The sequence below is a fragment of the Pseudorasbora parva genome, chromosome 8 (assembly GCF_024679245.1).
Source record: "Pseudorasbora parva isolate DD20220531a chromosome 8, ASM2467924v1, whole genome shotgun sequence".
Classification (NCBI taxonomy): domain Eukaryota; kingdom Metazoa; phylum Chordata; class Actinopteri; order Cypriniformes; family Gobionidae; genus Pseudorasbora; species Pseudorasbora parva.
The window spans coordinates 30,723,370-30,857,428 of NC_090179.1; the positions used below are offsets into that span (position 1 = coordinate 30,723,370).

General features: G+C 37.4%; 6 protein-coding genes across 8 annotated transcripts; 4 read left to right on the forward strand and 2 right to left on the reverse strand.

Moving 5' to 3' along the window:
* Positions 1-1,321: 1,321 nt before the first annotated feature.
* On the reverse strand, positions 1,322-5,397 carry nkapd1 (NKAP domain containing 1). Of its 2 annotated transcripts, XM_067451773.1 has the most exons (6): positions 5,306-5,385; positions 4,829-4,907; positions 4,662-4,738; positions 4,424-4,579; positions 4,260-4,313; positions 1,322-2,334 (listed from the first exon to the last, which is right to left on the reverse strand). In XM_067451773.1, exons 2-6 carry the CDS (start codon positions 4,895-4,897, stop codon positions 1,941-1,943), a joined length of 750 nt encoding a protein of 249 aa, XP_067307874.1. In that variant the 5' UTR covers positions 4,898-4,907; positions 5,306-5,385; the 3' UTR covers positions 1,322-1,940. The 2 variants fall into 2 exon arrangements, with proteins under 2 accessions (XP_067307874.1, XP_067307875.1); XM_067451774.1 differs by lacking the exon at positions 4,829-4,907 and having other exon boundaries at positions 4,662-4,796; positions 5,306-5,397.
* A 5,556-nt stretch (positions 5,398-10,953) lies between these two features.
* Positions 10,954-17,655, forward strand: il4i1 (interleukin 4 induced 1). Of its 2 annotated transcripts, none has more exons than XM_067451776.1 (8): positions 10,954-10,962; positions 11,610-11,709; positions 12,370-12,590; positions 13,140-13,252; positions 14,282-14,486; positions 14,615-14,683; positions 14,782-14,918; positions 16,713-17,655. In XM_067451776.1, the coding sequence occupies exons 2-8, from the start codon at positions 11,679-11,681 to the stop codon at positions 17,476-17,478; spliced, it is 1,542 nt and encodes a 513-aa protein (XP_067307877.1). In that variant the 5' UTR covers positions 10,954-10,962; positions 11,610-11,678; the 3' UTR covers positions 17,479-17,655. The 2 variants fall into 2 exon arrangements, with proteins under 2 accessions (XP_067307877.1, XP_067307876.1); XM_067451775.1 differs by lacking the exon at positions 10,954-10,962 and adding an exon at positions 11,341-11,416.
* Positions 17,656-19,035: 1,380 nt separating this feature from the next.
* On the forward strand, positions 19,036-23,398 carry sdhdb (succinate dehydrogenase complex, subunit D, integral membrane protein b). Its single transcript, XM_067450875.1, has 4 exons — positions 19,036-19,145; positions 19,729-19,839; positions 20,315-20,465; positions 22,364-23,398. Exons 1-4 carry the CDS (start codon positions 19,097-19,099, stop codon positions 22,527-22,529), a joined length of 477 nt encoding a protein of 158 aa, XP_067306976.1. The 5' UTR covers positions 19,036-19,096; the 3' UTR covers positions 22,530-23,398.
* Positions 23,399-31,619: 8,221 nt separating this feature from the next.
* Positions 31,620-34,671, forward strand: bco2b (beta-carotene oxygenase 2b). The gene is made up of 11 exons (XM_067451777.1): positions 31,620-31,809; positions 31,891-32,102; positions 32,186-32,301; positions 32,380-32,482; positions 32,587-32,715; positions 33,253-33,413; positions 33,529-33,696; positions 33,777-33,914; positions 34,048-34,230; positions 34,331-34,441; positions 34,541-34,671. Exons 2-11 carry the CDS (start codon positions 31,913-31,915, stop codon positions 34,655-34,657), a joined length of 1,416 nt encoding a protein of 471 aa, XP_067307878.1. The 5' UTR covers positions 31,620-31,809; positions 31,891-31,912; the 3' UTR covers positions 34,658-34,671.
* A 196-nt stretch (positions 34,672-34,867) lies between these two features.
* LOC137085209 (testis-expressed protein 12-like) lies at positions 34,868-36,411 on the reverse strand. The gene is made up of 5 exons (XM_067451778.1): positions 36,146-36,411; positions 35,766-35,869; positions 35,521-35,629; positions 35,248-35,299; positions 34,868-35,164 (listed from the first exon to the last, which is right to left on the reverse strand). Exons 2-5 carry the CDS (start codon positions 35,814-35,816, stop codon positions 35,020-35,022), a joined length of 357 nt encoding a protein of 118 aa, XP_067307879.1. The 5' UTR covers positions 35,817-35,869; positions 36,146-36,411; the 3' UTR covers positions 34,868-35,019.
* Positions 36,412-36,910: 499 nt separating this feature from the next.
* On the forward strand, positions 36,911-114,676 carry sorl1 (sortilin-related receptor, L(DLR class) A repeats containing). Its single transcript, XM_067450876.1, has 48 exons — positions 36,911-37,216; positions 47,813-47,929; positions 51,052-51,180; positions 54,157-54,318; positions 54,614-54,681; positions 59,778-59,958; positions 73,300-73,401; positions 73,511-73,680; positions 74,566-74,758; positions 79,825-79,942; positions 86,711-86,784; positions 88,303-88,391; positions 88,509-88,686; positions 91,164-91,351; positions 91,479-91,607; positions 93,153-93,238; positions 94,783-94,955; positions 95,824-95,955; positions 96,039-96,130; positions 96,234-96,480; positions 96,589-96,727; positions 98,000-98,173; positions 98,275-98,388; positions 98,469-98,591; positions 99,568-99,687; positions 99,786-99,911; positions 100,218-100,328; positions 100,419-100,550; positions 101,473-101,604; positions 101,864-101,998; positions 102,122-102,274; positions 102,874-103,029; positions 103,191-103,319; positions 103,413-103,539; positions 104,656-104,825; positions 104,937-105,049; positions 105,124-105,228; positions 105,330-105,396; positions 106,610-106,686; positions 106,913-107,000; positions 107,080-107,264; positions 108,475-108,594; positions 108,681-108,845; positions 108,932-109,106; positions 109,925-110,031; positions 110,627-110,825; positions 110,925-111,137; positions 112,680-114,676. The coding sequence occupies exons 1-48, from the start codon at positions 36,932-36,934 to the stop codon at positions 112,745-112,747; spliced, it is 6,636 nt and encodes a 2,211-aa protein (XP_067306977.1). The 5' UTR covers positions 36,911-36,931; the 3' UTR covers positions 112,748-114,676.
* The last annotated feature ends 19,383 nt before the right edge of the window (positions 114,677-134,059 follow it).

A 134,059-nucleotide genomic window follows, 5' to 3' on the forward strand; every position in this document is an offset into this window, starting at 1 on the left:
CTTTCCAGTTTTCGGCTCATCAAATATTTCAATTAATCATTAGAATTTTTTTTTTTTAAATTACAATATATATATATATATATATATATATATATATATATATATATATATATATATATATATCAAACTTCTGCTGTTTGAAACTACTTGATTGGCCTGTTTTTAACCCTCATTAATGTTTTTTTTTTGTTGTTTTTTTAAATTACCATACTAATAGTATTAATATTATATTTTAACTAATATGTTTTAACATCAAAGGGGCATTAAATTGGACAGAAACCACGTAGCATCTCAATGTAATAACTCTTTATAATGTAAAAATGCACATAATAAGTATTACATTATTGTTATAATACAGTGTTCATAATGTATTAATATTGTAAAAATACAAATCCAGATAAATAAGTAAAATCTGAATTTACGCACCTCTAAACTGCTACTAGTGGACTTTATAGGCTGATTAAGCCTGGATTTAGATTTTTAAATGCACTGTAAAGGAATACCCATGCTGTTTATTATTATTATTATTATTAATTATTACTATTATAGCATGAATATTTTAGTTAAAGACTGGATTAGAGTTTAAAGATGTAGCCTAGCCTACTGTAAAGGGAACATATTTTAACAATAATGAAAATTACATTTTTGGTTATTTTATGTATGTAAAATAATGTAAAAGTAATTATGAGCCCAAGATTTTGGGGAATGAATATTGCACTTTCTTAAAGTGTAGGCTACGTGGCTTTAGCACCGTTGTAAGTTACCCTAATTGTGAGCAGTGTTTGTACATTATGTGCAGTTATTACATTATGAGTCGCTACAAACCACATCGCAGCATGAAAATCGGACAGTCACAGCCAGGGCACACAACCCTTAACGGTTCAGCCTGAAATTCCCCACAGTCGCAAACGGGAATCTGAACAGCGTGTTCCCCTTAGCTGCTTGTTAATGACCGTTTTTACCGAAGACACGGAACAGCTTAATCACAGCCAACGAAAGCTAGCCACATTTAATTTGTTTTCATTATGAAGCTTGGCAGCTTTAAAGTGTTTGATAATTTTCAGTTGTTTTGAGTCGTCGTGCCAGGCTTTTAGGAAAGGCCGCCGTTCACTGCCACAGAAACGCAATGTTCTTTACGCCGACTGACCCGTGTTTACAGCGAAGATGGCAGCCGGTGATCAGAATAATGAGCGGTCACTCAACTCACTCGCACACACCGCTCGTGCAATGCACGTGGACTTGGTGATAACGGTGAACAATGACAACAAGAAAACTCTAGCTACTGACAAAACCGTTCCTTTCAAATGCAATTTTAATGATATAATTACATTTATATGATATGAATACTTGACCGTTGGTAGTTTAATGCAGTTGAAACAAGGAAAGCACACACATTAGCAAGGGGAAGTAGCCATTATCCGTAAATGTCGGAAGTAAACAGTAGCGAAATGCCATTTACTGTAGGTGTTTACACGCGAACGTACAAAACAAGTCGTTATAAGACAATCAGACAGCCTCTCTTTGAGATGGTCTTCTGATAGTGCAACAGTGCCGCCTTCTGGGAAACTTTGCACGTAACACACAAATGCTGTTTTGCCAAAAAAAGAGAGAAAAGGTTCAAGTATAAAGTATGATAGAATACAAGTATATTAAAAAATATATATCTTTTCACTTAATTCAATGTCACACATTGCAGAAAATACCTGAGTTTTTTTTTTCTATTGCAATAAAAATGGTTCAGTCTCAAGTAATAAAACATCCAAAGATATTTAAAAAGTTTAGAAAATATAACCTCATAAAATTCTGACGCATACATGGTGAAAAAGCCATCAAGTTTTTAACATCACGCCCATAATCAGTCTTCTAGATATGAATGAGATTCACGATTACAAAAATGTGTCTACAGTTGGCCTAATTGTTCAGCAAGGTAGATGGAAAAGTCAAGCATCAGAGCTTTCCTCTGACCTCTCCTCGTTCGCCACTTTCCAGTTTTTCCGCTTTTTCCGCTGAGGCTCAGTGAGTGTGTCTATTTCAGGGCAGTTTCTCTTCCTGTTCGTTTTCGCCCTTGTGTCCGAGCGGCCGTCCTCTGAGCTGCTGTCTTTGTTTTTGTGCTCCTTTTTCCTACGCTTGCTTTTACCTCCCTTCCTCCTCTGTTTCCTCCTCGCGGTGTCCTCCGCATCGCTAGTCTCAGAGCCCGAGGCCACAGTTCTTCTCTTCTTCTCTTTTTTCTTTTTCTTCTTCTTAGATGACTTCTTGGAAGATTTCTCTATGTCAGCCTGTAGTTTATTCTTGTGTTTTTTCCTTCTGTGTTTACCATCACTGCAGTCTTTTTCTCTGGAATAAACAAATATAATATAGTATTAAACAAGAGAATATTTCAATAATTTAATATATTTCATAAAAATTACTGAATTATTATATAACTCAATTGTAATGAATTAAATTATCTTACATTATTTAAAATTCTTTAGATTATAGAAGTAAAAGATTTAACATCAGAATGAAAAAAGGGTTCTTTAACCGTTGTATTTAAATGCTGTCATGATGGTTACATTGCAAAACAATCATTTAAAAAAGAATGTATATATTTGCATGTTGCATTACAATTTTACTACTAGAATATTTAAATCATGTAATTTATTTTAAGAACCAAATGAAAATGAACGAGTCTATAACAGGGAACTTTAAAGTGATAGTTCACACAAAATTTTTAATTCTATTATAAATTACTCTCCCTCATGTCGTTCCAAACATGCAAGACTTTTGTTCATCTTCAGAACACAAATGAAGATCTTTTTAATGAAATCTGAGATTTTTCTGTCCCTCCATTGACAACTACCAATTTCAAGCCCCAGAAAGGTAGTAAAGACATTAATTCATTTGTCTTCAGTGGTGTAACCACAATTTTATGAAGTGACATGAGTGCTTTGTTTGCGCAAAACAAACAAACCAAATTTACAATTGAGGTTAAACCACTGGGGACCCATGGATTATTTTTATGTCTTTAAAAGTAGAAAGTTTATGTTTTGTAGAATTTGAGAGAGAAAGTCTCTTCTGCAAATCACAAATCCAACCACTGAGTGAAGCTTTGTTGGCATCTAATGGGGAGAATTTGGTACTGCGCCCAAACAAACTTTCTGAAAGCTAATTTTTTTGAGATATCAACCTCAAATTTGGAACTTGGCTTTAATTTTCTAGCAGTCAACATGTTTCATAAAATATATATTTAATATACAATAATGTTCATAAATCATTTTCATAAACTTAAACCTCTATTACTTTTTTTTTTGTTTTGTTTCACTTTTTAAACTTTTGTTTGTGATGCGCTTGCCACGGGGTTCAGCGTAGCCCTTCAGATATAACGCGATATGCACTTTTCTGGCCAGAGCAAAATAGGCAGAGTTTTCAAAACTTTTAGTGATAGTTCTATATGTCTATTTCTATTCATTCGGTCAGCAGCAAATATGTACCGGTCCCATGCTAAGAAGCAAGTGATAGTATTGCACTAGACCTGCTAGTAAGAAAAAGAAGAAGAGATAGCAGCAAGGAAGAAGATTCTGTGGGTGTATGAAACCCTTAGGACCAGGGAACAGTTATGTGCATTTTGGCTCGCGAAAGAGCTCCGTTTCCACAGCGACAGTTTCCAGGTGTACTTTTGGCTCAGTTGGGAGCAGTTCGACAGTTTGCTGGGGATAGTACAAGCTGTTCATCCATTTTGCTTTCTGTACTTGTTTCGATGTACCGTTTCTATTGGGCGCGTGGGTAATCGTCACAGAGCGCAGCAGCAAAAGTTACAATATTTTGAACTTTGACCGCTCGTCAATGATGCGCTCCGCTGCGTGTGCACTTTGTTCGACGCAGCAACAAACCGTCCTTGCGCAGCACAAGCCATTGAAATGAATGGATTTCTTAGAGCAGCGGTGCCGTTGCCACGTTCTGTGTGAAAGGCCCATAAGTGTCTTCTTTAAAATGAGAACAAACTTAAGTCTGTGCTCCCAAGATTCAATTTATGACCATTTTTTGACATGGACCTGGACCTATGTGTAACTTTTTTTAAGTTTATGCACATGGGTTAATTTTTTTTTTTTTTTTGGTACAATCATTTCACAAATGGTATCTAAGATCAACAATGTATATGCCAATGTAATGATCTAACAATAATGGACCCCTGCAGTAACACCACAGACCACATTAAAGACCCCTGCTCTTTAAAAAAAACCCCACAACATTCAAGAGGTGGAAGGAAAGCGTCTCCTTACCCATCCGGATTAAATTCCTCTGGATAAAGCTCCTTAAAGCCACTGTGGCCCCACCTGAGGAGAGAAAACAGAGCTTTGTGATCACAGGACATACCTCAATGTTGAAATATTTCAAATATACAAAACAATTAAAACACCATGAGAACAAAACCAAGCACCAATACCTATCAGGATCATTTGATTCAAACTCGTACAGTTTCCGCGTCCAGTATCGTGCCTCCCTCTCATCTCTCTCGGACATCACATCTTTTCTGTCTCCAAGCCGATCACGCATAGACCCCTCAGAGTCGTCCAAATGACGGTCACACTGCATGCGGCCTCTAAGTGAGAATTACACACGTCACTAAAGAGAAAAAGACATTAGGAGCAATAAACAAAGGTAACGTAGCCTGTCATCATCACCTGTGCTTTGGGAAATTGGTGGACGTGGCTTGTCGTTCAAGATCCCTCAATTTCCACATCTCAGACTCCTCTTGAATCTGCAGTTAGAAGTTTAATCATTCCATGATTAATTTCATGATAGATTTCAGCTGAAATCTGAAATAAAGATGGTTCATAAAAGGTCACACCTTGTTATGTGCATCCGTGTGTCTGATGACATTTCGGAGCAGCACTTTACCCATAGAGACCTTCGCCATGATATCAAACCTTCAAACATACCACAGCAGAGATTAATGTTTCTAAAGCTCCATACAAGCTTCACAAGTAGCAACATGACTTTGTCTGTTAGGCCAAGCAAACAATATTTATAGAAAGCTTAATGGTTTTCACTTTTTTCTAAACCCAAAAGGCAAGCAAATGAGCTGGATCTCATTAGATGTCAAAATAAACATTAGACTTGTCATGTTTTGTCCTAAAAACATCAGTGTGACAGCAGCTCTATTGACATTAGTTTACTGATTGGCGATGTTTCCTACTAGCTAACACAACCGGCCAGTTAAATTAACTTACATGCTTATTTAGTTAAAGTACAATCATAGAACTGAAAGAGAACAGTCAAGATTAAGTAATATATTGTTTCAAAACAAAGTAAGGGATGAACTGACCTTTCTATTAATACATAAATTTGAATTGTAGTGAGCGACGTGAACGTGGCATCAAAACAAGTAGATAATTTCCTGCACTGCCTGAGCACGTGAGTTGTTTCAAAATACAAGTCGTGAATAAGCGTTTTTCATAATAAAAGTCGAAAACTACTATGAAAACTACTGTTAGGGCTATTCATCTGAAATTCACCTTAAATTAAATTGAATTGATATATATATTTTAATTTGCTTAGGGTATTTTTTAAATGATATATATATCATTTATAGTGAGGGGTCACTCTGCATTTGAAAGTTTGAAAGGGTTTTAAATCTTCTAAATCAAGTAAAATGATTCAAAATCAAGTAATTTAAGCATGCCAAAGTCAACTTTAAACATATAGAATGTAATTTCCAAACAGGAAAATTGTGGCCAGTGAAAATGCTGAGTGGCTAGTAACTTTGGAAAACCCCTATAGCCACAGTGGCCGGTGAGCAAACAAGTTAATGTCAAGCCCTGTATATGTATATGTATGTATGTATATATATATATATATATATATATATATATATATATATATATATATATATATATATATATATATATATATATATATATATATATATATATATATATATATATATATATATATATATAATAAAACGCATACTATTAGCTGGAGCAAAACATTATAGAAATTTCATTTAATTTGTAGTTTTCGGTTATATGTTTCGTGCCACCCACAATTGCATCAACAATACCTTCCCAGGATGGTGAAATGTATCACTCCACATCCTCATCCAATGGAAACTGCATTTTAGGAAGGCCATAAAATAGAAAGAATTAAAACTTAAACTGAAAGTAATGTTTAGCCTACGTAAAACATAAAGATTTTGATTACACTGGAATCCCCCAAACTGTAACAAACCGGTTGTTTTTTTGCAACACGTTTCCCTTTGACACTACTTGTGAGCATCCAGGATTTTATATGAGAATTTGTAATATCTATTAAGTTTAAAACAAATACAAAAAAAAAAAAAAAAAAAAAAATTGTAAAGGTCCTTTCAATGTGTAAACAAGGAAGTAAAACAATTTATGTTGTTGAAAATGGTGACTAACCCTGTCCTATAATACCAAACACTTTCTCTTTTTTTTAGAACATTAAAGCCACCTGCCTAATATTGTGTAGTTCCCCCAAAACAGGCATGGACCCCAAAAGACCTCTGGACATGTCTTGTGGTACATCCAAGACATCCTTTAAAGGGTAAGTTCACCCAAAAATTTAAATTAGTCCATGATTAACTAACCCTCAAGTCATCATATAAGACAAATATAAAAAGGCCTTCTGAAGTGAAAGTTGTGTAAGAAAAATATCTATATTTAAAACTGTATATAAAAAGTGTTGTGCCTCTCGCAATTAAAAATTTCAAACTGCGAGCCGCATGGAGCAGTTATATAATGGATAGATGCGCTTTAAGGACTTCAAAAATAATCCAACAATTCACTGCCATTATAAAAGCTTGGATAGACCTTCTTCCCATAGTGCATCCTGCTGCCATCTCTTCCTCAGGTAAATGACACACATGGACCCAGCCATCCACCTGATCTAAAACAAAATGTGTTCTGTCATACCAGGTTATGTTCTTCCATTGCTTCATGGTCCAGTTTGGATGCTCATGTCCCCATTGTAGGTGCAGCAAACTGATGCGCTGTGTTCTGACACCTTTCTATCATGGGCAACATTACCTCTTCTGTGTGGTTGGACCAGACCAGATGGGCTAGCTTTTGCACTAATTATGCATCAATAAGCCTTGGATTCCCATAACTTTGGCAACATTTTTCCTATAATATCCCACCCCCGATGCTATTTTAACAATATAATCATTGTTATTCACTTCAACCTCAGCTTCATGTATATTGGTTTTGACAGTCTCTGAAATTTTTTGGTAAAGAATAACATTATGCCTGTTTGTTCTTCTTACACTTGAGAAAACAGATTTATTGTTGAAAGTCAGCATATAATCTGTCTGAGTGAAACATGCCTCTAAATTTTCGACTACATTTTAATAATTAACAACTTCACATCAGTTTCTAATTAAACACCACTAGTTAATATGCAAAAAATATATATTTTAATGAACGTATTTTCAGAATAATCTACGAATATGTGGAAAAATAAGACAATATGAATAATAATGGAATACATTAAAGGAATTGAAAGATATGTGTAGAAAATCAGAAATGTGAGTGGTCACTCTGACATGCATATAACTTTTTTTTTAAACCAACAAATACCCGCATGATCAGTATATGGCATCATGATATATAGCTTATGAAGATACTGTGCATTTTTTTTAAGATATAGATAGATAGAAACAGGATGTTTATCTGCAGGATGGTGCAAACACAGGATATGTGGTTCTCACACTTTTGCTTTGTAAGTGTCTGTGAAATCCGTTCATGAGAAAAAGTCATAAAACCACAAAAGCACATTCATTGTCTGGGTGTTTATTGGAGCTCAATGAAATAGAATAAGATAAGTGATAGCCAGCAGACGACTGGTGCACACTACAATAGTGATACGAATCCACAATAAGCCTAGATTTTGATCTAGAAGAAGAAAAAAATGCTGTGGAGAATTTTTTTAAAACCTTTTTTATATCAAGATGACAAAATGTTTGACGTGAGGAGAGTGAATATAAAATGTTTTATCTACAAACAGATAAGCTAAACATAGTCTATACTGAACAATTATCTTTGCTGATGAGACAGAGTGCAAACACACACAATCGAACAAAAGTGAGTTTTATATGCCTATAGCGTGCATAAAGGTGGTAGATAGACGTTACGTGAAATTTGTCAAATGCAACGATTAATGTAGGCCTATGCATTCATTTTCCAGGATATAAAACATCACTGAAATGATAGCCAGAGCGCGCTACTTTAAGAGATGCAGTCTTAACATAGCTGGAAAAAGTTTTAATACGGTAGAATTTGAAATAAAATGCTGAAATATATCTCTAGTACTTAAGTTTCAGGTAGCCAAAGATAAACTAAAGCTTCTGGTTGGAAAAGCAGTTGGAGAATTTTTGACTGCATCAATAATTAATTGGGGGGTTGAAGTGTGAACCGTTTCAAAATGATCATCCACATGCGGTTAACAACTGCATGTATTTTATATTATTTAAGCACATAAAACATTATCACTTTGACAACTAGACTTAAAGAACTTTACTTACACTGTAAAAAAATTGTGGTGTTTTTTGTTGGTTTAACTTAAAAAAGTAAGTAACCTGCTTGCCTTAAAACTTTGAGTTTATTGAAATTAAAAATTTGAGTTGATACAATGAAGGAAATTAGTTTAATAAATAGAAACTCAAAATATTTTTGTATCTGAACCACATAAAAAATGTGATAAATCATGACAATAGCACAATTTGGCATGTTTCACTGCATCATCAGAAATAACACACACATAATTACCCAATATGCTTACAAAATCTTTTAATAATCTTTTAATAACGGTTGTCAAATCTCAAAAATTTTTCATTGTATTAACTCAAAATTACCAGGTAACTTTTTTTCTAAATAATTTTTTACAGTGTAGTGTTCTCATATTGAAAATGTACATTTTCTGTCATCTGCCAGGTTTTTCCTAATATCTTTCATTATTAGCAGATCACATTTCACAAATTAAAACACAGGGAAACCAATGGTTAGTTCAATAATTCAAGATCTTGATTCTAACTTGTACTTGGCCTTATGAAAAAGTAACATTCTTATAATTGTGTAACTGTTGCTATGATTACAGGCAATACAACTGATGGCTCCTCGTTGCCATGCTAAGGACAATGTTAAAGCTGCTGTCCGTAACTTTTTTGAGCCCGATCTCACAAAAAAGCCTATAAATAGTACGAGTGTGCAGTCTTGTAGAATGTATACGCCAAAATGAGTTTTGGCGTGCATATAGTACGCGTTTTTTCGCGTGCATATGAAACTCACTTTATGGCGTATTACGTACAAACTCCCCACCCCACCACCCTTGTACCCAAGAGCGTGTCATATGCACGCGAAAAACTCCGTAGCATTTGCACATTATCCATTCCACAAGATTTCACACTCGTATTATTGATACACATTACCATGAGATCGTGTTGCTTTTATTTGTGTTCAAGATTTACAAAATTATATAATGAGAATGTACAACATGAATCCATTTTCCAAATCGTGAAAAAAAGAGAGAAAAGAAACAAAACGTACCGGGTTTTGTCATACCCTGAAACACTTAAATGTTTACATTGGGACTATTTCAGACCGGTCTGGTAGGTACCGCCGCGGAGGAGCACAGTCCCTGAGTAATTTGTCATAGACATAAACAGAGAGAATAGCTCCGGCTGCAATGTTCTTCCACAAGACACATGCAGTTCTGTTTATTAATTGCTACAGCGCAAAAATGTACTGACTACAATTTTTTTTTTTTGTTGTTATGAAAAATGGCATCCTACACACAGAAACTACAACATGTCACAGTTGTCTTAAAAATATTTAGTGAAAAATGCATTAAGTATAGGCTATAAAATCTACAACAAGTTAGTTAACATTTACTATAAAATTACAAAAAAATACAAATACAAAATAATAACGTGACAAATTCTAGTAAAGGTGGTCATGAGTAGGCTATAGTTTAAAACCCTTATGTAGGCTCCCTGGTGTACGTGCGCGGAGTTTACTGCGATTCGCGCCAAACCATTCAGTCATGTTGCGCATGATGCTTACTTGATGCTATAAAGCTCCGAACGCACGATTCATGTTTCCATTAATCATTGCGTCAGTCAGCCTATAAATCTCGAGGGTTGTACTTGTTTGTTTTGCTTATTAATTGTAGCCTATATGTAATTGTACAATTGTCCATTAATTGTATAGCGGGACAAGTTAACCCCGTCTCAGGGTGAGAAATACAAGGTGTGGCGTGTGAACTGGTTGAAATGCGTGTGTCTCACGGTGATTGAGTGAGACTTGAAAACCCTGCCTATATAATGACCATTGAACATTGTGATGAAGGCTAATTTAGTATTCTGCAGAGTTAAGAAAGAAGAAACGGCCTTTAAGGTGACCTACATCCAACGTGCCGGTCAAAAGCATCACGATGCAGACTTGACATGTTCACACAGTCAGGCTCCAGCTTTGATGCTAAAGTCATGTGATATAATGGAAAAGGAGAATTTGTATAGATATCACAAAGACCATGATTAGCCTTTTGATCTTACAAAAGAAACAGAGTGATTAGGTTAAAAGGAACAACAGCACATTTGTTGTCAGGGTGTTTATTATGCTTTTAGTGAAATAGAATGATGACTGACAGCCAGCAGGTGTGGATCTAAGCGGATGCACACAACAATTAGGCACAACACAACAACAAGATACAATGGAAAAGGAGAATTTGCGGTTATAAAGAATAAATATGCTGTATAGGAGAAATACATATCCGCATGGCTACCATACTCAAAGTATGAAAGGCCTGAAGATTAAGATGTGGCTTTTTTTTTTCTTAGCATCAATCATATGAGTGTCAACCTCGGAAACTTTGTGGCTTAATGCATCACCATTATGCATTCTTTCGTTTTCTGCTGAGCTATAAAATCAGACTGCAGACCGGTCAGAGTGAGTGACTGGATCTTTGGTAAGTGATGCATTATCTATCTATATTTGCCTGTAGATACGATTTTGAAAGTTCTATTTGATAAATAGGCCTAGCTATTTGAGATTTTACAGAACAAGAGCAAATGCACTGACAGCCAGAAGGATAAACTCCTAAATGAGTGGTAAGAAATGATTGATTCTGGCGAAAATTAGGTATGTTAATGAATACTAAAGCTCACTAATCTAATTTGTTCAGTGTGGTTGAATCTTGAGTCTGTGTGGGAAAATATTTCTTGCAGAAAAGAGGAGCCCACACATGATTCGTTATCCTGAGAGACTTTAGACACATTTATAGCTGGAATAGACTGTCCAGACACTTTATCCGTCTTCTCAGTCTCTTCAATCCATTCAACTTCAGCAATTAGGCTATTACACTCTTAGATATAGCGGTAAAGCATTGGACCACTTTAAACCATTTTTTTTCCATTATGAAGGTGAGTCAATTATTCAAGCGCAATGTGTTGCTTGAATTAGATTAATTATTGTTTGCACTGATTTAATTATAGGCTATGTACTTTAGCCTTTATTGTTTATATAGCCTATTGATATATATCAGTTTTAACCAAGCCATTTATTATACCCCCAAAGTTATCCATCATTTACCCAACTGTTTCTGTTCTTCCCTAGGTTTCAGTTTCCACTTTACGAAAGGGAAGGTGCACGAGGCGCTCCGGCTTCTGGCGCGCTCAGTTCAAAATGTTTAAAAACTTTACCCTGTGTAAATACTGTAAGTAGGCTGACATATCCCTTTAATTTGTTAAAACTTTGTCTGAATCAAGTGAAAGGCATAGATGCTCGTTTAAATGAGTTTTTAATATCTAGCCAACAGTAAAAGTGTAGTAAACTTTTTCTTTTCGGATTGATTACAATTTGGGTAACTTCAGCTCTACTACAATAAATACCATTGTTAAACTATATTGTTTAGCACCACGGTTAATTGTCTTTATAATTTTAGCCTATATAGGCATAGCCTCTTAACAATGTTTTTTTTTTTTTTTTTTTTTTTTCGTGGTAAAATCATGGTTAATTGTTGTAAGGGGTATCATAGCCTATGTCTTTCTCATTCAAAAGAAAGTAAACCGAAACCACCGTCGTGTGTGGGGAAAATTCCCTGCATTGAGTAAATGGGAAAATAGGATCTTTTTGCTGGAAATTGAAACCAGAACTCTGACTACTGGATATTTTTAGCTTAGACAGCACATTTGAAGCATCTTCTGCTGCTGTTCCGTTTTCTGACTACTTATCCAAAACTAAGTTTTGACAAATTACTAGTAGCCTGTGTTTAATGTTGAAACTTTATAGCAGCAAATTTAGAAGAATAAACTATCCTTTATACATTTAATTTTTTCACAACTTTTGAGAACCCTCAAATCTCTGTTTCCTCCAGTATCTGCAGTGGTGGCACTCTTCTTGGTTTTCGCCTACCATGCTGTTGAAACTACGGATGATCCTCTTTTCAAATGCCTACAAGACCCTGATTATGATTATCTTCTGAAGATAACGGAGCACGGTCTTCCTCCGACGAAGACCCCTCAACATGTGATAGTTGTTGGAGCAGGTGCTGCAGGACTCACTGCGGCTAAGTTTCTGGAGGATGCAGGACATAAGGTATATAGGCTAGAAACACTATGGGCAACAAAAGGGAAAAAATCAATGTGGAGCAAATATTGATAATTAGAATTGGATATGTTAAAGAGAATAAATGTAATGTATGTTCCCCTTTCCTGCTAAATGGCAGGAATAAAACTATGTTTAGGCCTAAATATTGCAGGCCAAGTGTACACACACATCCCAAATTCTGGTCTCGATCCTTGTCCTGACCACTTCCACATTTAATGAGCTTTAACAAGCAAACATATGCGTTTCTGCTAGTTCAAAGATGACGATTCTAATCTCAAGGCCTGGCATTTCCAAGCTTACACAATGCTAAGGATGTCCGTCATTTTTGTGTCTGAAAAACAGAAAAAAACTAGCAGCTAATCAAGTTTACATATTGTTGATAAAGCAGAGACAATGTTGCTATGCATGCGATTTTATTCAAGGACATCTTTGTTGTAGAATAAGTTATTATAATATGTCAAATATTATAGGCCTTTTAACTGTAACTTTTCTATTTGTCTATTGCTTATGCATATTTTTTTCTCTCTGCTCTTATAGGTGACAATTGTTGAGGCAAGTCACCGTATAGGTGGAAGAATTCTAACATATAGGGACAAAAAAGAGGGCTGGTATGCAGAACTCGGTGCCATGAGGATCCCAAGTTTCCACAAGTAAGTTAACCCCTTAACTGTCGGTGGGACGCTTTGTGCTCTTTTGTTGTTGTCTTTTTCCTCATCACATATTGTAGTAATCATCATAAATCAGATATCATTTGAAAGCTTAAAAACATCAAGATTCATCCTGTGAAAACCATTTCGAAACCGGACATTGTGTTTCCATGGAAATGGTAGCCTACTTTAACCTTTTTTTAGTGGTCTCCTCCCCCTTAGTGTCAAGTATCATATTACAAAAATGTATTATGATATTTTGTAATCAAGACATTTTATAATATTGACAAAATTTATATCGTCTGAAAGGTCTGAGTCTCAAGATTATTATTATTTTGCAATAAAATAAATATAGCAAAATAAATGTATAAATTTGCAACGGGAACATCAGTAAAAAATGGGTCTCATCCTGGTTTATTATTGTATATAATAATTATTTATTATATAACACCTAAATAAAATCTCACAGGAACCTCATTTTTATATCAACTTCAAATTTGAAACATACTGACACATGGCTTTAATTTTATAGCAATTTCAGAGTAAAACGTATTATGTAAAATATGTATATTATATAAAATAAAAAATGTATACAGTAGCTACATTTTCTTAAACTTAAACTTCGAATTCAGCTTTTTTTATATAACTTTATCATACTTTAATTTTTATTTTTTTGAAACCAACCTTAGGTCTGTATTCATTAATTAAAGCAATTTTAATATCCCAAAAAACTTCGGATAGTTCATTTTCACGTGAATGTTCAAAAAGGGGAGGTGACAGTTATGTTCAATCTCTATTCATGTAAGTCAAATCATAATTTTTCTTACTCATCTCATGTGACGTTAGGGTGGACAGTACAATATTTAGTGTGAAACTGTATCACAGCCACATGATGAGAGTAAAGCTAAAAGTGCAGATATTGAAACTGAAGTATTCAAAATCTGATACTCAAGTGACAATGACCCCTTGTGGTCAGAAGGTGGAACTGCAGACTTTACGTTTTCTGTTTATTGATATCATTTTACTTTTAAGGATTCTCTTGAGTTTCGCAAAGAAGCTGGGCCTGAAGAAGCCTGGAAATTTTGTACAAGATGACGAAAACACTTACTATTTAATAAACGGATTTCGTTATAAAACCTACACTGTACGACAGAACCCAGACATTCTGAACTACCCCGTATACGACTGGGAAAAAGGGAAAAATGCCAGTCAACTGTTCAACATAGCATTGGGCAAGGTAAGTGAAGAAACAGTCTGCTTATTCAAAAACACATTTATTTGTCCAAAGTCAGAATAAAGTTATGCCAACCACTGACACTTTCCCTCCCTTTTGCTTTGATTGTTTATTTATTTTTTGCTTATTAGTTAAGAGATGATCTGCAAAAAATGGGCTGTGAGAAAATGTTGTACACATATGATTCATACTCAGTTAAGGTAAAGTGTAATTTGCATTCACAAATGCAGTTTCGCTTTGAAATTCTTTAAAGTCCAGATTTGAGTAATAATGACAAAATGTCTCTAAATCTTAACAGGAGTATTTAGTGAACGTGGGGAATTTGAGCAGAGGAGCTTTGCGGATGATTGGTGATGTCCTGAATGAGAACAGTTTTTTCTACACAGCCCTCACTGAAATGCTCTACATCCAGTCTGACGTAAATGACGATGAAACGTAAGATATTATGGTTACCCCAAACTAATGCTCACCAAGGTTACAGGCAACATTTATTTAGACATTCTCTTGTCTATAAGTAACGCTGCACCTACATCTACTAACTTTTGTTAGAGTATTAGTAGACTGTTACGAGTAGGGTTTGGGTTAGTAGAATAAGTTGACATGTATACTTGCAAAGTTAGGGGACCATCCCAATAAAGTGTCAGCATATATTAGAGGGATAGCTCACCCAAAAATGTAAAACTCTGTCATTCATTTCTTACCTTCATGACGTTATGTATGTATTACCGTATGTATTTTCAATGAAACTTACCAGAATACTTTATTACTTGAAAGAAGTAAATATACATTAATGAGCACATATATTTTTGAAAGAACTACGTGTTTTTAGCTATGAATAAACTAAAAAAGGTACACAGTGTAGCTTTAAAATAGTCCATGTGACTCCAGTGGTTCATTATGAAGAACGAGAATTACCCCCCCCCCCCCCCCCCCAAAAAAAAATAACAACTTTGCAATTTCCTCTCTGTGTCAGTCTTTGGTGCTTTTCACGTGTAAACACACAGTGTAGCGCTTCCGGGTTCTATGCCAGGACGCCGGCTCTGTATTGGCCAATGCTTTCAACGCATGCATGTGATGCAGGAGCTGGCCAATGTGAAAAGTGTATAGAGACTGAGATGAATAAAGTCATACGTTTTGTGGGATTTTGCACACAAAAAGTATTCTCATCACTTCATTTGAACCACTGTGACTATTTTAATGATGTATTTACTTTCTGGACCTTGAAAGTAGTAATAACCTTGCTGTATATGGAGGGGTCAGGAAGCTTTCAGATTTCATCAAAAATATTTTCCTTTGTGTTCGGAAGATGGAATCTTGTGAACTAATTTTCTTTTAATTTAACCCTTTAAAGGGATAGTTCACCCAAAAATCATCATTTACTCACCCTCAAATTGTTCCAAACCTGTATGAGTTTCTTTGTTCTGCTGAACACAAAAGAAGATAAGAAAAGAAAATGTTTGAAACAAACAGAAAGAGCAACCATTCACTAGTATTTTTCCCCTACTATGGTAGTGTATGGTAGTATGGTAGTTAATGGTTGCTCTATCTGCTTGGTTTCAAACATTCTTCCAAATATCTTCTTTTGGGTTCAGCAGAACAAAGAAACTCATACAGATTTGGAACAGCTTGAGGGTGAGTAAATGATGACAGAATTTTCATTTTTGGGTGAACTATCCCTTTAAGCAGACAGTCTACTAATACTAATTATTCTACCAACCCTAACCCTACTCATAACAGTCTACCAATACTCTGAGTGTAAGTTGACATGTAGGTGCAACGTTACTAACAGAATGTCTAAATGTACCATCAAAATAAATTGTTGATTACAAATAAAGTTAAACTGTAATTTTGTAAAATATTAACATTTAAAATAACTGTTTTCTATCTGAATTTATTTTAAAATGTAATTTATTCCTGTGATTGCAAAGCTGAATTTTCAGTCTTCAGTGTCACATGATCCTTTAGAAATCATTCTAATATGCAGATTTGTTGATCAAGAACATAATTCATATACAGTCTCAATGTTGAAAACAGTTCAAATGTTCAAATTGTGAAACCCATGATAATTTTTTTTCAGGATTCTTTGATCACCCATAAAAAAAGAACAGCATTCATGTAAAATAGAGATATTTTGTTATATTATAAATGTCTTTACTGTCACTTTTAATGCATTTTATGCATCCAGTTAAGATATTAAAAGATGTGAAACATATACATGCTCTTTTTCAGGTATGCCGAATTTAAAGGTGGCTTTGAAACTTTCTCAGATGCATTCTTCTCTGTGCTAAATGCCACAGTCCTTCTTCACTCAAAAGTCCAGGCCATCAGCCGAACGCAGGACAACGTGACGGTTACATTCGAAGACTCGCGTAACCGCGGCACCATGAACAACATCACTGCCGATTATGTCTTGGTGACGGCCACAGCCAAAGCAACACTCCTCATTGACTTCGACCCTCCCCTGTCTGCCGAAAAGATGGAAGCGCTGCGGTCAGTGCACTATTCCAGCTCAACAAAAGTAGTGCTAAGTTTCAGCAAACAGTTCTGGAAGAATGAGGGCATCAAAGGAGGGAAAAGCATTACAGATCTGCCATCACGGTTCATCCACTACCCCAGTCATGACTTCCCCGGGATATCAGGCGGGGCTGTGTTAGCTTCTTACACCTCCTCTGATGATGCTGCACTCCTACAGACTATAAATGACGAGGAGTTGAAGGCTCTAGTCTTAAATGACCTGGTGAAGATCCACGGAGAACACATCCGCCAGCTCTACACCGGGGGTGTTGTGAAAAAGTGGGGACTAGATCCTTACAGCCACGGTGCCTTTGCTATCTTCACTCCATTTCAGATGAGAGACTATAATGTGTCTCTAGTCCAGAATGAGGGGAGGATTCACTTTGCAGGAGAGCACACGGCCAGACCTCATGGCTGGATTGAGACAGCCATGAAATCTGCTCTGCGAGCTTCAGATAAAATAAATAGGAATGTAAAGTAGGAAAGAAAACATGATGAAAACCCTAAACTCGCCTAATTTCAATTGTAACCCTCTTGTTCTCTGTCTTTACCAGTTTCTGACACTCAAATTATGACTTGAAATTATAATATTATGTCCCTTTTCCACTGACATACATTTTTTTTTTCTAAAATGTTAATTATATATATATTAATTATATATGCCCCTTTGTGGAGTAAATGAATGAATTTTGTTGAGAGATGTGGCTGGAAGTTTGTAGGCATTTTTTTTAATGAAATTCAGTGTAAAATTGTGATCATTTCAGCACTTATGCAATAATCATGACATTCAATACAATATAACATTATCTTTACATTAACCATTAAACTGAATTATTTTGCTAACTGTTAAAATATGACGTAACATTGCACTTATGCAAAAGTGTAGACTTGACATTTATTCAGAATATATTTTTTACTGAAATGTTATTTTTTCTTGAATATTCTGGTACTTTATTTTTATGATTATTTTATTATTAACATTTACAAGTACTGTATTGGTCAAAAAGTATTTTGTCTTTTTATTCATATAATGCACATTTAGCCAGCTTCATTTTTTTTATTTTTACATCAGGCGTAGTGATGATGTGAGTAATAATACATCTCTGGTCTGTTTTACTTGGAGTTAATTAATTAACTTACCTTAATTATTATATTATATTATAATGTTAACATGTTGTAGTTTTGAAATCTGTCTTAAAAAAATATATAAAATTGACCTGTACTTGAAAAAGAGAAAATCTGCCAACAGTTATGTTTGTGTATTATTCTTTTTACATTTTTTTATACTACATATATAATCAACACATTTAAAACATTACACATTTGGACAAAACCTTTGAATTTATATATTTGTCCTCACCAAGATATGTTGAAACTAATTATTTAGGCAACACAATTACCTGAAAATGTATATGTTGACAATGTTTTTAAATTTGAAAATCAATTGCATATTAAATGGATGTTGTAACTGAAATGAAAACTGAAAACATGTTTTACTTCTACCTCACTTGAAACGAAAACGAAACTAATCTAATGGCCTAAAAACAAGATGACTATGTTTGTTTTTATTTTTTAGTGAGTAATTAGCTTGGTCAAATTTAAGGTAGGCTAAATAAATATATTTGTGTCTGTGACCAGTGTTTACGGAGCTTGTTGACTGATGAAAATAAGCTGTATTATTGATGACTATTAAAAAACAAAACAGCTGAGCATCAGTTCACAAATAAAATATATTGTTTACATTGTTACTGCCTTTATTATTATTATTTTAATAAATGTAAAAATGTGTTATAACAATTTTTTTTAAAAATAAATTATTTGTGAATATTTTGTTACATTACTACTTAATAAATAGTAATGTAACAAAATATAATTGTACAATTGGATGTTATGTAATGTTCTTAACCAGGAAAATGTGACAACAATACGTATATGATATAAAGCTAATAATTTGTAAATAAATTGCGTTGTTATGATTTTGTTTTAATGCATTCAGTCTATTTAGTTAATGCATGAAAAGGTTAATTTCATCACAACGGTCACTAGCAGCCTTAGTATATCCGGGTGATTCCAGTGACCTTGGATTGGTTGTGAGAATCATGGCGGCTCTTGTCAGGTTAAGTTCTGTTTGCCACAGAGGTGTCAGCCGTAAGTTTGTGTTTTCCAGGTTTTTGTTCTCGTCACCTCTGCTTGTATCACAGTAGTTTAGTTTCAAGGTCTAATATAAAATTATTTATTGCTTCACTCATTGACGTTTCATGTTTATTGCAGCACGCGTACTCGTTTATGGGTAGCATGCTAACTTAACCCTGTCTGAGATATTCGTCTTTGTCTAACGTATCTTTTCCTTTTTCTAAATTGAAGAGTAAACTTCATATTTATTTAAAGTAGTTCGTAATGACGAAAACAGCAAGATCGAGACTCGTAAGTTAGATGACATGGGTTTTATTAGCGTATAATAATGGGGAGTAACGTTGACTCATGTTACTCTATTAATCTATTTATTTGTTAACGTTGACTTACACATGCCGTAAAGGGTCATCATTTATGTGGAATGTTTTTTTAAAAATGAATTCTCATGTTAAAAGGCATAACACCAACAATGACTTCTTCGTTACAGATGAACATCAAAGTCGTGCATATATTGCTTAATGTTTCATTCTGAATACATTTTTCCTTTGAATCACCTATGGTTTATGGTATTCTCTTTTATTCTTGTCTCTTTCCACAGCTCTGTTATTTCGCTCTTCCTCCCTAATCAGACCTTTGGCCATACAGAAGAAGGATCATGATAGTTCATACTTGATATCAGCAAAGCTACATGCTACCCCTTCCAACCATGGTTAGTGATTTGTATCCTATATGTTTGGTTTTGTAGCATTGTAAATCAAGACCGATGTTATTTGTCTTTTCCTTCCATTTTATTAGCCTAATATATTGTTGATGGTAATGTCAGACTGGACTAGAGCCTTTTTTTGGATCTTAATGCATGTTTTAATGTTCTGAAGTATAAATCTAGTTTAATTAGTCAAGTAAATTGTTAATTTACTGACAAATATGGCTGATCAACTGCCAGAAGGGTTGAGAATGAAAACTTTCACAGCCATAGACTAAACATGATAAAGTTTAAACATTCTCAGTGTCGTCTTTAACGCCGTCTCCCCCCATCATGTATTTGTTGGGATACACGATGATTAAGCGCATGCAATAAAGTTTTGATGGGTTGTGAATTATAATGTAGAGGGAATTAATATGTGTTGTTGATGATGATACTTTCTTGAAGAAGCAGTTTGTTGACCCTTCACTTTTTTTTATAGCAGGCTCTGTGTCCAAAGCTGCTTCCTTGCACTGGACTGGAGAGCGGATCCTGAGCATAGCTCTTCTGGGAATGGCACCCGCTGCGTATTATTTCCCCGGCCCTGCTGTTGACTACTCTTTAGCAGCTGCCCTTACTCTACATGGTCACTGGTAACAGAATTTATGTTTTGTTATTATTGCTTAAAACACTTTCCCCCCCTGACAATAGTAAAAAGTCTTTACATTTTGGGGCGCTATCACTGCCATTATAAATAGTAGAAAATAATTGTCACAGATAATATTTTGTAGCGGCTGGTGTAAATCCATATGAAGTTTCACACTAATTTTGTCAGGTCAGACTTAACTGAGCATTGCACTATTCCATAAAATAGGTTCTGACGCAAAATGAAGGTGTCTACTTTGCTCTGCAAAGCCATGTCATGGGTGGCTGTAATACCCTTTATGCAAGGATTTAACCACCCTGAGGACGAGCACTCAAGGCCACACTTCTAATTTTAGCGAAGTTGTTAGTTACATTGGGGTCACGTGCATATATATATATATATATATATATATATATATATATATATATATATATATATATATATATATATATATATATATATATATGCGTGCATGTTTGAGTCTGGATCTAGAGAGTTTAGCAGAATTTTGTCAGTTTTTATGCATCAGGGTACTCCGATGTCACCCACCAGTACTTTTAATAAACATCACATTGTCATGTTTTTGCCCACGTCATATTTCAATAGTTTTCAGTTTAAAATAAAAAAATATAAATTAACTGTTAACACAGCAGAATAATATATCTACAAATACCACATTGTGTTTTGTGGGTTGTAAAATCGCTGACTTTTCTTTTGGCTTTGAATTTTAATGGATCATTTATCTAAAAATGTTGGATTCAAATATCCAAAAACCATTAGAACAATGTTATACATTTTGTTGACTTGTGTACTTGCATTATCCTAAATGTTTCCAAGAATTTTTAAATCCAGAGAATTAAACCCTTTTACTTCTGTGGAAACTATGGAAACCCCACAAATGCTGGCTGTATTATGTGTTTTATTAGACAGGTGTGCAACTGTTTGGATACCTTTAAAGCTTTCTTGACCACGCCTCAGAGACAAAACTATTTTTGTCAAGTGGCTAACATAGCATAACCAGAAAGAGCTTTATTTGTAATAACAGCAATAAAGCATTTTCTCCACCATATAATATATTTTAAAGTGAATTGCATGCCATTTAACAGCCATTGAGTGAAGGCACAGAGTAACGTTATAACAAATTTCGACATGCTCAAAAGCTATTTTTAGTATAATTGTTTTGGCCAAGTAAAACATGGCATCATCAAGCTGCACCTTTGTTATTGTTTTGATAAGCGACCTCTAGTGGTAAACTTAACATACTGTTCCTTTAATGCCTTCTTGCAGTGTTTATAGTGACATAATCATTATTTATATTACATTATTTCTGAATGTGTTTGTGCTCAAATATCTAAAAGCTCAATTCATTACATTTAAAGGGATAGTTTACCCAAAAATGAAAATTACCCCATGAAAATGTACTCGCCCTCAAGTCATCCTAGGTTTATATGACTTTCTTCTTTCAGATGAAATACAATTGGAGTTATATTAAAAAATGTCCTGCTCTTCCAAGCTATGGCAGTGAATGGCGTCCCAAAATTTGAAGCCCAAAAAAGTGCCTTCAACAACGCTGTTAATAAAGGCCTTTTTGTAAGAAAAATATCCATGTTTAACACATTATAAAGTAAAATATCTAGCTTCTGGCAGACCATATTATCCTTGCAATAAAAGCATAACGTACCCTGACGTGCACCTCTCCAAAAATGTAACGTGTTGATTCTACGTGGAAAGCAAGCGTTGTGATTGGTCTGCCAGAACCTTTCCCTCAGGAATACACATGCTCCCTCTGCATATGTAACTACACATCAATGTGGACAAGGACGCAGAAGTATTACTTAAACTCGAGAGGCTACGGCACAGATCCGATGCGGAAGTATAAATCAGCCTTTACTGTGTTTTCTCCAGGGGTCTTGGCCAAGTTTTGACAGACTACGTTCATGGAGACCTTAAAATCAAGATGGCTAACGCAGGCCTCTTTGTTCTGTCAACTGTCACCTTCGCTGGCCTGTGCTACTTCAACTACCATGACGTGGGGATTTGTAAAGCTGTGGCCCTCTTGTGGAGTAAATGACTGGACTGAGATGAGGCATACGGGTGGTGTGGGATCCGCTTTCGTCATCACAGTTCCGGTTTATTGTATACAGTTGTGACATATGTAAATTCTATGAATATATAATTTTTGACAACATCGTGTCGATTTGCAGGTGTTTTAATTTGTAATTGCTGTCTGTTTATTTAGAACAAGCTCAGCTTTTGCTTAAGATGGAAATCTGCATGTCATCGACTCGTCTCTAAATCGGTGTTCCTAATGCAGCAAAATGAACTAATTGTTGTGGCTAGAAGACGGTTGCTGTATTTGAACTTGAACAATCACTATGGTAATATTAAAGTTCAAACTCATTTTTACATATTTACATGTTTTGGCCATATTTATTCTGTAATGTCTTTTTTTAGCAAGTATCTGATGCTTCAAAACGTAACATCTTGACTTGCACTGTTTGGGTCAGCACAGGATATGCAGAATTAACCTCACCTTATCTTTAATGACTCCTTGTGTAAGCAGGAAGTGATTTTAACTTGGATCATAAGCACATTATATTGTACTGTGGTGCACAGATATTAAACTGATGTTATACACCCATCTTTCTGTTGTAGAGACCCTGACATTAAGCATGGTATTTGAATATTCATCATCATATTTGAGTCCTTCATTAATGACCACATCTTGAGAATTATCACATTAACAGTGTTTCAACTTTATACATTGCATGGCTGTATTTTTGCTCAAATGTGGAATATTTTATGAAAGGCTATTTGTAATCGAATGCACTGCATTAAAAACAAATTATGCTTTTAATTTAAAATTGCTTGGATGTCCTTAAAACAGGCTTGTGATACTGGTTACAGTAAACTGAACTTGTGTGGGTAATGAAAACTCAATCTAGATTATAAAAGTGAGTTTGTCATTTTTCTGACTGACTTTTTTTTCCCAATGGGCATATATTTTGGACAGATTTTGTAAACCCTGTTCTTAGTGTCTGAAGCCACTCATGCGTAATTGAGTCTGTCCGATTAAAGTTCCATGGAGATTTTTGTAATCTGTATGATTTGAATTTGAATTCTGCTCTTAATTATAAAGGCAGTTTTTGGATTTTTTGGTTTTGGAGCCAACAGGATTTTCCAATGTACTATGTCGCACATGGCAAAATTCAAAGAATAAATTATTCTCCAGTTTTACAGGTTTAGACTAAAAGTGTCATTTCAAGGGTCTTTATAAAACGGATCCAATAAGGTTCAAATCAGGATCACAGTTTTCTGATTAAACACTTGTTTTAAAATATTATTAACACTAGATGGAGTCAAAGATTGCTTAGACAATGATATATAAGAAAATGTAATGTGGTTTGCAGGTAAAGCGTGCAGTTAGGCTAAATCCATGAAAACATAACCTTGAAGATAAGCAACTTCATTCAAAAGCATTTGTAGCAATGTCATTAATAAAATAATAATAAACTTTGCAAGCTAAAATCTTGGTTACTGAGGAACAAACAATGTAAGTGAATGGGATCAAATGTTAAACGCCGTGGGCCAGCTATCAAACACTTAACAGGGGCTCGTTGTTCGTACGTCGCTAACTCAGTTAGCTGGATTTGATTGTTGACGATTTGGCTTGATCTCGGATTGTTTGGTTCTTCGAAGCTCATCCTGGACTTGCTGTCATAGCAACAGGTGGAGGAAAATAAGTATTTTGTCATAACAAAAGTTAATCTCAATACTTTGTTTTATACCCTGTTGCAATGACAGCGGTCAAACGTTTTCTTTAAGTTGCCACAAGGTTTTTACACACCATAGCTGGTAGTTTGGGCCATTCCTCCATGCAGATCTGTAGCGCAGTAATGTTTTGGGGCTGTTGCACGTTGCAGTAAAATATCCAAAAACCACTAGGCCCGTGTTATATATTTTGTTCAGTTGAGAACCTACAATATCCCAAATGTTTCCAACTATTTGTTAAATTGTGAGAAAATAACTATTTTAACTAAGGACCGGGACGTTTCAGCATAGCGTTTGAGGAAGTCGTCTGTCAATTGCGTCAAATCTGCGCTACCCTCTAATATGATAAACAGAGCTGCTTTACCTCATAATCATAACCGGAAGAGGCGCCCGGCGAATGTGTCCCGTCCCATTATGATAAAAGTCCCGGTGTTTGCGAGGTGGGTATTTGTGTAACAATCTCAAGCGGCCATACTCGGCTCCACAACACTCATTCCTGCTTTGGATCACACCACAGTAACTTAATAACCGCATGTAACGTGATTTCTGCCTGAGTCCTATTTCCCACCGGCTGTGAGGTGAAGACCACGTCCCTAGATGCTGGGCTCAAACTTTGCGTCATCAAACTACGCATTTGTTTTGAATAGGCGACCTCTAGTGGACGGAAAATTGCATAGTGCACCTTTAATATGACTCGAGAACGACGGGTTTTCTCAGTGAGCGATTCGTTAATTTTTTGTTTACCGCGAGTGCGCAACATCCAATATCTTCTGTACAGGAAACGGGATTGATTAGTTAATTTTTCAAGTCAGTCATTCAATCATCAAGTCCCAGCCCCATGGGCAAGGCTATGCAGTCAGTACTGGAAACAGAAAAGATTCGTTCTTTTGAGTCATGTTCTGAGTCTCGTTCTTTTGTCACGTGACGTTACAGCCACAACGTCACAACCTTCCTCACAAACAAGTGCGTACTTTAAATTTTTTTGTCCTCAGTTTTTTTTAACTATATCTGCCAACATCTTCTGATGATTTTATAATAATAAATATATAACAAAGAAGCTGTCAATAATATGACTGTAATGTTGTATATGTTGTGACTTGACTACCCTTTATTCAAATGCAAAGAAAAAAGTGACCCATGTGTTTTTGTTTTTTTATTCAATAATTTCTCCCCTAATAGAAATACAGATTGTTATTTTTCTTAGGATGAATGGTTTAAAAAGTTGGGCAGTATCCCATTTAAAGGAGTTTTCTTTTTTACAGACCTGCAAAGTGCAAACTTGTCGCTTTTCGGCGACAATCGTCGTTTTCTTGGTCAATTGGGTCATTTACGTGAATTGCGTAGGCTGACAAGCCAGACCCACATCAAGATGTTTGGTCTGGAAACTCACCATTGACAGGGCTCAATCTGAGGGGCGGGATAAACGGTTGTCTTTCAAACTCCCTCTGCAAGCGGTAGGATACAGTACACAACCAACCAGAGCAACGAAGGTGAAGCAGAGCTCGTTGATAGATTAAACATTCGCCGTATCCGGTCGGCAAAACTCCGAACACATCTTCCCTTTTTAAGAATGACTTCAGTGCCGTTCTTTGTTCTTTTCTCAGAGGAAAGCTAAACTCCAAGTCTTCCAGAGTCGCGGTCAAAGCTGATTCTAAAGACCGCCGTTCGCCAGTTTTTGTGTTTACTAGAAGCACGCAAATGCAACCCTAGCAGCAGCAAATCTAATCTGCCAGCGAGTGTCGTCTAGCAACTCTCAATACACTTCTGACCGTAGAGATCCACTTTTGCGACACGACTAAAGCGTGATGTTGTGACGCTTCCCGTCATTTGGCCGTTAAAATAGTTTCAAATGCAGCGCTGCCTTCCCGGAATGCTGTGCGGGCGGATTAAAGTTGCTTGACGTCACCCATAGGAATAAAGTGGAGCGTGGCGTGACAGAAGTGTTGCGCGGACAAGTGGATCTCCACTTTGAGCTGTATTCCCAGAAACCAATGTGAATACATCAAGATTTAAATTCAGAGACAAAAAATAATCTATGCATGACCTGTCATTTTATTCGTATCTAAATATGAGGAGGTGCTCTCACAGAAAGTCCAAAAGCGGATTCGTAGAAACTTTGTCACGCTGGAGCTGCAGCTGATGGAAAACGATCGTTATGAGCGACATATACGTGACGACGACAATCAGACGATTGCGACAATATGCTTTATGTGTGTTTTTCAATCCATCTCAATGTAGGCTATTTATTAACAATGAAGTAGGCCTATATCATATGAATAATGCAGTGCTAACTGACAGCTTTTTTACTCTGAGGAGTTTGTAGGTCTGTTTTTAGGTTAAACAGCAGTTGCCTAATGTTCTCACCATTAATGTTTTGTTGCTTTATCATCTACTGATATAATCTACAGGAATAATGTCCAATTTTTAGTAATCAATGCAGCATCTGCTTTGTAAGCTATATGGGGAGATTGCCTTTGTTGGGTTCACTTCAAATCACTGACACTTTGGGCTCACTTCAAATCACTGACACTTTGTAATTTTGCCCAAAAGAACTGTGTAACATGCATCTGACCTCCTTACCATCAGGTCCTCTGGCTATTGCAGAAAAACAGTAGGCTCTTGAAGCTAAAATTAATAAATGGACTAGTATAACAGTATGAAAAATGTATTGACCTTCACAACAAAAGCATGTATTTAATTCTGTTTCTGGGAATTTCCAAGGAAGTAAAGACTTGAGCTCTTAAAAGATCATAACAGTGCAGGGAACTGGCATAAAACAGATCTCTCCATAAGGACATGGCTGTTAAAGACTATGGTGTGTCAGTGTAGACCGTGTCTTTTACATGTACATACCATATTTAAATAGCATGTTAGGATCTGTCTTAGAACCAGTCGTCTCTTTAATGACCTTACAGATACAGAAAGAAACTAAACTACTGTAGGCTATTTCTATTACATTAACTTAAGGAAATGTGCTTAATTTTCAAGAAAACACATTTAAAAAAAATTATTTGGATTTTGGAGTGAAATTTGACCCAGATATTTCTTGACAGAATTTGGCCATTCCCTTCAAACTTTTCTAACCTTTTTTGTTTATCGAGTTATGTATTTTGACCCCATGCAAATTCATTTGAACGGACTGTATCTTTGGTTAATTCAAAATGGGACACAAACTATTTTTGAATACTTTTACAACACTGTCTATTCATTCTACCAATCTATTCATGAAGCATGTAAAGGAGTTGACCTGACCTAAACCATTGCAACTTACCTCAGGGACTTTGCTTTAACTTAAAAAAAAATACATTTCTTGTTTTTACCCCTAATGGTTTCTTATTTGCATTAATGCCGAACATTTCTCCAGTTCTTCAGCAATTGCACTGGTATCGAGTTAAATTCATTATCTTGCTACTAATGCCGCGCATCCAGGCAACCCGTAACCCGTGTTTTTCCAACCTTCTACCCGTGAAAGTGCACTGGAACGACATTCAAACCTGTGAATTCCCACCAGTGAATTCGTACTAGATCGATGTACTTACGAGAGCCCGCGAAACAACAATGGCAGCCCCTAAAGATGCGGTGTTCATGAAAGTCGTAAATTAAAAACCAAATAATTTATTAAAATAAGGTATTGCTTTAACGTTATTTATCCTCAAATGTGCATTATCAGCAGCTTTTCTAGTGTTAGTTTGTTTTCAGTCCATTGAGTGCAAGAATAAATTAAAATACATTTCCAAATATACAAATAACATAATAAAAGGTATAACAGCTTCTCTTGCCTTATGCGCCACTTTTCTCCTGTTTCCCTCAAATAAACAAGGAGTAAGCACCTTTGGTGATCGAAATGATTGTTAGTGAGCATAAGCCCCGTACAGTTCACCATGCTTTGTTTACATCTAGCTAACGCAATTCCTCACGTTCATGCAGTTTGGTGAGACTTTGCCTGGAACGTTAAAAAGTCGCGAGTCGTCCTTTGAAGTCGTAACTTACAGGCTCAAAAACCTGCCTGAAAATGCAGCATTACTTACAAGGCGCTCCATAATCTTGCACCCAACCGTCTTACTACAAATGAGACCAACATTCAATTTATATTGCAGCCAATCAGCATTCATGTTATTGGCGCGAGTCTCTTTTGGATTGTACCAGAGGCACATAAAACTGATTTTATTCTTTAGCGAAGTTCTCCAGTTCCGCGATCGTGAAAGTGAATCTTTCTCACCTGCCATCTCACATTATAACCAAATAAAAGTATGATATGCTTGCAGCACTACAAAAAGAGTCAAGAGTCAAAGAGTTAAACCACAAAATCAATTCGCTACTGACATAAAGACAGATGTCTGATTCAGTGCACGTGTTTGCTGCCTATCAGCGCTCATTTGAGTATACAAATGTGTTCTAGTTCTAGGCTTATTGCCCTTGAACGATCAAATACACACATTATTATGCCTATGTCCATTGGATCTGCGCCTTACGGGTCTTAAAGTAAAAACCTATAGCCTAACGTTAGCCTACAGTCCCTGACAAAAGTCTTGCCACTTGTGAACAAATTGACCTAAAGTGCCGCTGAAATATATTTCTAATCAAGATTTTTTTTTTTTTTACAAGAAATGGCTTATTTTAATCCCACCAGCTTTTGTGATAATGTTTCGGTGAAAAACTAAACTTTCAAAAAGTATTATAATATTCACAGCTTGGTAAAGCCCATTGAGTCAATTTTTGCAAAGACATAAGTGTTGTCACCTTGTCATATGAGCTTCACCTGTGACTAATAATGGATAAATTAGGTCTCAAGTGTGTATAAAAAGAACCCCAGTACACTAGACCTTCACATCAACTGCAACTAGACCTCTGCAAACATGCCTAAGATTCACCCTGAGACTAAAGTTTTGATTATCAAGAGGCTGAAGACCAGATCCACTGCTGATGTGGCAGACACCTTCAATGTGTCTCAGCGTCAAGTACAAAGGATAAAAAAAAGATTTGAAGAGACTGGAGATGTTTTTGACAAGCCCAGGTCAGGCAGACCCCGCAAGACAACTGCTCGAGAGGACCGTTTGTTGGCTCGAAAATCCAAGGCCAGCCCATTTTCCACTGCAGCAGAGCTCCACGAGACCTGGTCACCTGAAGTCCCTGTGTCAACCAGAACAGTTTGTCGGATTCTGTCTCGAAATGGCCTCCATGGTCGAATCAGTGCCCAGAAGCCAGCACTAAACAAAAGAAACTGAAAAAAAAGTGTGGCATTTGCCAAGGCCCACAGCCTGCTAAAAGGATGGACGCTGGAAAAGTGGCATAAGTATCTGACTTTTCAGATGAATATTCTGTTGAATTACACCACAGTCGCCGCAAATATTGCAGGAGACCTACTGCTGTCCAAATGGATCCGAGATTCACCCAGAAAACAGTGAAGTTTAGTTGCGGAAAAATCATGGTCTGGGGGTTACATCCAGTATGGGGGTGTGCGAGAGATCTGCAGGATGGAAGGCAACACCAATAGTCTAAAATACCAAGAAATCTTAGCTACCTCTTATTCCCAACCATAAAAGAGGCCAAATTCTGCAGCAGGACGGTGCTCCATCGCATACTTCCATCTCCACATCAAAGTTCCTCAAGGCGAAGAAGATCAAGATGCTCCAGGATTGGCCAGCCCAGTCACCAGACATGAACATCATTGAGCATATGTGGGGTAGGATGAAAGAGGACGCATGGAAGACGAAACCAAAGAATATTGATGAACTCTGGGAGGCATGCAAGACTGCTTTCTTAGCTATTCCTGATGACTTCATCAATAAATTGTATGAATCCTTGCCAAACCGCATGGATGCAGTCCTTCAAGCTCATGGAAGTCATACAAGATATAAAATTTGAATCTCACAGCACCACAACTTAATTTGCTGACATATTTTTGTATTTGCAGTAAATTTGTTCAATTTCTGTATAGGCGACAAAACTTTTGTCTTGCCAAAATTTGACCTTTCTGTCTTGATTAAATGATAAATATTTTTTCTGTGAAAATTATTTATTTCAGTGCATTAAACATCATTTGGGAGGGTTTTAGCTTTTCATATGAGCTATTTCTAACACCAATTAATTAATTAAAAGTCAGGTTAATATCAGGTATTTCTAGAAAATAGATAAGCGACAAGACTTTTGTCAGGGACTGTATACCAGTTTCTGTCTGTGTTATTAAATCATATTATCGATCATATTATTAAAGCTAGATAGCACACCACTGGACCATCCATTTTGTTATACCAAACAAGATGCATTTCTTTTGTTTATTTAATTGACATGTGGGACTTTTGTATTATTTAACATAAAAATATGGTAAATGTGACGTCCTAAATATGAAAAAAGTATGGAAATTACCAGCACAAAATCTGTCATTTTGATCATATATATTTATAGTGAAATCCTGGTGGGGTTGAGCTATAAGGAAGTGCAAGTTTACTAATACTTTGTTAAATTTTAATGAACAAAGAAGATATTTTGAAGAATGTTTCTAACAAAGCAGATAGAGCAATCATTGACTACCATAGATTTTTTTCCAACTATGGCTATTTTACAAAAAACACTCTTTAAAATATCTTATTTTGTGTTTGGCAGAACAAAGAAACTCATATAGGTTTGGAACAACTTGAAGGTGATTAAATGACAAAATTTTCATTTTTGGGTGAACTATTCCTATAAATGTAAATAATAATGGTCTTAAAAAATCTTAAATTTGACTTGGTGAAACCTGCAGACACCCTGCTTTAGTTTGAGGTTATAGTGAGGATAGAGTTACATCATTTGCTGCTGACTTGGGAATTTCCCAGACCGATTAAATTGATTTCATAGGATGTTTATTAGATTGATTTTGCTAATAAAATTAAATCTACAGATCTGTAACATTATTAACTGCTTTTGAAATCATTATTGAAATCTATTTTCAAAATATATACACTGTAACTTTATAGTGACTGGATGTTAAATTTGGGTATTCATTTTATGAATGTGTTGAATCTACAAACTCAAAGTAATTAATTATTTAATTCAGTTTGTTTAGCTAATGGTACCCTGAGCTGAATCCAAACATACTATTCATCTCATGGTAACATTAGGCTGATTAATGTTTAAGCAAAGCACAAGTTCAAATGGGAGGAGGTCTGTGATTGCATAAGTGCATCTCGTGACGCTAGATGATTTCTTTAAAAGACAGTCCAGACAGCAGAGGGAGACAAGATAGGACAGCTCTTGAAGCATCTTCAACTCAGCAAGACATCACGAGCTGATCAGCATGTCTTCTATGAACCGTCTGAACAGTACCACTGGTAGGTTAAGATACTATTCTAATCTGAAGTATGTAGAGCACAAAAGTTAAAATCTGAAATTCTCCTTTTCCCTACAGGATGGAAAAAGACCAGGTCAAAGAATCAACACTTCACCGATGTTCATGGTCTGCCCTGCATTGAGAATCTGGTGTGCTCTGTAGATGAAACCCCAGAGCCCATCACAACCAAAATTGCAGGTAACATCCCCTGCTGGATCAAAGGCAATTTCCTCAGGAATGGACCTGGAAAGTTTGAAATCGGAAGAAGCAGGTGAGAATCATTTGAGTTCCTTGAGAACTGAACAGATCTTACACATCACAGTAAAGTAAATAAGCTGTATTTTCTCCTCAGTTTCAACCACTGGTTTGATGGCATGGCGCTTATGCACCAATTCCACATCGAGGATGGAAAGGTGACATACATGAGCCGCTTCCTCAACAGCGATTGCTACAATGCAAACCTAGAGAATAACCGCATTATGATGTCTGAATTCGGAACGGTAGCCCTTCCAGACCCATGCAAGAACTTCTTCCAGCGCTTCCTCTCACGCTTCGAGCTGCCGAGTGAGTGTGATGTCCTTGGTTCTGATTAAAGTGTTCTGAATATATTCTGTGTATATTAACTTGTCATCTCTCTCTTCCCACAGAGCCAAGTGACAATGCAAATGTAAGCTTTGTTCAGTATAAAGGAGACTACTATGTCAGCACAGAGACCAACTTCATGCACAGAATAGATCCACAGACACTTGAAACAAAAGAAAAGGTACATACTAATTATGATTAAAAAAATGTTTGTATGGAGAACAAACTGAAGATGAAATGTCAAAATCATTGTGCTCAGGTGGACTGGAGTAAATTCATTGCGGTTAATGGGGCCACAGCTCATCCTCATGTGGATTCTGATGGGACTACATACAACATGGGCAATTCTTACACTTTAAAAGGTTAACCAGAAATTTAATCTAAAGAAACTCACTTATCGATTTACAGAAATGTCTAAAGAAAAGTATTGCTTAAAATTTGTATTCTTTTTCAATTTTATTCTTAGGTGCTTTCTATAATATAATAATGGTGCCACCAACGAAGGAGAACCAAAAGGATACCTTGGAAGGAGCCAAAGTTGTGTGCTCAATCCCCTCAGAGGACAAGTCCAAACCATCCTACTATCACAGCTTTGGTAAGAGAACATTGCCTACAATCTTATTGGCATTTTATTTATTTACAAAAATATTTGCTAATAAATAAGTAGATACAAATTAGGGGTTGGATATATATTTTTTTTTTTAAGTTTTACAAGTCTATTATGTTAAATGTAGATAGCAATATTTCACACAGCAATAGTACAATTTAGGATAGGTTTTCTTTTTGAATATATTTTAAAATATATATGTTAATTTACACCGCTATTATGCCAGTTTTCAGTGTCACTTGATCCTTCAGAAATCATTCTAATATGCTGATTTGGTGCCCAAGAAACATTCATTATCCATGTTGAAAACAGTTGTGCTTGAACTAAAAAGTTTAAAAGAACAGCATTTATTTTGTTTGTTTTTTGTAAAATTATTAATGTCTTTACACTCTGACCTATAATTTAATGCATCCTTAGTGAATAAAAAATAGAATTTCTTTAAAATGTTTCATTTCTAAATCATGTTTTACTGTTTCAAAAACTTTCTATTTAAGTTTTGGTTGAAATTTTACATTGTTATTGCAGCCATGTCAAAGAACTATGTGGTATTCATCGAACAGCCAATCAAAATGGATCTCTTAAAGATCGTGACAGGCAAACTGCGTGGAAAGGGGATTAATGAAGGTGTATACTGGGACCACAAACGAAACACAGTTTTCCATGTAATCAATAAGCACACGGGAAAGGTAAATACTTCTATTTTTCTTCACAGTATGTTCATTTTCTTTTTACGTAATGTTTATTTTTTATACTTCTCATTTTAAAATGCTCTGAATGACTCTATACTTTATTTTATTTTAGCTGAGCCTTCTCAAATATTACGCAAAGCCACTGTCAACCTTCCATCAGATAAACTGTTATGAAGAAAATGGTTTCCTGATCATGGACATGTGCTGCTCTGATGATGGCCAAGCAATTAACAGCTACATGATTCAGAATCTAAAAAAGTCTGGGAATGCTTTAGATGAGGTAAAACTAAAAGTGAATCTATCTATGTGAAAATTCAACCTTGTTCTTCAACATAATTTAGATTTTTTTGGTGTTGCTAGGTATATAACACAATGTGCAGAGTGTTCCCCCGCCGCTTTGTCCTGCCATTGAACGTAGATGATGACATACCCTGTGGGCAAAATCTCAACACGCGCTTAAATAGTACCGCGACAGCCATCAAGACCGACAAGAACAAGGTTGTTTTTTTGTTGACTTATATTCTTACTTTCTTTTTCTAATTTATCTATATGCTATTCAAAGAAACATTAATGTTTTTGCTATAATATCATGTATTGTATTGTAATTGTTTCTCCTTGTCTATTTATGCAGGTGTTTTGCACACATGAAGATCTCCATGGTGATGATCTCCATGAATATGGAGGTCTGGAATTCCCACAGATCAACTATTCAATGTGCAATTCCCACCCCTACCGTTACTTCTACGGATGTGGCTTCAGACACCTGGTTGGAGACTCCCTCATTAAAATGGACCTTCAGGGCAAACAAATAAAGGTTAGTTAGGAGTATTACGTTTATGTGCACAGAAGTTTTTTTGTCAGTGACTTTTAATGTTTCGTCATTTGAATTCATTTTCCAACGTATGTTATGACAGGTGTGGAAACAGGCAGACATGTATCCCTCAGAACCAATCTTTGTCCCTTCACCTGATGCTGTAGAAGAGGATGATGGAGTCATTCTGTCTGTGGTCATCACCCCTAATCAGGTATAACATGCCATGTTCCTCAGTGGAATCAAAAATCGCTTGTTAACTTTTCAAAATGAGATAATATATTTTTGGACTAATGAGTATTTATCTCTTTAGGACAAGAGCACCTTCTTTCTGGTGTTGGATGCAAAAACATTTGAAGAATTGGGCCGTGCTGAAGTGCCTATCAACATTCCATATGGATTCCATGGGACTTTCCAAAATAGACACTGAAAGACACTTTTAAAAAGCCCAGATGTTTTGGAAGATGATCATTCTATCTCTGATTAACCTGCTCTAATTTTTTTTTACTTTTCTACTTGTATTGTTTTCTCACTTGAATTACATACTCAAACTTGTATTATATAAATGGTCAGTCACTTTGAATAACACTGTCTGCTAAACATATACATATATAATGTTTTATTTCAGTATAACAGTGAAAGTAATGATTCTAATTTTATAATGTATACTTATTAACTTCCCAGATATAATATGAACATGTATAATCAATGTTTGAACAATTTCTTATGGATTGATGCTTGTAGAGCAAATAAAATACATTTTATAAATCAATTTACACCAAAGATCTGAACCTATCCTTGTAGTTTGTCAGAGATCAACGCCAAAGAGCGTCTCAAGTGTTCCTTCTTCTCTTTGAGATGAGATTCCAAACTTCTGGCTTCAGTAAGAATATCTTCCAGTTCTCCGAGCTGTGAAGCATCCACAGCAGCTCTTTCCCTTAGAAGATACCATGTAAAATTAATGCTTGAGTATAAACCTTATAGACCAATGCTGATAAGGGGTGGTGTAAAAACAGCTACCTCAAAACCTCTGAGTACTTTGAAAAGATGACATTGACCTCTCGGTTAGCCTCTAAAAAGAAACATACTTAAAAATTACTAAGGTGCCTCACAAGCTTAATATGTCTACAAGAATTGTTAATAAGATTATTGAAAAATAATAGTTGTGTTAAAAACATGAGGTAATGTTAAATGAAATAGCTGTCATGATAATTATACTACATAACCTCACATAAACAAAATATTAAAGAGAGTTCTTTAATTTGACAGCATGAGAGAAAACCCAGGACTTGCCTGCCAATGCTGTTTCAAATCCATAAGACGCGTCTCCAGTTGCTGGTCTGAAATGCTGTGCCTTCATCTTTTTAGCTGGAGATGTCTCAGAAAATTGTGCATTTTCAACCTATATAGTTGTGAGCATTAGTATAAAAAGGTCAGCTAGAAATCTGGGAAATTACTCAGCAAGAACATCTGGCTGTTATGCGTGTCTGTAGATTCTGTCATATAAGTTTAATTCCTGAAGACATCGAAATCCTCACCTCGCGTATTTTCGGTTGACACCGTTTCATTTCTGTTCCTCTGACCGCCATGAATCCCTCTTCGGAGCTCTTGAGAGTCGATACCGCGCTGTGTCGTTAGTTTCCTGTGGCCGAGAAGAAAGCGCGTTATATTACCATATAAAATACAACACAGCCTTCTAAACCATCATCTATATCACGACACACATTAGTGAACATTTAATTTCTGAATTGAGTCCTCACAACGCGACAGTTCTGCTCGACATTTTAAATTAAATCAATAGCCTAAGTTAGGCCTTTCTTACCCAAAAAATATATATCAATAAACCTGACACAACTGTTAGTTAATAATGGAATACCAGTTGTTGAAGAGCTACAATAAATACCAGAAAATCAATTACCTTCGATCAACCCGGTCGCCACAGCACAGTCCAGCTCACACCTTAAATACCAACTGCCACTGCTTTTGAACGGTCAATAATCGCGCGCTTCACAGAAAACGCACGCGCAGTTGTGCCGAGACACTCTACAGTAGAGACACTGGACATAACTGTCTGCATACCATGTTCAACTATAAACTGTCCTGTAATAAGTGTAAACTTACAACAGACAGATCATATTCCTATGCAATTATTAGTCGAAAAACTAGATAAAGGCTATATCATGTCTTTACAAATGTTGACCAGCAGATGGGGGTTTTGTAACAAACGAAATCGATCTCACGAGGAGATGAAAATATCCTGCAAAATAGATGACGGGGAGGCTCTTTGATGATTAAAGTAGATAATGAGAACATCATTTTATTTGATTTAAAGCGTATGCCCAAAATGTTTTTCTGAACCCATGTCTTATTTTCGCTTTAATTAACTAATTTTAGGTCAAGATTGCGTAATAAATACTACAGCGTTTTTGGTGATGGGGCATTCATTGTGACCTTTTCATGAATATCTAAACGCAGTCAAAAAATCCTAGTTTTTTAAAAGGTAAAATAAACATTTTATCCCGATTTAGTGATGTTTCATGAAACCGTCCCCAAATCAAGCCTTTATTTTTGGTCCTAGCAATTTACAGTTTATGTAAAACAGCAAAACAAAACATCATGTGCCATCTGTATCCATGGTAATGAGTGTGAATGTGGTTGACCGCTAGAGGCGCCCTGTCACACATCACATTCAACATACACAAACATGGCGTCAGGGCAGACACGCAAGATGCTGCCGCTCAGTCGCTGTGCCATGTATATGTTATTATTACTCGTTCCTGGCGCGATTTCCTCCACGCTTCGACTTTACCATGACCAGAGATTCATGCTACCACAGGACAGGGGTTTCTCCCGAGTAAGTGCACACCTGGAGCATGCAGAAAGTCGCGTCGTGCGTCTGCAGAGAGAAGTCAGGGAGGTTTCAGCCGCGCACCAGCCTCGCGTTCGGCGGAATGCTGCTGAATCACCCGTGCCAAAGGTTTATGGAAGGGTAAGCGATATTTGCATTCATTTAGGTGTGATTGCATAAAGGTAATAATGGCAAGACCAGAGCTTTTGCGTAATCTCATAAAATATTGAATTCAATATTCCCAATAGTTGTATACCATTCACCTTTGGTTTGCACGCATTCACCTAGAAGTGTAACGTTAATTGACCTGTTTGTCAGATGAAGGGTTCTCGCATGTCCCTTCACGATTGAAATATGGCAAAATATTAAATAACTACATAATTATATATTTCCTTTCTCTGATGCTTTACCTGGTATCTATGTTTTACTTTGAAAGCTTAAATGTTTTTCTTCAAATAATTTGTCATTATGCTAAATATGAATTAATACGCGATAAAAGAGAGGATATATATTGCTAAATATTGGGGTCACCGAGACATTATGCATTTTTATGCAGTATTTTGAATTGCACATCAATGATTTTGTAAGTTTTGTGAGAAGTTGTATTTATGTTTGTCACAAACCATACACCATTTCCCTTTTTTAGTGATGCTAATTGTGGGTGTTCCTTGCAGAATAATGAAAACATTCAGTTAACGTTACCATCTAAGATTTTTATATGATTCAATATTGCGTGATATGGGGGGAGACTGTGGCTAGTTGTCTCGGTTTTTTGCCCTAGTGAATATTTTAAGGGTAGGTCTTTATGCACATTATTGAGCTCTTGAGTAAAAGGCCTTTGAACATTTCCACAATGATTGGCTAGCCGCTAGAGAAAAAACAAACAAACATTACATTAAAAATACATGAACACATTGTCACATTATGTGGGCTAAGTAACGTAGCCTGCCACAGCCTAGATTTTAGATGGTAAAACGATTTTGAAACCCCAAACAAAAAGCTAAATGTTTTTGACAACTAACCCTGTCTCCCTGTATATAAATGAGGCTGTTTATTTTTTACTCTGAAGGGTTTATGCTTAATGTCAGTGTCTTGGGAATTAGAAACAGACTCTGCTGTGTTCCTATTACATGTATTGAGTCAGTGTTTCTTTTTTTGTTTACCATCAGGATGCCGCTTTATTACTCAAGCATTAACAAACCAGGGAGGCATAATTGGTTACACAGTCTTGCTAGGATTTTTCCCAACTAAACATTTCACTCCCCCAAGCGTTTGAGATGGTTAAGTCAGGCATGCAACATTTACTAGTTTTGCTTTTTCATTGTACCTTTGAGATCTTGATGGGTTAATCCAGTGAATTTAGTTTGAAAATCAGTCTTTGCCTACAGAACAGGATTGTGGTTGTTAGCGTAAATACATCATGTTTTTCCAAGGGCTCGCTCAGATCATGATCTCAAAACACACTTGTCTACCCCAGCATGTGCTGTTGATTCAGGCTATGAGGATTTGTGACTTACTTGTGATGATACAATCTAAAGGGGTAGGGGTATGATATGATTCTGGTTGAAATTTATCACTGTGAAGCATAAAAAATAGTATCAGGAAAAACAACAAACCGCCTGTCTTATAAATCTTCTTTAATGCATATGCAGTCGGAGCAGTGGGCAGCCACATTAGCGACTTTTCCCCTTTTCACCCTGTAGCGTGTACAGGAAATCCTCTATGAAGTGTTATTAGTGTCCTGGATGTAGTCCATAGCAGTTGATATGAGGTGAATTACCCCCTCACAAGTTCCAATTAAGATCTCCCATCTGTGCAGTGTGCACCAACCCCCCCCCCACCCCCCACCCTTTCCTTCCTTCCCTCTTTCAGACCTTTTGGTTTATGTGTTGTTTTTGGCACATCACAGAGAGCAGTGTTAGGTAAGAAGTAACAGACATCAATCCACTCTATTTGTCTATTCAGGTAACCTAGAAAAAAGCCCTCAGCTCTGCCGAGACAAGGATATACTGTTTTAAAGGGTCTTTTTGTTGTTGTCTTTGCAGACCTGTTGTGGAACATAATAACTCACAAGTTCAAAGTATTGTGACAGAGTCATTATCATAAATATGCAGTTCAGCGCCAGACCCCAAGAGCAGCTCTTGAAGGCAAATGCCTTAGCAATTTTTTTTTTTTTTTTTTTTTTAAAGTCTCTTTTGGAGACTTTATTTCATAATTTAAAGGTAAATATTTCACAAGTTTGACCCATAAGATTAAGCAATAATTATTCTTAGAAGAATGTTGTGCATTCAAAACAGGATTTTCAGTCAGTTTAATTCATATTTAAGGACCTTGGATCTTGAACCATTTTGTTCATTCGTGTATTAAGCCATGCTAAGTGAACTGCTGGCAAACAAATGCAATTTTGTTCTAGTATGTAAAGTATGTAATGCAGAATCATTGCCATAAATTAATTCCCAGAATCTAAATGAGACTTGACATTCCCTCACCTTTTGCAGGATAAGCCTGGACTTACCTTCTGAGTCATGTAAAGTCTGTATTTAATCTTAATTTGGTAATATTTTCTGTAAGGTAATCCGGTCAGCTAAAACAAAATAATATTTTTTGTTTTTGCCTTCACATTCCTTTTCCTTTTTTCCTGATATTAATTGTTTTTAATGACCCTAATTCAACTTGGATTACATTAGCATTCCTGTTGAAACGTGCATTTAAGCAGCCTTACTGGCAGACTATTTTAGTTTTGTTTTGTGTGATAAGAATGTTTAAAACCCTAGGGAAGTAAGACGGAGGAAGGTATGAGTTTATAATTATTCTGTGGGGTATTACTGGAACTTGTCTGAACAGCCTCCTGGTTTACTTTCGGTTTTCCTGCTTGTCTTCTCTTTCATTAAACTCAAGGTGAAACCATTTTGACACAGATGAATCATATGCACTTTTTTAGTAATTCCTTTAAGAATGTGTTCGCTCTTGTAGTCTTGCACTGAAAAAAATGACTTTGTGGTATGGTAAAATCTATTACATTAATTAATGTAATTATTACATTGTAAAATCAAGTTTAAGTTGGAACTATATATCTTAAGTAAAATGTACACAGTCTATTCATGTAATAACTTAACTGAGAAAAAAGAGTAAATTTTATCATATATTTACAAATAATATTTAATGTTTTATAGTAGGGCTGTAACGATATGCGATATGAAATCGAAATCGCAATACGCAGGTCCACGAACCTGTATCGCGATGTGAGGAGGCAGAATCACGACACACCCCTTCCAACTCCCAGAATTATCCTTTCTGTCCAGGTCCAACTTTTAAGTCAGCAGTATGGCAACATTTCAGCTACCCGGTGGAGAACAAGGATGGCAATCGTGTAGTTGACAAGACCCACACAATTTGCTGTAAGTGTTTCAAGAAGCTTCCCCAACCAGCTGGCAACGTGGTGTGAGCGTGGCGTTTCTGTTGCGTGTCAACCGCGGGGCGGCTGTGTGGCGTTTTCCCTTTCCCTGCACACCAGAAGCGTGTCTGACGCGGCGCTTCTGTTGGTATTGATGTACAGGAGTCCCTATACTTCATGTTAAATATATATTGCCTATTGGTACCGCAAAGAAAACGTCGGTAGTAGCCTATTGACCATACAGATATGGTATTGACGGCAAAATAGGCTATAGAATACTGTACAGAATAAAACTGTTTTGACCCCCCATATCGAGGTTTGTATCGTACCGTGGGTCAAAAATCGCGATACGAACCGAATCGTGGGTTTGGTGTATCGTTACAGCCCTATTTTATAGTCACAGCACATTCACCTAAAATATTAAGTAAATTTTAATCTGAAAAGCAAAGTGCATTTGAAAATGCGCACAGATTTTTTGCAAAGATCCAACTTGTTCAGTGGTGGCAGAGATGGTCATTTTGGGATGTTGTTTTTATGTGGCTGACTTATTCTCAATAAGTTTTAACTTTTCATTGAACGTGAGTTTTAATCACAATAACGGTAGCCAACGCTACATAAGTTCTTATTGAGAATTAATAGAGTTTTTTTATGTCACCATTATGGCGATTAGTGTTTTCTTTAGTTGGGCAGTTTGGCGACTTTTTAATGTTAGTGTTTCTCTCACTGCTGTGACTGAGTTTGCTATGGCAAGAAAAGCAGAGAAAACATGATCAGATGCTTTTGGCCGCTTGATGATCAGAATTTGATCATTTTGTAGTGGCTTAATTCACCAATCTTATACGTGAATATGAGCAATATACTATTAACCTTGCTTTATTCTAGAAAAGATCCAGCACAGTTTTAACCAGAAAAGTTGAATACATTTTATAACAGACTGTACACTAAGCACTTTGAAACCTGCAAGCTTTTCTCACACACAGATATCAAGATTCAGCCTAAGAATCTCAACAATGGTGACATGCTTCATGCCACAATGCATTCTGGGAGCATCATGCAAAATTCCCGAATGCATTGTGGCATGAAGCATGTCACCGTTTAAATTTTAATTTACTTGATTACTTTTAATAAATACAACCTGCTAAGTTACATATAATTAAGTAGCATTTACTAAATGTCTTAGCAAATGTTACATTTATAGTTAAGTACATTTTACTTGATACTGGCAAGTAATGTGTACTTAATATTACAGCAGTAAAATTTACTAAGAAAAATTGAGTGCAAATTGTTACAAAGATTTTATCAAGTAAATCCTACAAGTTGTTTTTATTAGTGTGTAGTAGGTTCGATTCAGTTCTTTTTGTCAGGACCAAAAAAGAATATGCTACATTTAAGGCCCCGATATACTCACGGTGAAGTTCTTTGTTTCGAGGTAAAATGAAGTTTGAAATGCGTGACTAGCGATATACTGTTATCGACCATCTGACGCCACCTACTCTGCTGAGAGCAGTGTTTAGGTGCATATGTAAATATGTGCGTCATGCAACAAAATTGAGTAAACAGTACGCATTTTAATATAAATAAAGCATAAGAAAATTATATGATCATTGTGATGTGTATATTTTAACAAGCTCTACAGCACTCCTGTAAAGGCACGTCGCTTTTATTTATATCACTATACAATAGATATCTTAAAGTCAAGCTGCTTTATCGTATTAAACATGAAAAACAGTGTCATTGTTTTGTTTCATCAGACGTACTGAATTGTCTACTATAAAGCAGTTCTTCAGTGTGCTCATGTTCTCACTCATGGATGTCTAATCTCGACCGACTTAAACAGGCCAAATGAACCAGTAAAGATTCAGGAAAGTATCAGAACCTGATTTTGTGTGAAATGTCAAAGCAGTTCATTCTTCAGTTTCGTTAGAAATATATATATTTCGGGACCTTTATTTCTGGTTCGCTTTCAGGTAATTTTTAAGACCAAACCTAACAAACAAGACCAAAAAAAGATACAAAATCTTTTTTTACGCTTTTGCGCTTATTATATGTGCGTACACTTGAAGACATTTTTACAAGTTGAGAACTTGTGGAGAGTTTATAAAATGTGTAAAGGAGGCAAAACGGCTTCAAGAATTCCTTTGTTGCACACAAACGGAGATCTGATTTAAGGAGACTGTGTTTGTGACACCAGTACCGATTATTGAACTGTGGCAACTTCGAGACACGTATTCAAAATAAACCACACTAACAGAGCAATCGCAGAAGAGCTTGCTTTAATCAAACTATACCTGCCAAGTGTGAACACCCTAAGGCACAACAATAAAGTTATAGATGAACCCAATATTAATCTTGTCAGCAATTATTGGTTTAAGACAATTTATTAGGGTTTCATGTGAATATCAAAGGAGAATGAAACGTTTTCTTAGGTTTCTCAGTATATTTATTATGTGCAAAGGAATATTTCTAGTATATTGATTCATCACATCGTAGCATAACGCATCTCTGTAATGGTCCTTTAACTTAACCATATACTGCAGTAATGAAACAGGCCTTTAACTGTACTTTAAGCCTTTAACAGGATAATGACTCCTCGGTTTTCCTTTGGTTACGGCCACAGTGTTATTAAATGTGTGGTTCACCCATATTTTTTCAGAGTGAATCTCTTATGGTTGTTTGCCAGAAGGAAACCGGTAGGCAAATTGTTGAACTGTTGGCCCAAACGTTAGTGCTGCAGAGATGATGTCATGGTTTCAAGCTGTGCGTTGCTTACAGCGACAGGGCGAAGGTGCTCTATGCTTCCACTCTCTCGTTCTGCCTCCTTTCCTTCGGTTTCCCTGCTGAATAATACATAAGACATTAAAAAAAAAATGATTTAAAGAAAATGTCTATTTTTCTGTTTCTCATTCCTCATTGCTTTTTCAGCAAGACAGGCAAACAGGAAGTTATTTGAACTTGTCTGTTTATGCTTTTTTGTATATTACAGTGCCAGTATAAAAGAGGGCCCTGTTAGTAGAAACTCCATTTCCAGGATAACCAGAAGTTGCAGACAGGCCTTTAACTCTCTTTGAATAAGCAGACCCATGAGTTTGCCAGGCTGAAATGGATCAGGTTGCAACCATTTGCTCTTTTACAGTGTTTGTTGGCAAGGTGGTGGGAAAAGCTCTTTTACACATACTGATTGTGATGGAGAAGAGAGGAGATGAAAACTAAACTGGTTTTAGAGATTAATCAGCTGCTATAAAACCAACAGTCAACTATAAACCATTTAAAGTACAAATTGACATTTTCTCCACACTAATTTGGTCAAAAGATCACTGGTTGTTCCCATGGGTGTTCAATAAACTGTCTAATGGCTTTTTTTAACTCAACACTGAATGAATAATGAATAAAAACATTTGCCCCCGGATAATTTAAAGAAAGAAAACAGTTGGCAAAGGCATTAGGAAAAGCCAATGATAAATGGTTGCTTTAAAATGAGTTATAATTAATTTTCTGTGTTAATTGGAGAGAAAAAAAATTTCAATATGCAAAATTATGTATTTACATTTTTTGATATATTGATCATCGATTTCTTCTTTTTATTTTTATGTGCCTTTTCAAGTCCCAAGCTCTTATGCATCGGGAAAAAAATCTTTTTGTTTAAGCAGAAATGAAACGGCAATATTTACAGCAATGGTGTCAATTTTGGGCAGGACTAATTGGTTGTTTGACTTCCCTTGAGATTTTGATCTATAAAATGTCATGGTAATATAAGAATATCCTTTAAGTTTCAGAGCTGAAAACTTCCTTGTTTGTCAAAGAAAAGCTTTTATAGACACCAGGCCCAGCAAATGATTGATCTCAGAATGTGCCTTATCTTGACGTCATCCTGTGACAACACCACCTATACAGAATAGTAAGCATGTTTAGCCCCACCCCTTGACTCGAGCTGTTCGGATCGCGATAGCCAGCAGCAATAAACATGTCGAAGATGGCAAGATATTGCGCTAATCCTGGTTGTGGAAGAACACAGTTGCTGCATAAGCTTCCCTTGGATCCTAATATTAGGAATGTGTGGTTGAACTTTATTTTTAATGAAGTTCCAGCTCATGTGGGGTAGACATTGTACATGAGCTCGCTTCATTTCACCCTCGGAATCGTATCTAAACAAAAGACACAGGTCGAGACTGGATTTGCAGACATATTGAGATTAAAACGCAATGCGGTTCCTTCTATATTGAAACGTGTTTTTTATATGTGATAGTATTGCATTGTTACAGATCATTTTGATTGTGTACGTGTCTAACAGAACATACCTTAACACCCTGTCACAGGATGGAGAATTCTTTATTTGTTGGTTCATTGCGATTCAGGGTCAGACTAGGACATGTGTCGGCCAGGACACGAAAAGCGTCCCGGAGCTATGTGTTTTCCAGACAACCAAAGCGTAAGCCCTTCGGCAGGCCAGTGAATCTCAAATAGTGAAATAATATCTCTTGTTAAATTATTATTAAATATATATTTCTTGATCTGTGTTGTTCGCTCTCTTGACTTGATATTTGAAGGGCGCGCACGTGTGTGTGTGAGTGTGGGCATGGTTCACGCTTATATCTACCGATCGGGCGAGCCAAGTAATACAAAAATAATATTCCAATCAATAGCAGGTGGATGAGAAATAAATCACTTTGTTTGATAAAGACATTTATGAGCCCTGTGATCGAAAGAATCATTCCGTTTGCAGCGTTCAAAACATTCCCTCCCTCATGTAAAAAGACAGGGGAGCTGAAGCTCATTAAATATGCAAATCTTATCCAATCCTAGTCGTGGGCCTTAACTTCCAAGTCTCCAGTGCAGCACGCCCGTCATAACCCAGCGTTCAGAAGAGAGCCTCAAAACCAGTTAGAAAATAGCCTGCTATTAATTATTAGTTATGATGTTTTTGAAACCACACAAACGTCATTAGTTGACCTCAGACAGCAGTATAAAAGAACATGACCCTTTTAAAACCAATATGTTGGACAGGTTTAAAACTTCGGCAGTGGCACATTGTTGAATGATGATGTTATGCATCACTTTTTTTATGCTACATACTTTATTAAGTGAGCTAAATGAAATGTAATGCCTTTTAGGGAAAATAAGCATCATTCAGCTGCCATATTTCATGAATAAAGGTAAAATAAACCTAGTGCTTTAAGGCTATATGTAAAACCACTGCTGTAAGTTTTCTTAAAAGCTCTGTCAGTCTACTAAAGTTTCTCTGTTGTACTATCATACTGCTTGCCAAGCAGGCCTACAGGACAGGCCTACAGATTTACTTCCTTGTCATGGTGAATAAAATGATGACTGTACATTCAAGGTGAGGTAGTTTAAGGAATCACTGTTTGTACATTACAAAAAACAAACATTCCCAAATGAATATCAGTGTGCCTCTTTTGCTAAGCATTTGATGCATATTTGTTTTTAAATCTGTATTGTGACCTTTCAAACACTTAGTTTAACATGGCAATGTTTAAGGGGGGGGGGGGGGGTGAAATGCTGTTTCATGCATACTGAGCTTTTTACACTGTTAAAGACTTGGATTCCCATCCTAAACATAGACAAAGTTTCAAAAACTAATGTTGGACGTTTGATGGAGTATTTCTGTGTTAAAGAGTTTTTTTCGAGCTCGGCTTGACGTTAATAGAGCGGAAGGTCCTTGTATGGGCTGTACGGGCTCTTCTCCCGGTAGGGTGCGCGCGCGTGTGACTAGAGCGAGAGAGGAAATGCACGGCCATAAACACTCGCTCAGCTGCAGATCCAGTCGTCCGTGAACACTTATGTTGCGCCGCGCTCCACTTTATTCCTATGGGTGATGTCAAGTGACTTTAACGCGTCCGCACAGCATTCTGGGAAGGCAGCGCTGCATTTGAACCGATTTGAACGCAGAAATGACGGGAAGCTTCACAACATCGCTTCAGTCGCAAAGTGGATCTCCACCGTTCACTGCTGTCAGGACTTTATCAAATCATACCAAAGAAGTGTGTTATTGACGGAGCTGTCCCAGCGATAAAGGTTCGGTCCTGCTTTGAAAGCAGCCGGTGAGTAAAACTGCTTCAAATGTCTCTGCTGTTGGCTATCGTCGCGTGAGTAAACATCAGTAAACGACATGATCGCGTGCTTCGTCACTCAAATGCGCTAATGGTTACTCCATTGTTGTTCTATGTATGACGTTACACTTGTCTGACGTGCAAAACCGTTTTGCTTGCTACTGCTAAGGTTTAGTCGCATACAATAGTCCATAAACCGAATCATGTCCTCATAAACTGCGAGTAAAGACACACAAATGTTGACAGGACACTAAATACAGTACATACCACAGAGACGGACGTCCTGCTGTTGCTGTTTCTCCTGTTCAATTTATTTCAGCCTCCGAATGATTCTGGATCATATATCTATTAGCTGAGATCGATAGCGATGGGCTTCTCCACACTTGAGGACGTCACTGCTTTGCGCGCTCGTCATTCTTTAGCTCCGCCCACTCGATACGCCTCCAGACACTCCGTTTTTTCCGGAAAGACTCGGTACAGCCCATATTTCTTTTATAAATATAATAAAACTAAAGACTTTTCGGAGATATGAAGGATGCAATACTACTCTATAGGTACTCAAGATTGACATGAGATTGACTGTTTCACCCCCCCCCCCCCCCCCCTTTAAGTAAACAAACCTGTTGTTTGCCAGTGATCCACAACTTGTTCCTCAGACAGGAAAAGAAGAGGTGTTAGAGCTTTTTGTTCTTTACAACTTTTGCAACTTTTCTTTTATGTCTGATAGGAGATTTTGGAGTAGAACCCATTTGAGGATGCCATAGTCCTCATGCAGAAGTTTGAATTAAAGATGAGACAGGCTGTTCTTAGTAGAAAGAGAAGAGGGGGATGGACATGAAAAGATGACACACATTTCTTTGTTCAACAGATCAGTCCGGGACACCACAGCTCATAGTTTCTGTTTTCCTGCCCCTGTGGTCTAGCTCAACTCGCTTCAGCTCTGTTTGTGTGTGTTTGTGGTTGTTTGTTTTATCAAAGGCTGTCAGCCTTAAGTGCAAGACTCAAGGTTGCACAAACTCAAGGTTGTCAAATACAGATTAATTTAAGCCGGTATTACAAATGCAGTATGAGTTTGGTGAAAAATGACCCAGTTAAAGAAGCAGACAATGAGACGCGTCTTTGAAAATCAACTTTGAGCTTTGAGTTGTAATGCATTATGCCTTGACAGTTTGATTTTTGTAATGTGGAAACCTGGATACTTGTCTGACCACAGCAAAATAAATTCCACTTAAAGCTAGTCCATTTCGATCAGTCGTTCATCATATTTTGCATTCACAGGCCAACCTGAATGATTCTCACAATCAGATGGTCGTCCACTGGGCTGGGGAGAAGAGCAACGTCATAGTAGCGTTGGCCAGGGACAGTGTTGGTGCCACAGATCCCAAGACCAGCTCCGTGAGTATACTATTTTTATCCTAGATCATTTAAAAAAGGTTCTTATAAAATTGCATTTTTTTTTACTTCCAATATGTGCTTGCGAAAGTATTCAAACACCTTATGTTAAACTACTTAAAAAAAATAACATCAGTCTACACTCCACACAATATAATGCAAAGCAAAAATCTGATTTGTGATAATTTATATATATATATATATATATATATATATATATATATATATAAAAACACTGTAATAATTACATTGCATAAGTATTCATGCCCTTTTTGTGGGACACTTTCGTTCAGGAACATTCCAGTTTTGCTTGTAGATGTTACTACAATTGAGTGGATTTAACCTGTAGGAAATTCAATGGGTATGATTTGGAAAGGCACGCAACGCACCTCTCAATAAAAGGTCTAAAAGCTGAAAAGGCGTATCAGAGCAAAAACCAAGCCACAAGGTCAAATTAACTGCCTGTAGAGCTCAGTGACAGGGTTGTATCAAGATAGACTCAGGGGAAGACTACGAAGAAGATTCTGCTGTATTGAAGGTTAACAGAAGCATGTAGCCTCCATAGTCCTTAATGGAAGAAGTTTGGTACAACCAGGACTGTTTTTAGAGCTGGCTTCCTTGCCAAACTGAGCAATCAATGGAGAAGGGCCTCGATTAGGGTGACCAGGAATCTGATGGTCTCTGCTTGAACTCCATGATCATGGAAATGGGAGAACTTTACAGAAGGACAAACATCACTGCAACACTCCACCAATCTGGTCTTTATGGCAGAGTGGCCAGACTCAAGCCTCTCCTCAGTGAAGACGCATGAAAACTTGGAATGAAAAAAAAGCTGCTAAAGGATTCTCAGACTGTAAGAAACAATATTCTCTGGTCTGATGAACCTCAATTCCAAGCATCATGTATGGAGAAAACCAGGCACTGCTCATCACCTGCACAAAAACATCCCAACAGTAAAGTATGATGGTGGTAGAATCATGCTGAAAGAATTCAAAGAAGTGAAGGGTTTGAATATTTCTGCAATGTACTTATTTCAGTTTTTCCTTTTTAAAAATACATTTGCAAAGTTGTCATCTGTTTTTTGCTCTCTTATTATGGTGTATGGAGCGTAAATTGATGTAAAAAAAAAAAAAAAAAAGTAATTTAACACAAGACGGCAACATAAAATGTTAAACAATTCAAAGAAATGAAGTGGTTTGAATTCTTTCACAAGGCACTGTGCTAAGATTCCAAGAATATCTTGACCAGCTAGTTTTGCTTTTTTATGCTGTCTGAGTCATAAGGCCTCCCGTTGTTCTTCAGTTTCCTGCCCTTTTATTATATCATCTTAAATGCTGCCAGCATTATCTCACAGCCTAGAAAATGTGTTTTGTGACCTTGAATGGGATTTTTATATTTGTGTTGCAATAATTGCAAAGTTTTGAGTAATTGCAAAACTTTTGTGTTAAATATTATCAAAAGCAAATGTGTGAACGAAAGTGATGCACTTATACTCTTTGGGGTGCTGGAGCTAAGGGCCTTGCAGGAGTTCTTTATAAAAAATTAAAAAAACATTTTTACTTATTATTTTTGTCTTGTTTCTAGTCAAAATATTCTTACATTAAGAAAAATTAACCAGACAAGTAAAAATTGGCAGATTATTTTGCTTATTTTAAGCAAAATCTCTTAATTTTGAGGTAATTTTTCACAAGACAATAACTTTTGCTTGTCTAGTAAATACTTCTTGTTTTAAGAATTTTTAGATGTTTAGACTAGGAGCAAGACAAAAATACTAAATAAGAAAATCATTTTTTGCAGTGTGCAAGACAAAGTAAATTAAAGGAAAAATAACAAATGTTTTGCTTTATTATCATCAGTGCTTTATATTTAAAAGAATAACTGCTTAATTATGATCACTTACATTCTATGAGCTAAAACCATAGACTGTAAAAAAAAATATGAACGTAGTCTCCGTGACATCACCCATAGGATTCTGAAGAGCAGTCTTGAAGTGTAAAGTAGAGACGAGCTGGCGGTTGCCATCTTGCCAGCGCGTCATCGTGTGTCACGCCTGGATATCAGAAAATGGGCAAAGAGGCGGGATGTGGGGGGAGCTGAGGTGACGCAATAACTAACAGACAGAGGATAAATGGCCACGCCCCTAATTATACAGAACTTTAAGGTTTTATATAATGTAAACAAATGAGTTGTTATAAAAAATTCACCCCCCTCTCAGTTGTCATGAAGGGCAAAATTAACTTTTTAACATGGGGATCAATGAGATTCTGCTCCCTTCCGTAGCCTGTCACTAGTGGCCAGTCGATGAAATGCAGTTTAAGTTACTTCCGTATTGGCTTCAACAGAAACTGGGGGAGGTTGCTGCTTGGCTAAAACTAGCAAATTCACATGTATGGAGAATACAATCCCACAATGCATTACGATACAATATGTGAATTTTTGCATCCAAGGTGGCAGATGCATGAATGAAATGATATTCAGTTTACTGTCCTTGAAGGGAAATTTGTCGTAGACTCATAAAATGTATGATCCCTTGCCAATTGTAAATAGAACAATAATACCATCTAAACTATCTCACAATATGATTATAGCAATATAAATGTAACTAACAAGCGGAAAAGGCGAATAAAGAAATGTTGATTATGAAAAAAGTAACCAATACTGAGAAATATTAATAAATGTATATAATACAGTTGAATCAAATTAAAATGGCTTATTGTGCCCGAGAAAAATTAGATGATCAAACTACGCTCCACAAAATAATTTCCAAAATACTATTGAACAGATTCTCAGTGCATTTCACCAAAGTATCATTATTTTTGAGACATGAATAAAGTTTTTTATTCAAAATTCAAGCTGTTAGCTTAACAACATGCTAACTTCAAAATCATTGGATTCAATTGTAAGCAGTTTTATTTGGTGCTAACTTATAGAGTGGTATTTTTGAGACATAATAATTTGCTTTCTAAGTAAGTACCAAATTAGTTTCATATGGAATGTTATGTTGACTTAGAAGGCAGCATCCTATGTAGACAGACCGTAAACAAATCAGCTTCCTAGGTTTTGGAACAAAGCTACAATTTCAGCAGTGTATGAGGTTGAAATTTGATATTGTGTTTATTTAACAGGTGTATGTGTCCTATGACTATGGAACCACCTTCACCCACCTATCAGAGAAGTTTCAATTGTCTGGGGACCAGGAGGACAAGAAACAAGTCATCTCACAGTTTTACCACAGCCCTGCTGACAACAAACGAGTAAGTGTGTGTGAGACATTAGCAGTGTGACATCCTTGAGTTGTCTTTTCTTTGTGAGCTTAAGCCGAGGTCATACAAGACCGCTGTGACATAGACCGCTTCCCGGCCATCTGCAGCTGTGACCTTCCACTGCTCCAAACGCTTATACACCCACAGATGGTGTTATCCAAGAGAGCAACTCCAAAGGCTGGGCAAAATACAAGCTACATCCTTAGTCTTTGCCCTTGGCACCGACCGTAACCGACTGCTCCATTGAAACTTTGCGGGGTGCAAAGGCTCATGGGAGTTGGAGTGGGGAGCTGCAGATGTGGCAGAACCGCTGTGGGACTCTGCATTGCGTCTTTGCAGGGGCTGACGGCAGCAGACGGTGACCATTCATCTGGAGTCAATGATGTGGCTGGCACTGCAGCTGCCGCCTGCTGCTGCTGCTGAAAGATTGAAGCTAAAGCATTATGAGTGTAATTTGTAAAGCTTACAACTTCTTGGTAGGAGCACAAGGCTGTTCTATTACATTACGAGTTATCAGAGTAACTTACACCGTCGGTCCACATGTGGAGAAGAACTATGAGTCTGGTTTGTTACAGATGGGATAATTAACAGACATATTGGCTGTGTGCTTGTCCTGTTTGTTGTGGAGTAATCTGATGCATTAAAGTAATAATCCTGATGTAAAATCTCATGTGAATAGCTGTGTAAAGAATGAGCTGAAAGGCAATCACAATTGAATCCTTGAGTCCTTAAAGACATACTGGACCTCTTTGTTTGATTGATATCCTTATAGTGGCTTAACTTGGAAGTGTGAATGGATTTTTGGTCACACTTTAGATTAGGGTCCAGTTCTCACTATTAACTAGGACTTTTGCCTCAATAAACTCCTAATTACTGCTTATTTATTCTTAGTAAGCTAGTTAAGTTTAGGTGTTGGATATGATTAAGGGTGTAGAATATGGTCACAGAATAAGGCATTAATATGTGCTTTATAAGTACTAATAACAGTCAATATCCTAGTAATATACATGCTAATAAGCAACTGGTTAATAGTGGGAATTGGATCCTAAACTAAAGAGTTGCTGGATTGTTTTGTGAATCCCTTTTATTATTTACCGTTTTATCAATATTATAACATTGATATTGTACTCAATTAATAAAGTATTTACTTTGTTTTAATAATTAAAGGAATAGTTCACACAAAAATTAAAATTCTGTCATAATTTACAAGTTGATTGAGTTCAAGTTGTTCCAAACCTGTGTGAGTTTCTTTGTTCTGCTGAACAGAAAAAAAAATATGTTGAAGAATGTTTGTAACAAAGCATATAGAGCAAACATTGACTATCATAGTAGGGGAAAAAATACTAATGGTAGTCAATGGTTGCCCTATCTGCTGTTACAAACATTCTTCAAACAACATAATGGGGAGTAAATTACAGAATTTTCATTTTTGGGTGAACTATCCCTTTAATATTAATAATTAACAGTAACATTAATATTTTTACTTTTTAACTAGCCTTTGATTATTACTCTTTAATATAAATAATTAAATGAAAGCACCCTGACGGAGGTCTGTTTGGGCTGATACGCATTGGTGTTTTCTAAGATGTAGCCCAGTCTTACAATAAAGTTTTTTACCTTTCTAATTATGCGAGTACCTAGAAGTGGATTTTCTTGTTTTGCAACAGGATCCACCTACCATTTTTGATATTTTGTTCCCCTTCTGGATCACCCGTAGTTTTGTTTGTGAGCACCACATGCGTCCCTGGTTGAGGTATTGTCATTGATTATAACTAATGAATCTGTTGGCTTGTTGAGAAGAGGTGTGTTATTGCTTCTCTAAGCTGTTTTGACTTGACCTTATAAGCAACCACTTAGAAGCTACTCAGCACTCCTTAGCAACTGCATAGCAACCATTGTGTCACTTATAGTCTGATGATGGTCAGGGCAAATGCTGGAGATGCATATGCTCTACTTTCTTTTTCTTTTTCTACTTTTTATTTCATATTTCTGTACCGCTTTAGGTTTCTTTTTAAGTCCTGTGTGTTTCTGTTTCGGTCCCAGTCCTCATTGCCTCTGAATCTGGAGAGAGAAAGTGCCCTGCTTCCATAACCAGGCCATGGAGAGGACAAAGTTTATAGGGAAAGCTCTTAAATGAAAGATCAAAGAGAAGGGAGGCAGATTAGAATTGCAGAAAATGCATAATCTGAATTAATAATGTAAAAATTTTGTTTTACTATATTTAAATGCTTTGATGTTCTTGCGGTGTCAGTTGCCTGAAATAAATATCTATAAATTATAGATTTACTGTTATGTCATCAACCACTACAGAGGTTATAGGGAAAGTTCACCCCAAAATGAATCGCCATCATGTTCAAAACCTGAATGATGTGTTTCTTTTTGTGCAAAGCAAAAGAAGAAATTTAGCAGAATGTTGAGGCTGCTCTTTTTCAGACAATGAATGTGTATGGTGATTTTTATAATAGTAAGTTACAAAAAGAAAAAAATGCATCAAAACAGACCACTCTGAGTCTTTAAGACATACAGGCCCGTACTGGTCACTTTACACTGTACATTTTGTATGAGCTGTTATATGGACTACTTGTATTGTGTTTTTTGGAGCTTGACATTATAAACCGCCATTTATTTTCATTGTGTTGAAAATAGTCTATTTTGGTAAAATGGCATTTGTAACAATGCCCCGGTTACATATCTTAAAATATGTCAGTGCCACTGTTTTGTCTGTAGATGCAATCAGTAAATGTTTTTGTCTAAACAATGTTTATACAAGCTACTTAAATGTCCTAGATTAACTAAGGCCTAATCCTGGCTTAATTTAAGCCCTGTATGTGAAACCAGGCCTGATGACAGTATTTATTATTTTGGATGAACTATGCCTATAATTGTTTTTGGTTTTGCTCAATTTACCATTAAAATATATATATATAATTTTTTTTTTTTTTCTGATTTTTTTTTTCCCCCTCGCAGTACCTATTTACTGACACCACCAACAGTTACCTGTGGAACACCTTTGACTTTTGTAAAAGTGTTCAGGGTTTCTCCATCCCATTCAAGCCCACAGACTTACTGCTGCACAGTAAGAGGCCTAACCTAGTCCTTGGTTATGACGGTTCTCATCCCAATAAACAGGTATGATCGCCGATGCTTTCCTTCAGTACTAGATTTGTTTTTGTATATCTTGTGTGTGTCCAGTTTTAACAAGATAAATGGCACTGCCATTTAAGCCTATAGCTATTTGGGGAGATTGCCCTTTTGAATTTTGCTCTACGTAGCATGTTTTGATTTGAGGTAATCAGCCATAATTTTCATATGAGAAGCTGGTCCATGACAAATGTTGAAAAATATGAAATGTTATAACAGAAAATGCTGACTCTTAAGGACTTATCCTTCCTTCTGTTTTCTTTTTTAAATTTCCATTTGGCAGCTGTGGAAATCAGATGACTTTGGTGAGACGTGGGTGTTGATTCAGGAACATGTGAAGTTCTACTTCTGGTAAGATCAAACACTTTGGGCTCCGAATGTGCGCATCATGAAATCAGTTTTTAGGTGTGGTGTGTGGCATCATTAGCCAAAAGTAGTCATGTTACTTTCAGTGCTATAACAAAATAAAAAAAAAATAAAAAAGTTTTACATTTATAGAACAAAGCGTCTTTTTCCTAGAAGCAGTGGTTACAAAATGGTGCATTTCTGTTTTTTTTTTTTTGCCACATCAAATTAAGGAAATAATCATGTTTAATCATGTTGCCTAAAATGTCCACTACCTTTTATCAAATGAAAAATAAAGTATTTTGATTCATGTGAACAAAATGGTTTGTTCAACAATTCATTAGCTTTTAGCAAACCAGTTTAAAAAATAATACAGCACCTTTTATTCTACTATGATTTCAGTGAGAAAATTATACGATGATATAATAATAAATAAATAAAAATCAAATACTGTTTAATGTGTCAACTGATCAACATTATGGCATAGCATTATTATGACCTAATATTATGTTGTTCCCACTTTTGCTGCCAAAACATCCCTGACCTGTTGAGGCATGAACTCCACTACTAGACCCTTGTCTAGAATATTAGAAGGTTGTGCTTGTGTATCTGGATAGCAGATTTTAGCAGCAGATCCTTAATGTCCTGTAAATTGCGAGCAGGGGCCTCCATGGATCGGACTTGTTTGTTCAGCACATCCCACATATTCTCATTTGGGTTGAGATCTGGGGAATTTGGAGGCTAGATCTGGTGCTCGCGTGTGCACTATTGCCACTTTAGACAGGGGTAAGAATGGGCACCCTGACTGGTCTGTGGCTATGCAGCCCTATACGCAACAAACTGTCCTTACACTTCCACGTTTTTCCTGCTTCTAACAAATTACAGGGTTAGTTCACCAAAAATGAAATTGATGTCTGAGATTAATGACTCACCCTGATGTTGTTCCACACTCGTAAGACCTCCGTTCATCATCGGAACACAGTTTAAGATATTTTATATTTAGTCCGAGAGCGTATCCAAGTGTATACACACTATACTGTCCATGTCCAGAAAGGGAATAAAAACATCATCAAGGTAGTCCATAGGTGTCATCAGTTAGTTAGTTAGAATCTCTTGAAGCATCAAAAATACATTTTGGTCCAAAAATAATTGACTTTATTCAGCATTGTCTTCTCTTCCGCGTATGTGTTTTCAATGTTTGAAAACAAAATGTATTTTCGATGCTTCAAGAGATTCTAATTAACTAACTGATGTCACTAGCAGGTGCCATGATGAAGAGATAATCAGTGTTATGCACTTCACCTGTCAGTGGTCATAATATTACCTGATCGGTGGATATACTAATACTTTTTTTGGTATTTAGTATAAATTCAATGCTGTGAAAAGCTTCAATGTTGTTATTTAGCTATTGTTAGTATCCATTTTCAAATAGTAACTTGTGTAGTTCAACCTTTATATTAAGAAATGTTTCTTCAGCATCAAATCAGCAAGTGCTCTACATGTAGGCTATGTGTCAGTGTTATTCCAACTCACATATTTGCACCGATATTTCATACATAGCTCATTACTGTGGTTTTGATTGCTGTCTGAAAGAACAAGGTGTGAGTTTGCAGCTTGTTGATATGATAAACAACTAAAATGATCAGAGGTCAAGGAGATTTCTGGCTCTTCACATTCTACCATACTCCTCTCAAATTCCATTTGAAGGGGGTTAAATGCTCCGTGCTGTCTCACTCAATTTTCAAAGGGTTATGTAGGAATGTGAAACTCTTGCTTTGGGTTGCAGCCAGCACTTAGTGTTTGGCAATCGGGCACTGGCATCGAAAGCAAGCAGCAAATAGAAATAACAGAGTGGCGCTTATTGCTCTCCCACTCAGTAAACATTATGCCATAGGATATGATCTGACCGGAAGAGCTAATTGGAATGTTATAACTGCAATTCATCACAGACGTGATTAACATTTTTTCCTTTACTTTAGCTCAAATGTGTGTAAATTTCTCAGTGACAGAACAAATTTGTTTTGCACATTATTGCAACAGAATAGCGTAAGATATAAGGAAGAGGTCAGTGTTCTCAAGCATGTGGGCTGCTGTCCAGACAGGCTGCTTGATTGTGAAGTCTTCTCTGATGAGGCTCAGACTGCGGCCGTATTAATAATTGATTGTGTCTACCAGCCGTGGCCCATTTCATCTGCTGGAGTGGCAGTCAGTGCCTGTGGAGATAACATCAGCAACCCTCTGTGATGGCCCAACACAAATGACTCGAGAGCTCAGAGACCGACTACACCATCACTGCAGCGATAATCCTTCTGTTCTTTGCTCTCTCAGACTGTGCCTGGCTTAGGATTGTCAGAGGAACCTGTACATTTCAAATAGCCTACCTTTTTCCGGTTTGACAGACATTTTCTTTTTCTCCACTCTTTATTAAAGCGGGTAATCAGGAAATGTTGAATCAAACCGTTGTCAGATGCTCAATTTTTTTTTAAGGGATGCTTGACATATCAGTTCCAGTTGTTTGGTCTGGAAACTCACCATTGACAGGGCTCAATCCGAGGGGTGGGATAAACGGTTGTCTTTGCATGCAATTGGATAGAGCTACAACCAACCAGAGCAACTTGAAGCGGAGCTTGTTGATAGATTAAACTTTCGCCATATCCGGTAGGCAAAATTTCGAACACATCTTCCCTTTTTAAGAATGACTTCAGTGTCGTTCTTTGTTCTTTTCTCAGTGAAAAGCTTAACGCCGCATTCACACGGGGCGTAGACGTTAACGCTTGACGGAGGGCGTGGCTGAAGATGGGTGCTGACGCGATCGTCATAGTGACAACAGCCAATCACATTAACTTGCCGCTTGGACCAAAACACAACACAAAAAAAGCGCCTTTTTTGGTTGTATGTGCGAGTGCGATTGCTTGTGTAGTTGTTGTCAGCGCACTGCACAGGTGCACGAAGCTGTTAAGTACATTAAATCCTGAAAAAGCGCAGACAGCGGGAAGAATATCACGTAGTGGTCCAGGAGCTGCGTCTGGATTTTTAACGGTCTATGGTCTGGATGGTTCACGAAGCAGTAATGAACGCAATTGGCTAGCGTCTGCTGTAGGATATTTGCATACGGCGATCTGATTGGATGACGCCTGCGCTGGCGTCAGTTGAGAATTTGAGAATTCTTCAACTTCTGCCGCTTGCAACGCGAGTGAAGCGCCACGACGGAACCCACAATTCAGTTCGGCAACGGATGATGTCACCCATTCAAAGTAAATGGGAAGCGTTAACGCCTACGCCCCGTGTGAATGCGGCGTAACTTCTAGTCTTCCAGATTCGCAGCCAAAACAGATTCAAAAGACCGCCGTTCGCCAGCTTCTTTGTTTACAGTGCCGTCATTATGTTAAGCCCGCCCACCGACTCTATACACGATGTGATTGGCCTGGCCAGAGTTTGGTTTTTCCAGCTTACAAGTCTATAAAGAGTTGCTAGACAAAACTCGCTGCAAATTAAATTTGCTGCCACAAGGGTGCGTCTAGGCTAACAAAATGTTTCTTGAGCATCAATCCCCAATATTAGAATGCATTCTGAAGGATCATGTGACGCTGAAAACCGGAGTAAAATGCTGAAAATTCAGCTTTACCATCACGGGACTAAATTACATTGTATTAATATATTAAAATAGAAAACAGTTCTCTTTATATTGTAATAATATTTCACAATATTATAGTTTAACTATACTAGTTTACAAATGCAGCCTACTTTCAAAAACATCTTGCCAACCCCAAACTTTTGAAAGCTAGTAATACCAGTGCATCACTATTGATGACATATATTCTTATACATTTTTAATGGCAGTCAGAAGGAATAAGGAAGTCCTGCCTAACAGATTGACTGCTGTTTTAAAGGTCAACAAACAGGCTGTTTGTTTTTTCTGGGTGTGAATTGTGTAGTTTGTTGACTGTATTCTCTGAGCTCTCAATTGGTTTTAGGTTTTAATCTAGACAAACCAAAGGCGGAGTTGCAGGGCTGGTTTAAAGAGCTGTAAGCCCCTGTTTTTATCCATCTCTCACTCTGCTGCTTGACTTGCTAAACTCCCAGTTGTGAAATAGAAAGCGAGCGGTAAGGTTTATGTGTTTGTTCCCCTGCGAGATAATCCCTTTATCCTCTAGCTTGGTGATTTAAGAGCCAGTCTCAACAATCAGCACCCCTCTGTGTTTTCAAAGAGGAAAGGAAGTCAGGCTGTTGGTCAAGGGTGGAGAGAGACTCTCCCGTCCATTTAACTGAAACTGCTGCCCATTCCTTCATCTGTAGTCTTGTTCTCCCACATGCACCCTGAATAATTTATTAGTAACATTGTGCAAGAGACAGATGAGGAAAATTGGTTCAGTGTAAGTTGTGAAGTGTAAAGTTCCCTGAATTGGCTTGGCTAGTGGAAGCACTGTAGCTATTGATCACGTATGATAAATGCCGCTGCATAAGCCCACTACAGTTTTTGCATTGTAGCACATTGCACGTCATTAGGAAAACCAATACAAAACATGTTAGTTACTTTATTATTGTAATATTGGGCTAAACTTTATTTTAAGGTGTAATTAAGTACTTTGTAATATTAATTAACATGTTAAATTGTTTAGTTGCATGTAATTATGCATAATTTACTGTTATTATTTTGGTAAGTACATGTAACAATGACACTAAAATAGTGTTAGCTAATATTGTATATTATTTTAGAAGCAATGTTCAAATGTTTGTAGTCAGTAAGTTTATTTAAAATGTTTTTGAAAGAAGTTTTTAATGTTCACCAAGACTGCATTTGTTTGATTAAAAATAGATCAGTAAAAACAGTAAAATTGCAAGTATTATTACAACTTAAAACAACCTTTCTATGTTAATATATTTTAAAATGTAATTCCTGTGATCAAATCTGAATTTTCAGCATCACATGATCATTCAGAAATCATTTTAATATGCTGATATGATGCTTAAGAAAGTGTAGTATTTATACTAAGACACATGATATGGATTTGGTTGCTTTCTGAAACCATGTAAACATTTTCAGAAGTCCACCAGATGTCCAAAATATCAATATCCAAGTATGTGTCTTTCTATTCCCCTAGGGGTGTAGAGCCATACGACAACCCCACCACAGTGTTTGTCCAGCGCCACGAGCCCCAGGGAGACTCCATTATCCTCAGCAGCACTGACTTCTTCCAGAGCGAGCAAAACCGCCAAGTTATCCTGGAGAAGGTGGACAGCTTCCAGCTACGGGACAAGTACATGTTTGCCACCTCCACCAGGGTAAGGGTACACTCTGACCAGAACAGAGCTGCAAATGTTTGAAGAATAATTTGTAGCTTCAGGCTCTTATTTAGCAAAAGAAGGGAAAAATAAGAAGCGCTGATCTAGAGTTCAAAAACTGAAAATTTGGAGAGTGCCGAGAGTCACATCTGTGCCAAGTCTAGCTGAATGCCTCTCCTGTGAGTGTGAGTAAACACTCCTCTGAAGAGCCGGAGGAACGATCCCCCTCAAGATGAACCGGCATTGATAACCGGCTTATTTAGAGCCATGAAGTCAGATGAGGATTCCTGGTGTGTTTAGCCAACACTGAACTTCTGCCCTATATGACAGAAGGGTAATTCAGCAGACAGGTGACCGTGACTCTCTAGTTGGTAATCTGGGCTGGTAAGCAAAAGGTTGCAGATTTGAATTCTGCTGTATCATTATGCCCTCAAACAGGAAGCACAACCTGTGATACGCGTACTGTAAGTACATGTTTTCTTTAAATGTGAAGATTTTTTTATGAACAAACCATGTATGTGTTGAAATTATTTGTTGGTCACAGAGCTTATTTTCTGCAATAGTCAAGAGGTTGATGGAAATATCCTATTGGCTTTTTTTTTGTTGAAGGAACCCAGGGTCATGCTAACTTCGAGGTTTTTCTACATAAATATAGCCTGGATGCCAGCCATTTCTTACGTTTCTGATGATAATCTGTCAATCATCACACCTGACAATGTGATTGTGACCTGACAGTTTCTGTTCGGGCATAATAACAATTCTACGGATCGAGTCCAGAACTTCCCGACCTAAAATTGTTGTGGGTGCGGCTAAGTTCGGTCTGGACTCGATCCGTAGAGGAGTTATAATGCCCGAACAGAAACTGTTCGGACCAATCACATGTCAGGTGTGATGATTGACAGATTATCATCAGAAACGTAATCAGCCACGCCATCAAAGAGCGCTTGGGTTGAAGAACTGAGATGTGTAGATTTCGCCATCGTGTCTGTTATAGAACATATCGACAGCACATTAATTTAAAAAGAAGAACAGAGGACCGCAATCAAGGCATTTGTGGATGGGAAAGATGTTTTGCCGTAGAGGTCTTCATGGAGCACCCGTGGATTCGGGTCTATATTTTAAAAGGTCAGCCAGGTCTGGGTCCGGGTCGGGTCCCAATCTATTACCTCGGGTCCAGGGTCTGTTTAACATTGTGTGTAATACCTGAGTCGATCGGACTTGGAGAACACCTGGCCGTGATTAGAGTCAGCACGGTTTGTGTGTTTTGTGTAACTTGTCTTGTGTAAAATTTGCATAAGAAAAGTGTGAGCTGGGAAATGAGGTTTATAAAAAAAAAAAACACAAGCTCTCTCTCTCTGTCTCTCTTTCGCTCACGCTCTCTCATCCGTTTAGAAAGCAGGCAGATTTAATGCAAGAGCACGATAATAAATTAGCAACAAAATCTCAGGTGAACTATCACAAATGTTTTCTGTGACGCTTAAATTGCGTAAAAAAGCTCATATTTCAGGTTGCTCCAGCTAACGCGCGAGTGCAGTCTCAAGCTTGTGCCATGTTTCCATGGCAACCCGAGTTTCCGCAGTGAATGTAATGACTTTAAAAATAATATGAATGAACCGTATTTTTTAATCTTAAAGTTTTGGTGGTCATACTCGGCTCACAGAGATTATAGCAAATAAATAATGTTAATGTCAGTGGCCATGGCACCCAACAAGCAATCATTAGTCCAAAAGGGCAAACAGTCAAAGTTATTATGCAAGTTAACTCTCGAAATGCAAATCTGCTAAGATGTGTAAATCTGTCACCGTGACATAAGGTGGACTTTTACAGCTGAAATGATGAGAGAATTAAGGATGCTTGGAACAACAAGAGAGGAATATTATACAACACAATCGGGTACAAGGAAGGTAGGCTGAGACCTCGCAGCTTGTTTATTGATTTGTTAGGAGCAGTCTTTCCGCCGGGTTCGGTTCCAGCTTTCAAATAGTTTACATTTTGTTTCCACTCATCTTCTACTAGTTCCAGGCAGCATGTGTGCAGTTGAGCTCTGTTGACAGCTATGCGTCGCTCAACATACGTCACTTACTCTGTAGCTCTGATTGGTTGTAGGTCTGTTCAATTGAGGTTTTTCCTGTGTCGGTTGAAATCGAAATACGCCCCATAACAAAGACTCATATTCTGACTAGAATTGAGTATGACCACTTCAGGCTAACATAAATACATCATCCCTTCAACACTCTTTTCATTGGTACTTTAAAACCATGTATATTGTATAATTTGTATTTGTGCATTTATATGATTCCATGAAGATTCACTCTCTCTGAACTATTTATTTTTGTCATTTTTATTGAAGTTAATCACTAGCTTTATTTCAGAATTGGTTATGCCATTGCGATCCTGCAATGTATTGCAAAGTTTTTTTGTATTTTAAGTCCAACCCAGCAACACAGGTCATCAGTCACAGAAACACCAAATAGTGTAAAAGCTGTATCTGTCAAACTGTCTTATTAGCATCTCATCTAAGCTGGGAATACAGCTTGAAGTATTTGTTTTCAGTTGATATGCCTCCAGAAAGTTTTGCATAGTTCTTGGTTGCTGAAACAATGGCTGTCTAGACCTCATGTCTAAGCTGACCGCAGCTAGTGTTATATTTCAGTGTAGCGTTCACCCTTGAGTGTATTCAGTGGTTAATCATTTCCACCCCACATCGGCTGGCATATCACTAACCTCATCCCACAGCAAATGTCTGACAGCCCAGAACTGGATGAGGCATCTGTCAGGTCACACATGGCATCGCCAGGTTGCGTAAAGCAGAAACCGACCCAAACAACCATTAAATTGGAAAGAAATGTGTAATATATCTGCGGCTTCAGAAAGCCAGAGACTCTGTGTGAGTTTTGAGGGCTGTTTATGAGCAGTGCTGCGCGGATGGCACAACCGCGGCCCTGGACAGCGTGCTGGAGGAGCTGCCTGCTTGACAGCTCTGATCTATGTTCCGTTAATGAAGTTGTGGCTTGGTTTCCCTCGGGTACTTCTAACCACTCATGCACCACTTATATGCGTTCTGCTGCCCAGTGCTGCCATATGGTCCTATCCTTAACGCTGTGCCGTACTTACAACACCGAAAGAGTTTTATAATTGCTCCCATTGTTCTTGTTTTGCTACAAAATAATAGGATAAATTTAAATTCTCTCATCACTTACCTACCCTCAGGTTGTTCAAACCCTGGACTGACTTTCTGGTTTGGAACTCAGAAGATATTTTGGAAAATTTTAAACAGTGTTTGTCCAAAATATAACACAAAAGTTTGGTTTGGAACAGTATGATGGTGAATAAATGATAACAGAATTTAAATATTTGGCTAAACTGTCTTTTTATGGATCCTGAAGGCCATCTGAAGCGAGACTAAAGTACGAATGGAGCAATTCGCACTCGTTTTCTGTGTTTTTTTTCCCCCCTTAAATTTTCCACACGGCTATGGGAAATTTGCTCCCTATGTTCTGGTGAGCCACATTCCCAGTTAATATTTTGACAGATTTGGATATTTCGCTTGCTGAGTGGATGGATTTACAACAGGATAATTAGTGGTTTTCATGGTCAGACCATTCAGACCATTAAACAAAATTATCCTAAGGAGGTCTATGGCAAGACAGACAAATAGTAAATAGGCCAGAGCAAACAGCTATGTGGAATTTGTCTGGCTGGGCTAGTTGTGAATATCTTTACTCTTGAGGAGATAGAAAGTGACATGCTTGTTGATGGCTGTATGTGGCCTGGCCCTGACCCTTCTGGCCAGACGTACGCCTAGAGCAAGCCCCCCATCCCGCCCTTTCTGTTCTTGCTAGCTAGCTTTCTCACTTACAGAACAAACACTTTCTTCAAGTGCTTAACGAGATGCCTACAGAGACAGCATTTTAAGGCATCACTGCTGGAAAAAACAGCTTATTATAGGGATAGTTCATCCAAATATAAAAATGTGACGATCATTTACTCACCCTCATGTCGTTCAAAACCATACCTGTCAAGTATCCTGTTTTATCCTATTTTACCATTCTTTCCCGCCGTCCTCCCGTAGTAATATTTTCCTTTAAATATCCTGCATTTTAACCTGCGTTATTAAAAAATATAATAATACCGGAGGAAAAAAACAAATACATTTCCAATCTAATCTCTGTAACTTGCCTTGCGGTAACTGCCATCTGCAGGAGCCTACAGTACTGTAGGTGACCGTTGTCACAAGGTTAGTGTGTGAGGTCAGATAACGAGTGACAACGCGGGAAAAATACTAAACAGAGATGGATGATGGACGTAAGACGGAAGGCACTCCTGCCAATAAAACAAAACCCTCTGGTAAATACTGTGATCAATGGGACAGCGAATGTCATTTTCTGAAGAGGAGCAGGGTGGGGGACAGTCACGCGTTTTGTAGGTTTTGTAACTGCGACTTCAGCATCTCACATCCGCATCGTGCGACAGCGGAAGATCTTTAAAAGGTCCCATTCTTCGCGATTCCATCTTTCAAACTTTAGTTAGTGTGTAATGTTGCTATTAGAGCATAAATAATACCTGTAAAATTATAAAGCTCAAAGTTCAATGCCAAGCGAGAACACGCAAAATAGGGGGCGTGGTCTTGTTGGTCTCCCACGTGGAGAAGAGTGCGCATTCAGCGCTTGCATCTCCCCGTTATGGTAAGAGGCGGGACCTTTCCGGGCAAAGTGCAGACGACAGAGGAAACAGCGGTGTACAGATAAGTGAATTGTGTGAAAAATACTGTTTTTTTACACGTGAAACATGAACTCATGTTATATTGCACACTGTAAACATAATCAAAGCTTCAGAAACACGCGAAGAATGGGACCTTTAAAGTGACAGTAGCCATTTATAATGACAATGTAAAGAATAAAAGTAATTGCTGACTAAATATGCTCTGCTCTTGACTAAATAACTTCAGTACCTTTATACCTTTTAATAACTTATGCAGTGCAAAATAATAACAATTTATGTATATTTCCTACTTGTTATACAGGTAGGAAGAGCACAGGTACAAATGAAATGTATTATTATTATTATGGGTTAATCATGTGAGGATTCATAACCCCCCGTCCACAAATCTCTACTGGATTTTGATACCCAAATATTGACAGGTATGTTCAAAACCTGTAAGACTTTCATTTATCTTCGGGACACAAATCGGAACACATATTTTTTGATGAAATCTGAGAGCTTTTGGTCCCTCCATTGACAGCAATGCAACTAGTACCTTGATGATTCAAAAGTTCTTAAAGAGATTGTAAAACTAATCAATTTAACAGCGAATATAAGCAGCTCAACCAAACATGCTTGAAACATTAGATCTAACCTCATTGGTTCTTGCGGAAGCTCAAACGTGCTGCATAACACACAGGAATGAACATTATTGGTTCTTGCACGTCAAGCGACCATGCCTGATCTTCCATTGACCACAACTGATGTGTGAGTTGATGAATGTTTATATGTGACTAAAAGCCTAACTTTTAGTCTGTTCATCATGTAAAGCGACCATGTCTTTTCAGAAAATTCAGACTAAACCTCTTAATTCATGTGGATTAGTTTTACAATCTCTTTATGGACTTTTTAGAAGCCTCAAAGCGGTAGACTTTAGGGGTTTTGACCGACATAAGGTTAAGTAATTAATGTTGAAAAAACAAAACTGAATGACAAGCACATTTACAAATAAAACTGTATTAAAAAAATACTATATCAAAATGTTAATAAATACAATAATAGTATGTAATACTAAACTAACTTTGGTTAAAGCCCCACTTGGCTACTTTTGCTCTCGGGGTCCCCCTACAGTTTGGAAAAAATAATGTCCTCAACTACTGTCGTAAGATCTGTCATCCTACAACAGGGGATGCCATCGCGCATGCATTTGTTGACATGACAACCCTGATAGCCCTGAACAAGTGATGCGCGGGTCGTCCCATAACCCGCGGACCCCGTATGTCTATTTAATGGTCGCGGGTGCGCGGCGGGTTGTAAAAATATATACAGTGGTGCGGTGCGGGCCAAATAACTTCATAAAAGCGTCCCGCGGGTCGGTGCATCACTAAAAGTTCCCCTGAACACTGCAAGAGGAGTTCTTCTGGCGTCGCGTGTGAAATGTCTTCATCCCAGGTAACGTTACAGTCAGTGGCATATGTTTCAGCATGTCATATGAATATAATTTCATGGGTTTTATTTTTTTCAAACGCCAAATAATCACGATGCTCACGTTTACAAGCCAGCGTCATTATAGTAGTCCATTGGTTACCGTTTTACAGAATCTATATGATACCTCAGTTCAATGTTTGAGTGGTAGCTTACCGTAACAAGCAGGACAGCATCAGTCGGGCACGCCTCCTTCAGCTCACGCCGACGAGCAAACGCTGGTCACATGTTGATTCTCGTCCTGCCTTTAATCACATCACTTTTTCATTTCCTCTTATTGCTTCCCTCCAACAAAACCTTTTCTTTCTTTTTTGTCTCTGCTGCTTCGGACATGACTATATTATCCGACGAACAAAGTTGGGCTCGCACGTCCGAATGTAAGGAAGTGTGTGTGTTGGTGGAAGTGACGTATATGCCGTAAAGCAGTCCAATTTTTGTAGTTCTTTTTTTTTCTCGGGTTACTACCCGAAACCCGAAGTTTAAAAGTACGATTAAAAACGATACAGACCCCATCAGGCTATGGCAGACGTGTCATTCAACCTATTGTAAGTCGATTTATCATCACAAGAGTCTTAAAAAATATATTATGAAGGTTGAAAAGTTACCTAGTGCTGCTTTAAATTATAAGGCAGCATTGCATATATCCATTAAGAAGACAGTGGCAGAATAGGATGCGACAACCATAGGGGGAAAAATCCCAAAAGATGGCGGACAAAGTGGAAGAAATGTGTGTATAGATTTAATCATCAATCATTCTAATTGTTGATTTAGTAAAACAGACGTTTCTACCCAAATGCTTGTGTGGTATATATATTTTTCTTAATTGATTCTCATTTTGTTAGCTTAGCAGCATGCTAACACTAAACTCTATTTGAATCATTTGTGAGTTGCTGCTTGTGTAACATGTTCGAGCAATTTATGAAATTCCATGTTAGTTAGGATGCGGTCTATGGAGATAGTAGGCAGTGAGGCCATTCACTCGGTTTTGGACCATATCCAAAGTCTCTTGCCAGTCGGACGACATTGATGTCAGTCTATTTTTCCCTTTTTTCAGTCTTTTACCCTCTTCTCTTTCCGTTACTGTGTCTCTCTGACTCACTCTTTTGCTGTCATTGTGTTGAGTCCCTCTATCTGCAACCCGGCTAATAGGATTACCATAATGAATATCACAAGAGCCTTTGGCAGTGAGAAGCTTCTAAGACTAATTAAAGCTGTGGAAAACAAGGTCCTCTCATCTGAGGGATTTATCCATAATGTCATAGAGATCTTTAATAATAATTAAGTCTTTTCTCTTCTCACATCCTCACCTCCCTGTAGCCCTGCAAGCTGCTTTAGTGATAACCTGGTTTCAGGGCTTAATCTGAACCTTGATAAAGACAGAAACTAATGTGAGAAGGAAGGAAAGAGTTTTGTAAACACAATATTGGTGTGTCAGTGAGCATTAAAGTGGTCTCAAAATAATGCATTGAATTAAAATGCCATTCATAAGAACAAAACTTTTGTGAATGTAGATTTTACCACGTTTCCATAGATGTCCTGTCAGTAAGTGAATCAGGTGTTCATTTGATAACTGTTCTGATGGCTTCACTTCAAATAAGGACTATAATGCTGTAATACAGGAAGGGTTCAGTTTAGCTATGCTAACCAGCCAAACCCAAAGTTGGTAAGTTGCTTTGACTGATTCATTAAAAGAACCGATTCAAACTAGTAATTAAACAAAATCCTTTGCACTGTCTGTCCAGTAAAGTCATCATAATAGCAAGTTTTATGGTTCAGGTTATCTTTTAATTGTAGACTGCAAACTCACTTCTCCTTTTCCTCTTTTTCTTTCGGCTGTTCCCTTTAGGGGTCGCCACAGCGAATCATTCCTATCCTCTGTATCATCTTCTCTCAGACCGACTACCTTCATGTCCTTTTGCAAACTCACTACTTTGGTAAAATATTTACTTTTTGCTGTAACACTATAGATTTAGCATACAGTTGGGCAAGTGTCCATCCAACCATCTCAGCAATGCAGAACTTCTCACGCTGTGTTCTCCAACATGCTGCATCTACACATTCTCACTCATGCTTGAAAGTCTGATCTCTCTTCCAGACTAAGCGATGAGAGGGACTGCCAGCACAGTACTGCTGTTGTTCCACAGATAAATGCTTCCTCCACAAAGAAGGCAAAGTGACTCCAAAGCCAAATATTCATTGGGCAGGCTGTGCCAGAACTGATTCCATTCATGTTGCCATGTAAGAATGGAAGGCTTTTATAGGCAAATTTTGCTGTCAAGTTTGTAGTCAGGGACACTTGGATGCTACGGCAGAAGAATGAGAGATGACAGTTTTCTCAGAGGGGCTGTTTGTGGATAACTGCCTCTAAATGCCTAATGATTCCGTGAGGGCTAAAATTGAAGGTTGTGGATATATGTGTCAGATGCAAATGGAACCTTGGGAGAAAATTTCCGACCTCTGACCACCTGACAGGATTAGTTAACAGCTCAATCACACATAAACATTGTGCATCCACCTGTGTAGCAACTCTGCACCTGCCTGGAATAGCACCTTCTTTTAGACTTTGAGATTACATCTTGATAAATGTATTTGCATTTGCTTTTATTTGCATTTATTTGCATTTATTTGCATTTATTTGGCCCTTAAATTATACTGTGGCTGTACCATGTGGTGGCTTTTAAAACTTATTTAATATATTATATTAAATGTAAATATTATATTAGATTTATTATATTATTAAACCAATTCAATATTTTAAAGGTGGGTAATACTAGACAAAATTATACTTACCATTAACATTTCCATGTCTTTGGTTATTTTATATATCCATATGGTACTTGTTATGGTACAATGTTTTCCTAAAAACACACACACACACACACACACACACACACACACACACACACACACACACACACACACACACACACACACACACACACACACACACACACACACACACACACACACACACACACACACACACACACACACACACACACACACACATATAATAAGATTTCGATAGTTTTAAACGTGTGAATTATATAGTCAGATATTTAAAAATTAAGATAATTGGAGATTTTAATTGAATTTTATCTGTTTTTATTCTGAACTCTAACATATATAATACATTGTATAGTGTATGTATATATAGTAAAAAAGTTATTTTCAAATATATCCTGAATGTAACTACATAATATATTCAATACTTTTTATTTTATTTTTATCTTATCCTGTATGTAATGTATTGGTTACACAAAGCATGGTATTATTATGGATCTTGTTGTTGCAGCTTTGTGATTTGATTATCATCACACACTTTGCTCTCTTAAGCTCTCCCGGCAACACGTCTGTTTTCGAGAGATCTCCCTCGTCTTTGCTCTCTAAAGCCAGATTGTGTTTTGGCTCCTTCCACAACACTGCAGTCTGTTCCTGGAGACAGCCGTTAACAGCGAGATAAATCAATACCATGAATGGTGTGACTAAAAACGAGGCAGTGCGGAGAGCTGAGAAAGAAAACACTGAGCTTTTGTGCCTTTAAACAAGGAAGTGGTTAAACTTGTTATTCAGGATGATGGTGCTTATAAATACACTTTTATCTGACAGGCTGTCGTCCTGTTGTTCTTACACTAACCCAGTAAATCCCTGTTTTGCTGGCTGACTGTTACCTTTTTCCATCTTGCAATCAATTTTGGCCCTGTAATATGATTTTGCACATGAAATTGCAATAAACTTGATTAATGTAGAGAATCTGTTTGTTTGTTTTCACCCCCCGATTACTGCATTTATCACCCCTAATGGCATCTTTGTATTTGTTTGGGCAGAGAGAAAAAATCAGAATTTAAGGAAAATCCGTTTACTTTTTGTTTATACAGCAAGTAAACTATTTCAAACCACATCCACATGTGCTTTGAAATTTGATCGTTTTAAAGGGTTAGTTCACTCAAAAATGAAAATTAGCCCATGATTTACTCATCCTCATGTCATCCTAGGTGTATATGACATTCTTCTTTCAGACGAATAAAATTGGAGTTATATTTAAAAAAGTCCCAGCTAATCCAAGCACTACAATGGCAGTGAATTGTTGTTTAGTTTATAAAGTCCATAATAGGGATTTTAACCGATGACTGTTTGACCAATGGATGACCGTATCAACGTTAACCGATCAAAGTTGTCGGTTAAAAAAAAAGTGATCTCTAAATTAGGCTGTTATAGACAGTGGATTAAACGCTACCACAGTTAGCCATCTCATTCCAAAATCTTTTTGTGTGAAGTGAACAAATCCCTCACACTAATTTTTTCATAACTCACCTATTTGTACTTAATAAACCATTAAACAAATTTGGCGCGAGGTCACAGCGTTTGGGTTTGCGCGCTCACAAGGTTTGCAAAAAGGAAAAAAGGCTTAAACACTCGAGGTTAGAGCCAGGGCAGACGACAGTATGAAGCGTGCAAAGAAAAGTAGTTTGTGGGACCATTTCACCAAAAAGAACGACACAGATGTAAGTTGCAACTTGCGTGATACAGTGCTTAAATACAGTAGTAATACATCATCTTTCTTTATTATTGTTAGCACTACCTCAAACTAAAGCGGCATCTCTTTGGAGCTGTCATTTTCTTAAATGTGCCGCGGCAATGTTTCAAATGAGCTGCTTACGCTAGACAAATGCCTTTATTTTCAACGCGATTACCTTGTACCCAAACCATTTCGAAACTAAGGAGCCATTTGTCCTCCGATTTCAAACAAGCTCCTCGTTTGCGGGACTCATGTTTTCCGCTGTAGGGGATTTTAAAAAAGGGACGTGAGTGGAAGGGAGGTGGCGGTGCCGGGACAGTGTGTGTGTGTGAGAGCAGGAGGCAGAGCGGCAGAGAGATGCGACAGAGTTGCGAAATATTGCAGGTACGGGTCGCGGCTGTTATTTCAAATAGTGCAGGATATTTTAAACTTATCGGTTAACTGGTTTCAACCGGCTAATGAGGCTCGGCGGTCAGTTAAGAAAATGTTAAGGTTTTTTTTCGCGATCCCTAGTCCGTAAAGTGCATCTATCTATCATATAACTGCTCCACACAGCTCCAGGGGAAGCTTCTGAAGCGAAGTGGCGCTTTTTTTGTGTAAGAAAAAAGATCTATATTTATATATTTATATTTAAAACTTTATATATTTATATTTAAAACTTTATACTAAAATAACTAACTTCAGGCAGAAAGCCGTACACATGAGTAACCCTTGACGCGATGTATAGAAGGGCTGGGGAACAAACTCAAGCCTCTTTTCTCTTCTATCGAAATTCTCCACCATTTCTCGTTAAAAATTCTAATTGTAGACTTTAATTCATGACCGGTGTTTAGTTTTGCTCTATCCTCTGTGCTTCTGCTTTCATCAATGCGCATGTGTCAAGGGGTCAAGGGTTACGTTTTTGCCGTAAATCGATGCGTATGGCAATCTGCCGGAAGTTAGTTATTTCAGATTTGAATATGGAATTTTTTTTTTTTACACAAACATGCCACATTCAGAAGACCTTTATTAACCCCCAGAGCTGTGTGGGTCAGTTATATGATGGATAGCTTTTTTTCAAAAAGACTTCAAAATGACCCATCAGTTCACTGCCATTGTTATAAAGCTTGGAAGAGCCAGGACTTTTTTAAATATAACTCCAGATTTATCTGAAAGGTCTGTTGGTCTGAAAGAATAATGTCATATACACCTAGGATGACTTGAAGGTGAGTAAATCATGAGCTAATTTTTATTTTTGGGTGAACTCACCCTTTTAAGAAGCAGTTTTTAGATTTGTGTTTTGGAATGGTCAGATCAGATTTCTAGTGAAATCACAAATTTCACATGAGGCATTCACTATGGGTTAACTAAATGGTTTCAGACATATCTTTTGCATTACAGCTTTTGTTTGATTGTACATAATCTGTTTATTATTGTGACACTGTAATTTACAGCTTATTTTGTGTTTGTGGGGTTTTGTAAACCTGATGTAAGTAACCCACGGCTTGATTACAGTGGCAGTACAAGGGAAAGACTGATTGAACTGATTGAACTTTAAAAGTGATTGAGGCTTTGATTTTTTCTGAGGGGAGAAAGCAAAACAAGACTTTAAGATGGGAAGAACGAGTGAAAGTACTCAACCCTTCATGACGCATTGCTCATTTTAGACAATGCTGTACAGATACAGATCTAGGTTGCTGGGACACTGACTAGACTAATACTACTTGCACCAGCTTTCCATCTCTTTTAGCTTTGTAAAAACCAGCAGTTTTTGAAGTACAAATGAGACTGACTGACACAATCCCCTGTAGTCCTTATTAAGCTATATCAGGTAAAGGACCCCAGTGAATACAGTGCTGATGGGGCATATCTCTCCACACTAATATTGTCTGCCATTCAGACTTTGTTTATAGTGATAATATGCCGTGGTTTATGGTAGCTGAAGGAGTCAGATTACCTTATAAAATCTTTATGACTCTGCTGTTTCATTTGAATTATTTTATTGCAATTTGTCTTCGAGTTGCAGTGGAAAGTAGGAAAACAAACACCTTGTGTGGCGTATTATCTCAAAGTTAGCATTTTTTAATAGGTATAGAATGATAATCTGGTTAACCAATTTTCTATTTTTTTTTTTTTTTTTACATGGAGATATTCACACTTTTTCGGCCGATTAACTTTTAATTAATTAATTAATTAAAAATATATATTTTTACATGTAATTGATTAATCGTAATGATTAAATATTAATTTAAAAACTTTATTAATTGAATATTACCTTTTTTATATTACCTTTTAAATGTTAACATTCAGTTACCAAAATACCTCTACGTAAAATTATAATTACTGGTATATAAATAGCAATTATTACATTTAGATTAAATATAGTGAGTAGTATAATAAATAATACATTTTGCAAAGGTGATGTTATTAAATTCATACGTTATTAAATGAATACATTATTATTAATTAAATTATTCTAAATGCTTATTTTTTGTAGTTTATCGATCATATAGTTTGCATAACTACGATACTGTATATTATTATTTTTTATTAGACAAATATTAAAATAATCTGTACTGTTATCGCTCAATCTGAATCATTGCAATATGTGAACTTTATTCGGGATAGTTAATCATATTTTGAATGTGTTTCCACAGACGTTGTTTGGAAGCCACGAGTCTCAGTCTGTCCAGCTGTGGGTTTCTTACAACCGGCAGCCAATGAGAGCAGCTCAGTTTAACACCCGCCACCCTATCACGGTGAGTGCCGTCAGCTTCGTTTAGTCTCAGGCAGATTTGTGGCCGTGACTTTTAAAGCTTCATGTTGTTTACCTGTCTTATGCGATTCCCTGCTCTCTTTTCTCTGCAGGAGTACTACATAGCAGATGCTTCGGAGGACCAGGTGTTCGTGTGTGTGAACCACAATAATAGTGTTACGCACCTGTACATCTCCGACACACAGGGCCTGTCCTTCTCTCTGTCCCTAGAGAATGTTTTGTACTTCAGCCCTGATGGCTCTGGGAGCAACACGCTTATCAGGTACAGTTAAACACAACAGTGTGTGTGATTTTGTTTGAGCTGCAAAACACCGCGTGTCCACAGAAGCAGTGACCATAAACGTGATTTACCCAAGTAGGACATTTGTTTGTTGGTCCTGGAACAAAATTAATGTTAAACATTAAAATGCAAAATATATAAATAATTACAATAATAACTTTTAGCAAAATGGCTAATATTGAAGACTTTATAATCAGCTAAATTAGTTCTACTTTTGCAAAAAAAAAAATATAAAAAATGAGACCCACTGACCTGTACTAACTTTTAACTTCAGTCCAACCATACAATCCAAAGTAAATCATTGGTTGATACAAATTTTTATTCAAGCTCCGACCCCAAAATTGTGTTTGCAGTGTTGTCTGAGAGCCAGCACCCATGTTAAGCCAGAAACACATCCCACTTCAATAATTCACGTTAAGCCCCAGTCTTACGCAGCTCTTGGTCTCGTCACCTTTATTTGAACTCTTCTCTGTTTAGTGACGTCCCCTCATCAGTGCTGTAAATCCGTTTTGGTTCTGCACGCCTAACCCATAAGCAGGTTAGTGAGGTCTCGTCTCTATAATGCAAGAACTATGTCTTCGCCCACAAGTCCCTCCACTCACACTGTCAGTAGAAAAGCAATCCATCATTCCTACACGGCTTCCCAAGGACGTGCTATTGTTTTACTCTGCGGCAGAGCGGGATCTCACCCACAGCCAAACCACTGAGCTCAGCACGGCCGCCTGAGAGCAGAGACGCAATTACTGCAGTGCGGAATGCAGATGAGATGCGCTTGGCTCGCGTGCAATTGGCATTTTCAGAGAGCGCCTCTCTTGCCAGATATGAATGGGACGGCACATGAAATTTGTGTGTTTGTGTGTTTGAAAGGTACTTCGCCAACGAGCCGTTTGCAGATCTCCACCGGGTCGAGGGGCTTAGGGGTGTGTTTGTGGCCACTCTGATCAATGGATCAGTCACCGAGGACAACATGCGATCAGTCATCACGTTTGATAAAGGAGGAACCTGGGAACTTCTGCAGCCACCTGAGTCCGACAGCCTGGGAGGAACCATAAACTGCCAGGTATTAGGGATGTTGCTCATTTTGGTTACTTGTGTGCTAGATAAATCAGGATAAATCAGCCAAGTACTCTGGAAGAGGACCTCACTGTTTTGTGGCTTTCTCCTTTTTAAGATGTCTCATTAATTTAATAATAGTCAAACAAATAAAAGTGGGATCCTTGTGACCCCTGTGTTTTGATCCATTTAATTTTGCTCCCATTCACCTGTTCTTATTTAGACAAGAGCGCATCCGATATCGACACTCTTTCTATACAAAGTTGCCCCTGAAACTCACTATTTGCTTTCAGCACTAAGTTGCTATCTCCCAAAATGCCCAATCTACCCAAAATGCCACTGAAACTGTCTACACACACACACACACACACACACACACACACACACACACACACGTCTGGTTCACTATCTTTGTGGGGACTCTCCATAGACGTAATGGATTTTATACTGTACAAACCGTATTTTCTATCCAAGGTTATTATAGTTTTGCTTTTTGAAATTAGTTTTTATTTTATTATCGTTTTCAATTTTGCTACAAATTTCAGTTTAGTTTTAGTTAGTTTTACAAATGGTTTTGCTAGTTTTAGTTTAGTTTTTATTTTGCAAATACATTTCTATTTAGTTTTTATTTATTTAGTTTCAGTTTTAGTTTTAGTAATTATAGTTTAGCAGAGTTAGCATAATGAAGTGTAGAGACCAAATCAAGGTTTTTAATTTCAGCAAAGTTTAATGTTTGCACTGATTAGAGTTTAATCTTACTAAACATCCTTAAGTGAAATCACTTGATAAACGAGCATTATTGTTTAAACCCAGGTAGGTCTTACAAAACATGCATAAAGTTGGGTCTTCACCTTTGAGCAAAAAAGCTTGAGTCAAACTATGACCTATACAAACAACGATCTGGAGATTAAAAATGAAATAAATTATATTTTGATATTAAAAAATTATATTTGATATTTTTGACATAGGCTAATACTCAGAGGATCTATCTTAAAGAACAAAATAAATGCAAAGAAAAATATAAAAGTAATAATTATAAATTCCAGACAAACTCATTCATAACAAAGATGAAATATTGTTAAACAATTAAAAGCTTATTTTAATTTCTTCAGTAGTACAATGTAGGCTAGCAGTGTAAGACCACAGCTAAAGTCATCTGAATACAGCCAACACACACTGTTGTGCTGTGTGTGTGTGTGTGTGTGTGTGTGTGTGTGTGTGTGTGTGTGTGTGTGTGTGTGTGTGTGTGTGTGTGTGTGTGTGTGTGTGTGTGTGTGTGTGTGTTGTGCTATAATTGTAAAGGGGGCCAATGTCTTCACTTATCTACAGGGTATATGCAGGAGTCCTGAAGTTAATTTCAATACCTTTTTAAGACTTTTTAAAGACCTTCTCAAAATATTTTAAGACCTCATCGCACTTTTAAGTTCTAATCGGCAACAAACCTTTAATAAACAGTTGTAGTCGAATGTAAACTTAAAATCTCTATCATAGGAAAATGTTGTATTGTTTATATTGCTTATCTGTTTTACAACGTATGGTGGGCGACACATTACCTAACTGCGCATTTCGCCAAATACATGACGTCACCCGTAGACTGCGCTCGCCAGGGATGGAAATTAACTTTTTTTAAAGTCTACCACTCCATGTTTTTACCAGCCACTTTTTTGTTTTTAACAAATTAATACTACAAGCTCTACAATACTTGGGCAGTTTATTTAATCTCAAGTCTCAATGAAATACTGACATTTTCACGATGATTTGTGGTCTTTTATGGCTTCCAGTTTTATGGTTTTTAGTCCCAAGAATGAAACTATTCGTTCTGGCATCTTTGAAGCGTGTTGACAACACACCGAGCAGAACATTGTCAGAATGGGATGCACCGAAATCAAAATTCTTGGCCGAAACAAAAAAAGAAGAAACAAAAGCCGAAAACCGAAAAAATAAAATTCAAACTAGAATGTTTAACTCGACCTCACTCATGTGTACATTAAATAATAATGTACAGGCCTACTGGCCTGCAGAAAGGTACAGAAATTGAATGAAGTAATCAAATGTAAAATAACTGCATATTTAACTGTTTAAATGAAAGATTAATCCTTATTAAACTTACAAAAGCTATTCAATCAAGAGCATTGTTTAATGTCAAACTAAATATAAGGACATCACTCAGGCAGCAGTAAAGGCTACTGCACCTTTAAGACCTGAGGCAGGGATATGCTTGTCTTTCTCGACTGTGCATACTATACAGTTCACTTAAGGCATATTCAGACTATGTCTGCTCGGATACTCATCAAGATGGACATGATGACATACTTCTTGTGTGAGTTTGTCCTTTTAAGCGCAAGACTTGAAAGAAAACTAAATATTTGCGCGCTGTGAGACTCGCGCGCGCTCTCGGATGATGCACAGCGTCAGATCTTTTCTCAGCGCGCGCGAGTCTAACAGCGTGTCTTCACGCGAGTGATGCCGGAGAAAACGACTGGTCATTTGCGCACATACGGCAGCACTGGCATGCATTGAACAAAGTTTACAAAGAGGTGAAACAGCTCGGTAGGTGAAGCGAGTTTACCCGCCACAACTCTAAATCAGCCGCATTTGGCTGGTGGCAGTGCTTATTTCCATCCGTGGCGCGCGCGCTCCGAGCCGATCTCAGACTGCTCGCCCCGTTGTTTTTTAATACTTATGGGGATGAAAATAAATATATTCATAAATACTTTTTGGAGTCAAACTCTTTTGACAAAGCTTGAACAAAATACTTTCAAAATTTAAGACTTTATAAAGCCGTGATAAGACTTTTTAATACTTTATAAGGGTCTTAATTTTCCCAAAATTGATTTATCACCTTTTAAGACTTTTCAAGACCCCGCGGATACCCTGTATCTAGTAAAATATTATGATAATTGACTAATAAGGACATTTGACTGGTCCACTAGTTAAAAAGGCTTATAAATCGGCCAAAACATGTTTTTATTTAAATATATTGTTTTGCACGTTTTTGGGATGGGGAGGTTTAGGGATAGGGGTTGGGGTTGGGTTAGGGGATATAAAATATCATTAACCTGATATAAAATCAATGGAAGTCTATGCAATGTCCTCACTTATATAGTGAAACAAACGTGTGTGTGTGTGTATCCTGGTATTCCCTACTTTGTGGGGAAATGTCTCCACACAGATAATAATATAATATAATGTAAATGATTATGATAACACCTTTGAGCCTGTCAATATTATGCAAACATGAAATCTCAAACGCACAGTAGGCTAGTACTTGCTACTATAGTTGCTGACTTTTGCGCCGCGTCTCTCGTCGCGTAAGACACGGCATTCTAAAACAGTGAGCTTAAGTTAAAAGAAGTTCAACGTGCATCTCATTACCTTGTGTTATTTCCCATTTCACTGCCACGGACGCATTGATTCTTTGTGAACTGCCGTTTAGCGATGTGTTGCCTGTCTGCACGTGTCCGTCACTCAGATCACTTCACGCGCAGTTGCGCAATATGCAGACACTCCCTCAACCGCCACAGTCAGATTCTCCACCACATTAAAGAGAGCTTATTAATAACGAAAACGAATATTTATTTTTGCTAATTATTATTTTATTTCAGTTAGTTTTTTAGTAAGAGTAGTTAGTTTCGTTTAGTTTTAGTTTTTTATTTATTCAGATTTTTTAATTTTATTTCAGTTTACGAAAATGTTTTTTGACCAATAGTTTTAGTCTTAGTTTCAGTTTTCGTTTACGAAAATAACCTTGTTTCTATCCCCCTACACTGCAACTGCCCCTAAACCTATCCATCACAGGAAACATTCTTCATTTTTACTTTCTCAAAAAAACTCATCCTGTATGATTTATAAGCCTTTGAAAAGTGGGGACCGCTGGCTAGTTCCCATAATGTAGGTAATCTCAGGTTTTACTATCCTTATAGGGACATTTGGTCCCCACAATGTAATATAAACAAGGGCTCGCGCGCACACACTCACACACACACACACACAGAGATCAGGCATAACATTATGACCACCTTCCTAATATTGTGTTACTATTATAATTTCCACAATTTATAAAACAATTTTATTTAAATAAAATAAATATTAAAATAAAACCCTTTAAATTGTGCTCATCCCCACCCCCACCTTTTTCTTTGTGATGCCAAGCATGTGTTTTTGAAGCTGTGGTTTTGTTATTGCAAAAGCAAGTTAGAGTAGCGAGTTGCAGTAGGAAGTACACATTTTTTTAATGCTTGCGGTGAGCTCTTATCTCTTATTTTTCTTATATTGTGTTGGTTCCCCTTTTGCTGCCAAAACAGCGCTGATTCATTGAGGCATGGACTCCACTTGACCCCCGAAGGTGTGCTTTGATATCTGGCACAACGATGTTAGCAGCAGATCCTTTTAGTCCTGTAAGTTGCGAGGTGGGGCCTCCCTGGGTTGTTTTTTCGATTGGATTGAGATCTGGGGAATTTGGAGACCAAGTCTCCAGCCTCGTTATTGTGCTCCTTAAACTATTCCTGAACCATTTTTGCTTTGTGGCAGGGTGCATTATCCTGCTGAAAGAGGCCATACCCCACAAGAGCTGCAGTTTCGGAGATGCTCTGTCCTAGTCGTCTAGCCATCACAATTTGCCCCTTGTCAAACTCGTTTATTCTTACGCTTGTCCATTTTTCCGTCTTCTAACACATCAACTTTTAGGACAAAATATTTACTTGCTGCCTAATATATCCCACCCACTAACAGGTGCCATGATAAACATATAAACATTGTTATTCACTTTACCTGTCATAATTTTATACCTGATCTGTATGTATGTATGCATGTATGTGTATATGTGCTCACAATTTATAAAACAGTTTAATTCAAATAAAATAAATAGTAAAAGTACAACACTTAAAGCCTGTTTTTTTTGTGTGACACCAAGCATGTGTTTTTGAAGCTGTGGTTTTGTTTTTGCAAAAGTTAGAGTAGCGAGATGCAGTAGGAAGTAGAATTTTTTTAATGCTTGCGGTGAGCTCTTATCTCTTAATATCTTTAACATTACCCTACTCACTATTTCTCTCTCTCTACTTCTCCATCTCTCAGCTGGACAATGGCTGTTCCCTGCACTTGGCCCAGCGGTGGAGTCAGCTGCTGAATATTCAGCTGCGCAGGATCCCTATTCTGTCTAAAGAGTCTGCACCTGGTCTCATCATGGCAACAGGTGGGCCACATGACCGCCGCTCTGCTCTGTGGTTAAACACCTCTCGTATGTGCATGACAGAGGAAATACTAGCAACTTCAGCTCATGTTCTGTATCTTTCTGTTCTTGTTGGTTTGCTCTTATTAACCGGGTGCATAGAAGTTCCTTCTGAGAATGCAGTACACACACTGTAATTATTGGGAGCGAGTGCACAAACCCGACTTCTTGAGTTCATGCATGGCGGAAAGCATTGATTTTTGCCCTCTTTCCGCAGTTTGGAAGGCACTTCTGCCCTCTTGAATCCCTCTCTCTCCTTCAGTCAGCCAGAGCTAGACCTTTAATTAAATGATTATTAGATAATGTGCATGCATGAAGATGAGAGGCACAGGAGGCTTGTCAAAATGTCTGCCCTCTTCGGCTGCTATCGCTCCAGTGCAGATGTGTTAATTATTTGTACTTCACCCACTGACTAATTATCACATACAAACACACCCTCGTACCCGTCTACTTAGCCAGCCCGAGAGCAGCCACGCCACCTCAACATTGTTCTCATTTTTTTTTTAAAGTGTTAAGTGCTGCATATCTCTTAAGGAGATGAATGTAAATTAAGTTCATTACACTTAAATTAATTAACGACAAAACCACCTGCGTTGAAGCAGCAGTAAAATGCATGTCTTCGAGAAAAGGACAGCAAGGGTTCTGATTTCAGGGCTGTGAAAAAAGAGCAGGTGACAGACAGTATCTGTGTCTGGGCTTCTTCACACAGCGGTAAGAAGGAAGCATCTGACAGAAACACTTTGTTTCTTACGTTTTTTCTGGGTTTGTTCCTTCTTGTGCTAATGTCCTGCTATTTTGTCTCTTGTGATCTGAATCTTGAGTAGGCTGCCTTTCACTGGTTTCAGGGACACACGCATTGGTATCTACACTGCAAATATGATGTGGTCAGATGCGCTTGTGACCACTTCTCGTGCAGTTACCCATTTACATTTGTATTTAAATGCTTTTTGCCTTTTTTGCCAGCTGGTCACCTGATATCATTTGTAATTGATGCCTGTGAGATATGACTCCAGATTCTCTCTCTCTCTCTCTCTCTCTCTCTCTCTGCGCATGCGTGGCGTTTGTGGAGTGTGTGCGAGCAGTGAGTGTGAGCGCGAGCGCGTGTATTTGCTCTTCTTATGTGTGTTTCTTTCTTTCTTTTCTCTTTTTTCTTAGTTTGTTTATTTGTTTTAGTATTTATCTTGTGTGTTGTTTGTTTGTGCTGCCTGCTTTCTTAGAAAGCATGGCAGCTCAGGGTGGGACTGGGATTGATTTCCTCACACGGCGTCACGGAGTTAAGATAGTATCCGTGGCGAGTGTGGAGGTTTGCTGTCTGGGTGTAGGAGAAGTGGTTGGTCATCAAAATATTCTCTCTGCATCCAGAATGAATGGCGCGACCGTAATTTTTTTGAATTCGGTGGAAAGGGCAAACGAGGTGGTTGCGCGTGGTATAATCATTGACGAAGCACTTACACCTGTTTTGCCTTTGTTGTTACCGTCAAAAAAAGTCACAATATCAAATATCCCCCCGTTCCTCAGTGATGATATTTTGACACAAGCGCTTTCACGTTATGGAAAGTTGGTTTCGCCGATCAAAAAAATTGCAATTGGGTGCGAGTCTCCTTTACTGAAGCATATTGTTTCATTTAGGAGATTCGCTTTCATGATAATCAAAGATGACGCTGAATTAGACTTGGCACTAAATTTTCGTGTGGACGATTTTGAATATGTAGTGTTTGTGACTACTGACAAAATGAAATGTTTTGGATGTGGTAAATCGGGCCACTTAATCCGTTCATGTCCTGATAAAACTAACGCAAATGGAGGTAGTAAGGATGCTGTACATGAGGAGCGTACTGTAAAGCCGTCTGAGGTCGGTTCGGCCGAAGCAGTGCCGACCGCTGATAAAACTGCTGGCGAAGGAACATCTGTTATGGGGCCTGTGGCGGCTGGATCGACCTCAACGGAGTCAATGAATGAAGGTAGGGATCCTTCAGAAACCCCTGTATTTGCAGAACCATTGTTGAACAGTGATGTAGAAGAGGATGTGTCCGAGTTAGAAGCAGAGATGACGTTCAAAGTACCAAAAAAAAGGAGGAATGTTGAAACGATCAGTAGTGCGAAGTGTTTTAAAAAAGGTGTGTTTGAGGATCAGAAAGAGTCAGAAAGTGAAAGTGAAATGTCTGATTCAAGTACAGTGTTGTCACAGACTGAATGCATAAACAGAAGCTATGATGTTGATGACATAAAACGGTTCCTCAATACCACAAAAAACAAAAGAGGTGTGATTGTAAAGGAATATTTCCCTGATCTGAAACAATTCCATGATAAAGCCAAAAGCCTAATAGCAGAAGGTTGCCTTTCAAATAAGGAAATGTACCGTTTGAAGAAAATTGTGAGGAAGGTTGGCATAGTTTTAAATGAAAATGAAGACTAAGAATATTGGCAACCTTGGGTTGCTTGTGTTTTTTTGTTTGTTTATTTATTTTAGTATGGCTGAAGTGCGGATTGCCTCTTTAAACGTTAATGGTGCAAGGGATTACAGGAAAAGAGCTGAGCTGTATGAAATTATCAAACAGAAAAAAATAGATGTTACTTTGATTCAAGAAACGCATAGTGATGTGAAAAATGTAAAGGAGTGGATGAAGGAATGGGAAGGTTTATCTATTTTCAGCCACAACACAACTTTAAGTGGGGGTGTAGCAATATTATTTGCAAAAACCTTTAATCCAATCTCGTATCAAGTTGAAGAGTTCTTAAAGGGTAGACTTTTAAAAGTGAGAGCACAAGTGGAGAATTATAATTTTGTTTTTATTTGTGTGTATGTCCCCAACTCAACAATTGATAGGATGTTGTTTTTAGACACACTATGTTCTGTTTTACAAGATGTTTCTAATGATGACTATTTGTTTTTGGGGGGTGATTTTAACTGTACAGTGAGTAATTGTGACAGAAATCACATTGAACCCCATATGCCTTCAAGAAAACGTCTTATTCAAATAATCAATAAGCATGAGTTAAGTGATGTGTGGCGTTTTTTTCATGAAGATAAAAGACAATATACTTGGACACATGCACGTGACAATGTTTTATCTCTGGCAAGATTGGATAGATTTTATGTTTTTAAGCATCATGCTGGTATTTTTAAAAATTGTTGTATTTTTCCTGTTGGTTTTTCGGATCATTGCATTGTACAATGCTCTTTTTTGTTAAATTCTGTCAAGCCTAAAAGTGCCTACTGGCATTTTAATTTAACTTTTTTAGATAATAAGGATTTTATTTGTACTTTTAAATTGTTTTGGGCCGATTACCGAACAAAAAAAGAATCCTTTCAATCAGTACAAAAATGGTGGGATTTTGGAAAAGTACAAGTTAAACAGTTTTGTCAGCAGTATGCTCATAACAGCACTAAGTTTTTAAATCAGTCAATGAAAGACTTAGAGGCTGACATTTTTAGAGTACAGGAATTGGCAGAATCTACAAAACAACAAAGTTATTTGACAATTCTTTCTAAAAAAAAGAATCAATTGGCAGAATTATTAGGGGTTAAAACACAGGGGGCGTTGGTCCGGTCAAGATTTGTAAGTCTTGACCAGATGGATGCACCTTCAAAGTACTTTTTTAGTCTTGAAAGGAAAAATGGACAAAAAAGAATCATTCACGCCTTACGGTCTGAAGAAGGGATGATTTTGTCCAATCCTGTAGTAATTAGAAGGAGGGCAATTGGTTTCTATGAGAAGCTATACAGAAGTGAATCAGGACCAGATTGTAATAATGAGAGCGTCTTCTTTAAGGATTTACCAAAGGTTTCTGATGAAGCTAATGCGGCGATTTCGGGTGCGCTTAGCCTGGGAGAACTGCATAAGGCTGTTCAGAGCATGGAATCCGGAAGGGTGCCTGGAATTGATGGCATACCAATAGACTTTTATAAATGTTTTTGGGAAGTAGTAGGGGAGGACCTCTTAGAAGTACTCAATGGTAGTTTAGATGAAGGTCTTCTACCTTTGAGTTGCCGTAGAGCAGTCCTGACCCTCCTTCCAAAAAAAGGAGACCTCATGGAGATAAAAAACTGGAGACCTGTTTCACTTCTGTGCAGTGACTATAAAATTCTTTCCAAGATTTTAGCAAACAGGTTATCTCCAATTTTGAATAAGGTGATCCATCCGGACCAAACCTATTGTGTCCCCAAAAGATCAATTTTTGATAATATTTCCCTTATTAGGGATATATATGATGTCTCTAAGTTATCAAATAGTAAAATTGGATTGATTTCGCTGGACCAAGAAAAAGCTTTTGACCGAGTTGAGCATGCATACTTATGGGAAACCTTAAAAGCTTTTGGTTTTAGTAAAAGTTTTATAGACAAAATTAAGGTTTTGTATAGTGATGTTGAGAGCATACTTAAAATTAATGGTGGCTTATGCACTCCTTTTAAAGTTTTTAGAGGTGTGAGACAGGGATGCCCGCTTTCTGGAATGCTATATTCATTAGCAATTGAACCGTTGTTGCAACAATTGAGAATAAATGTACAAGGTTTTAAATTGGCTAATTCTGGAAATAGTATAAGTCTCTCTGCATATGCTGATGATGTTTTAGTGTTTGTTAGTCAACAGAGTGATGTGCGGGTTTTAATGAGTGTGCTTGATGATTTTAAAAAATTGTCCTCTGCTAAAATTAATTGGGAAAAAAGTGAGGCACTACTAATAGGGGATTGGAAAAAAAACTTTTTCACCCTTCCTCCTGGTTTAGTATGGAAGAGAGGAGGTTTTAAGTATCTAGGGGTTTTTTTGGGAGATGAAGCAACTGTACAAAAAAATTGGGAAGGAACTCTTGAAAAAGTTAAAGGTCGACTGGAAAAATGGAAGTGGTTAATTCCTAATATGTCATATAGAGGTCGAACCTTAGTTATAAATAATTTAGTAGCATCCTCTTTATGGCATAAGCTAACCTGCATAGATCCTCCTATGCGTTTGTTAGCACAGATTCAAGCGACGTTGGTTGATTTCTTCTGGGACAAGTTACATTGGGTTCCCCAGAGTGTATTGTTTTTACCCAAAGAAGAAGGAGGGCAGGGACTGATACATCTCCAGAGTAGAACAGCAGCTTTTCGTTTACAATTTTTGCAAAGACTTTTGAATGGTTCAATAACGTCAAGTTGGAAAGTAGTTGCATGTAGAATACTACAAAAACTTGGAAATCTGGAAATGGACAGAAATCTTTTCTTGATGGACTTGTCAAAACTGAACATCAATGAAATGCCTATTTTTTATAGGAACATTTTTAAAGTGTGGAATGTGTTCAGAGTACAAAGAGATGAACATTCTAAATCTCTTTACTGGCTCCTCGAAGAACCACTAATATATGGAGCACGCTTTGAGTTAACACACAATGACTGTAAAATCCCTGGACTCACTGAAACACTTATGGCTTCCAAAATATGTACAATGAGGGGTCTAGTTAATTTGACAGGCCCACACTTTGTGAACACGGAAAGAGTTGCTTTAAATTTGAACATTAAGTCAAGACGATTTGTTTTTCATTTATTAGAAAAATGGAAAAAAAAACTGACTTCTGATGAACTGAAACTTTTGCTGGACTACTGTGAAGGAACAAATGTTCCTAATGAAGGAGATGTCTTGTCTGATTTTTCTCTTTTACCTGTTTTAGATGATGTGTCAGGAATGTTTTTAAGCTCTGGAAAATCCCTGTGTCTTAGTTTTTTTTCAAGTACTGGCAAATCTTTTTATAAAGCTTGTGTTCTGGTTTTTAACAAGAAAGTGCTTAACAAGAGGGTTGACACACCATGGCGTAATGTTTTAAAAATGTGTGATGATGATAAACCAGAATGGAGATCATTGTATAAGCCACCTTTAAGTAAAAGAGTTGGGGACATACAATGGCGACTTTTACATGGTGCAATAGCAGTCAATGCATTTATTTCGGTTTTAAATCCTGATGTCACTATAGAATGCCCTTTTTGTTCAAAGAGAGAAACTGTGTTTCATGCTTATATGGATTGTTTTAGACTGAAACGGTTGTTTAGTTTATTACATAATTTATTTTATAGTTTTAATGAAACCTTCACTATAGATGTATTCATTTGTGGTTTTAGATATGTTAGAAGAAATAGATATATTTGTCAGTGTTTAAATTTTATTATAGGTCAAGCAAAGTTGGCAATCTATATGAGCAGAAAGAACAAAATAGAACTGGGTGTAAATCAAGATATTAATACTCTGTTTTTAGCTACAGTAAAATCTAGAATACTCATCGATTTTTATTTTTATAGATCCATGGAAGATATTGTCACATTTGAAATGAAATGGTGTAAGAATGAGGCTTTGTGCACTGTTATTGATGGTAAAATATTTTTTTCTTTTCTACTAATGTAGGAAAAAGTTTTAGTTAATTTTCTTGTGGTATAAAAGGTAACATGTAAAATGTAAAACGTTGACTGTTGGTAAAAGTGTTTCATGTAAAAATTTGTAATAAAGTCTTTTTCAAAATTCAATTCTCTCTCTCTCTCTCTCTCTCTCTCTCTCTCTCTCTCTCTCTCTCTCTCTCTCTCTCTTCTCTCTCTCTCTCTCTCTCTCTCTCTCTCGCTCGCTCGCTCGCTCGCTCGCTCGCTCGCTCGCTCTCTCTCTTTCTCTCTCTCTTTCTCTCTTTCTCTCTTTCTCTCTTTCTCTCTTTCTCTCTCTCTCTCTCTCTCTCTCTCTCTCTCTCTCTCTCTCTCTCTCTCTCTCTCTCGCGCAGGATCTGTGGGAAAGAATCTGGCCAATAAACCCAATGTGTATGTATCCAGCAGCGCAGGGGTCAGATGGAAAGAGGTGAGAACTAGTCTTACTGAAATAGAAATTTTTCTGATTTGAGGTATTTCCTATATATATATATATATATATATATATATATATATATATATATATATATATATTTGTCAGCACTTTGGTTTAACTTTTTTTGTTTTTAAAGGTTCCATGTCATGAAATTGTTATTTTATGAAGTATTTTATGAGTTCCCCTAGCCTGAATATTGTCCCCAAGTGGCTAGAAATTTTGGATGGGTTCTGGCTGTCTTTCTCGGCCTTTGAGAAAATGAGAGCTCAGACGAGCTGATCTTGAATTCTCCTCTTATGACGTCACACCAGAAAAGGTTTCCTCCCCTTCCTCTGCTCTGCCCTTCCAGAGAATTAGTAGAGAATGGATTCAGTTTATCAGTCGCAATATCAGCAGTACAGGCTTTACCATATGGATTCGATAGCACCGCTACAAACAGTGAGGAAAAGTGTTCATTAATGCCTGATCTGGGATCAGTGATGCCTGATGTGTAGCTAGCCAGTGACTAAAACGATCAACTTCACATCATTTCGGTTAGTAGCATGAAACAAATCTGTTATTTAAATGACTAAAGGACAGACTTTATAATTTTTGGATCGGTCAATCACACTTATATCTGCAGTACACTTTTCCTGCTGTTACAACAGAAGCTCTTACTGTATTCATGTCGTGTTTGCTGTTAGCTATGGTGAAAGCATTTTGTGAGAGAAATAACGTTGCAAAGTTCACTCGTGTTTATTCAGAGTTCTCAGATACAAACAAAATAAACTTGCGCTCTCAACAACTCGGTACAATAACACTTCCTCAGCACTCTTCCCCCAGCTCCTTCTCTCTCTCTCTCTCTCTCTCTCTCTCTCTCTCTCTCTCTCTCTCTCTCTCTCTCTCTCTCTCTCTCTCTCTCTCTCTCTCTCTCTCTCTCTCTCTCTCTCTCTCTCTCTCTCTCTCTCTCTCTCTCTCTCTCTCTCTCTCTCTCTCTCTCTCTCTCTCTCGGCTGCTGCTCTTGCCTGACTAAACCACGCCCCTTCACACGTAATCTCATTTCAAATACAAAGATTTCAGCCAATCACAACAGTGGGTGTTTTCACTGACGTCTCACAGCAGACATGCACGCCCCTTGAAACAGAGCATTCCAGCCAGAGGGCTAATATCAGTGTAGAAAAAAAATGTCTTTTATTTCTAAATTATGACAGTAAAAACCATTCCAACAATATAAGCACACCTCAGGAAACATTTTAAAATAATAAAAGAATCCATGCCATGGGACCTTAAAATGTTAAGTCAGTATTTGAACCCGTTTCCCCTTTCTCTAGACTATCCTATCTTATATAAAGGACTTTTTTGTTCATGTATCATCTTACCTAGGGCACTTGTTGAGCCAGAATGCGATTGGTTCCCTTTTTAAAAAATGGTCTACAACATTGCTGCCCAGTACAATAGCACTTATTATATTCCAGACTTTAAAAAGCAAAGCAGCATTTGTTGTTCCATGTAACTGATATGTGTGTTCTTCAGGCACTGGCTGGTCCTCATTTCTACACCTGGGGAGATCACGGAGGGATCCTGATGGCTATCGCGCAGGGCGGCTCCACCAGAACACTCAAGTGAGTCTAATACACTCTAGTGGATATAATGTCACTCTTCTTTTAGTAAAAGCTGTCTGAGTATTATCCGGCTTTAGGATGTTACTGATAGCTTTGTCTTGTCATTTGCTGGCTCAGATTCAGTACTAATGAGGGGGAAACCTGGAAGGATTTCCAGTTCTCCGAGCAGGAGGTATATGTGTATCAACTGCTGACTGAACCGGGTGAGAAGAGCACCATCTTTACTATCTTCGGCTCATATGCGGACCAGAAACACAGCTGGCTCATTCTGCAGGTCAACGCTACTGATGTTCTTGTAAGAGAACAAGACGCTTATAACTGGTACACCATCCAAAAGCACACTAGCAGCCACTTTGTAACGACCCACAACACTCTAGCAACCATCTAGCAAAATCCTTAAAGACCTGGAAACAGGCTGTCAATGCCTATTTAGGACACCATAGCAAAACAATTTCAGCAACAATTAAGAACACACTATTAACCACATAGAAACTGCATACCAACCATCCTGTTACACCTTAACTGTTTAGCAAAGCCCTTAGCAACTGCCCAGAGTACTCAAGCAACCGTCTAGCAATTTCCAAGCAACCACTTAAGGGAGTAGTTCACTTTAAATTAATTTATTTACTCTCCCTCAAGCCATCCTAGGTGTAAATTACTTTCTTCTTTCTGATGAACACAATCAAGAGTTATATTAATAAATATCCTGACACATCCATCCCTAATAAACTTACTCCACACTGCTCCAGGGGGTTAATAAAGGCCTTCTGAAGCAAATCAATGGGGTTTTGTTAGAAAAATATCCATATTTAAAACTTTATAAAGCAAAATATCTAGCTTCTTCCAGACTGCCTTCTGTATTCAACTTCAAAGTGTAATGCCTCTTGCAGTTCAAAACACTTATGCTACGTTCTAGTGGTTCATCGCACCAGTTACGCTTTTTTCATTGAATATGGAAGGCGGTTGTGTCCGATTGTGTTCATCAGAAAGAAGAAAGTCATATACACCTAGGATGGCTTGAGGGTGAGTAAATAATTGGTAATTTTAAAGTGAATTAATCCTTTAAAGGATTAGTTCACCCAAAAATGAAAATTCGGTCAAGAATGACTTATTATAAGTGTGATTTACCCTAACGTCGTTTGACACCGTAAGACCTCCGTTTATCTTCTGAACACAAATGAAGATATTTTTGTGGAAATCCGATGCTCAGAAAGGCTTTCATTGACACCAATGTCATTTCCTCTCTCAAAACCTATAAAAGGCACTAAAGACGTTGTTACAAAGTCAATAAAGTTAACTAAGTTACGAACCGTTATGAATAAGTGTATCGATTCATGATTCGGATCGCCTATGTCACGTGATTTCAGCAGTTTAGCAGTTTGACATGAATCATGAATTAATACGCTGATTTAGAACCGCTCAAAACATTCTTTTGAATTCGGCCCATCACTATATAAGTCGTTATTTAGTGTTTTTGTGCACAAAAACTATTCTCATCACAAAATTATTCTAGAATCTGTAGTGAGATGGGCTTTGTAACGACGTCTTTAGTGCCTTGTATAGGTCTTGAGAGAGGAAATGATATTCGTGTCAATGAAGTCCTGTCTGAGCCATCGGATGGTCTTATGGGTGTCGAACGACATTAGGGCAAGTAACTAATGAGAGAATTTTCATTTTTGGGTGAACTAACCCTTTAAGACACCAAAGCAACACCCTTGCAACCATTTAGAACACTCTAGTAGACACATAGAAACTGCTTGGCAAACCAACCAACAAAACCTTAATTCTAATCAACCACTTTGAATACTCTAGCAACACCTGGTAATGTTGAAAGGGATAATTCACGCTAAAATGAAAATTAAGTTGTAATATATATTTTTTTAAAAGCTTACCAGGAGATAAAAAATGTGTCCTGCTTGCCCTTGTCCATATAAACGCACCAGGAACCAGCATCGTTTTTTTTAAAGGCAAAATTATCACAAAATAATGATTCTGTGGGGGAAAAAAACAAATCTTTTTTTTTGTGGTCCATAAAAGATAGAAGGGCATACAGTATTAAAACAACACCAGGGTGAGTAAATAATGTCTTAATTTTCATTTAGGCTGAATTATCCCTGTAAAGGTGCCCTAGAGTGAAAACTCGCAACATAACGCCAACTGTGACGCAAGCGTTGGGCATCATTTATATGTACGCCCCCAACATTTGCATTTGTCCAAACATGTTCATTGAACTGAACAACTGAACTGCTGTGAGCTGCTGAAATAAGCCAATCAGAGCAGAGCTCAACATTAATATTCATGACTTTTCCAAATAAGGCAAAAACAGAGCATTACATCCTAGGGACAATTTCTAGAGTTGTAAAACTGTATCTGGACAATTTTTGCCCTTAAATAAGCCACATACCCTCTATGTAGATATCAGAGAACAATTTAACATATTGTTTCAAATAATTCTAGGGCACCTTTAAGGAGCCACTCAGAACACCATTGCCACAACATAGCAACCACAAAACAATTGTTTAGCAAAAACAGTGGGCAACCTCCCAGGATGCCCTAGCAATGGCATAATAGCCAGTCAACCACCCTAGCGACATTATACTATATTATCCAACACTTAACACTGAACAGATTCTAAAGTGTTCAAGACTAAATTACCTTTAAATTGAAGGCTTTTTTTATATTTTCAGGCAACGGTTTGTTAAGACAGCATTCAAAGTTTGTTTTGGCAAACTGTCCTTTTTGTGGTTGTACATCTGATGTAATGTGTGTTTAGGTGTGCCGTGCTCGGAGGGCGACTATAAACGGTGGTCTCCCTCCGATGAGAGGGGAAATGGCTGTCTGCTCGGCAGAGAGATAGTGTATAAGCGCCGCTCTCCTCACGCCACCTGCTTCAACGGCGAGGACTTCGACAGGCCCGTCACTCTGTCCAACTGCTCCTGCAATCGTCAGGACTATGAGTGGTATGAGCAGAGACCCCCAGCCCCCCCCCCCCCCCCCCATCTACATTTTTCTCATGTTGCCATTGTCTTCACCTAAATACGCAATCAATTTTCTCTTGTTTATTGAGTCATCGCTCTCTTTTCCCAGTGACTACGGGTTTAAGCTGAGCGAGGATCTATCTCTCGAGGTGTGCGTGCCTGATCCGGAGTTTTCTGGAAACCTGTATGCCCCACCAGTACCCTGTCCGGTGGGCACCACTTACCGCCGCAGCAAAGGGTGAGAATGTGGTTATTCGCCCTTGCTAACAATCACAGCTGATAACAGTAGGATTTTTTATGTAAGAAATTAATATTTTTTAATATTAATTAAATTGATCAAAAGTTACAATTTAGATATTAATAATGTTACAAAAGATTTCAAATAAATGCTGTACTTTTTATTCCTAAAAAAAAATCCTAAAAAATATATAACATTTTCCACAAAATTATTAAGCAGCTCAACTGTTTTCAACATAATAATTAGCATATTTGAATAATTTCTGAAGGATCATATGACATTGAAGACTGGAGTAATGGCTGCTGAAAGTCCAGCTTTGTCATCACAGGAATAATTATCATTTAAAAATACATTAAAGAAGAAAAAATCTCAATTTACTTTTTTACTGTATTATACTGTATTTTTTTTGTAAATAATTGTAGGATTGATGAGCATAAAAGACTCATTTCTAAAACACTCCAAACTTTTGAAAGGTAGTGTTTTACTGATTATGAAAATAAGACTTATACCAGATTGTTTATTCTATGAATTTTCAGCTTCTGAAACACATTGGCTGATTATTTACAGTAGTTGTATTATATTACATTTAGTGGATGCTTACAAAATGATTATTATTTTAGATGGCAGAGGTCACTTTAAAGAATGTTTTTCTCTCTATGAAGCCATATCACATCTGTTGTGGTTCAGTGCTGTAAAACAGCGAAACAAAAGAAAGTCCAAAGGGATGAATATTTATTATAGGCTGAATTAGGCTCTGTGTCTTTGTGGATACGGATTGTTAGCCACCACCATCAGCAGCAGCCTGGGAACATTATTAGATCTGCCACTGCTGTGTCACCATGCATCTCTCCTCTCATTATCTGCAGTCAAGGGGAGAGGATTTATTTAGAACACGGACATGAACCGAATTTAGCTGGATGAGTTTAGATCTCTTGCTCAGTCAGTTAAGATGTGTGCTGTAGGAGGTAAATTACAATTATAAAAAATGATTCATGGGTAAATGGGGAAGTAATGTTAATTACTGTTATGGATGCTCAATATATGAAGACTGTATTTGTTATCTGCCAAACTTGTTTTAAATTTAACATTTAGTACAGTATAGTTTATTTATCTTTTGTACTTCACTGTGGAACTTAATCTAGATTGATTTAAAGGGATAATGGTAAATTACAGCTGAGATTTAACCCATTTAAGACCACTCTAGAAAATTGCTTGCCCTTTAAGTGCATGTTTAGAAAACATAGGTCTGTGCTGATACAGATATTTAATGATTCTTTTGCCCATGAAATTCCGTCAGTGCTGCTGAAGGTCCTAGTATATATGTTCAGTTAAATTCATGAAAAAGCAGGAATTAGCATTTTCAAATAAGCTTGAAACACCATTGGACAGCAAGAGGTGAATTCATATGAAAGCAAGAAAAATCATTGACATGTAATTACAGCATCACCTAGTGTCAACTTTGTGAACTATGTTTTTCAAGAAGAGAAATTTGAAATATAGAAGATGATTTGCATTGATGTCAAGGTGTGTGATGTGGCGCTTTAGGTACAGGAAGGTGTCTGGAGACAGCTGCAGCGGGGGAGATGTTGAAGCTCGGCTGGATGGAGAAATGTTGCCCTGTCCTGTAGGAGGTACAGTAAGAACCTCCTCCTCAGCTTATACAATCATCTTCTCTGAGCTCTATTTATGTAACACCGCAAAGTCCTATGGTACCCCTTTTCCATCAGAATGAACCGGGTGCTAGTTCAAAGCCAGTGCCAGTTCATAGTTGGTTAGACTGAGCAGCCTTCTAAGAACCGTTTGCTTTTCCACATGGTTAGAGCCATAACAGAGCTAGGTCTTACATCACTGTATACGTGTCATTTTTCTTAGCAACGCTATCAGGGCAGCAGGAAACACACACATATCAGGCATGTTCTAGATGCATCGACGCTGCACGGACCCAGGGCCACGTTAATCTAATGGGCAACATAGGCTGCAGGGCCCCGAACACCAGGGGGGCCCCGAAACGATTCTCTTTTGCGTTATCATAATTTTTTTTTGGGATCGTGGTAATTATGCGGTTGGGCATCATTGTCACACACTAATTTTTATTACTTTTCTGGGCCTTGAAAGTGTTAATTAAATAGCTGTCTATGGGGGGTCAGAGAGCTCTCTGAGTTCATTAATTTTTTTTATTTGTGTTCTGAAGATGAATGAGGGTGAGTAATTAATAACTGAATATACATTTTTAGGTGAACTATCCCTTTAAAACATCTTGTTTTTCACTTTTCACTTTCACTGGTGGACTTTTTTTGAAATGCAGTGTATGTAGTCATTTGCCATCACTTATGATGTAGTAACGTAGTATATTGCAGATGCAATATATAGAATAATGTTTGAAGAATGATCTTCTCTTAAACTCAATTTTATTCGGTTTATTTGTTTGGTAGCAAAAAAACCATTCAATTCTGTTTTTATAAACCCAGTAAAGACTTGTTTCATAAAAACAAGATTGGATGTGACAATGTACAATGTGATCACAATAATGCCTACAACTGTGCCTGAATGTGTGTTCATAATATATGCTTAAATATGTAAAATTAAGTCATTCTTCATTGTTACCACAGTGAGATGTCATGATGAACAGATACAATGAAAGTCATTTAACACATTGAATACAGTGATGTTGAGACTCAATCCTAAAGATGGGATTTAAAAATCTAATTAGGATTGTTTGTGGTTTGATCAAAGCCCATCTTCCCATGGAGCTGTTCAAGAGCCGTCACCGTCTAGACCGCCTCTTTTCTCTGGCATTGTGACTTGACCACGCTTCAGTGGCTGTGTTGATTGGCTTGCCTTTCCGGCTAGAGGATGCTGGGAGTAAATATGGAGCCTTTTCACAAATCTCACATCTGAAGCTGTGGAAGAAGGAAGTAATGTGACACTCTGATTTGCCATCAGTTTTCTTTTAAGATTATCAGTGAAATAGAAAATGAAAAGTCTTCCCAGATAAGTGGAGGCTGTTAGCAAGGAACAACTCCGTTTTAGTGCCAATGTTTTGAGATGAAATGCTCAATGAGCACACAGGGGTGTGTTCAGGTGTAATATATTGTGTATTTCTTTGGAATGAGTCTTATTTCATCTCTTAACTCTTCCCTCCTTCTGTTTTTTGTTTTGTTGTTGTTGTTTTTAGAGAGTAATGAGTTTATCCTGTATGCGGTGAGGAACTCCATCCACCGCTATGATCTGGCCACAGGTACAGACCAGCCGCTTCCCCTCTCGGGTCTCCATGAGGCGGTGGCGCTGGACTTTGATTATGAGAAGAACTGTCTATACTGGGCTGATATTTCGCTGGACACCATACAGGTAATTAAATGTCTTTTTAGGGATGCACAATGTATCGGTGCCATATATTGGTTATTATCGACTGGTACTGGAGAATTTGATATTTATTGTGTTAGCTGATATTGGATTTTTAATTGATGTTGTTTTTCACATCCATTTCTATTTGGATAGGACACACTATTTTTTAAATTTACATACATTTTGCTGTCATCTTATGCTCACTTAAAGTTATTTTATAATGTTTAGAAATGAAATCTAAACTGTAAAATAGCAAATCTCAAAATAATTATACTTTTTTACATACTGTACAATATAAGGTTGTGATGCCTAAAGCATACATGTTTAAAGCATTTAAAATTATTTATTTTTAGTCTTAGTATATTGTTTTAAAGATTTTTTTTAAAGATAAAATAGTATACAATTTTAATATTATGTTCTAAAATATATTATAAATGCATTCATTTTTTATTTAATATTGAAGAAAACAGCTTATGTATTTGTTTTTTTTTAAATAAATAAAATTAAAAAATGAGAATTCGGTGTGTGGGCATGAAACGGCCTTTTCCGCTGACTGGTCAACCAAACGTCAACCCATGCTGCTTTCAGTTCTTCAACAGTTCCGTGCAGAATAACAGAACAAATTCTTAAAGTGTTTATTACAATAATCTCTCTCTCATCAAACAACCAGTCATTGCACACATAACATACTGTACATTACCCATCAGCCTACTCCTTTGGCACACCACTGGTTTTATTTAGTTGTCCAACTATCAAAATCTTTGTGGCAAAGCTGCATGACCCACTGGACAGCCCGCACAGGCTATTACATATTAGCTATATTTAAAAAGCAATTTATAAGCATTTTTGTATGTATATTTTTGTGTCGTAGAGATTGTGTTTGAATGGAAGCTCTGGACAAGAAGTGATTGTCAAGAAGGACCTACAAAACGTGGAGGCGCTGTCATTTGACCCCATCAGCCGGTTGTTGTATTGGGTGGATGCCGGTGCTCAAAAAATTGAGGTAATTAAATGTTAAAACAACTACTGCAACATCAATTACAGGCATTCGTTCATGTAGTTGCTCTTACACTGTTTCTCATCTAGGTGTCCAACTCTGATGGAGACCTGAGACACACTCTGATCAACTCTTCAGTGGTGGAACAGCCTCGGGCCCTGGCGCTCTTGCCAGGAGAGAGGTACGGTGTTCCCATAATAATACCATATAATCACCTCATAATCCCCCTTAACAGTCCTCTTGCTCCGTGAGTGCTCCACTAAGCGGCATATACTGTCTCGTAGCTTGATGTTTTGGACAGACTGGGGTGATCGCGCAGCAGGCGTTTACCGCAGCTGGATGGATGGATCCAACATCTCCTGTATCGTGTCCGAGGGAGTTCGCTGGCCCAATGGTATAACGGCAGATGAATCATGGCTGTACTGGACAGAGGCATATGGAGACCGTATTGAAAGAGCAGACTTTAATGGAGGCCGCCGCACTGTAGTAATGGTGGGCCTGCCTCATCCTTATGCCATTGCAGTTTTTAAGGTAGGCCCAGTGTTATCACTTTTTCTGGGAATGTTGCAACTGGTATTCTAATTAACTGTGTCTTGGTGATCATAAACTAATGTTTTGAACTGGTCTTTTTTGGTGTAGAATGACCTGTACTGGGATGACTGGTCTAGAATGGGAATCTTCAAAGCACCTAAATCCGGCTCTAAAGACAGTGAGATGTTAGTGGGCAGACTGACAGGAGTGATGGATCTCAAAATCTTCTACAAAGGAAAAAACAGAGGTCAGTTTTTAAGGAGACGCAGTCCTCCTGACACATATGGAAAATACACCATTAAAGTCAGCATGAAAGGGTAATAGCCAGTAGCCTTTAATTTTGTTAATTTGTAACAGCCACACTAAATCACACTTGTCAATATATATATAATATATTGCAAAATATATATATTTTTAAAAATGTTACTTTGAAATAAATAAAGTGAAATAAACTAAAACCATACGTTTTCATTACTTGAAATAAAATAAACATGCATTTAAATTAAATGTACTTTATATATAAAAAATATACATTTCAACCTTATTTTATTAAGATAACATTTATAATTTTCTTGTAAAATACAAAAATAACTAAACCTTAATGAACTAAAACATTTTTTTAAAAATAGGACTAATGGTTAAAATGACAAAACAAAATTGAAAAAAAAACCCTGATATTTAAAGATGCAATAAGCAATTTCTGAGAAACATTTGTGATATTTGAAATTAACCCAAACAAACACCCATCCCTTCATTGCTGAAGTGAAGCAATATAATGCTTCTGTGAAACATAGTAAAACCACTGTTACTCACATATGGAGCAGAAATAGCATAACCTCTGTCTGTTTCCAGGCCTTCACGCTTGGGTCTCTCCAGCTCTGGAAAACGTTTCTAATATTAGTGCAAGTCCTAAAGCTCTTGCCTGATCATAACCCTTCTTTCCTCTAACCTTTTCTCTTTTGTAATGTCTCTTAGCCATCTCTCTTTCTACAGTCTTTCTTAAATCTCCCTCTTGCTCTCTCTCTCTCTCTCCTCCCCCATCATGAGTGTATTTACACCCCTTCTGCTGATTGGATACAAAGCTGTTGTGGTGCTCGGTCTGATCGATCTGCACCTTTAACACTGGTGCAATACGAGTCATCAATATTTTTGGTCTGTTTATACAAAAAAAAATGTTATATATATATATAACATTAAATTATAAATTATATATATATATAATTTTTTTATTTTTTTTATTTTTTTTTATTTAATAGACGGACCAAAAATATTAACTCATTTCCATTTTTGACTCATGATTTTAAGAAAGAGATAAATTTAGAGAAATGTATGATATATATATAATTTTTTTAAAGGTTTTAGTCAACCTATATTAGGCATATTTTTCAGCAGTATTGCTATTAGTACACTAACTTTTATTGCCTTAAAGCTAACAGACATGCACTGAAAGCCACAAAACTCTGCTTTGGTTTTATTAAAAAATGGTAAACAAAAAACTAAAAAATTGTCTCCCCTTTAGGTCAGAATGCTTGTGTGGATCAGCCATGCAGTCTTCTGTGTCTTCCCCAGCCTGGAAACAAGCATCACTGTGTTTGTCCCGATGGAGTTTCAAGCACCATCCTACCCTCAGGAGAGCGTCAATGCCAGTGTCCCAGTGGATACCAGCTCCACAATAATACATGCGTTAAGACAGGTCTGACAGAAGCAAAAGTGTCAGATATCAAAAGCTCTAAATCATAAATCAGCTTGTTCACGTATTTATGAGGCGAGTTTGGTTCTATTGGTGTTTTTCAGAGCACACCTGCTTGCCAAACCAGCACCGCTGCGCTAATGGGAAGTGCATCAGCAGCATCTGGAAGTGTGACAGTGACAACGACTGTGGTGACATGAGTGATGAGCAGGAGTGCCGTGAGTGACAATGTCTCTTCTGTCTCAAAAAACAGCACAAATGTATAAATGTTGAGCTTCATGTCTTTCTCTCTCTGCAGCCACCACTTCATGTGATCCTGCGGTTCAGTTCCGCTGTGTGGCCTCAGGTTCCTGCATTCCACTGGCCTTTAAGTGCGACCATGAGGATGACTGCGGTGATAACAGTGACGAGGAGCATTGTGGTATGCATGTCTTTAGAGCTTGGTGATATATTCAGTATAAAATGAAATGGTATCTTGATATTTTATTGCTATACTGAAATTACTGAAAACTAAAAATTAAAGAAATAGAAATATTTTTCTAAAACTATAATGAAAATGAAAACTGAAAACATAAAAATTCTGTTCATTAATTAATTAAAGTGTTACACTGTTTGTTTTAGTAAAATATTTAAAAAATCGGTTATATCTGATGGAAGTCTATGTGGCTTATGCTCATGGGAAAATATAGTAAATATCTTTATTTTATTACCTCTTTCCCCACCAGTGTTTTTGATCATTTTCACAAAATGTGCATGGCCCCCAGAATATTTAGTTGTATGAATATCTTAGCATGAAATACATCAAATGAACAGAGCCTCTGCTTTTAAACAAAACTCATTTTATTCTAGCTTCACGCATTCTTTTTTTAAAATATTTTGTTGATCGCATTATTTTTACATATGCATATGATTACATATGCCTGTTTCTGCTTCTTCTTCATATGTTTTTTGATCAGGAGATTTAGTACTCTTTCAGAAGATGCGTAATAGCACACCCCTACTGTATAACAGTGAAAACACGGAAAGCCGGAAAATTCCACCAATGGTGGGGGAAACATCTCACAAATGATGGGAATTTCAGTCATTGGCAGGGAAAGAGTTAATATTGCTTTTTATGAGTATAAAGTGTTATATTGCTGTATATAAATACAAATGATTAAATATCATTCTTCTGTTTATTTTTTAAAAACTGTTTATATTTTTACGTTTTGCTATGAATCTTAAATCTATTTGGCAACTCTGGGTGTTTCTTGATTGTGACTATTCCATGGATTGAAAAAATAAATATCAAAACACATTTCCATTAATGTCTTGAATATCATTGCAATGCTAAAAAAATGCTAAAAATATCATTGCAATGCATTGCAGTGCTTACGTTTGATCTGGTTTCTTTTTAGAGTCTCACCAGTGTGGCCCGGGAGAGTTCACCTGTGCAAGAGGCGTGTGTATTCGAGACGCATGGCGCTGTGATGGGGACAACGACTGCAGGGACTGGTCAGACGAGGCCAACTGTACTGGTGAGAGAGACTCATTTTCACACGGGTTGAAAAAATATGCGGTGAAATATTTCACATCTACATCCTTAATGTGTCTCTCTTCTTCCTGTCTCATAAAGCTGGTCACCACACGTGTGAGAGCAGTAGTTTCCAGTGTCACACGGGTCACTGCATTCCTCAGCGCTGGGTTTGTGACGGAGATGACGACTGCCAGGACGGCTCAGACGAGGACCCTACCCAGTGTGGTCAGTCACAAACACTGCTGTACTCGCCCTCATTTCATTATGAACTGTATGGTTTTCTTTTTTTTATAAAAGACGGTGAATTTCTGAACATTAAATGTTCTGTCAAGCTCTAAAAAGAACAAAAGTGTCCATACAACCAGACATTATATTCTGTAAAAAACAATTTTTTAAAACAAAGGTTTAAAAAGTCTTTAAATACATGTTTACTTCTATTTTTTTCATACTAATCAGTAGTATCCGTTCCTATGATCATGCAGCTCTCCCATGCATGATTCTGTGTAATTTGACATTGTCTTTGTTCGGCAGGGCGTGAAAAGTGCAGCGGTTTCTTGTGCGCTAACGGCACCTGCCTGCCCGCTAGTGCTCACTGCAATGGTGTGGAGGACTGTCCAGGTGGCGCTGATGAGCAAAACTGTGGTGTGTGTTTCCTTATCTGAGTGCAATTGTTATTTATGTTGTGTTGTTATTGAAACTAGATAAAGGTAATAATAAGGGCTGTTCCTGCAGGCCCCCTTTGTGCACACTATATGGAGTTTGTGTGCAGAAACCGAGCGCAGTGTCTCTTCCAGTCTCTGGTGTGCGATGGTACCCGTCACTGCGCTGATGGATCTGATGAGGACGCAACATATGCTGGCTGCCGTGAGTCCAACATTTTGCTTACTGAAATGTGGCCATTATAAACGGTTCACTTGAGGACTTAGCCAAAAGTACACTGTGTTCTAAGACTAAGAATTCTAAGAATTTTGTATTTATTACTATAATTAATTGATGTTAAATGAATGTTAAATGTAACGTTAATTTAGTGCAATTAATTACATTCATAAATAAAAATGGCATGATGTATTCATTTAATCATGCTCCAAATGCAAATTCCTTTATAATATGTTCCTTTTATTCCCATTTAAAATAAGTGTTTCCTATTTTAAAATGTAATTTTTACATTTAGCAAAGCCGTTACTCAACATTACTCTTCACTGTCACATGATCCTTCATAAATCATTCTAATTGGCTGATTTGGTGCTCAAGAAATGTTTATTATTATTATTATTAATAATGGTTAAAATAGTTGTTCTGCTTAATGTTTTTGTGGAAACTATGATGCTTTGGTGAATAGAAAGAAATTTGAAATATAATAATTTATATATAAACAGTATAAAAAAATATTTTGAGTAATTGAATGCATCATTTACAAATAAAAGTATTTATTCCTTTAAGAAAATCTTACAGTCTCCAAACTTTTGAATGGTAGTATTATATAATTTAATTATAAACAAAAGTTATTAAATTCCTTAATAGTAATCAATCTATTCACTTCTAAAGTTTTTTTGCTATGTCTTTTGCTTTTCTTTTTTCTTGTCTGCGACAAAATATTTTCTTTATTTGTATTATCATAATTTATAATATCTCTGCAAAAATAACATAATTTCCATTAAATTTGATTAATCTGCATATGTAATTCATTTGATTTAGTTTTTTAATCAGTTGATAGTCTTAAACGTGGACCTCGTATAGAGCACTGATGCAGTGTTTTGTAATTTATTTGTCATCTGCTTTTTCACAGCAACTAACCCTGAGTTTGAGAAAACATGTGACAGCTACAACTTCCAGTGTTCCAATGGAATGTGTGTGACCCTTGAGTGGAAGTGTGATGGCATGGATGACTGTGGCGACTACTCGGACGAGGCCAACTGTGGTGAGCAATACTTTCCCACGCTGATCATAAAGCCAAAAAGTCCAATTCTAGGTTGAATTCCGGAAAGGCATGGATCACGCTGCACATTGACTTTATGCTGTTAGAATTTTAGCTAAGGAAGGCTACATACTTAAGTCAAAAAGTTGGATAATTCAGTAGATCCAATTCAGTCATACCGTGGGCTAGTTTCAAACAGTACTGTTCACTTTATTTCTGTGCTTGTTTTCTAATGAGTTAGAATGTGTGATTCCTGTTTCAGCTTCCCCAACCGAAGAGCCAGGCTGCTCGCGTTACTTTCAGTACGAGTGTAAGAACGGTCGCTGTGTGCCCGCCTGGTGGAAATGTGATGGGGAAAATGACTGCGGTGACTGGTCTGATGAATCTCAATGTTCAGGTGCATAATTACGACCTGTACATTATATTCTGGCCTAGTCAGCATCTGTTAAACCTGTTTGTAAAGTGCCAGCAAAAGACACTTGCTCAGTAGATTATTTACAATGAATTATGTTGTGTTCAGGTGGTGGAGCTCCTCATACACCTGCACCAGGTCCAGCTACCTGTGCTCCTAATCGTTTCCGCTGTGGTTCTGGCGCGTGTATTGTGGACACCTGGGTGTGCGACGGCTACGCTGATTGTCCTGATGGCAGCGATGAAGTGGGCTGTCCCACAGGTGCGTTCTCAGCTCTTTTCCTTGCCGGTACCAGGGCTGTCAAACATATGGCCTGTCAAAGAGTCACTTTTGGTTCAATTATGAGCGCAAATGTTCCTGATGAGTAATTAATGACAGAATTTTCATTTTTGGGTGAACTAACACTTTAACTATTTATGGACAACTTTGTTTTGCCCCAATTATGCTATTTTAAAGGTCCTATTCCTAATTCAAAGGTCAAAAAACAAATTGTTTTTTCAATGATTCTCAAATGACTTGTCAGATGAGTCAGTCTCTCTCAATCCCTCTTTTCCGTGTGCCTACTCTGCTCTGATTGGCCAGATTGCCAGTCTGTTGGGATTTGGTCTACCACTTACAGCACTTTTTGGAAATGAAATGCCTATAACCATATGTTAACTTCAGTTCTGGAGAGTTCCTCAGTCATCAGCGATTGTACACGCTGTAAAGGCAGTAACGTCGATTTTACTACAATATATAAATCAGTACAATCAATCTGAGTGTGAGGCGGAAAACGGAGAACATAGGTGGCCATTATGCAAATGTGTCACATGATGACACGTAGCCGTAATTGATTTATGTTGTTTCTGTCTTTCGCTTAGTCAAAGGATCTGTGACTCCATTGGCAACTATTCCTCCATTGGGCCGCTGCACTAAAGATCAGTTCCTGTGCCTGAAGCCTCCGACCTGTATTGCTGATTGGAAGCGCTGTGACGGACACCCTCACTGCCTGGATAGATCTGATGAGGCCAACTGTCGTAAGTTTTGGACAAACCTACTCGCTTTTTATTACCGTTTTCCTAATTTTAGAATAGAAATAGTCATTAAAACCAAAATAACACAAACACCGTTACACTGCTTAGCCTATGTCTTTGCATACCTGCAACCTTTTCTTTCTTAACTCTCCGTTATATTTCAGCCACACATGGTCCGTTGCTCTGTGTAAACGGTACTCTCTGTGCGGATGGCGAGGCCTGCGTGCTGAACAGTGAGAGGTGCGATGGCTTCATAGACTGTTCTGACCAAAGTGACGAGGAAAACTGCACTGGTGAGACACTGAGAGATGTTCATTATGGGACTGCTGCTGAATTTTGACTGCGTTGTACCACATGCATATTTACCCTGTTTTTCCAATTCTCAGTGGATATGCTGGTGTACAAGATTCAAAATCTACAGTGGAGTGCCAACTTCTCTGGTGCTGTGATGCTCACTTGGTCAAGACCCAAAAATATGCCTGCATCCTCCTGCTCTTTTGTCATCTACTTCAGGTATTAATTTATAATTAGCTTTCATCTATACCTGTGTTTTTTTTAAAAAAGTTTTTCAGGTGGTGGACCACTTGGATCAGCTCGGAGCCAAAAAACTTAATTGGGACATCACCAAACAAAACAAAAAATAAAGATTATGTGGTCTGTGATTTTTGTTTTGTTTAGTGATGTCCCAATTAAGTTTTTTGGCCCCGAGCTGATCCAAGTCAATTAACATTGAACATCTGCCGATACTAAGTCCTTATCCAATACTTGTATTTTCTTAATGCTATGTGTGCACTTCAAGTACATTAAAGGTGGGGTAAGTGTTATTTCAAAACCTTTTAACACAATGGGCTCGGGCTGAGTGCAATAACTTATAGTTAACCTAGCAGGTAAGGGTCCTACTATTGTCCTACTATTGATGGTGAGAAAAGAGCGTTCGGTGCACACGACACACATAACGGACATTAGCCGAGAACTAATATATGCTGGCTTTTTTTTGTGAATATTCTCGTGTGTCATGTTCGCTTGTTTGTCCATTTGCGATCGTATTGTCTCTCACTTCAGCGATGATAAAGACCCATTCATTTCCATACCGTATGGAGCATCTAAATCTCCTCATTGTCTGTTTAAAGTGTCAGCTCACAAAATGTTTCCGACAAGTAAGATACTATACTCCTAATATATGTTTCTTTCCTCTTTTCATTATCTATATTACCGTTATATGGTCATAATGTAATAAGTTGTTAGCTGGACTATTGTACTTGTGTACTATAGAGTTGTTATGAGAACAGTTTGTGTTTTTGTGATAGAAGGGGTGACTTTTTCATTGAATATGCGACCTGGATTAGCAACACACAGATTCTACCGTAGTTGTTGCCTTGTGTGGGGCGGAGCTATCAAAACTGGGCAGAGATCCTTTTGGGGTAGGAGCGTGTATGTTTTGGTGATTTGAAATAACAACAACTGTTACCAGAAAGCACTTACCACACCTTTAAAGTTATTCAAATCAATCAACAAACATAGGCATCAAATACGCTAAACACGGACATGCATGTATGCTGTGCTAAAACAGACTCCTCCGGGTCCAGGGGTCCACACTGGTCAATAACAAAGGTTGTATTTATTCTCTAGGCAGGTGGGTGTCCAGCAGTGGACGTCGATGGACACAAACAGTAATAAGGGCAGTGCCATTTTGACCGTGTTGATGCCGGACACCACCTACCAGGTGAAGGTCCAAACTCAATGTCTCAGCAAACAGCACAGAACCAATGAAATTCTCACACTACGCACACCAGAAGGATGTAAGTCTACATTAGCAGCACAATAAATGACTTATAGAACAACTCTGATTTATTTGGAAGGGATACGTTTTGTCCTCTGTTGCGTCTAACGACTGTGTGTTTGTATGGCAGTGCCAGACCCTCCTCAGGGTCTGCAGCTGAGCTTTGGCAATGCTGAGGATGGGACGGTACTGTGTTCCTGGAACCCTCCTCATAAAACACATGGACTGATCAGGGAGTATATTGTGAGGAAACAAGCCTTCGGTTCTTTATAGCATTTATCAACACCTACTTGCATCTAACTGTGTGTGTTGTGCAGGTGGAGTACAGTGAAAATGACAGCACGGAGTGGTTTTCCCAGCGTAGCACCAGCACCAGTGCAGAAGTGAAGAACCTGCAGCCCAGCTTGCTCTACCGATTTCGGGTGAGACACTCGAGTGCTTGCATTAAGTTGTTTTATGTGAACTTTTATGTGAACTCATCTAGATCACTTCATCTAACCTTTCTTCATCTTTTGTTTCTCAGGTGGCTGCCGTCACAAGCAGAGGCGTGGGAAACTGGACAGAAATTAAAACCATAACTCCTATAAAAGGTAAGGAAACCATCTAAAAGCAACTGATATCTTCACTGAGGAGTGCTGACTCCCCCTGCTGGACATTTCCACTCAAGTGTTTTATCATCCACATTTTCCTGAGCAAACGATGAGCGCATGTTGGATTCTAACTTTAGTTTGAATGCGGTCCTGTTGCACTATCCATAGGAAGCCATTGTTAAAACAGGGTAAAAAGAGCGACTGAATTAATTAAACTGAAACTTTCTGAACATTACAAAAAATTAAAAGGAGCGCAGGGTTGCAAACTACGCTGTTGTTGACTGCCACAACAACAGCAATAAAATGAAGAAATAAACACGTAAGAAAGTACGTGTTTTGAGCGTCAGCAAATCTGAAAAGAATGTCCGTATATGGTGCCATATGTCTTGCATTTTTTGCCAAAGACTGACAAGAGAAAATGAGCATGGCTTGCAGCACTTAAAATACTCCCCATAAAAGTTGAGTGACATAATTTTGCAGACAAAAACCCCCTGAACTTAACCCGACCGGGAGCCGTATGTAGGATACAAGCAGCCATCTGTTTTTAATATAGCTTCATGTCATCTACGCGCTCATTAAACCTGGAAGGGTGAGGCACTGACAAAAGACGGTCATTGTGACACTGTAATGTCATGGCACTATAGATCCATGCGGTTTTTTTAAATATCATTTCCATATATTTAAATAGCACTGCTAATTTGACTAAAAACACCAGAGACCAGAAATGTAAAGGAATTCCGTGAGACTTACACCCGTGTTCAGTACAAAGGGGGATAGGATGAATTGAATTGTAACTCCCATTTCTGCATACATATAAACAGGTCAATATGTATTTGTAATTTAATATCACTGGAAAAGTCAGGTGGTAACTTGAATAATAATGAGACAGGGCTTTCTAATAGGACAAGACCATACAGTCTCATTAATGATTTAGATAGAAATCTTTATATTATAAATTATCAAGTTGATGGATCCTTGCTAAATATAAGAAAAATATTACTGAGCCAAACTTTTAAACTGTATCAGATCTTTTAATAAGGATTGGTGGTATGATCAAAGTCTTATCCTACAAAATATATTTACACATTTGGTCACTGTATCGCAATGATATTGCCTGAGTAAACTGGTAACTATATATTACGATAGATATTTTGCTGGTAACAAAAAAATGCTGTAACGTCTCGTGACTCTTTATTAATATTATGTCTTTCAGCGCTCTCTCCTCCTAATGTTGTGATCACCAGCATCAAAGAAGACTCAATGACTTTATCCATCACCAATGATTATAAGGTACAAGATGGTCAGATTGTTTTTTTTTCTCTGCAGGGTTTACGCTATGACCTCCTTCGGATGTAAATATAATCTCTCTCTCTCTCTCTCTCTCTCTCTCTCTCTCTCTCTCTCTCTCTCTCTCTCTCTCTCTCTCTCTCTCTCTCTCTCTCTCTCTCTCTCTCTCTCTCTCTCTCTCTCTCTCTCGCTCTCTCTCTCACACACACACACACTCTCTCTCTGTTAGGTGAAGCACTACATTGTCGTGATTTCGTGGGTATTCGATGAACATGTGAAGGAAAGCTGGAATTACACTGTCTCAGGAACATTGCAAGGTAAAACACTTCACAGTCATCAAACATCCTGTCAGCATTGCTGGAAGAAGATGCAATGTGTGTGCTGTTTTCTGTACAGTCAAAAACCTGACACCAGGGACAGTGTACGAGGTGGCGGTGTGGGCCCACACGAATGACGGAGACAGTCCTACTGCTCTGTCCCGCCAGCAGACCAAAGGCAAAAGACCTGCCGAGCCGTCACTAAAGGCCAGAGCGCTCAACCAGACCGCTGTAGATTGCAACTGGACCGGCCCTCAAGCTGAGGTGAGACTTAACTCATAAACGCTCATAAAAGTGTCCAGTCACATTTATAGGTGAACTTTAAAGGGCGAAATCCAGCCATTTCAATAGGAATTTGTGCGCTCAAAAGTTTTGCATGAGCTGCAAGTTTTGCATGAGCTGTAGATGTTCAAGGTGATAATATGAAAACTCAGGCTATTGATTTGCTCACTTTTTTATAGACTTTTACTAAGATTTGCTTTAAATTCATACAAACTTTGTGCTTTGTTTAATTAAAAGTCTAAGAATAAAAGAAAACTATAAATATTTTAAGATGTGAGATCAAGTAAATCACTCATTGGCCCCACTTTATATTAAGTGTCTAACTAGTATGCACAAATATTTAAATTATTATTTGATATAATGTACTAATTGTAAACATGCATTTTACATACTCACATTTTTAAGAAAAATACCTACATGTAATTACATCTTTTATTCATTTCTACACTGTTGTTGACTCTTCCCTTACCTGCTAAAGGTGCACTATGTAGTATTTTTGCAGTAAAAAATCCAAAGACCACTAGGCCAGTGTTATATATTTTGTTCAGTTGAGTTCTTACAATATCCCAAATGTTTCCAACTATTTGTAAATTGTGAGAAAATTGCTATTTTAACCAATGAACCGGGACGTGTCAGCATAGTGTTTGAGGGAGTCGCCTGTCAATTGCATCATATCTGCGTTTCCCTCGGATTTATTGGTGTAGAAGCGTTTTTCTCTTTGCAGCGTGAACAAGTGAACGCACAGAGTAACGTCATAACATCATTTTAAACACACTTAACTGTATCTAATTTGATAAACAGAGCTGCTTTACCTTGTACTCATGACCGGAAAAGCGAAAAAGTGTGCGCGCCGCCCGGCGACTGTGTCCCGTCATAATAAAAGTCCCGATGTTCACTAGGCGGTTGTTTGTGTAACAAATGCTCCAGCGGCCGTGCTCAGCTCCACAACACTGGGCCTGCTCTGCTTCATACTACAGTAACGTTAATAACCACAGCCATGAACATGATTTCTACCCGTGTCCTATTTCTCACCGGCTGTGAGGTGAAGACCACATGTCCCAAGATGCTGTGTTCAAACTTTGCATCATCAAACTACGCATTTGTTTTGAATAGGCGCCCTCAAGTGGAGGGAAAGTTGCATAGTGCACCTTTAAACCCACCCTTAATCTTAACCTCACCACTGTTTTTGTAGATGTATGGAGTGTTCTACGCCACCTCCTTCCTGGATCTGTACAGCAGACCTCACAGAGCCAATACCACCTCCACCAGTCTGACTGTGATCGTTGACAGCGACGAGCAATACCTCTTCCTGGTTAGTATCCACCCTCTTGCTCCTCACTTTGGAGATCCACTTTGGCACTATGATGTCCAGATGAAGCGACTGTGTGCGTTGTTTAGGTGAGGGTGATCTCTCCATACCTGGGTCCACCATCAGACTATGCTGTAGTGAAGATGATCCCCAACGAGCGACTTCCACCTCGAAACCTGCACAAAGTACGAGTGGATAAGACGCAGGCCACTCTGAAGTGGCAGCCGCCGTACGATTCTCCCAGCAGTCCTTTGGTATGATCACAAAGACAATATAAACATTTTCATAATTTAGTTATGTCAGATGGAGTGTTTCAAGCATCTTTGTATATATATTTCAGACTTATGCAGTGCACGTGAGAGATACAGTTCGTAAAACGGAGCGAGACTATAAGGTGAACACTCAGAACAACACGGTGGAGTACACCCTCAAGGGTCTGGAGCCTGGAGGACGCTACAGCATCACCATCAGGCTGCTCAACATGAGCAAAGAGGCCAGCTACACACTCAACACGGGTATAGTCATATTTACTGAACAGGGAAAAGACCCTTATTGTACAAAATCTCCCATGAGCATTGCATTTGCTTTAAGCTAAAACATGCACCTAGATGTGGGTACGTCAGTGCAAAAACTCACAAAAAAAAAACTGTTGTAATATTTGTAATACTGCTTTTTAATAATTCTTGCCAAAATAATGAATCCGTAAACCATGCAAACTGTGTAAAAATGAGGAACTAAAGAAACAAACATCAAGACATCATACATAATGAGATATCAACATTAGATGAGCAACAAAAAGCAAAAAAAAAATGTTAGCATTTATTTTACATTTATTGTGAGTATTGGGCTCACAGATCACGCGGGTAGGTACTTTTACTGTTGGGGTGTGTGTGCGCGTGCCATGACTGGTCAGCCACCACCGAAGACCATTTCTGACCGAGGAAAAACCCTGGTGACATGTCTTCAGTGTCACATGATCCTTCCGAAATCATTCTATGATTTCGGAAGGATCATGTGACATCATAAATTATTCTAATCATATGCTGATAAGAATAATTTATTATTATTATCAGTGTTGAAAACAGTTGTGCTGGTTAATAATTTTATATCAGAAAGTTGGTAAGAACAGCGTTTATTTGAAATATAAACATATTTACTGCCACTTTTGAGTAGTTTAATGCATCGTTGATGAATTAAGCATGCGTTTCGTTCTTTTTTTAAACGCAATGGCCTAAACTTTTTAATGGCTGTGTATTGTACCATAAGTAAAAAAATTCATGCTGCGTTTTGAATATTTTTTTGCTCTAAACCTATATTTATCCATTCCACACAGTTCCTCTGCCTGCACCTGAGGCCCTCAAAATCTTAGACGAACAGGATCATGTGTTCCTCTTCTGGAAGAGCCTGGCTGTGAAGGACCACACCTTCAATGAAAGCAGGGTTAGAAACCACCTTTAAAGTCAACATGAATTACACATTAAAGGGATAGTTCACTCAAAACGGAAATTTATGTGTATGACATTCTTCTTTCAGGCGAATACATTCAGAGTTATATTAAAAAGTGTGGAAGACAGTTAAGCGAAGCTAGATATTTTAATTAATTTTGTGTTAAATATGTATATTTATCTTACACAAATGTATTGCTCCGCTTTAAAAAGCCTTTGAGATGTGTGGATTAATTTTATAATGGATGGATGCACTTTTTGGGCATTACATTTTGGACTGCCATTTAGCTACTGCCATCATAATCCTTGGATTAGCTAGGACATATTTTTTTTACATAACTCCGATTGTATTCGTCTGAAAGAAGAAAGTCACACATAGGATGACTTGAGGGTTGTGAGTAAATCATGAGGTAATTTTCATTTTTAGGTGGACTAACCCTTTAACTCTATTTCTGGTTTTATTGTGTCTGGTTTATTGGTGCAGATTATCTCAAAGAAAAATATTAGAAGCAACTTTCCTTTTTGGCTTTTTCCATTTCCCTTTGTTTCACATGAGAAATTGTTTCACGAATGGTCACTTGACTCTTCAGGGCTATGAGGTGTATGTGCATGACAGTGTCACCAACTCCACTATGTGTCTTGGCAACACAACGGAGACGTTCTTCAGGATCAACAGCCTGTCGGTGGGCCATAACTACACGTTCTCAGTGCGGGCACGCTGCCTGCTCAACAACCAGCTGTGTGGAGAGGCGGCTGTGCTGTTATATGACGAACTGGCCAAAGCAGCAGGCATGAGCTTTTACACACTAAACATTTTATCCTCTCTCTCTCTCTGTGGCTCTTGTTTGGCTAGACGTTGATCCTGACACAACGTTTATCATCTTTCAGGGCCAAACGATGCCGAATCTCAGTCGGGTAAATCTGAAGACATGGCAGCGGTAGTTGTTCCGGTGTTGTTCCTGCTGTTGGTGGGTGTGTGTGGAGGCCTGGTGGTGCTTTATCTCAGACACCGTCGGCTACAGCACAGCTTCACCGCCTTCGCTAACAGCCACTACAATTCTCGCCTGGGCTCTGCCATTTTCTCATCGGGAGATGAGCTGGGTAAGAGTCCTACCTTTCATGAAATGTGTATTTAGCTTCAGTGTGCTTCAGAGATGTGTAATTTACTGTAGTTAACTTCACTTCAGTTTAGTTCTGTTAGCTTCAATGCAGTTCACTTCATTTTCTTTCAGTTCACTACGCTCCATTTTAATTCAGTTCAGTTGTTTTTCTGTTTATTTGTGTTTAAATCAGTTCATTTGAATTCAGTATAGTTTAGTTCACTTGTTTAGCTTAGCTTAGCTGACTTTGATTCTCTTCTTCATTTTAGTTCACTGTAATTCGGTTGAACTCAGTTGGCTTCAGTTTAGTTAACTTCATTTCAAATCCATTTAGCTCAATTGTCTTCAGTTCCCTTCATTTTAATTCAGTTTACTTCAGTTGTGTTGTCTTGTGTTAAGTTCATTTCATTTCAAAATGTAGATAAATGTAGCCTAATTTTCAAACCTGTTCAGTTAAATTCTGTCGATTCAATTGACCCTTTGCAAAGACCAGCCCTCATTAGTTACTGTTGCTATGGCCAACAAGCCGTGCTCTCACGTAGAGAAAAACACATCGCAGAGCAAAGAGGATACCGACAGCACAATGACAGACAGGACAGAGCAGGCTACTTTTGATATGAAACAAAGTCTCAACCCTAAAATGTTGTCATTTTTTAAAGAAATGTACACAATAGATAGGCTACCGTTTTGTCTCAGTGTGTGGTGACAGGTCACTGTAGCTCAGTTAAAGCTGCTTGTGAACCCATCATCTCTTCCTTCTAGTTAATTTATAGTATTGAATAAACTTCAGGAGGAATGTTGTTTCAGTCGTGGAAAGATGTCAGTACACACCGTTTTTTCAAGTTCAAGTCCACTGACATTCATCTATAAACTCTCTTGACTGCTTTGTCGGACAAAATGGCGGATTCTGTGGATTATGATTGGTCAGATTGCCTGTCAATCAAATTCTCAGCGAAGGATGAAAATTGCAATCGCCCACCCTTCCCTTTTGAAGATTATAGAGAAGTGATGTTGGCCGACTCAGGACAAAGATGTCATCGTCTGAGACAGCAGAGAGTAACTAGCGCTCTGTATAGAAGTTTGTCCGTTTAGGACTACTGTAGAAATATGACGGTGCAAAATGCCGACTTTACTGTAAGGGGACCCGCAATGTGTAGATAGATAGAAATGGCTCATTGTAAGGTAATAAAAACATAAAACTTCATTATGTAAGGTCTTTGTACACCACTGAAAACATATTTATATATGTTATATTGCATTTCTGTCAATAGATTCTCTTAAAGAGTACACACTGCACCTTTAAGTACACAAAGTTTCCACACTATGAAACTTGGCTGAATTCAGTACAGTTCGGGTCACTTTATTTCAATTTATTTCAGTTGCATTTACTTTTATTTCAGTGCAGCTTAGTTCAGGCCACTTTGAATTAAGTCCAGGTCACATTAATTATGTTCACATCTGCTCCCTTTATTAAGTACTCAAACTTTTCCACTCTATAAAAATGATCTGCTAATGTTGTTTCTTTGTTTCCTCTCTTCTGAAGGTGACGATGATGAAGACGCTCCTATGATCAGTGGCTTTTCAGATGACGTTCCTATGGTGATTGCATAGCTGGACAACTCTTTCTCTCCTCCTCCATCACTTCCCACTCCACTTCCTCATTATGTTTTCTTACGTGCCCATTCGGCACACCTTCAGGCTGCAGAGCTCCCTTCCTCTTGACCTCCCTCGTCACTTAAAAAAAACTATGGATTTGTTGTTTCTGGACCCCGAGGAAGAAAAGCAAGCATGGAGCGAAAGAGATATTTTTAAATATAAGATGCACTTTTTTCGGATGCGCAATAACTTATTTTTTATATATAATATATGTGGGTATTGGACTTTGTAGGCATTAACTGAGGCAAACTGTGAAAGAGTTTGTCAGCTGATCAGCAGATTTACTGAACAGGGAAAAGACCCTTATTGTACAAACTCTCACACGAGCATTGCATTTGCTTTAAGCCAAAACAAGCACCTAGATATGGGTACATCAGTGCAAAAACTCACAAAAACAAAAAAAGCAAACCTCATGTGTACAGATGAAAATGGACCAATGAATGCTAATAAAAAGGGAAGGCGGTACGTAGGCTCTTGAGGGTAAAATTGCACAGGATCTGTTTTTTGTTGTTGCATACTGTATGCTCGATTTGTGTCACTTTGTCAGTAGGCCTGCATTTGTCCATGGTACCTTGTTTACACTTTGTTAATGTCCTTGCTCAGCAATAGGTTTAATTCCCTCTGCTTTTTAAAAATGTGAAAATTGTAACCTCTTTTGGTTGTTTTATCAGCTATTTTCAGAAAAGAATGACCAAAATCAAGATGATAAAGGTTATTTGAGTGTAGTTCACAATGAGTCCCATGCTACGTCCATAAAAATTGTGCATGTTCACTGTCTGATTTTTTCCCTTTGATTTATCCTACGCATTTTATATAGCGGAGAATATTATTGCATATCCTGTGTGCTGCCATGGTTTTAGTCCTTTAGTGTTCTCAGGGAACTGGGTTAATGTAGGTGTACCAGCGATATCAGTCACACTGCCACAGGCAGCGCAGTGTGTTTAATTCGGAGACTATTGTTCTGTACAGTAGTTCCATATTGCAGTGAAGCCTGTGCAGCTCTCGTCTGAGCGAACCAGAAGGCTTCATCTTAGTCTCTTGTGCCAAGCTTAAGAAAAGCAGAGGGTAGAGCAGATGTCTTGCCTTCCCGAACAGTTGTGAAGAGGTACATTTGTTAAATCCATGTTTCATTTTAACTGAATTGCGGGTGTTGCTTAAAGGATTTGTTTGTGAATGTATTTTTTTCTTCTTTTTTTGTATCTTGTATTGAGGTGACCAGAAAAAAGGAAAAAGGTTGTGGTCTACCCCCTACTTATTTGTGTTCGAGGATTTTAAATGAGGTTTATGGCCGGTTTACATTCAAATGCTTGTGGTCATTATTATGATAACCTTCTCCCATTGTTAATTGGCATTAAACAAAACTGTTCAGTTGGTAGATGCAGCTGTTTTTAGTGAAATAGTGTTTCTTTTAGTACCACATTGCCTTATTACAACACACTGAGTAAAGTATGTAGCAGTATGTCAATGTGATCACACATACACACGCTCACGGAAAATTGAAAGATGAAAATTGTATAAAGACTGGAATAGTGCGATAGGAAATGTGTGTATCGACATATTGTGAATTACCACTGTATAATGTTTTTAAAGTTCCAGTGCAGCACTTGTGTGAATCCTGAGCCACCATTTTTATTTTGTCTTGTTTGTATTCTTTACTCGCAACCATTTGTGGCGATATTTGTCATGCCCATTTTGAAACCCATTTGTTTTTTGGTCAATAAGATGTAAACATTTTTACATAGCAGTGACTTTGGACACCGCCATGTTTAAATATTTAATCTTGCCTGCCTACTGAGGGTTTTAAAGTTAAGAAACGTTTAAGTGGTACAGTATGAGATGTTTTATGAACCACTTATGCTGAAATAAATGTGGAAAACTGTTGAATCTGACTTCTCTTGTTTTAAGTGATGAGAATGACTTCCCATATTTGACAAACAGCGTTCAAGCCAATTTAGCACTGTTTAATGCTTCTAGACAAAGCATTTGTTTTACACTTGAACTGGTTAAAAGATAGGTATATTATCATAATTTATTTGTTCAAATTAAATACTGTATATTTCCCTGTCACTCTGAAATATGGCATTCTTCAATTGAACAAAAAGGTAAAAAAATTTAGGAATATACTTGCTACTCATTTCAATGTAATGAAAATTAATATTGATTTAGTCTGGCAAGCTCAAGAAAAAACGAATTGGCTGGTTATCTTCAGTTTAATTGGAATAGGTTTAATTGAAAGGTTTACATGGTTATCAAAAAATAATAACCTAAAAGAAGTGAGTGTTCTATACAAGTAATTTTTAGGTTATTTAAAAATAACCTCCCTGCAACATTGTGCGAATGCTATTATGGTTGCAAAAAAATGAAAGCTTAAAAGAACGTTCCTAGAAAGTTATAATTTGGTTCTCAAAAAACTGGGAACCAAATACTAACCTTAGAGGAACATTCTGTGCTTACTGGGTAATTGCAAGTGTTCAAATAAGATTTGTGTGTCCAGACATAACCAACCTATCTGCATGGGTTGCTTTGGTAATGGTGTAAGTGTATTTGACTTGAAGCGACGCTGTGCAGAACGATCAGAATATGGCAAGCCATTTTAGCATTTCATGCTGCTGGTTCTACTAGACATAATTTAGTTTTGACAAGTCTTAATTCCAGTTCCAATTCCATCCTGCAATTTTGACTCGTAAAGATATCTTAAACGTGATTATGATCTATGTATCTATGTTTTGACGAATATGTATTGAAGATTGACTAATATATAGATTTACATTTGAACATACATCTGAGATATCTACAATGGTATTTTGACTAGTCATATTCTTCAATTGACTTATATTTTAAAGGTCCACTGAAGTGCTTCGAAATGCACCGCATTATTCAATGTGTTGACGTGATTTCCCCTGAAACGGCTCCAGCTGTTAGCAGCTTCTCCCCTTTTTTGAAACAGCCAATAGCGTTTTGTTAATATACAGTTTGACTAGAGAGCAAGAGCGGACCTTCTCTCTCTGTTTGGTAAAACCAGTTTCCTCTAACACTGTTTACCATCATAATCTCCTCCATATCGCTTTAAAATGCAGCATCCTGTGCAGAATACAAAGGGGTCGATATGTTTGTTGTCTGCGCAGACTCGCGCATATGATTGAACCAGAATTTGAACCTAAATTTAGACCAGAGCCGTTGAGGTGTGTGCGCTGCTGCGGTGTTTGAAACTAAAGTGAAAACAGACTTTATTCGCATCAAATGAAAGCATATTTACATTGAATCGTTTCCTATCACATATATAGTGTGTTATGTGCCTTTCACCATGTAGAAATTAGTAAATATGTGTTAACAACTGACCGATTTCAGCTTCGGCAGTGTAGGGGGCAGGCTTTAGATTCTAGAGCGCATTCTGATTGGACAGAAGATTTGACGAGAAAGTGAAGTCTGCAATGATGGCACCTAATATCTGAGATTCATTTTAGCGGACAAATTTTGTAAATTTTGAATGCTTATATCTCCTAAATGCAAATTTTATCATAGTTTTGGAACATACCAGCTTATTCATAACTTTAAGGCTAACGCAGTCATACTAAAAGCTAAAAAACTTAAATTTTGATTTCAGTGGACCTTTATTCCGACTGGAGCGGAATGGGAGAATGTTTTTGTTATCACAGAAAATCCAAAAGCCAATGGAAAAACCCTATTCATAGTTACTTGACTGTCGCGGAGCCTTGGATGGCGAAACCCCAATAGAACTCCATTAAACTGCAGCACAAGCCTGTCAAATTTTCATCTTAAAACAAAAATATGTGAACAAGATGCACATACAGCACCTGCTGCTGTATTTCAATCGCTTAAAACAACGGGACATTCTAAAACATTTAATGTGAAAAACACTTTAGGGTGGGTTGCAGTTTCAATTAAGTTAATCCTAATGTTAATATGTTTCATTTTAAATCGAGTTGTTGCACCACTTCATTTTACACATTAATTATGCAGTAAAACTCCTTGTGCAATCCACCCTTAAAGTGTCGTAATGCACTAAAACAGGGATATTAAAAGATCAAATTCATTTTACACCTTTTTGTGATGGAGCCTATAACTACCATAGATATCAATAAAATTATGGATATCTATGATAACTACAGGCAAGCAGTTGAGTCCAGGATATGAACGCAATGTGTTTTGTTTATAATGGGTTTCGATGGGGGGAAAAACACTTAAAGGGATAGTTTACCCAAAAATGAAAATTCTGTCAAAATTTACTCACCAACCATAGTAGGGAAAAACCTACTATGGTAGTGAATGGTTATTCTATCTGATTTGTTACAAACATTCTTCAAAATATCTTCTTTTGTGTTCAGCAGAAGATAGAAACAACATGAGGGTGAGTAGGCTAAATGATTTTTCATTTTTGGGTGAACTATCTCTTTAAGGTTCATCTTTCCTGTATAAAGTATTCAGCATCAATAGTATTGAATTTTGTAATTTAATTCCACCGTCTTATTGCATTAATATTGACTACAAACCGAGTAAAAATGACTGGTGGACAATGGAGGAAAGCCTTGTTTTGCCTTCAAGTGGGTTGCTATTAGCTTGGGTTTTACCAGACTCTCGTACATTTCATTTGTATAGAGTCTGGCCACTCTCCATTGACAAGGGTTTATTTCCGCGAAAGCGGGCACCCTGTTGAGGTTTAAAACTATTGCCCTGATGCGCCACTAGTCCCAGACGTAGAAGGAAAATGAAAATTGAGCGGATCGGTACGTAGGAGGGCAGAGCCAGGCTAGGTTGCTCTAAGCATGTGATGCCAGGTGAAAATAGGCTTGTTCGAGATCCATTGGCTGGGCAGACTGATCAGCATATGACATCAAATACCGAGAGAACGATTGTAAATCAAACTACTCCTATGCTTTTAATCTCTCTCGTAGTTGTCATACACCGATCGGTCTGCGCAGCGCCAATGGATCTCGAAGACTCGAACAAGCCGAATAGCCCTAGGTTTTTGTCAAGGGATCCAGCGTCAGGGTTGGCCTACAAAAAAACGTCACCTCTGCAGCCCCGGACTTTCAGCACTGCGCTGGTTGTGTTCTGTCTTCCGGTTTATATTTCCACAGCATAAAGGTAAGATTTTACAGATTTAGGAATTAATTGCTAGTTTTAAAATCTCTGCAGTCTACTGACATTTGTTACATCCGCTTTAAACATTACAATGCTAACTAGCTCTTTAACAGCAATACCATTGAAAAATACAGAGCTACTGCAAAAACGGAAGTTCAAAGATAATTCTAAAGATGGCTGCGCGCTTCTGTCCGTGCTGTCAACTCCAATAATCCCAATGGGGAAAATGCATTTTTTTTTCCTGAAAATTTGACTCAAATCAACTTATTTACACTTGATTACACATGTGAAATAAAAGGCGTTTCTGAAAATAAGTCAACCTAAACAAAAGAGTTTGCTTGATTTCCATGATCAGCCTCTGGCCCTTTTGCCCGATGTTTATTGATGTGTGGGCTTTATCTGAACCACAATTAGACATGTTTATAGAGGTGGGATGTCTTTAAACGCGGCATGTTCCTGTCTCTGTTTATTTGAACTTGTCATCCTTTATTTATCCTCACATCAAACTCCTCCAGCACAGATGGAGGGCTGTTGCGTTCGTGACGTCACGGTGAGCGCGCAGCTCGCGGTTTCACAGCTGAACGCTTCAGTCAATGAATGAGCTGCTCTATTTCAGACACATTGAGCTTTGTTTAATTAAACATACATACACCAAAATAGGGACTTAGATGGAAGATCATGAGTATATATATATATATATATATATATATATATATATATATATATATATATATATATATATATATATATATATATATATATATTGATAAAGATCTCTTTAAAAGAGCAGAAGGCTGTCCATTGATCCCGTGAGAGTCAGGGAGATTATTGCCTCTGTAAGATAGACTCTCAGAAGAAGCTTGGCCTTTGTTCAGCAGGGGGATCTCTCTCTCTCTCTCTCTCTCTCTCTCTCTCTCTCTCTCTCTCTCTCTCTCTCTCTCTCTCTCTCTCTCTCTCTCTCTCTCTCTCTCTCTCTCTCTCTCTCTCTCTCTCTCTCTCTGCTATATATAAACAGCATAACAAATAATCTATTATTTTCAATTAATTTAGTCTTCGGTTCAAAAATAAGATTCATTTCTTTATGCAAAATATTTAGCTTTTCCTTCTCTTTTTTATTTATTTATGTATGTATGTATGTATGTATGTATGTATGTATGTATGTATGTATGTATGTATGTATGTATGTATGTATGTATGTATGTATTTATGGTTTTAAATATATTCCGGCAGCTGATCTGGGTTCTAGAATGACTTTAGCATGTGACAATGATACTAACAATAAATAATCAATTGACATGAAATGTTAAAATGGGACTGAAAAAAGCCTAAATCATACTGCAGCTTCCCTTGTCCACCAGCAGATGTCTCTCATGTCTCAATTTACTCTTTCATCTACACTCAAATATGTGCTGTACTTACTTACTGTACTTTTATTCCTTCAGTTTGGTAAGAACAATAATACCAAAAGAAGAAATAGTTAACTATTTTCATGAGATTATGAACCAGTCTGTTCTATTCTGTTTATACAATTAATAAAATATAGAATTCTTCATTGCTAGGCAATAAAATAGAGAACAAAAAAGAACAAAAAACACATCTTCATCTTGGACACTTTGCACAGATATGCATATTTTTCTATAATTCAGTTCAATTTACATATGCATTTTTAAACTCTGGATGTAGTGTCATGATAGCTGAAACTTCTACAAATTCTGATGACTGAAAAAGTTTTTTTTTTAGTTTCAGCTGTCGTGAAACTACATACAGAGTTTAAAAAATGTATAATAATACTTAAATGATTATTTATCTGTATAATACCCTTACCAACAGTAAACAGAATACTTTTTTATTTTATTTGTTTTGACATTAATTATTTCTTAAGCTTTTGTTTCTAAGCTGATGATTTTTGAGCAGATTCCCACTGATGCTACAAGCATGTCATCGTAATGGCCCCTTTGATGTTTGTAATGGGAAGGTAATTGATGTTAGCTGTCTAGTGTGTACAGATAAGGACTGTTAAGTTTTACAATGCCAAAGCTGCACTGGGACAAACAATTACACGAGGTCAATGTGGTAATGGATCTGTGTCTTTAGAGAAAAGGTCAGACAGAAAGGTCTAGGTCTAAAAATAGATCCTCTGAAAAAGTGGAAATGACTCCGTCTTGTTTTCTGTTCCTGCTTAAAAGTTGACATTTAAAGGGTTAGTTCACCCCAAAAAATGAAAATTCTGTCATTAATTACTCACCTTCATCTCATTCAAACCCATAAAATGTTATTGCGTGAACATAGTACTTGCATCTCTTCATAACAAAAACACTGGAATCTGATTATTTTTATGATGTCTTTACTACCTTTTTGGGCCTTGAAAGTGGTAGTTGCATAGGCTGTCAATGGAGGGACAGAAAACCCTCCCTCTGTGTTCCAAAGATGGACGAAAGTCTTGCAGGTATGACAGGATTTTTATTTTTAGGTGAACTTACCCTTTTTCTAATGATTTTCAAATGTGTATTGTTTTTGTTTTCAGAAATAATTATTACAAATGTTTTTAGAAATAACTATATGGCTATGAACATCAATCAGGGCAGAAAGACCATAAAGATGACAAAAAAAAAAAAACATTACATTTAAAAGGAAAAACCAGCAGTGGGTGCACTAGCACGAAACACACTGTTTTCCTTTCACAAATGAACAGTGTATCTCACTGAAACACTTAATCTGTGACGCTTTTTCCTTTCCTTGTTTGGCCACTTTTCGACAGGGGAAATGGCAAAACAGCTTTCTTAAAGTGCAGATCGTGTTTCAAGACTTCAGCTTTCATCATTTCATTTAGAGATACCTTTTAATATGTTCTTGATCTGAGAATAAACAATGGCAACAAAAAGTATTTTTATGAAAACAGCTCTTAGATATTTTTGAATTTGTAATCTTTGCACCAATTATTTTTAATGGAGTTTAATTTAATTTATTTATATATATATATATAATTGTTGTATATATATATATATATATATATATATATATATATATATATATATATATATATATATATATATATATAATTGTTGTATATATATATATATATATATATATATATATATATATATATATATATATATATATATATATATATATAATTGTTGTATATATATATATATATATATATATATATATATATATATATATATATATATATATATATATATATATATATATATATATATATATATATATATATAATTGTTGTATATATATATATATATATATATATACAACAATAACTTAAATGTTGTAATAATAAAAAAGTTAATTTTAATGTGTTCACCAAACATTTATGCAAACCCTTTTAATGATTTTTTTATGTACAGAGCACGTAAAAATGAATTATAATAAATATATTATTTACTATTGTTTATCTGTAATACCTTAACCAATATTAACATATTTTAATTTTGTTATGATATCTATTTTTTCTAAGTTATAAGAAGTTTCTTAAGTTTCCAGCTGTTTGTGGTCTGTGATTTCTTAGCTTCTTGAATATTATAGAATAGTTTAATAGTTTTCCCAGAAAAAATAAAAATAAAAATAATAATAATTAATATTGTATATATATATATATTACAAATTATTCCACATTTTACACATTATTGCATTATATATACACATTATTTCCATGATTTTTAATAAAGCATTTAAATGTACTTTTGTATAAAATATTTAGTGCTGTCAAATTACTAGCAATAAATATTTTACTTGTACTGTGTATAATAATTATGTATATAATACACACATTAATATATATATTTAAGAAATATTTGTATACTGTATATATATTTACATAACTTAATAAATATTTAATATGTAAGTATAACACATTTTTCTTAAATATATACATGCGTGAGTTTGTATTTAAAGATATATAATAATTATACACAGCTGTATATTATGTAAACATGGACTCTTGTTTTGGATGCGATTAATCGTGATTAATCGATTTGACCACACTAAAAACATATTTTTACGTTCAAATTGGACACAAGATTGAGAACATTCTCATTCATATTGCAGAAAAGAAGCACCTGTTGAGATTTACTGATTGTTGGTCTTTTAACAGAGTCGGGTCCTCTTTCCATACGCCTGATGGTCCCTGTGTGCCTGTATGTGTCCTGTGTTTGTGTGGTCAGCATCCAGTCCTTCTGCGTCAGCCGCCATAAAACACCAGGAGCCTCTTGAAACGCATGCATCTAGAGGTGAAAGGTCACCTGGCAGGTGGCAGAAGAAGGTCATGGGCTGGTCTGGCACAAGTAAGTCTTGTAGAGCTAATTTCGTAGGAGACCTTCTGTGTTATGTCAGTTTAAGTGGATCTGGAAGAAGTTTTTTTCTTTTACATTATCAACTCTAAATATAAATTACTTTCAGTGATTTTGACAGGGATTTGGCCCTTCGTCTCACAGGCCACGACTTTCCTCTGAGCCTAGTGCTGGAGGCGGTTGTTCTCTGTTCAAGAGCAATATAACTTCCTTGACCCTTTCATATAAATTCTTGTGATTGGTAGCTCTGCTGTCACAACACCAACTAAGGGGCATTAAGTGCACGTCTGAAAGGATTCGGCATTGGGTTTGGGAGTATACAAGATGGAGAAAATGCTTTTCCGTGGGTTTGCTTGGAAATTATTTTAAAACACGCAACATTTTGTTTCACCACATTTCCTTCCTTGTTTCACATCAAATTTTGAACATCAATTATTTTTTTTGCTGAAATGTTATGTTTAAATAAGCAATTGTGACATATTATAAAATTATGCACACATTTGAATACATTGCCAGAACAGAATTCTGGAAATTGAACAAAAGGCAGGTTAAAAATTCTTGGGTAACACTTAAGTTTAGGTTGCTTATTAGCATACATATTACTAGGAAATTGACTGTGCATTAGTACTTGTAATTCACATATTATTGCATGACCATATTCTTCGTCCCTTAATGCTCACCCAATACCTAAACTTATACGCTATGAAAACTACCGTACTAACTATTAATAAGGAGTAATTAGGAGTTTATTAAGGCAAAAATCAGTTCATAGTAAGAATTGAACCCTAAACTAAAGTCTGACCAATCCTTATTTCATTTTGTTGACTATTACAGTTAAAATTTTTTGCAAAGGGATCCATAAATCAGAAAATACAGTCAACAACCATTAGGAAAAGATTTTATATGGCAAATGATATATGAACAAACCCCTCAGTAAAACCCCTTAGAAATAGATTGAAATAAAACTCATATTTTTTACAGATATACACTGTAATTAAAATACACATATAGATCAAATTTAATCAAATAGTTTTAAAGAAGACATGGGAAGCAAAATAAACCAAAATCTCCAAAATGACCAGTGAATGCAGCTCTAAAAGTCATTTTTTTAATATTTATTTTTTTACAAATATTTGTGCCTGGACAGCCAAGTCTAGTGGGGATTTTTATTGGACAATCGCGCAGGTCCTCGCAGCCAATGGAAGTGAATGGTGCTGTTCCTCTCCTAGCAACAGGACTCCTTAATAGTGCTAACTGTGAGCTTACGGACAACTATTACATCACAAATAAAAGAACTTAACACTCCCAAACAATGTAGTTGCTTCAAACCCCCCCCTTTAATTCTCGCTCTCCTTTCATTCCCAACTTCCCTGTCGATTTTGTGAATGCATGCCAGGACAAAGCTCAGCAACATGGAAAGCAGCTGTGTCGGAGCAGACACTGGGGCAAAATCAGTTTTGATTCATCTACTGTCGATGAACAGGTTAGTTGACGTACAAATTGGAAATTCTCCCTCTTCGGGCCTCTCCGACATATGGCGAAGCTTTGAAGCACACACAGGGCTGCTCTGTCTCCTGTTACACGTGGCCCCGCTCAGGTTGCTAAGTTTAGCTTGGGAGATGTGTCACCTAGTCTCCATCAGCACCAGCCAAATCTCCACAAACATTGGGCACAGTTGAGCTGGCTTACCACCTCCAGCTCAGCTGCTGATTCAGAGCCGCGGCGCTCTGAAGACGGCCGTGGCATCCCGACATCCCCGTCTGAAGTGCAGACAGGTACCGCGGACGTCATTATGCCTGTGTGCCTTACCTACTTCTTTCCAGAAATAACACTGGCGAGTGCTCTGTTGCAAGCAATATTTGTCTCTTTTTGGTTCAGCCAAATGAGTCCAGACATTCGGGACATTGCTAGCTCGCAGACGAGCGTGAGAAAGACAAACAAGAGCCTGTTCTCCTGATACCAGCTCCATCCTCTTTTCTGGACCGTTGGCATGACATCTCAAACAAACAGCCGAAAGGGACGTCTCTTTGCTATTTACACTTTTTCAAAAGCACATTAATCTTCTGTAAGCTTTTCCCATGTATTAGGCATCTTATGTTTATTGGGCTGGCTGCAGAATCTTTTTTTATTAATTGTAAATATTTACAGAGAACTTCTGGCAAATGGAGGTATAGTTAGCACCTCTTTAACACGCAGTATGAGGATGTAACGTGGTGCCAAAAATACCCCCAGCCACTTTCAGCCTCTCATAGCACATTACGTCGAACAAAATCAACACTTGCGCTGTGCAGTTTTTGGCATATTCTATTTCTCTTCAAGAATGTTCGACACAATGATGCATACATAACATTTTTTGTTGTAGATAAGTGTTTTTTTGGACATGCAGGCCCACAGTCATCACTAATGGCTAATCGTTTCCACTGAGCGGTACAGTACAGTACGATTTGGGATGGTAAACCCTGATTCGGCTTACTTGTTAAGGCGTGGTGTATGCCGGAAAGTAGCCATCGACTTCATTCTCCTGCGAAGAAGCGACACAGTAAACAACAATTGGGGACAAACAGCAGATCCTCTTCTTGCTTCTCGGCATGTGGCTGTTTGTCACAAGACATAATGTGTTTCAACTGTAAAAAATGGCCTCTTGTGTTGTCATTCCCCTTGAGGCACATGCAAGTGACGATTCTCTGTCAACCAATCAATGTTCTGCAGTGAGTCTAGCTCCTCCCTTTAGAACTGGGCTACTGTGCTAGGTGCCCCAACGGAAGGGTCCCAAAAAGTGGTGCGGTTCAGTATTTTGGTAGCATTCATAACTTCTGACAGTGGAAACAGAAATAATTGCATACCATACTGTACCGTACCACTCGGTGGAATGACCCATAAGACTAGGTACACATTAATCTGTAAAAATGTGAAAACTCCAACTCTTTTTCCCCCTGATGTTTTGGCCTTTCCTTTACTCTAAGACAGCCTTTATGTCTAGCGAAAATGCTGTTTTTGCATTGTAATGTTTTGGACACCAGTAAATGGTGGGTTATTTGGACACAAGTGGTGAGATGTTTTTTTTTTTTTAAATAAAATGCAAAAATAATAGAGTGGTGCAGGTATGACGTCAGAACCCGGAAGTCTAATTCACCCCTGGTTCCCTTGTGAATTTTCAATTGGGATTTATAATGTTTTTTTTCTTTTTCTTTTTTTCGTGATTTATGTGTACAATAAAGCCTGTGATCAACATAACTTGACGTTACTTTGACGTTTTGTTCTACAATGTAAATTACACACACCCATAGTGGAAATGTAAATGTTTAGTAACTTGATAAAACTGCTTGGGGTGTGAGTGTGTGCAGTGTACTTTGTAGAGCATTTATTAGATTTTATGCATGCGCAGTCAGATGATGTAAACATTTTCAGATTTTTCAGTGTGAACAAGTAACTTTTGGAAAACACTTAAAAATGAGTGTGGACAGCCATTTTCAAATATGTCCGGATGAACGTGGATGTAGCCTAACTTCCTCCATCTTTCGCCAAATTGTTATGAGCTACACATAGGAAACATAATTATTTCCCCTTCTCAGCGAATGTGAAGATGGATGTTTCCTATGAGTTGCTCCTCCTTGGTGCTCAGCCGTGTCGGCGCCTGGTTCGGCCCTGCTGCCGCTGTCGGGACAGTGTGGATATTGTCATTTCCTCACTGACTGAGCTCCGTCTCCCCCACCCTACTGTAGCAAATGACACCCTCACTTCATAAAAGACACATTTGTTGTAACCCTCATGGCGTGGTCCGCTATTGTTCTGTGGTCTGCGTAGTATTTCCATTGCGATTCTGCTTATTTTCTGATTCACTGCAGAAGAAAGTTTTGCATTGAGCAGGTGAAGGAGAACAAATGAAAGATTGGAAAGACATTGGAGTCATTGGAAACATCTTGGTTTTTATGAATGTAACAGGGGGGACAATGTGTAGTGCAAGAGTGATTTATCATCTGCTGGGAGAAGGTGGTATCATCAGGTGGTGATATGCTGGTGTTCCTACTTAGGATTCTTAAAGGGATAGTTCACCCAAAAATGAAAAATTGTTGTGTATCTGCTTACCCCCAGGACATCCAAGATGTAGGTGTGTTTGTTTCTTCAGTAGAACGCAAATTAAGATTTAAGGGTGTTTTCACACTTGGTCCTTTTCAGGGGTCTGAGTGTGGTTCGCGTGATTTTTGGCCCATATGTGAACACTCCAAACGATCTCAGGCCCCTTTAAAGCGAACAAAGCCGAGGCCAATTAGGGGGGTTGTCTGGGTACGGTTCAATCTCATCTTATGGTACGGTACGCTAAAAACACGCAATCTGAACACAAACCGCTCTGGGCTTACTTTTGTTTTCTGTTTGAGAATTCCAATGTGGTTTGGTCATCAGATGCCTCCGTACAAATCGGCTGTTCATCATGGCTGCTTCTTCTGACAAATCTCTACAAATGATTAGTTCACAACATACACTTATCTATTGGAATTTCAACTGCTTCCGACCTGTGTGAGAGCCTTGTCAGTTTAAAATGGTGTTACAAGTGCCTCAAGCGCATGCACAGAAACAATCTGTCACAGCGCGTGTACTAAACGGAATCATTAGCGTCTTACAGCATTTATTTTAGAGTGTCAAAAACACAAGTTTCACATAAACAGGTGGTTTTGTCTTAAGTGGATGTAAACATATGCATTACTAGCCTTATAAAAGAATCAGTGGAGTAATACAGTGAAGAATATGCCGTTTTATTTTTTCATGTAATTATTCCATTCTACTTTTAGATATACCTATACTTTACCTGGAAAATTTAAAGCAGTATGTTTAATTTGAATCTTTCTTTTATAATTGTATTGTATTGTTTATTTTTTGTATGCTGATGTTATCATTGCCTTCTGCAATAAAATAAACATGAATCAAGGAAAACTATTCAAAATAAATGTTTTACAAAGGTGGATAAGTGATATAGCTAGTGCAATAATAGGTAGAATTGCAAAAATATATATATTTTTGTGTAAAAAGATAAACAGCTTAATTTAACAGCATTTGTAGAAATGTCATAAAAAAATTATCTTTGCAAACAATTATATTGGTTACTGAGGCACAAACAATGAAAGTGAATGGGATCAAATGTTGAACGCCATAGGGTCAGCCATAAAACACTGACCTGGACTAGATCCAAAAAGCAACAGTATAAACACAAATGGGTCTGACACCACATTCCTACTAAAGTGGACCAAAAAAGGATTTGAGTCCTCTTTCAGGGACAGGGACAGTGTGAACGTAAAGAGAACTGGGTCCTTTTTCACTTGGTTCACTTCTTGGTCCACTTAAAGGAGTCTGAGTTTGGTTCTTTTAAAGAGGACCCAAGTGTGAAAACATCCTTGAACTCCAACCGTTGCTCGTAAAATGCATGTCAGTGGGGTGTGTTCTATGAGAGTCACTATGAGTGTGAAAAACACAGACATACAAATCCATATTAAACCCTGTGGCTCGTGGTGACACATTGATGTTAAGACACGAAACGATCACCTGATGCTGCTTCTGCTTTTAAGAGTAAAAGCTGCCCATAACTGCTTGTCTATGATCCGTAATCCTCTGCAAGAATTCGTAATAATAGCATATTATTAGCGAAAAGGAGCTAGCAAAAGATCCAGTGTGTATCTGTATTTGCACTCGTCAAATGATTACATTTCCAATGTGTCTTCGCTTCGGTGAGTAATGTAGCCGATCACAGACGTGTTTGTAGATTTCTACAATGCAGATGGCCAATCACAGGTGTTGATTTTGGAATCCTCTCACCGCTCATGTGTTTGTCCAGGTGCTGAGTTCAGTTAACACACGCGTCAATCCTCTGTAAGTGCAGACATTGTGAAAATAAAAGATTCACTGTATACCAGCTTCAATGCGGAACTTTGTGAGATTGCGTTTATTGAATGGGTGACAGCTTTTAGTGATTATAAAGGGAGCGCTGTTTGCGCGTTGTGTAGGAAATATTATTATTTTATTTTTTTTATGTTTAGGTCTATGCTATGCCACAGAAGCTGCCACATACATGCTTCAATACACTGACCCATATACATGCAGGATTCACTCTATAAATTGTGATGATTGACAGGGATCCAAATTTATGTAACTTTATCGAAATCAGACTCATAAATGTCAGGAAAAAACAACTCCTGGCTTCATGTCAATATCCATAGATCACTGGATCTTTGGTAAGTTGTAAGGAACACTATATCAAGTCCAACCTTTAGTTTAATCTGGCAACCGTTTGTTTTACTCGCGTTTTCCACTATTAACTCCTTTCTCGCAGCAGCTCTTCTGCCACCCAGCCCCGGCTGAGGGGGCGTGTTCCGGCGGGAAAGTGATGTCGGTGCATACCATCTATTCCCAATGCCATTACTTCTGCCGGAGAAGGTCAAAACAATGTCACGATCATAGATGTGAAGATACCTCATTCGACCGATCTGCGCAGACACTAATGAGGATTCTGATCACATCGAGTTTTCACCTTCTCCAGCAGAAGTAATGCCATCGGTGTAACGGAGGCCAACTAGTAGTTGCTGTGCGAGTAAACCTCACTCCTCTGACCTCAAGAGATGCTCTTGCGACTGACGCTAGAGGTTGCAGCCTTTAACCTCCTTGTTAGAGCATCTGACACTCATGCTGGCCGACCTGGGTTTCAGTCCCGCTTGGAGCGGGCGGTTCGAACAGGTGGGGTTATATTGGGAATATTAGATGAGTTTTGTCTGCTATGAGGTAAAAAAATAATATACTCTTCTGTTTCTGGCAGAAATTGATCGTTTTGTGTCTTAAGACATCAATTTGTCGCTACGTGCCACCGGGTTTAATATGGATTCGTACGTCTATGTGTTTTTTACTCTCATAGTGGCTCTCATAGAAAACATCCCATTGACATGCATTATAGGAGCAACAGTTAGAGTTAAAAATAATATTTAATTTGTGTTTTACTGAAGAAACAAACACACCTACATTTTGGATGCCCTGTAAGAAGATAAACATCGAATTTTTGGGTGAACTATTCCTTTAAAGTGGTATTTTCAGCAGGGTTAGCCCAAGTTTGTTACAGGGTGTCAATGACATCCATGATGAAGAAAAAGGGGGGGGAAATATTCAGAAATGTTTATTTGCCACAAAGAACATAAGTTCGTAGAAATGTACTCTGTTGGTTTCATTTAGTTTTTTAAATGTTCAATTTAATGACTAAAAGTGTGGTCTACACATTAAGTATTGGCCATGATTGTTTAAAAAATGTAAATATAAATGTCAAAGTACTTTCTTTTGTATTTTTGCAAATATTGCAAATTATTAATTCATACATTTTTGGAGAGTCGCAGCAGATGACATTGCTTTGTCATAAAAAGTTCAAATTATCTGAAATTTGAAGGATCAGGATCTTCTAGGGTTCTCTGTATGACATCATTTCCTGGTTTTGGTTGTCTGGCATATTTGCATGTTGGTTGTACCACATGACAAGTATTTATTGTGGTAAATATTCATGCCACACAATTAAATATAAGTTTTATGTGTGAATTAAATTTTTTATGGAGGCTTTAGTCTTCATTATAGAAAGTGTATCACCATGACATTTTTTTCAAAATAATATTTTTTAAAATAATGCTAAACATAGTGTATTTATCTTACTGTATGTAAAAATTACATTTGTTATGATTTTTTTTAAATAACTAAATTAATAGATATGGGGAGGGGGGGCATCACAATGCCATTGACCCATAGATCAAACTGCAGCCTTGTGCTGGCGTCCAGAGGGGCTCATGTGATTCTGAATGAACTGAGGATAAAATCGCAGTCATAATGTTTATATAACTGTCCGTTTCCGCCAGTGTCCTTGGCTGTCATGTGTAAGGTGAGCAGGAGCGTGTATCTATTGTAACAACACCTGCGTCTGAGGCCTCTGCTTCTCCGGCGTTCTCACTAATATCTCCGGCACTCCCTTTATCTGCTCTTGCTGCCAACTTCCGAGTTTTAGGAAAACACCAAATTGCCTCTCCTGATCCCCTAATTCCAGCGACTTACTGAAGCAGTGAGCAGGCTATGTCTGGGGGGTGGGAGTGTGAGCCTGCACAGTGTTCGTGGAGTGAGTGGGGCTGGAATCTGTGCCATATGAGTGTGCGCCAGCTTCCGATGGCATTAATGCAGCAAATTGACCCTTTCGCTCAGCACTGCCAACTCTGAGCCTGAGAGAGAGGAGACTGATAGCTGACATGTGTGCTCACTCCGGCATTGTGATACAGGCCGACACAGTCTGCTGGCTAGACTTTCGGTTGCCACATGAATGGGTGTACTGTGGCCCTAAGCAAAGCTCCTACTTTGACATGGCAAAGCTGGAAGGGAACACTTTTCGATGGCCTCTTGGCAAAGCAGAGTGGGCCATTGAACAACATTATACACAATAAATGAAAGAGGGATTATGTAACTAAGAAAGGATTGACAAAAATATCCTCCCAGACCAGAAAAGTATTTGACATGTTGTTTAACTGTTCAAGCAGACATTTACTATTTTCAAAAACCATGAAACTGTAAGATTGTTTCTTCAAACTATAGACACTTTTATGAAAACAAACTCTCTTGAAGCACTTTCAAAAGTTTATTTAAAACTGCGTCCTTGAACATCCCAGTATCACAGAGAGATTCTGGCATTTTTGTTTTTCTGTAAGTGTCATTTCCATCACATTTCAGTGGTGGAGCATAGATTTTTGAATAGAAGTTTTGAATAAAAGATCATGCAAAGTTCAATTTCGTTTTATGTATTCTAAATGTCCTAATGTTTGAAGGGGAAGATTGTTTGTTGTGATAGAAATGATGCTACAACTGAGTGACTTTTTTATTTGTATAATTGCATAATAAAAAAATGGGGGGGGGGGTATAATAATATAGTTTTTTATGACTATTTAACATTTAATTTAGTTTATCATATAACTATGATAGTCATATTATAGTCATATAGTCATATTTATAACTATAATTTTACAAACAATTGAGTGACTATTTATTTGACTGTATTATTATTTTCATAATTACTCCTATATTTATAGGTATATATATATATATATATATATATATATATATATATATATATATATATATATATATATATATATATATATATACAAACACACACACGCACACACATAAATAGTATAGTAAAAAGTTTCCAAAACTATAAAATATATATATATATTAAAAAAGCCCTTGCGCACAAAGTTGAATAAACACTCATAACTATACGCAATTATAATGCCTGCAAGTCCTGTCAAAACTGTGATAGAGACCCGTGTCTTATTAATTCCTTCACAGTTCAATGAAATACACTACCAAACACGTGTTTGCTTTATTAATGTTCATGAGCCTGCATATTACAAGAAACACCAGTGAGCCATTAAATCCATTAATAATACATCTGCACTGAGAGTACGTGACCTGAAATGTTGAAAGACCATGATGTTACATATGACATGAATTACATGAAGTAAATTCGTATTGTAATTAAGTTTACAGTTCATACCAGACACGTTGTGTTTTCTGAGTGAAGTGACATGCAGAGAGACGACTGGCCACAGGCAGAGCAGCTTTGCCCTCCTTGGCTGCCCTTGTGATTGGCTGCCTCCTCAGCCAATGTGCCTGCTGCAGACTCACCTCTAATCAGGCCCTTCCTGTAGACAGACTCCAACAGCGCTTCTGTTTCCTTTTATCTTTCCTCCCCTCCGTGTTGAATGGATCGGATTGCACAGCAAAAACGGCGGTTAACTCTCCCCTTTACTACTGCAGCCGTTCTAACCAGATGAGGAAAAAAGGGGGAAAGAACAAACTCTTTTGAAAATTGTAATCATTTTATTTTACATGAGTATTTTCATACAAAAGTTCTTTGCATTTGCACTACAGCGGTTCCAATTTATTATAAGCTACTGGACCAAATTACCTTGTTGATCAGTGAAAATACAGTTTTATTTCAAGAAATATTCAGGCTGTTCCAGTGTGCCATCCATTATATTGAGATCAAGAGTACAGGCATTCCCTAAATATGTTACATGAGACTGATGCAACAGTTTCTGGAATGCTGAACATCTGGCACTATACCACATACCATTGAATTTCCTCAGGTTTTTTTTTTTAGTAAAAACAACCCTTCTAAATGAAGGTATCTGTATCGCCTTGCACACACTCACAGAGGCTAGTTTTTGTATTTGTCGCTGTACAAAAAGATTTGTATTATTATTTTTTTCTTCTAAGCAACCTTGGACTATAATACACTTTCTTGGCCTTGGTGTTGTACCCATTCCTGGCACTCTTAAAACGTATTACAATATCTGTTGTGAAAAGCGTCACTCTGATAAAATGTAATTGAATTCAGTTCGTCCTTGGTCTTTCGGCGAGTTTTTTTAAGAAAATTTTTTTCACAACATGTCATGAAGGACACAAGACATTCAATATGCAAGTTTACTTTCAGCCGACCTGCAAAGTGTCTCAGCGGCCAACCTCATGACGGCAACGAATATTTGATTTGGACTGGGACTCCCTAGAATTACTGGAATCTTATCTTTAAATAGATTTAAAGAAAGTCGCTCATCAATTATGCAGCATATCCTGCCTTTAAGATGAGATGGCAAAGATAGCTTAAGTAAAACAAGATTAGCAAAAACAATTTCAGAGCTCGATCCTATTCCAATATCGCAGCTTGCTAACTAAATAAACTCCATACGTCTTTTCCGAAGTGAACCCTGGGGCTGCGCGTCGGACCGCATGCGCTAGAGAGGCTGCGAGGGGCCAGGTGTTGCTAGATTTGGCTTCTCAATGTCACTGGTGATGTGAAAGGACAAAGGCAGTATTGAGAGCCTAGTCAGAGGCCTGGGAGGAGTGGGATAGTTTTACAGAAAAGCCACTGTTTGTGCCAAGCCTGCACCCATATACAACAGACACTGTGTTCTGCTGCTCCGCTCTCAGCTTTGTCCTTGCGCTCTTCCCCCCTCTTTTCTTCTTGTTTTCGAACAGGTAGTAATGGCGCTCGCATCTAGGCCAGAGATGAGATAGACAGATAGCTGACTGTTAAGAACACAGTTTGGCATTCTAGACTTGGGCTCTTAACATCCCACACAAAGACCTGGAGCCGGAGGGAAACATGATAAAGCCGTGCGCCATCTCGCTCGCGGAGCAGACCGATCAGAGACGCCCCCCTCCCCGCCCCGCCCGTCTGAGACTGCTGGGAAGTCTCGCTCCAACGGACATCTGTCCGCGTTTGCTTACCTGCTGTGAATTCACCTCAAAGTCACAAAGTTTGCAAAAATCCCTTTTCTGAAATCCCTTAACGTCTTTAAATCCCTTAAAGTAAACGCAAACTTTTGTTTAATTTACTGTCTTTACATGATCTGAGATCATGAGACAAGGACTACTGAAAGGATTGTGTTTGAAACAAACCATGACACCAACCAGTGTTGGGCAAGTTACTGAAATTTAGTAATAAGTTACAGTTACTATTTACTTCTTTTAAAAGTAATTGGATTACTTCACCAACTACTCTATCAAAAGTAATTAGTCACTAGGGAATTTACGTTACTTTTATGTCTGATTTTTAAATGTGAACAGTACTGAACAGTCAAATACAATAAACATAATGTTAAGACCTATTGTAATCAACAGGGCAACCGAAAAAAGTGGAATTACAGTAACGCGTTACTTTTGTAGTGCATTACGCCCAACACTGCAGATAACATTAACAGTTTGACCATGCCTAGGTCATATCACATGGGAGAGTGGGGTAAACTGTGCCATGATTTACAGTACTTACAGTAATTTGTCCTCTTGGCAAGGAGAA

What these genes read in the sequence shown, in the direction of transcription:
- nkapd1 (XM_067451773.1), bottom strand. Translation starts at nt 4,897, where the DNA reads ATGGCGAAGGTCTCTATGGGTAAAGTGCTGCTCCGAAATGTCATCAGA. An exon ending in ACACGGATGCACATAACAAG is followed by an intron (nt 4,739 to 4,828) that starts GTGTGACCTTTT and finishes TTCTAACTGCAG; the next exon opens with ATTCAAGAGGAGTCTGAGAT. An exon ending in GAGGAATTTAATCCGGATGG is followed by an intron (nt 2,335 to 4,259) that starts GTAAGGAGACGC and finishes TGTTTATTCCAG; the next exon opens with AGAAAAAGACTGCAGTGATG.
- il4i1 (XM_067451775.1), top strand. An exon ending in TCAACATAGCATTGGGCAAG is followed by an intron (nt 14,487 to 14,614) that starts GTAAGTGAAGAA and finishes TTTGCTTATTAG; the next exon opens with TTAAGAGATGATCTGCAAAA. An exon ending in GACGTAAATGACGATGAAAC is followed by an intron (nt 14,919 to 16,712) that starts GTAAGATATTAT and finishes GCTCTTTTTCAG; the next exon opens with GTATGCCGAATTTAAAGGTG.
- sdhdb (XM_067450875.1), top strand. Translation starts at nt 19,097, where the DNA reads ATGGCGGCTCTTGTCAGGTTAAGTTCTGTTTGCCACAGAGGTGTCAGC. An exon ending in TTGCCACAGAGGTGTCAGCC is followed by an intron (nt 19,146 to 19,728) that starts GTAAGTTTGTGT and finishes CTCTTTCCACAG; the next exon opens with CTCTGTTATTTCGCTCTTCC. An exon ending in CTTACTCTACATGGTCACTG is followed by an intron (nt 20,466 to 22,363) that starts GTAACAGAATTT and finishes TGTTTTCTCCAG; the next exon opens with GGGTCTTGGCCAAGTTTTGA.
- bco2b (XM_067451777.1), top strand. Translation starts at nt 31,913, where the DNA reads ATGGCGCTTATGCACCAATTCCACATCGAGGATGGAAAGGTGACATAC. An exon ending in CACTTGAAACAAAAGAAAAG is followed by an intron (nt 32,302 to 32,379) that starts GTACATACTAAT and finishes CATTGTGCTCAG; the next exon opens with GTGGACTGGAGTAAATTCAT. An exon ending in TGGTCATCACCCCTAATCAG is followed by an intron (nt 34,442 to 34,540) that starts GTATAACATGCC and finishes TTATCTCTTTAG; the next exon opens with GACAAGAGCACCTTCTTTCT.
- LOC137085209 (XM_067451778.1), bottom strand. Translation starts at nt 35,816, where the DNA reads ATGGCGGTCAGAGGAACAGAAATGAAACGGTGTCAACCGAAAATACGC. An exon ending in ATTTGAAACAGCATTGGCAG is followed by an intron (nt 35,300 to 35,520) that starts GCAAGTCCTGGG and finishes GTTTCTTTTTAG; the next exon opens with AGGCTAACCGAGAGGTCAAT. An exon ending in AAGTACTCAGAGGTTTTGAG is followed by an intron (nt 35,165 to 35,247) that starts GTAGCTGTTTTT and finishes GTATCTTCTAAG; the next exon opens with GGAAAGAGCTGCTGTGGATG.
- sorl1 (XM_067450876.1), top strand. Translation starts at nt 36,932, where the DNA reads ATGGCGTCAGGGCAGACACGCAAGATGCTGCCGCTCAGTCGCTGTGCC. An exon ending in TAATACATGCGTTAAGACAG is followed by an intron (nt 98,174 to 98,274) that starts GTCTGACAGAAG and finishes GGTGTTTTTCAG; the next exon opens with AGCACACCTGCTTGCCAAAC. An exon ending in CTCATCGGGAGATGAGCTGG is followed by an intron (nt 111,138 to 112,679) that starts GTAAGAGTCCTA and finishes TCTCTTCTGAAG; the next exon opens with GTGACGATGATGAAGACGCT.